General features: G+C 41.4%; 2 protein-coding genes across 2 annotated transcripts; one reads left to right on the top strand and one right to left on the bottom strand.

Annotated features, from left to right (window-relative positions):
* Nucleotides 1-677: 677 nt before the first annotated feature.
* Nucleotides 678-7120, bottom strand: ints5 (integrator complex subunit 5). Its single transcript, XM_038286589.1, has 4 exons — nt 6866-7120; nt 4611-4851; nt 2345-4312; nt 678-1720 (listed from the first exon to the last, which is right to left on the bottom strand). Exons 1-4 carry the CDS (start codon nt 6940-6942, stop codon nt 1013-1015), a joined length of 2994 nt encoding a protein of 997 aa, XP_038142517.1. The 5' UTR covers nt 6943-7120; the 3' UTR covers nt 678-1012.
* A 30626-nt stretch (nt 7121-37746) lies between these two features.
* LOC119784487 lies at nt 37747-108823 on the top strand. Its single transcript, XM_038286544.1, has 17 exons — nt 37747-37914; nt 38001-38069; nt 51797-52015; nt 52560-52763; nt 53650-53700; nt 54078-54128; nt 55421-55471; nt 55849-55899; nt 78407-78478; nt 96881-96928; nt 97045-97116; nt 99713-99760; nt 101970-102017; nt 102134-102205; nt 102881-102928; nt 103772-103843; nt 105828-108823. The coding sequence occupies exons 1-17, from the start codon at nt 37819-37821 to the stop codon at nt 105900-105902; spliced, it is 1347 nt and encodes a 448-aa protein (XP_038142472.1). The 5' UTR covers nt 37747-37818; the 3' UTR covers nt 105903-108823.
* Nucleotides 108824-109447: the final 624 nt, after the last annotated feature.

Raw genomic sequence — 109447 nt, 5'->3', positions numbered from 1 at the left:
TTTGAAGCATGTAATCAGAAAAAAAGTGTGTATTAAATCTTTTAAAAAGGCACTGATTTATTTTTAGAAATAAAATTCCCAAGATTAATTAATAGTTTAAATTTTGAAATATAGTAAAGCTACATTATATATATATATATATATATATATATATATATATATATATATATATATATATATATATATATATATATATATATATATCTATATACAAACACATATATCTATATATAGATATATCTATACACATATATATATTATCAAATATCTATCATCTATCTATCTATATATATATATATGCTTATAGTGATGTTTGTATGTAGTTATTGACATTGCATCTGCTTCACTGCTATTCTTCACAGGGAACTTTAAAAGTGCCTTTTTTTAAAGAGGTTACCATGAGGAGTTCCTTACCTGCAGAACCAGAACAGAAATCTGACATAAATTTAGGCTAAAACTAAAGCAGCTTCTTAAATGAAAGCTATGTAGTCCTGAATGATTGCTATGTTTTATATATATTTTTTTATTAACTATGTTAGCTTTCCTGCTCAGTTTCTCTCTGATTATCTCTGTTAAGGGATAAAAAGCATGAAAAATCAGTGAAACAGTTTATTTAATAGCTCTGATGATCTCCAGTACCTCCTGACAATGCAGCAAGAAAGCACTTATTCAGCAACTTTTTAGGACTAAATGGAGATTTATTTTGCAAGACGATTTAAACAAGTTTGTTTATGACAAAAGATGGAAGCCGTGTTTTGCAACAAAAACAACATAAGTGTTTCTTCTGATCCAAAATGACAAATTAAGACTATAAGCTAGTTTTGCATCAACATATTTTAGAATTAAGCAATATGACAGGGTTTACTTTCAGAAGCCAAAGCAAAGGTAATGAAAATATAAACACAAACTTATTCACACAGTCCCACATTAATGAGCATTCAGTCCACTCCTGAAGTGAAATGACCGTAATCTCCCAGTTTTACAGTCACTATAGACTTGAATCATCACCGTTTCACAGCTGAAACCTCCAGCACAGGTGTCCCAGTCTATCAATGTTTTTATGCAGGACGCTGTGGATCGGGGCCACGTATCTGGACACATCGCCGTCCCTTGAGAAATCCCTGCAGAACATGCCTTTGTCTGGGCTGAAAACAAACTTCTGAGGCAGCGGCCCGTTGCCCCTCACGTATTCCCACACAGCCAGCAGTAGCAGCCTCACCTCAAACGGGTTCAGGTAGGCGAAAGCCTCGTGGACGTTTGCCAGCACCGGCGGCAGGAGCTGACCCTCTCCCATACAGGACACCAGGAGGCAGGAAGCCTGCAGGTGCCAGGGAGAGTCTTTAGATGAAGCCTCGCGGGAAGCTTCCCAGTGGGACAGCAGAGTAGCCAGGAGGCCTCTGAGCACAGCTGAGCAATAGCAAAGAGCAGGGCGTCCAGCCGCCACCACCTGGAGCAGAGGGAAGAGGACCGGGTGGGCCTCAAAGCAACGTCTGATGTGGATGTCTCGCTCCACCGTAGTGCGGGCGTGCTCCTCTGGGGGCCAGGACAGCTCCCCATTGGCCACATCTGGACAGACGTTTTCCACCAGCGTGACTGCAACAACTTTGGCTGCCTCTGCATTAATTGGTAGTGGCTCGCCGGGGTCAGATGGGGACTGTGAGCCGTTGAGGCTGGATGAGCTGCAGCACTGGACTAAAACAGCCAGCAGAGTCTGGATGTTCTGTAGAGAGAGACCAGAAAACAAACTCTTTAAACAGCTTATTTCATTCCCTGCTAATTACATTTAATCATGTGCTTTACTGACATAAAACCAAGAGATACTACTGTTAAAAAGTTTATATACACCCAGTAGGTACATGAATAGTTTTATTCAAAACTATGAGATTACTCCACCAGCTGTGGAGCACGGTGGTGGTACCTTCATACTGTGGGGATGTTCTACCTCCTGCTTTGAACAACATGGACAGAATAATGAAGGAGAACTACATCAGCAGGTGCTCCTTATTAGATCAGATGTGGTTTTGGAGCAGATTCAACAGGTCAACACAGCCCTGCTATAACAGTTGATAATTTTTAGCAATGCTCGTTTAGCTCACTGCAACCTGCTGAGTAACATTTGCCAAATTACTATTGATCTAGTAGGAATATAGTTGGGCTTATGTGGTGAAAAGAAAACCCACCATAAATCTAAATCAGTGCAGCAAATTGTTGTTTTTTTTAAATCCTCTGAATACAGCATGTTGTTCAAGTTTCCACAATAAATAGAGTTTATCATTAAAAGCTCAAAATACATATGTTTATCTACAATAAAAAGAACTTCTATGAGCTTTCATCAACAACCCACCTGGATGACTCCTGATGGATCGGGCTGATTGGCAGCTGTTCGAACCTTCAGTCCTTTTCCGATCACTCCTGCGTGGAACACCGACCACACGCTGCCAGAGAAATTCACCGTGGTGCCGAACCGACAGTTAATGTCCAGCAGAGAGGCTCCCAGGTCGGAGGACACAGACGGAGAGGCCAACGGAGCCCCGGACATGTCGGCGATCTGCCCACCAAACAGGTCAGCGTTGCCTTTGTGCAGCGCTCCCTCCACAAGCTGCTGAAGGATGGCCTTCAGAGTGAGAGGCGAGTAGGCTGCAAAGCGGGACAGGAGCAGAACCGAACAGCTCACGGCTTCGCCCGTCTGTCCCATGTCTCTGCCTGCCTTCCTCGCTTCCCCTCTTCTACGCAGTGCCAAGAAGAAATGAGTGACGGACGCGCGGGAGAGCAGCAGCAGGTGTGCGGGGGAGGAGGTTCGAGGGAGGGGGCTGCAGGAGAGGAGGCGCACCGTGGCGTTAGACACAGCTGGGTCACCGTGGAGGAGGAGAGGGCCAAAATCATGGAGGTGTCCAGAGACGGCTAAGCCGATCTGGACGGCCATGGAGGACTGGCCTCCTGCTGTTCCTTTCCTCTCTTCATCCTGGCTCTGGATGGCTGCAGCCAAGTTGAGCAGCAGCTGCCGGAGCTGACGGGGCTCCAGCGTGTGCGTGTGAATTTGAGCCACGCAGTGAGCCACGGCGGCAGGAATGAGCCCGGCCATGCAGGAGGAAAGCGTTGTGTGGAGCTGCCAGGCCAAAGCCAACTCCTCCGGGTTTCGAGCCTGGGTTAGAAGCTGGCAGAGGGTCTCAGTGGCTACGCTGGGACCCCCGTACACTGACAGGAGGCACAGCAGCTGGTGCAGCCAGAGGTGGCGCTTTCTTTCCAGCCGCAGTGTCTCTGCACACAGCTGGCCGACGTGTGAACGCAGCTCCTCTAGGAAAGGGGTGACCCTCTGTGGCTGAGAGGAGGCTGAGCCCACAAGGCCGGTCTCTGCCCCGTCGGAGCGGTTAAACACCAGTTTGTGAAGATGTAGTAGCAACATCTGGAGGAGGCGGTCACAGCCTTCCCTCACCCCTTCGTTAGGCGACGGCGTGGGACCGGAGATGATGACTGAAGCCGGCGTTGCCGTGTCTGCCAGGAATTTGAGCACTCGAGCTCCCCCTGTTGGACTCTGGCTGATGAGGTGGACGGCCAGCCCCAGCATGTTATCCAGCTCCTCTCGGGGGAGGCCCTGCAGCAGAGACTGCAGCTGGAGCAGGACCGGAGGCCGCAGAAGCTCCACCAGCTCTGAAGACACGGCGCCAAACAGGTTAGGGGACAGGGCAGCCAGCTGCAGCAGGAATGGAACGGCGGCACGCCGAAGCTGAGGGGATGCTTCCCAGGAGGACGAGGAGGAAGTGGGAGACAGAGGGGTGGATGGAATCAAGCTCTCCTGAAACATCCTGAGCAGCTCCTTCCTGATGCTGTCAGAGTGGTGTGCTGCCAGATGCCCCAGGATTCCCACAACAGAGCTGATCTTCGGCACCCGGCTCCCTTTCTCCGCCAGAAGCCCCTGATCCTTCGCCCCGTGGGAGCAGAAGTCCTTCAGCCCGCAGGCCAACACTCTGCTGATGATGGTTCCCGGGAAGGCAGAGCCGATGTGAGCCACCACCCAGTCAAAATGAGGAGAGTGTTTGACCGATGTGTCCAGCAGGGCGTCGACGCAGGCGTCAGGACACCAGGCCAGCATGGCGGCCAGACACTGGGAGTAGGCCTCCATCAGGGACCGCGTGGCGGCGCAGGACATCCAGAGCTGCAGCAGCTCGTTTAGGCTGGAGGAATGGGGCGCCACCCTGCGGCCCGCATGCTTGCTGCTCAGCTGGCCCAGAAGGTCGACCGCCCAGGTGGACACCAGCGGGGCCCAGGCTCGCGGGTTGAGACGGATGAACTCTGACAGGACGCCATGAACCTCCTATAGAGGAGCAAAGATTTAGTAAAAAGAATAATTTCACGAAAAAAGGTCTTGAGAACCACTACAGAAATTGAACTAGACAATAATATTTATGTTTAGGAACTAAAATAACCAACTACTGTGGTTGGTAATGGTGTAATAGCACAAGGATTTGTAGCTAAAGTTAATTTGGAGGCAGTTTGTCTTTTAAACACATTTTTCTTCCCATCTATTTCTCTATTAGCTATTTATCAATAACTGATAAAGAACATGATGAGATGAGATTAAGACTGCCTAATATTCCTGGATGAAGTCTCACCTGTATGATGTCCTCCAGGTTAGATGTGGAACTTCCTTCTGTCTCAAGGTTGTGCAGAAACATGGACACGTGCTCGTCATACACGCCCCTCAGATGCTCCAGCACCGCCCCCCTGCAGGCAGGGACACAGCGCAGCAGCCGCACGGCACAGCGGGCGTGCTCTCTGACGCTGAGCTTCCGGCCCTGAACGGCATCGACGCCACTGATGAAAGACTTGATCTCCTGAGAAAGTTCCTGGGCACTGCAAAGGAGAGGAGGGAATGAGAGGGGGACAGGTTGCTAGAGTATGTTGGAGATCATGAGCTGTTGCTCAGGAGAAAGAAATGTAAGGTTACCCACAAAGACAGGCCTCAATGAACTACCAGAGTAAACGACAAAATACAGAAACCCGTAAAACTAACTCTTCCAGGGTACTGCACTTGTAAAACAAACTTATGGAAAGTATAGTATTTTATGTTATTGTAAATTAAATTGAAGCAGGGTTTTTTTTTTTTTTTTTAAAGACTCTAGTGCCCTTAATTTTTGCTAATTTCTGAAAATAGGCAAACAGGGAATGGGTGTAGAAATAGGGCAAAGAAAAGCAGCTGGAACCCATGACAGATGCCTACATCATGCATGCTTAACCTCTGATAAACACAGCACCCTGAAGCAATGTTTTCAATATAATATTTGTTTTCCTTCAACTTAAAGACTAAAAGACGTGGGGTTGTATTCCTAACTTCACTCTGACACCCCAAAATAAAAAAGTATACGACCAAAGGTCTTCAGAGAGCTCCTATTTTGCACACTAATTATTTCACTTATGTAAAAGCAAAGCCATGAAGCTTCAACTAAAGTTTACAGCAATTAATGTAAGTAAATGTGTTAGAAAGAGCCCTCTCATCACTTAAGACATGTAATCATAAATTAAATGGTAAAAGTTAGGTCTCAGGGCACTCCAATGTGCTGCCCAGGGGCTCACTGAATGAACAAGGGCTGCATTTCTGCCATGCAAAATGTGAGGTGGAGCAGAAAGATGGAAAATAAGAGTAGCAAATATATTTCAACCATTTGAAATATCAGAGACACACCGATCCAATTTTTTACAATCCAATCCTATACTGATACCAAGGCTAAGCCTATGGCGATATCAGATCAGATTCATTAGTTGACATAGAAAACCTTTGTCATTCTGTATATACAGACTGCATACAAAACAAAATTTCGATGCATACAGCTTTTCAAAAGTGAATGATCAGCTTACAACTGTGAAATGAACATTTCCATTTATGAGGTGCAGCAGTGATCAGAATGTAAACAGTTTAAGAGAAAAGAAAAGCAGTTTACAGTCATGGTGCAAAAGGCATTGATATGGAAAGAGTCGGTGCAGTGTGAAAGAAATAAACATGGTGCAAAATGCAGTAGAACATTGAGTTTGTGTTATATTTAAAGGGATTATGAAAAATCTGGATTAGATTACAATGAATGAACCAAATATCTTCCCACGTGAGTGCAAGCTTTGAGCCTGACATAAACAAATTGTAATAAATTAACAGACATAAATTTACTTTATATGATTTATTAAAAAATAAGTAGCAAGAACAAATAAATAATGTAGAGTGGATTGGAGCTCATATATAGGATATCAAATCCCTGATGTCTGATCAAGGTATTGGATCGGTGCATTTTATTAAATATAGTTCCCTTCTCTTCATGTTCTTTAATAATGATTTTAAAGAATCAGCTACTATTTTAAATTTAAACATCTGTGAAGCAGGAACTGCAGCAGAGACTGCATATGGATGCAAGATTATACATTAATTCTTCATGTATTATATATACCTTTTAGATTATGTTAAAAACTATTCAACAAAATCCATATGCAATCCTTAGTTTATTCATATTTCTACTTTTATTCTTCATTACAAAAATAGAATAAATGTGCTTCTACATATCATTTTATCCTCCCAATTCTTGTTTAAATCTAATGGTTCAGTTTCTATCTAGAAATGTATTTTGTATGGTTAACATTGTTCACATTTTAGTAAATTATTTTATTTGCACAGCTGCGTTAAAGTAACTTTAACTGCCCTTCTGGGCAGAATAAAGTGTCTTTCAGCTGTTGAGCTACAAACAAATAACAGAAACCAGTTAAATACAGTCAGGTTGCTAGTGAAGCTGTTCTCCACATTCATATTTTCCTTTCTTTTCCAGGATTCTTCCTGACAGAGAAGCTGTGTGCTTCCATAGTCCTGTCTGCAGAGGGCTCCTCTTACCTCAGGGCGCTCGGAGCTGTGTGGCTGTGAGAGCTCTGCATCCCTTTCAACGAACCTCCGTCAAAAACCACCGACATTGCTCACTGCTTCGGCATCGAGGCGTCACATCTAACCCAGTGCCTCGGTTTCAGGGCGTTAGGTCGGAGGTTTAGAAGGAGCTTTATGTGTGTTTTTGTTGAAATCCGGGACAAAATACAACCACAGGGCGGTTCGCAATCGGAAGTAGGAACTTCTTTTGCCGTTAGAAGACGGAAGCACCACAATCGGCGGGTATCATCACTGGCGACACCTACTGGCCACAATACCTATGGGTTGGAGGCCCTCAACAGAGGGTCCGCGACCCTTAGAGGGTCTACGGAGGTACTGCATGGAAAGTTTTCTTCTTCTTGAAATTGTATATGGCGGTTGGCAAAAAATGATAGGTGAGTATTACCGCCACCAACTGGCGAAAGTTTTGCTTGATTAGACTTTTTTTTTTTTTACGTCCCCCCTGCAATGGGCTCTATGCACAGCTCCACTACTTCCTGAATTTAAGGCAGCTCCTTTGTTTCCTGTCTTTCATTACTGGACGAACTGATTAATCCAGGTGTGTCTGGCCAGTTACTTAGGTCATACACACCTGGATTAATCAGTGCATCCAATCATGAAAGACATGAAACAAAGGAGCTGCATTAAATTCAGGAAGTAGTGGAGCTGTGCATAGAGCCTATTCTTTCCACCAAGGGCGTAGGTTTGATTTGAACTTTGGTAGGGACACTATTGGTCGGGTGTCATTGGTGCTTTGCCATATGCATGCCCTTTTTTTATGCACGATGTGAGCATCCGTACTGATGAGAGGAATTCATTGTTTAATGAGAAAAGCATAATTTTGCTACATTAATAAAAAAATGTTATAAGCCCTATACTCCCTAGATGCAGTTTATCAATGTTTGAAGTATCACCGGCTCTGAAGAATGTGGAATTAGGACTGTTTTCCACTTTGAAAATGGTTTATTTGAACGACTAAGACAGAAGGTAAATACAGTATTTTCTTTTGAAGATATAGAATTGTGCAGAGTTAAACCCCACTCTTATATTGTTACCTACTATGCTCTCTCCATATCAAGCAAAATAATACATTCATTAAAATATTAACTTCACTATAAAAGTTGAACATCTGGGCTGTAGTTACTCTGTGTAGCCCAATTCATGTATTTTATCTGGGGCTGAAAAAAAAGAATCGTATTAATTGATTATTTCAATATTCGTCAACTAATTTAGTGAGTGATTCATCATTAACTGGAGAATAGAGACTCTATAACATAATATAAATGTAAAATGTGCCTTTCCCCGACAGAGAACCCCACTCAGATCAGTAATTATACCAAAATTGTTTTGTTTTTGTTTTTTTGCTTATAAAATAAATAAAAATGTTTTTGTCAATATTCTTCATCCAAAACTCCTCAAGAAGAAATATTTTAGTTTCACCTGGTGTAATGTCATTAATAATCTTCTTTAAAGAACCTTTTGTTGGGAGCTGGAGAAATTCCACCTTTCTCCAGCAGAGTCCGCCGTGGATCCTCCTGAGTGAGCCTTCTGCACAGCTGCAGCCCATCAGATCATCAGAGGATCCACTACTTAAGCTGTCTTCAGACCTTGCCTCAACGCCGCAGTGTTGATCCAGTTGGTCAGCGCCTAAGCCTAGACTCACTGAGTATCTTTGTGACTTTTGAATCCAGCCTGGATTCTAACCCTTGTCTCTGTCTTCCAGGAAACCAGTTTCTCCCCTGTGGAGCTCAGGAAGAGCTAACCTGCCGAGCCTACCCTCAGAGCCAAACCTGAAGAACCACAGTGAACTTCCATGCAGCTCAGGACTAAGAGCTGGAAAACCCAAAGCCAAGGTCTGCTCAGTAATAGAAGTAAGACGCTGAAGCAGCTTGCGGACTCTGCTGATCAACTCCTCTCCAGATCCAACAGTAGCCCTCTCAAAGCTGTCTGCAAGAACCCTCAAGGTACAATCAGTAACTATCAAAGAATCAAACTCCAAGGTGCAACGCTAACTGAACTGTCTCTCACGCAGACTCCGGTGAACCAGTTTCCAGGCCCGAACCTGAACCAATCATATCAGTGTGCTTGTGCAAAATAAACTTGTTAAACTTTTACTCCTGTGTCCGTCTAGTGGTGTTCTGCATATTTGGGTCACTCTCCGTGCACCCATCATGACAGAACACTGCGGCCAAACTCAAGGCCCAGCAGATCACCTCACCCGTCGATTGGAGGAACAGGCGGCCCAACTCCATGGACACGCCTTGGCTCTATGTGAGTTAAATACCCACATTGAAAGGCAAAATCAAGTTATCCAAAGCTATGCTAACTACATGAACGGCGCTAATGCCGCACCGGCTCCACAACCATTTCCGGGTCCGGTTCCCCCTCCGAGGTCACCAGCAGTGACGTCATCCGAGTTCCGCCCAAGTCTACCAGAGAGATTTTCTGGTAATATGAAAGACTGCAAAGGATTTTTGTTTCAATGTCGTTTAATTTTTCAGAACTCTCCAGGCAGTTTTTCCACGGATTATAAAAAGATAACTTTCATCCTTTCTCAGTTAACAGGAAGAGCCTTGGAGTGGGCTCAGGCAAAATTTGCCTCCGATGAAAGTCTCAATTGCTATTATTCTGATTTCATTTCTGAATTCACCCAAGTATTCAATAAGGAAACAGATCAGACTATTGACTCTCGAGCTCTTTTCAACCTAAAACAGGGAAATTCTTCTGTGGCAGAATTCTCCATCAACTTCCGGGTTAAAGCGGCAGCTTCCGGATGGAACCAAAGCGCTCTGAAAGGAGCCTATTTTATGGCATTAAATGAGCACATTAAGGATGAGCTCGCAACTCTCGATGAACCAGCTACCCTCGAGGAATTAATTTGTTTGACGATCAGATTGGATAATAGAATCCGTGCTAGAAACAGTTCCAAATCAAGAAGTCAGGGGACACTTTCCTCTGCCTCACATAACGTGACTGTTTGTTCTTCCCCCACAGAACAGTTGTCCATACAGAGACCTAAGGCCCAGTCTCTCCCTCTGCCTATTCAGGCCTCTCATTCTGGTGAAAGAGATGTCGAACCCATGCAGGTGGGACACACCAGGCTCACCCCAGAGGAAAGACAAAGACGATTGAGTAAATTATGCATCTACTGTGGTGAGAGTGGACATTTCATCGCTTCCTGCCCGGCTAAATCAAAAGCCTGGGCCCGCCAGAGGATCTGAGGAGCCTGGCGGGCCAAACTAACTCTAAGAAATCTCCTCGACTGATGCTACCTGCCACTTTGTTTTGTGCTAATCAAAGCCTCTCTTTCTCTGCATTCATCGATTCAGGCTGTGAACAAAACTTAATTGATTCAAACCTCGTCCAACAACTACAGATAGAAACTATTCCTCTGACCCAACCTCTTTGTGTATCTGCCATTGCTGGGAAAAGACTCCACCAAGTTACCCATCAAACTCAACCCCTCGAGCTACTTCTTTCAGGTAACCACCGAGAGACAATAACATTTTTTGTTTTTCCCTCCGCATGCTCTCCCCTGGTGCTTGGTTTCGAATGGTTGGAGAAACATAATCCACATATTAACTGGACTGATCGTCACCTGGAGTAATGGTCTACTTCATGCCATGAGACATGCCTCCGTTCGGCTGCCCCCTTGGTGGGGCCTCCTAGAGGTGGGGGGGAGATGGACTCTCCTGAACTTTCTTCTGTTCCTTCCGAGTACCATGACTTGGCTCCTGTCTTCAGTAAGGTCAGTGCTACGTCCCTACCTCCACACAGACCATATGACTGTGCTATTGAGCTATTACCTGGAGCACCGCTACCTAGCAGCAGATTATATAACATTTCCAAACCTGAACGAGAAACCATGGAGAAGTACATTAACGAGTCCCTAGCTGCTGGAATAATTCGCCCATCTTCCTCTCCGTTGGGCGCTGGGTTCTTCTTTGTTGGCAAGAAGGACGGTTCCCTGAGACCATGTATCGATTACAGAGGTTTGAACCAAATTACAATCAAAAATAAGTACCCACTTCCTCTACTCGCCTCAGCATTCGAACCTGTTCAAGGGGCAACTGTTTTCACTAAACTGGATTTGAGGAATGCATATCATCTTCTTAGGATCCGAGATGGAGATGAGTGGAAAACAGCCTTCAAAACCCCCTTGGGTAAATTGGAATACTTAGTTATGCCTTTTGGTTTAACTAACGCCCCAGCCTGTTTTCAAGCCCTCGTGAACGATGTTCTCAGAGACTTTTTAAATGTGTTCGTGTTCGTCTATATTGACGACATACTCATTTACTCTAAGAACCTTTCTGAACATAAAAGACATGTCCGCCTTGTGTTGAAGAGACTACTGGAGAACAAGCTGTTCGTAAAAGCAGAGAAGTGCGAATTTCATCAGTCTTCCGTCTCCTTTTTGGGGTTTGTGCTCGAGGGCGGCCAGGTTAAACCATCTGAGGACAAAATAAAAGCCGTGTTAGAATGGCCAGTTCCAGAGAACCGCAAACAGCTACAGAGATTCCTGGGCTTTGCAAACTTTTATCGTCGGTTCATCAGGAACTATAGCCAGACAGCTCTTCCCTTAACCTCTCTGACCTCTGTCAAACGCACATTTCAATGGACACCTGAGGCACAAACTGCATTTGAGAAATTGTAGTCTTTGTTTTCCAGAGCACCAGTGTTAATACAGCCTGACCCATCTAAACAATTTATCCTCGAAGTGGACGCTTCAGATTCTGGTGTTGGAGCAGTCCTGTCACAGAGACTTGACACTGATCAAAAGATCCATCCATGCGCCTTTTTCTCTCGTAGACTTTCATCCGCAGAGCAGAACTACGATGTGGGAGACCGTGAGCTGTTGGCCATCAAATTGGCGCTGGAAGAATGGAGACATTGGCTGGAGGGAGCTGAGCACCCGGTTCTAGTATGGACGGATCACAAGAACCTGGCTTACATCCAGTCAGCCAAACAAGCCAATCCCCGTCAATCCAGGTGGTCCATTTTCTTCTCACGGTTCAATCTCATTATCTCCTACAGACCCGGATCCAAGAATGTCAAACCCGATTCTCTCTCTCGTCTTTACTCCGTCGATCAACCTGAGACGCCTGAACCAGTCCTTCCTGCTTCCTGTACAGTAGGAGTGGTTACCTGGGAAATCACTGACCTAATCAACTCCGCCCTGGCTACAGAACCCGATCCAGGTAACGGTCCAGCTAACCGAACCTATGTGCCATCTTCTGTCAGATCCCGTCTCATCCAATGGATGCATGCTGCCAAGTTTTCCGCCCATCCGGGGGTCAGTTGAACCGTCGCCTTGATTTCAAGACGCTTCTGGTGGCCAACCCTTCACAGAGACGTCAAGGAGTATGTGTTGGCTTGCTCCACATGTGCCAGAAATAAAGCCTCACACCAGCCTCCTTCTGGCCTGCTACAGCCACTTCCGGTTCCCTCGCGTCCATGGTCCCATATAGCAATTGACTTTGTCACCGGCCTCCCTGTTTCTCGAGGTATGTCCACAATCTTCACCATTGTTGACCGTTTTTCGAAATCCTGTCATCTCATCCCTCTAAGGAAACTTCCCATGGCCTTCTAGACAGCCCAGCTCTTAGTGAAACACGTCTTCCGCTTACATGGCATTCCCCAGGAGATCCTTTCGGATCGGGGCCCCCAGTTCATATCCCAAGTTTGGAAGGCATTCTGTTCCGCACTCGGCTGTAAATCCTCTCTGACATCCGGCTATCATCCTCAGTCCAACGGACAAACAGAGAGGATGAACCAGCAGCTGGAATCAACCCTTCGTTGCCTCACCTCCAACAATCCCATCGACTGGAGCCAATATCTAACCTGGATCGAATATGCACATAACTCCCTCAAATCTGCTTCCACCGGACAATCACCCTTTCAGGTCAGTCTCGGTTACCAACCTCCACTTTTTCCCGCAGACGAGAGAGAGATTTCGGTCCAGTCAGTCAACCATCACATCAGACGCTGTCAGAGAATTTGGAGAGATACCATCACAACCCTCAACCGATCATCAGAGACAACCAAACGCTTCGCGGATTCCAGGAGACGTCCCGCCCCCGAGTACTCAGAAGGCCAAGAGGTATGGCTGTCCACTCGAGACATTCCCTTGAGGGGAATGTCTCGAAAACTGTCACCCAAGTTCATAGGTCCATACAAGATTTCCCGGGTCATCAATCCATCTGCCGTCCATCTTCAACTGCCTCAGTCTCTCCGCATCCATCCAACCTTCCATGTCTCCCAAGTGAAGCCTGTCATCTCGAGTTCTCTGTGCCCATCTTCCGACTCCCCACCACCCGCCCTGGAAGTTGACGGTCATCCCGCCTTCACTGTCCGTCGCATCGTGGACTCCCGTCGACGAGGTCGCGGTTGGCAGTACCTCGTCGACTGGGAGGGCTACGGACCGGAGGATCGCCAGTGGGTTCCCGGCTCGTACATTCTCGATCCTGCCTTGATCGAGGAGTACGAGCGTTCCTGCCCTTCGACCTCTTCCGGACCGCCAAGGGGCGGTCGTTGAGGGGGGGGGGGTACTGTTGGGAGCTGGAGAAATTCCACCTTTCTCCAGCAGAGTCCGCCGTGGATCCTCCTGAGTGAGCCTTCTGCACAGCTGCAGCCCATCAGATCATCAGAGGATCCACTACTTAAGCTGTCTTCAGACCTTGCCTCAACGCCGCAGTGTTGATCCAGTTGGTCAGCGCCTAAGCCTAGACTCACTGAGTATCTTTGTGACTTTTGAATCCAGCCTGGATTCTAACCCTTGTCTCTGTCTTCCAGGAAACCAGTTTCTCCCCTGTGGAGCTCAGGAAGAGCTAACCTGCCGAGCCTACCCTCAGAGCCAAACCTGAAGAACCACAGTGAACTTCCATGCAGCTCAGGACTAAGACCTGGAAAACCCAAAGCCAAGGTCTGCTCAGTAATAGAAGTAAGACGCTGAAGCAGCTTGCGGACTCTGCTGATCAACTCCTCTCCAGATCCAACAGTAGCCCTCTCAAAGCTGTCTGCAAGAACCCTCAAGGTACAATCAGTAACTATCAAAGAATCAAACTCCAAGGTGCAACGCTAACTGAACTGTCTCTCACTCAGACTCCGGTGAACCAGTTTCCAGGCCCGAACCTGAACTAATCATATCAGTGTGCTTGTGCAAAATAAACTTGTTAAACTTTTACTCCTGTGTCCGTCTAGTGGTGTTCTGCATATTTGGGTCACTCTCCGTGCACCCATCATGACACCTTTGGCTATCTAATTAATCGATTCATCGTAAAAACTAATGACAGACTAATCGACTTGCAAAATAATTGTTAGTTGCTGCCTTAATTTTAGCGTAACATTATAAACGCATTTCTTACTAAATACATGTGAAGTAGAGATAACAGCCAACCAAACAAACATGTTAATCAGGTAAACTATATTAAAATCCATGTGGCATCATTTGTGAGCTCCTAAAGAGATCACAGAATCCAATTACCGTACTCCTACTGAAAAAAACAAAACAAAAAAACCTTCACCTGAAGCCCTGAAGGTTCGGACACTTCTCTCTCTACCTGTGCTGCAACATCACTGCTCATTGATTGAGTTCCCTAAATCCAGCAATATCAAATACAAATTGATATTTATATTGTATATAAATAAAAAAGTTGCTCCTTATTTTGTAATTAAAATCATTTAGACGTCAGCTGAAGCACTGAAGCGCCAGCTGCTTCACCTACAAGCTGCCCTGCATTATTATTACTGAATATCTGTGTTTCCTAAAATCATATAATGTATAAAAGTAAGTTTTTAATATAAAAGGATTAAATGAAACAATCTTTTATATCATCCTATTTTACTTACTGACTGTTAAAATAGCTCCTTATATCTATTTTCTTATCTACAAAGCACAAAACTAAGAATGAGCCTAAATTTATTCAAATATAAAATCCTGTTTAAGTATTATAAAAGACAATATAACACTATCTTATCTGTAATGTAATTATATCCAAAATAAAGAGCCAGAATCAAGCATTATTTACCAGACATTAATGTTTGTACTAATTTACTTATAGACTGGGAGGAAATCTATGTAAGATAAAGTCAATGTTAATAGTGTTCCTCTGTTTGTTCTTGTCTTTATCCTATTTCTAGACTAGGAGTATAAATAGTCAATAAAATAGAACTATTATTATGTGGAACCCTAATTATGCTTCTTAAACAAAAAATAGCAGATGTTTAGGCGCCATCTCTTGTTGTTATACTTTATAAAAAGAAATAACACCCGCTAATAATTATACCTGAACTTCAAAGAGTCATAAAAAAATGAAAACAGTTATAGCAACTAAATATCGGTAAAAAGGAAACCCTCACATTTTCTTTTTTAGGTGGCTGTGGCTAAGAATCAGAAATGTTGATGCTTACAGCCTTTATTTGCCCATTTTTCCAGCAGTCTTCAGAACTCCTGGCTGACTCAGAATATTTAGTTTTATAAAATAAAGGTTGCATTTTTATATTCAGTATTTAGATATTCAGTTTTTTTAATTGGGACTAGTTTCGTAGCCTAATATTAATTGTAGTAACCGCGGTATTCTAGTGTGAATACATCTTCAAATTTGTGCTCCAAGCACACGCGGACTAGAAAACTATCAGAAAGAGAGAAGGCGGAACTTAAGGCAGAACAACCAATGAGAGTGGAGTTAAACAGCGCAGCACAGTGAGGTGAGCTGCTAAAGGGACAGGAGAAACAGGCAGGCGCTAGGAAGGAGCTGCAGCTGCAGCTACAAGGCAGGCAGCTGCGAGAGGAAAAGAAGCGACTTCTGCAGCAAAAAATATTTATAATTTTAAATTATAAACATGTTGCTCACATCAAATTATTGGTAGGGACAATTGGGTCGGTTCCAAATTTTGGTAGGGACATGTCCCTATGGTCCCTATGCAAACCTACGCCCATGCTTTCCACTAATTGAAATTTCTTCAAATGCACATTAACATGAATTCAACACACTGTAGTAAACAGATAAATATAGGCAGAAGATGTATTTCAGTCATCAATGCAAACATTCAGCAACACACAGGAGATGGGCACCGTTTAGTTCCCATTAACGAGGAATCAGATTGAATCAGAAATACTTCAATAATCCAAGGTTGAAATTACTTACGTTACATGACTCCATCTGTAATACAGTGACTATAGGACCAATTTGTTATAACACTGTTTCATCGATATATATAAAATTAGCGGGTCCCCACTCCATCTCACCATATTTTGATTCCTACTTGAAATTGTAAATATTTTTGTTGTTAAAAAAAAAAAAAAAGCATTAGAACCTCACAAAAAAAATATCACATTGGCTCTGTTCGAAAACCTGGGCTGCATCCTCCAAGTACGCGGTCCACCTAGACTGGATCCTTCGAAGTCCATGAAAATAAGGAGACCGGAAGTGTTTTGGCTGTGAATTCGAACAGGTCTACCTTTCGGCGGGTTTTACCGCCGTATGCTCTTTTGCTTAGCAACCGTGACAGTTGACACACAAAGCAGGAAAAGAATGAAAACCTAAGTTTTCAAAACTGTTTGTTTATTTATTTATTTATTTTATTATATAGTGAACAAAGACTACAAAGGTGCCAACCACCGGGAGCAGGAACAAATAAAATCAAATGTAATGATAGAAACCTTAGTCAGTTAAATAATCTGCTGCTGTCATTTTGCACATCTCTCATGTTGCTTCTATTTTCAAATATCCATTACTTAAAAAATGTCCATAGCTGCATATTGGTTATTTATTCTCCAGTTTTATATTGTTAAAACACTTCTCAGCATTTTATTGTTTATATTTTAACTCTTCCCAATAGGGCTTGGGATCCGCGTTGCATTGTGGGACGTGGCGGCCATGTTGATGGCTACGCGAACGTAAACATAGCTCTCATACAACGTTGTTGTTGAACGAAGAGACGTAGAAGTAGAGAGAAAAATGTTAAAATCCTGAAAAGGATCTGGAATTTACAAGGACACATTAAATAGAGAAGTCAGGGACCGGTATGTTGACAAAATCAGCATTATTAATAAATTTGGATCCATATGATGTTCCAAACAATGAGTGGAGCACCGATGAGTTAGCGCCTATACTTCAACACAGTTCTGAAACTACAAGTCCTTGGAGTCTCATGTGCAGTTCACGAATGGATGGGTTCAGGAGCTGCAGATCGTAAAGCCAGCAAACAGTGTGAACACAGTAATCCGTAATAATACAAAGGTAAGCTGTGCTCAGACGGGCTCTGGAACCTGCTAGTTTAGTCAGAGGAGAAACCAGGGGGGAGATGTCCGCCACTTGGGGTCGTTGCCGCTTCAGATCACAGAGTGCGGGGGAGCCAGCGGCAGCCGTCACGGATCAAGCAACAGTACTGTATACGTATGGGATAATCCAAATTCAAAATCCAGTCCAGAACAATTTCATAAACCAGGTGATCCGAGAGCTGAAGAGGTATCCAGGGAGAATCCAGGCCAAGTCAGTAAAAGAGTCCAAGTTCAATAGCCAGCAAAATCCAGGCAGTCAGACCAAAAATCAAACTGAGCAGAACAGACAGGGAAAAAGGCAAAAATCGAAAATACTTGGGTAAAAAACTGATCATAATTTAACAACACAGAAAACTTAGATCGCTAGAGTTACCCACTCCGAGACAGATTGAATAATCTGGCACTGATGGCAGGAGAGCAAACAGCATAAATAGCTGCTGAGACCATGTGAATCAGAATGGCAGTAATCAGCCGCAGGGCCAATTAGGCTGGTGAACAGGAGCAGAGGAAAAGGCCAACCATCAGTGCCAGGATTATGACAGGTTGGTTAGAAAGTTAGATAATTTATAATATGGCCATTTGTTTGTTTTCTATTTGTCTTATCTGTTGGAAGCCAAGTAACTGGTGGCAATCCCACAAGCCATAAGAATGCGCTACTAGCAGCGTTCTGCAGGATGCATGGCCTCAGTAGATCTTTTCCCCCTCTCAGCCCCCCCATGTGATGTATTGTGATGAACTGTTTGTACTGAAACTGAAATTTAGATTTCAATGTAAATTGTAGTTTCAATAAAGATGATTGATTGTTGTCTGTAGTTTGTGGATTGTGTGATTATATGTTGTCCATTTGTGAAATGATAATTTAATTATTTTTATCTTTAGAAAATAGAGGTAAGCAAATATTTAAGGATGAACTATAAAACAGACAATTTCTAGTTTATGTGGCTCATTCTTTCGCATAATCTTTTTTCAAAACAAAGCAGGGAGTTAAATGTTTTAAAAGTTAATGCACAGCTGTTTAAATTAGTAATAAAGGGGATTGATATGAGGTTCTGATATCACAACAAATAAATGTTAATGAAACAGAATAAAGAAATTAACAGATTTTGTTTGACAATAATTGGGCATTTCTTCAAATAAGCAAGGAACTGTGTCATTATTTAAAAGCTAAAGTTAAAGTACACTGCGGTTTTCGGGGCGATTTTCCAGTCATGCGAGAATCTTTTGATCGAGCCCACTTTCAGCCTGATCGTGAGTCGTTCAGTGTACAGGGGGTAATGAAGAGCGATCAGCCTCCCGATCAGGAATTGTGAGGTCGTGAGATTTTCTCCTGACCGTCATGGGCAAATCGCTCAGTGCGCATGCACAAACAAGGATTCTTCTTTTTCTTCCTCTGCTCAGATGTAAACACAGCAACATGGCAGGGATGTAATGAGTAAAATGCAGTTTGGTCTGTAAAATTGACAGACCTTATTAGCAATGTTTGCTCAGCCGTGTCGTTTTTTTGAAAAACGTTGTCGCCTTTTTTTTGTTTAGGGCTTTCAGCACAAAATTGCACAAATTGCCAAGGCAGCACGTTTCACTATAGTGAGCTATATCCCCCTTCTTTTTTTTGGCTTCCGGATAAACGAGTCAGAGCAGCTCTATCTCACTGTGGAACTGAGTCCGACATGGTTTTTAGTCGTTCAGTGTGAGCAGGTCGATCGCATCAGAGCATCAGGCCGAACATAAATCGTGAGCTGTGAACTCGTACAGTGTGAGCAGCAGCCCCGCTTTAATCTTAATTCTTTAAGGTTTAGTTCTAAGTTTCCAAGGAAAAGTAAATCTATATGTGCGTAGAGCAAAGTAATTTGTATAAAAATAAATAGGCTAATTTAATTTTCTTTTAAATTACAGCGTATTCATTAAGACGTAAATGTATCTTAAGTTGATCTGGAATAAATATGCAATTTATTTAACATAGTTATTTGTTAATATTTATACAGTGTTCCAATGACTCAATTGGAAATAATATTACTTAATAATAACATTGATAGTAGTGACTAAAGTGACAGAGGATATAGATAACAGGAGGTGGAGGCTTTAAAATTAACAATACTTAATAAACCCATAGCTTGGATATATCTGGAGCTTAAACTGACTAAAAGTATATGTTGTAGTTTCTTCCAGAACATATATTAAGTGTTAATTGTTCTGATGAAGAAAAGGACGAGAAGAAGATAAAACAAGAGAAAAACAACAAACCTAAACTCATACGGATCAATATGGATGCTGGTTATTTTTCCATCTGGAACAGTTCATGTGGAATTTGGGTTGATAAGAGCAGAATAAACCTAAACAACCTACTAACCACCTTAATAAAATACAAAATTATAATTAAACCAGTAAAGTGAATAAATAGGTGTATAAAATGCCTGTCTAAAGGAAAGTTATCTACGGTATTTAGGTCATTCTTAGCAGCAGACGACAGAAACGACTGCTAGACTGCTGGATGAAGTTTGAACACCTAAGCCTGACTTGTGTCTGTGTTTAGAAAATCCATCATTTTAGATGTTTGTTAATGCTTCAGCTTATTGCATCCCTGAAGATGCTGTTAACCAGGTTGTTTTGGTGTTTGTTCTCTTCATGAAACTCTTGTTTTGCCAAAAACCTTCTAAGCCTAAACCTTGAACAGAAGCCTGTAAGTTTGCCGAAGGAAAAGCTGTGATTATTGTACTGCTTTTGGTCGTGGGTTTTGATTTTGCATCACCTTCAAAACATGTTTAATTCTTAAAATCAAATGGATAGCCAGTTTTCTTTTTCCACACACATTATGTCTCATGAAAGCAACAGAGAATGCTGCCGCAAAGCTTGCAACTTCAGTGTCTACTCTGTTCACAGCGCTGCAGTCCACTGACATACACAGTCCTTCCTCCTCTGCTAAGGAGAAGTTTGTGTTTGGACTTCTGCAGATGCAAAAGTGATTAAGAGTAAAGAACAGTAAGGAAGTCAATGTACTGGGTAAGTTTGGAATTATGGAATAATTCAATGGTTTGTGACAAAGTTCAAATTTTAATCTAAAGATCTAAAAAATCTTTAGAGACTGCTTTACAGACAGACCAAGGTGCCTGGAGACCTTCATGGAGGACCATCTCAGCCATCCTTCAGCAGGAGAAGGTGTGGCTCACTTTCAAAAGAAAGTGGTCAGAGCTCATCTGACCTCATCAGGAAGGAACCAGGAAGAGCTTCAACAAAACAAATCAGAATAAAGGGGCAGAATAATCCCCTCAGATTATTTTAATGAAAGGCGGATATTTTTTTAGCATCTGAGCATTTGGTGTTAGTTTCTCAATACAAAAGAAAGTCCAAGTGTTCGATGACCACCTGATGGCTGATGGTAAATATTGACAGAGGTTTCTGGATTAGAGAATGAACTCTGATGATGGGGTCATCTCAGCTACCATTGGAGAAGGGGAGCGCTGATATCAAACCTCCTGCCTTGTCAGATGTGTGCTTTGACTGACCCTGATTTGAAGAGCTGAACTTTTATCAGTGTGAAACATCTTTGTGTTATGATTTTAACAATTTGCATTAAGATTTATCTTTTTTTTTCTCATAATGAGGTTGTTGCATTTAGGAGCTCAGGTTAATCATTTGACCTACGTTTTGTAGACATGAAGGAGTTCGACTGATATTACCTTTTCTAATCAGGGAACTAAAAGTGGTAACTGATAATGATAAGAACTAATAATTAAAATTAAGAAATAGATCTTTTACCATAAAACTTGTCTTCATGGGGAACAACAGTTAAATGTTTTTGCCAACTAAGATTTGATTCCAGGGCTCTATTTCATTTAACATTGTCCACTGGCTTTACTGCAGGTTTGCATTTATATATATATATATATATATATATATATATATATATATATATATATATATATATATATATATATATATATATATATATATATATATATATATATATATATATAAATAAAATAGTTTATATATATTAACTATTTTCTCACCCCCCGTGGGGTGTTATGTGTCATCATCCTCAGATGACACATAACACCCCATGAGGATGACACTTACCACCGTATGTGTTGTCCTCTACCAGAGGTCTGGGAGTTTGAGGGTTCCGCTTAGTATCTTAGCTGTTCCTAGGACTGCATTCTTCTGGACAGAGACCTCTGATGTTTTACCTGGAATCTGCTGTAGCCACTCTCCCGGTTTGGGGGTCACAGCCCCCAGTGCTCCAATTACCACTGGCACCACTGCTGCTCTTACTTTCTATATCTACATTGTACTGAGTGCCTGTTCTTGTGCTGCAATGATTAGTGCCTCTGTGCTGTCCTTCAGTCCAGCCTTTTCCAGCCACTGGTAGGATTTTTTTATATCAGCCACCTCTTCTATTTGTCTGTGGTACACGCCGTGCAGCACCTCCATGATGGTTCTTCTTCCTCTTTCTTGTCCTCACTTCCGGTTTTCTCCTGCCTGAGGTATTCGCCAAGGCATTTGTCTTTGGGGGCCATCTTTCTGATGTACTCCTGGATCTTAGTTGTTTCATCCTGGACAGTGGTCTTGACACTCACTAGTCCTCGGCCTCCCTCGCTACGCTTGGTATACAGTCTCAGAGTGCTGGATTTGGGGTAAAACCCTCAATGCATTGTGAGGAGCTTTCTCGTCTTGATGTCAGTAGCCTCTATCTCCTCCTTTGGCCAGTTTATTATACCAGCGGGGTATTCGATGACTGGCAGGGCATATGTAACCTGACAACAGCCAGATGCATGTCTCGCTCCGCCTAGCTCCACTCACATACATCTGGGAACCCGCCATAGGAATTGCCTTTACTGAAGGCTGGGCCTTATCAAAACTCCTTGCATATGATTGGATAAGCCACTTGTCTGTCATCTTTATTGACGTGCTATTTCAACCACTCACACCGAAGCTAACCTGTGACGCTGTGAGAGGAGGAGCCATTTGGTAGATCAAGCTCTTGCCAAATCCGGTCGGGAGAAGGGCGAAAACATCGTTTCCACCAACAAAAGCCTTCAAAGCCGTTCTCTGATGTTCTTTTAATGAAACAATATCAGATAGATTGGACAACACAGAAGAAATAGCAGCATCAATGCTACCGCTTGCTTCCTCGATGCGAGCCGCCATTGTTGTTGGAATCTCACGGTCGCTTCTCCACTCCAGGACACACCCACCCTGCGTCCTGATTGGACAGACCATAAATTCGGTTGGGGAAATCACTTTCAATGAGCGGGTTCCCACCATAAACAGGCCTTAATATGTAGCGGGAAAAACACCCAATCTGGCAACACCAGCTACCAGTGTCGTAGCCTACTAGAGACTGACATTTTTTCGGGAATCCCACGGGTCACGGGATTCCCGTGGGATTCCCGTGGGATGGGAGTCAGTATTAGTAACGATCATGGGATTGGGACGGTACAGGATTAAACATTAACGGGAGCAGACGGGAGCGGGAGCAAACCAATAGTAACTTCCGCTCTGAGTTTTTCACCCGCGCTCAAAAACAACAAGAATGGGAGTGGTGCGGGAGCGGGAGTCATTCTGAATGGGAGCGGGATGGGAGTGGGAGTAATTTCACCAGGAGTGGGACGGGACAGGATTTAGATTTCTACTCTGGCCCGGGATCGGGACGGGACACCATTTTTTTCTCTGGGAGTGGGACAGGACAGGAGTGAAAATCCACTCCCGTGTCAGTCTCTATAGCCTACAGCCGCGTGCGTCATCAAAACAAAATGCAGCGTGGAAGCCACAGCAGCATGGAGACGACTGTGGATGCGACAAAGCAGCAGTATGATCACTTAAAACAGTTTTATGACCAGGTGCTCGGTGAGGATGATGGCAACAATCTTACATTTCTCTGCAAACTTTGCCCGCCGGATTTCAGTAAAAAAATCTGCACTTAAACCTGCCTGGTATAATTTTCCAGGATTGCTTTTAGACAGCTAGGAAATAAATGTTCTTCTTCTATTAAGAAAACAAAATCTGATTTTTATCTGTCAGCCACTACTAATAACTTTAATGACCCCAGAAAATTCTGGAAGGCTATAAAATTACTTTCTTATAACAAAGATAGTATTAATGTTCCTTCTTCTATTATGAAAGAGTCTGTAGTAGTTTATGACAAGCTAGAGATATTGAATCATTTTAATGAACATTTTATTCAGTCGGGTTCTTAGTTTGACACTGTTTGTCCTTATGCTGTGACACCCTGTGGAGATGTGCCAGTCACTACGGGTGTCTTCAATCTCGTTCCATTTTCAGTGGCTGACGTTCAAAAAACCCTAAAAGGACTGGCTCCAGAAAACCCCCCAGGACCTGATCTTATAGAGCCCTATTTCTTAAAAATAGCTGCTGATTGTGTAGCACAGCCTCTAACGTACCTTTTAACCTTACTTTAAAGAGCAACACTATTCCCAAAATCTGGAAATCTGCATTTGTTTGTCCATTACTGAAAGGGGGTGACCCGTCAAATTTAAATAATTATAGACCAATTTCTAATTTGTCTGTTTAGGCCAAAACGCTTCAATCCCTGGTGAGTGATCAGATGAAAGACTTCTTGCACGCCCAGGACATTTTATCCCCAGTTCAGTCAGGTTTTAGAAAAAAACATAGTACCACCACAGCTGCAATGAAGGTGATAAATGATATCTCTGTTGCTCGTGACAAGAAGCAGCACTGTGCATCCCTTTTTATTGATTTGTCAAAAGCGTTTGACACGGTTGATTATGATGTTTTAAAGATTAGGATTCTTAAATCTGGGTTTTCAAAAAAAACTGTCTCTTGGTTTTCAAACTATCTTAGTGACAGAACTCAGTGCATTAAGCATGATGGTGTTCAATCTGGTATTTTACCAATCTTTAAAAGGGTTCCACAAGGCTCTGTATTAGGCCCTCTTTTTTTTACTATTTATATAAATGATCTTATTCGGCATGTGTCTGATGCAACTTTTCATTTTTATGCAGATGATACAGTTATTTACTGCTGTGCACCTTCTCTTAAACAAGCAATTGCACACTTACAGAAAGCTTTTAATGTCGTCCAAAATACTTTGCTACAGTTGAAACTTGTGCTCAATGCAGACAAAACTAAATGTATGCTTTTCACAGACCTTCGGAACAGGCCACTGAATGTTCCTTCAGTGGTTACTCTTGATGGTCGTGAAATACAGATTGTTACAACTTATGGGTATCTTGGTATTGTCATTGATGACCACCTATCATTTAAGCCTCATGTTCACTGTCTAGTGAGAAAGTTGAGACTAAAATTGGGTTTTTACTTTCGAAATAAGCTGTGCTTTTTTTTATGTAAAAAAACGGTTGGTGGCATCCACTTTTTTAACTGTGCTGCACTATGGTGATATATTATATATGCATTCATCTGCTCAATGCCTGCAGATGATTGATGCAGCCTATCACGCATCATTGAGATTTATTACTAATTGTAAATCTCGCACCCATCACTGTGAGCTGTATTCTCGTGTAGGGTGGTCTGCGATGGCTACACGGAGGATTTGTCATTGGTATATATTTATATATAAGGCTATTCTTGGTGCGCTTCCATCTTATTTATGTTCACTTCTTATGAAAAAAAGTACTGGTCATTACTCTCTCCGTTCTCAGGCTGTTGTCTTGTTTTCTGTCCCACGTGTCAGTACTGAGCTGGGTAAAAAGTCCTTTGCTTATTCTGCTCCCTTTACATGGAATTTGCTGCAAAATAACTTGAAACTTAGTAAATTGGTTCCTTTGAATACTTCTAAGCTGAGAATGAGATGTTTTGAGTTGGCCTCCCTTACATGTCAATGTTTTAATTGAAATTTTATTGTAAGGGCATATTTGGCTTTTATGTGTGTCTTTGTACGTATGTAATGAGGTGATGTAATTTTGAGGCCTATCATGGCCAGGTCTCCCTGGCCAAGGAGATTTTTAATCTCAATGGGTATTACCCGGTTAAATAAAGGATAAATAAATAAAAAAATAATAAAAATTGAGTCGTAGGCTTTCTTATAGTCAGTCCAGGCAGTGCACAGATTTGTCTACCTGGTCTTACAGTCTGGAGTGACTGCTCTATCCACCAGTAGCTGGTTCTTGGCTCCTCTGGTGTTACTGCCTGTTCCCTTCTGGGAAGAGTGCATGTATTGAGCCATATGCGTACTCATCTTAGCCTCTATGATGCTTGACAGGAGCTTCCATGTGATACAGAGCCAAGTCATTGGCCAATAGTTGAATGGGATTGCTCCCTTCTGGTGATCCTTTACGATCAGAATTGTCCATCCTTGAGTTAACCATTCTGGGTGGGTCCCATCCATCAGCAGTTGGTTCATTAAGTGTGGTTAGTTTTATCAGCCAGTAGATGTGGATCATGTCAGGGCGTGGTGCTGTCAAGCTCTTCATACCTGCCGCTCTTTCTTGGACATCTGCCGTTGTAACAGTTACTGGTTGTTGTTCTGGGAGATTGCTGTGATCTGTTCTTAGATCCTCTAGCCACTGAGCATTGGTGTTGTGGGATGCCTCCTTCTCCCATATGTTCCTCCAGCACTGTTCAGTCTCAGCCCTGGGTGGATCGGATCTTGTATTATTACCCCGCCACTATGAGTACACTTTGGATGGGTTGTGGAGAACATCTGGTTTATTCTCCTGGCTTCTGCTTCTCCCTTGTAGGCTATCTCTTTAGGCGGGTGGCCAGGGTGGTGAGTCTTTGTTTGGCAGTTTCTAGAGCCTCAGGAAATGACAGCTTGTTGTACTTAGATAACCTCTTCCCTACACCTTTCTGTAGGTCTGAGAGCTGACTAACATCTCTTTGTGTTGCCTAGATCTTGGCCTCCAGCCTTCCCCTCCATGGGGGGTAATGCTCTTTGTGGCCTGTGGTGTTTATCGTAGGCGTAGATCAGCTCACTTACTCTTTGTAGATAGTATGTAGTGCTGCATTAACAACTTGTAGAAGACTTTCAGAGGGTACTCTGTCACTTAGCCTTGGCAGTCTTGGTCGTCGTACTAGTGGGTCCAGTTTGGTTATGATCTGCAGTCGTAGGTCAGCCGCCCTTACGTTTAGTGGGCTTGTTGTTGTTATTGGGGCTTGGGACCCAAAACCTGAGTGTTGGGATGATGATGATATCTCCCTATTGACCTGTTGTCCTGACTCCCCCTTGCCGTATGTCATATATATATATATATATATATATATATATATATATATATATATATATATATATATATATATATATATATATATATATATATATATATATATATATATATATACAGTGGGGCAAAAAAGTATTTAGTCAGCCACCAATAGTGCAAGTTCTCCCACTTAAAAAGATGAGAGAGGCCGGTAATTTACATCATAGATATACCTCAACTATAAGAGACAAAATGAGAAAAAAAAATCCAGAAAATCACATTGTCTGATTTTTAGAGAATTTATTTGCAAAATATGGTGGAAAATAAGTATTTGGTCAATAACAAAAGTTCATCTCAATACTTTGTTATATACCCTTTGTTGGCAATGACAGAGATCAAACGTTTTCTGTAAGTCTTCACAAGGTTTTCACACACATTTTGGCCCATTCCTCCATGCAGATCTCCTCTAGAGCAGTTATGTTCTGGGGCTGTCACTGGGCAACACGGACTTTCAACTCCCTCCAAAGATTTTCTATGGGGTTGAGATATGGAGACTGGCTAGGCCACTCCAGGACCTTGAAATGCTTCTTACGAAGCCACTCCTTCGTTACCCGGGCGGTGTGTTTGGGATCATTGTCATGCTGAAAGACCCAGCCACGTTTCATCTTCAATGCCCTTGCTGATGGAAGGAGGTTTTCACTCAAAATTTGACGATACATGGCCCCATTCATTCTTTTTTTCACACGGATCAGTCGTCCTGGTCCCTTAGCAGAAAAACAGCCCCAAAGCATGATGTTTCCACCCCCATGCTTCACTGTAGGTATGGTGTTCTTTGGATGCAACTCAGCATTCTCTCTCCTCCAAACACGACGAGTAGAGTTTTAACCAAAAAGTTCTATTTTGGTTTCATCTGACCATATGATATTCTCCCAGTCATCGTCTGGATCATCCAAATGCTCTCTAGCAAACTTGAGACGGGCCTTGACATGTACTGGCTTAAGCAGGGGGACACGTCTGGCACTGCAGGATTTGAGTCTCTGGCGGCGTAGTGTGTTACTGATGGTAGCCTTTGTTACTTTGGTCCCAGCTCTCTGCAGGTCATTCACTAGGTCCCCCCGTGTGGTTCTGGGATTTTTTCTCACCGTTCTTGTGATCATTTTGACCCCACAGGGTGAGATCTTGCGTGGAGCCCCAGATCGAGGAAGATTATCAGTGGTCTTGTATGTTTTCCATTTTCTAATAATTGATCCCATAGTTGATTTCTTCACACCAAGCTGTTTACCTATTGCAGATTCAGACTTCCCAGCCTGGTGCAGGTCTATAATTTTGTTTCGGGTGTCCTTTGACAGCTCTCTAGTTTTGGCCATGGTGGAGTTTAGAGTGTGACTGTTTGAGGTTGTGGACAGGTGTCTTTTATACTGATAACGGGTTCAAACAGGTGCCATTAATGAAGGTAACGAGTTGAGGACAGAGGAGCCTCTTACAGAAGAAGTTACAGGTCTGTGAGGGCCAGAAATCTTGCTTGTTTGTAACTGACCAAATACTTATTTTCCACCATATTTTGCAAATAAATTCTTTAAAAATCAGACAATGTGATTTTCTGGATTTTTTTTTCTCATTTTGTCTCTCATAGTTGAGGTATATCTATGATGAAAATTACCGGCCTCTCTCATCTTTTTAAGTGGGAGAACTTGCACTATTGGTGGCTGACTAAATACTTTTTTGCCCCACTGTTTATATAGATATACCTCATGCCTGAGGTATATATATATATATATATATATATATATATATATATATATATATATATATATATATATATATATATATATATATATATATATATATATATATATATATATATATATACTTCTTATTTTAGTTTTTGGTTTTCTTAACATATATTCACAATTTTTGTTTTACTAATTTTCCTTTTTTATCATCAATTACACAAGGATAATATCCTTTTGCTGTCATACTGCAGGTCTGGTGTCTGTCTCTCTCCCTTCTCTGCAGGGCGTGATGGGCAGGTGCGGCTCATCTCTGTTAATTTAGGGGGCTACTTAAGGAGTTGGGACCAGGAAGAGGGAGTCAGTTATTTCTCGCTACCAGCGTGGTATATGACCAAAGAGCTTACTTCAAGATTCCCATTTAAGACAGATCTAATTCTGTGTCTCTGTCTTTTCCTAGCTACCAACCAAAGCCAGTCTGCTGCAGCCCTCCTCCAGGAGCCCACCTGCCTGTCCACCCTCCTACACACCATCACCAGAAGGGTAGAGTCTCAGTTTGCTCCTGGACCCAGGACACCATCCCTCCAAGCTCAAAACAACCTCAAGCCCCGTGAGTTCAGCATCCTTCACCTTCCCACCTCCTTTGATCAGTTGTTCACGTCACCCAATCTTTTCCCTACGCAGAACCTAGGAAGATCCTGCCAGACTCCACTTTCTGTGCTTTGTTTAATAAAGCTTTCCTTAACCAAACTAACTGTCTCCGTGGTTGCCCTGATTCAGAGTCTTTCTTCTCTCATTATGACATTTAAAATCAAAAGGGTCGAACTGTGTTAGGAAAATTTAGATTTCTCTTGTCTCATATATTTAGTTATGCTATTTATCCAGTGAAAAATGTTTTTACTCAGTTTGCTGAGGTGTTTGACAAAACATACTTATTCCCATGACAACCCAAATTGTTTCTCATGGTTTTTTAAAGTGTGTTTAATTTTATTTGACTCTGACACAAACCTCACAGTGTTTTCACCCAGTATGAGTAAGGTAGACAAACTCTGTCTATTCAGAATGGGGCTGAATACTGTGCCATAAACATATGCAAACATGAAAATAAAGCGCTGACTGAGTGAAATTCATCGATGTTTATTTAACTAGGGTGAATAGTAGAATACTTTTCCCTATTACACCTAGTAGCCGACATCAGCTCTCTTTCTGGGAAAAAACCCAATTTCTTCTTCTACGCTGCTCTTGCTTGCTCCTTCGAGGACAAAGGGAAATTATGACATCCTAGGACTAGACTCAGTGCAGGAGGTGGGGAACAAAGGGATCCTAACTAAATTAACATGTCTGTTGGATAATGTCTCCAACCCCATGCATGAATCTGGTGCTGAACTGGAGAGCTCCCTTAGTGAAACAGAAGTAACGCCATCAGCTGGCAGTACCACAGAACTATGAGATGGCAACAATTGAGGCAGCTTGATCACGCTGGGAGTGAACGCTGGCACGACTTGGTGCCGCTGCTCGCCAATATTTTTGTATTTGTTGCTCGCTGCCTTCGCTCACCGGTAACTTTTAAATTTTTTTTTAACTTTTTAACGGACAGTCCAATTGTTTTACTGGGAAAACGACCATGATTCGTCAGCAGTACAGGATTGTGTGAGTCCCAACTAGCCTACTACCGGTAGTTCACCTGTCCTGCCCCGTTTTCAGCCTCACCTGGCTTTTTTAATAATGTGGACCGGCAGGACATACACCCTGCTTGTCTGTGTCTGGATATTCCTACTGCCCGTTCACCTGCAAGTGGCGGGTTTGCTGCAGTAGTCAGCCGCTGACTGCTCCGGTTCCGCTGTCACTCCCTTGGACCTGCGACCGAGGCACTCCACCTTCATCCGGAGATCACCTTCCAGCCACGTCGGAGATACATCCACCGAGGGTCCCCATCGGATTGTCCACCGCAACGGTTCAACAGCAATAAAATCCATCTGGTCCAGCTCCCGATGGTGGATTCGTTGCCCTACATGCTACACCAGCCGGGCTGTCGACCACAGTGTGTTAGCCCGCCTAGCCTAGTCGGCTAACACCACCACCAGCTGCGACAACAACGCACTCAACTTTGCTCTGCTCAACATCTGTTCACTGACAAACAAGGGACATCTCAATCAGGATCTCATCACTGACCGTAAACTGGACTTTCTCTGTTTAACCGAGACCTGGCAACGGCCCCAACATTACTCTCAGCTCAACGATTTCACTCCTAGTGAGTTTGTTTACATTTCTCAACCCCGTGGTTCCGGTTGCGGAGGAGGTCTCGTGATAATTCATCGCGAGAATTGGAAAGTCTCGCCGGTATCAGCTCCAGTTTCAGGCATATTTGAATCCACAGTCTGCAAGCTATCTGGTCCAACTCCAACCATCATTGCTGCTGTCTACCGCCCCCCAAAACCGAAAAGTGCCTTTTTAACCGAGTTTGCTGATTTTCTCACCCACCTATCCTCTCTCACCAAACTTAATTCTGCTGGGTGATTTCAATATCCACATGGACAATACCAATTTGCCTCTCACCAAAGACTTTACTTCCTGCCTAGAGAGTTTTGGATGTCAGCAATACACCACACAGTACAAATCACAGTACTACTCCAACTTAATCACTGCCAATCAACATAGCTCTAAGTCACTTTTCTCTATACTTAACAATACTATCAAACCTCAGGACCCTTTTCCCCTGCACCTTTACACAACCTCCTTCTGCATCATGTCATACTTCACAGAAAAAATCAAGAACATTCACCAGAACCTTGGATCAACGGCTCATCTCAGCAACTCAGCAGATCTCCCCCTTACACATTTATTCTCCTCCTTCCGTCCTCCCACTGTCTCGGAAATCACAGAGCTCATCTGGAAATCCAAATCATCCACCTGTCAACTGGACCCCCTCCCAACACAACTTGTCAAAACCTGCCATCCCTCTCTGGCTCCCCTCATCTCTGCTATCATCCACTCCTCCCTCACCACTGGAACTGTCCCTACACCTCTCAAACTGCTGCCATCACCCTGATTGTAAAAAAAACCTGGTGCCGACCCCACCAACCTCAACAACCTCTGTCCTTTCTCCAATTTACCCTTCATTTCCAAAATTCTTGAAGAAATAGTTGCCTCCCAGCTCCATTCTCACCTATCTGCCAACAGCCTGTACGAAGAATTTCAGTCTGGTTTCCGGCCACTCCATAGCACTGAAACAGCACTCATCAAAATCACCAATGACCTCCTCATGGCATCTGATTCTGAACTACTCACCATCCTCATCCTCCTCGACCTGAGTGCAGCCTTCGACACCATCTGTCACACCACCCTCCTCAGTAGGCTTTCTTCCATTGGCATCACTAGCACTCCGTTGGACTGGTTTATTTCCTATTTTTCTGACCGCACTCAGTTTATTTAACTGAAGACCCTCAAATCCACCCCCTCCCCCATCAACTCAGGTGTGCCCCAGGGCTCTGTTCTAGGGCCCCTGCTCTTCATCATATACCTCCTTCCCCTTGGCAATATCTTCCGCAAATTTAACATCCACTTCCATTGCTATGCCGATGACACCCAGCTCCACCTCACCACGCAACCATCGTCCTCTCTTCCGCCCGCCTCCCTCACAAATTGCATCTGTGAATTAAAAGCCTGGTTCACCAACAACTTCCTTCAATTAAACAGTAGTAAAACCGAGGTTCTCCTCATTGGCACCAAATCAACTCTTTCCAAAACCGACAGTTTTCAAGTTGCTATTGATAGTTCCTCCATCTCCCCCTCCCCCCAGGTTAAGAGTCTGGGTGTCATCCTTGATAGCACACTATCTTTCCAATCCCATATAAATAACATTACCCTGCCTATTTCCACTTAAGAAACATCTACCGCCTCCGTCCCTCCCTTACCCCACATACTACTGCCATACTTGTGCACAGCCTTGTCACCTCCCGACTAGATTACTGCAACTCCCTCTTCTTTGGACTTCCTCAGAAATCACTCCACAAACTACAACTGGTCCAGAACTCAGCTGCTTGCATCATAACAAGAATTCCCTCTATCCACCACATCTCTCCGGTCCTCCGACAGCTCCACTGGCTCCCCGTACAGTTCTGCATTCACTATAAAATTATCATGGTGACATTCAAGGCACTTCACCGCCTTGCCCCCCCATATCTGTCAGACCTCCTGCATGTTCCCACCCCCTCCCATGCTCTTAGATCCTTATCTGCTTTGCACCTGTTTGTCCCTTCCGCCCGTCTCACCACCATGGGGAGCAGAGCATTCAGCTGCATAAAAACCTGGATGACTCTTTACTTTCTGCTTCTGAATGCAGACAAAACAGAAGTTATAGTCTTTGGACCACAGTCTTTGAAAAAGAAGCTGATTAGCCAGTCACTTCATTTGGATGGGATTAAACTGATTTCAGATAATAAAGTAAAAAATCTTGGTGTTGTTTTTGATCAGGACCTGTCATTTAAATCCCATATCAAAGAGGTTTCTAGAATTTCCTTCTTTCATCTGAGGAACATTGCAAAAATTAGAAATCTCCTGTCCAGGGGTGATGCTGAGAAACTAGTCCATGCATTTGTTACTTCAAGGCTGGACTATTGTAATTCTTTACTATCAGGAAGTCCACAAGCTGTAGTTAAAAGCCTTCAGCTGATCCAAAATGCTGCAGCCAGAGTTCTGATGAAAATTAAAAAGAGAGATCATATCTCTCCTATCCTGGCTTCTCTTCATTGGCTTCCAGTTAAATCCAGAATAAAATTTAAAATCCTCCTTCTCACATATAAAGCCGTAAATGGCCAAGCTCGATCTTATATCAGAGAGCTGATTGTTCCTCATGTCCCTAACAGAGCACTTCGCTCTCAATCTGTCGGTTTACTAGTGGTTCCTAAAATTTATAAAAATAGAATGGGAGGCAGATCTTTTAGTTATCAGGCTCCTCTCCTGTAGAACGAACTACCAGTTTTAGTCCGTGAGGCAGACACCCTGTCTACTTTTAAGGCCAGGCTTAAAACTTTCCTTTTTGATAAAGCTTATAGTTAGGGTGGCTCGGGTTATCCTGAGCTATCTCTATAGTTATGCTGCTATAGGCTTAGACTTCTGGAGGACATAGGGACCCCCATTTCATCATTCTGCTTCATTCTCTCTCTATCTCCTATTCTGCAGAATCTGATAGTTCAATCTCTAACGTTCTGCTCTCTCTGCTTTTCCTCAGAGTAGCTTTGCCTCATCTGTTCCTGTTTGGCTGTGACGGCATCCTGGAAAGAAACATCAGCTGTGCTGCTTCCATCAACACCCTTGTTTATAGATGCTGGAGATCGGCCTGTTTTCCAGTGTGGTCCTGTTCCTCTGACCGTGACTGAGTGGATGTGCTCTCTTCGTCCTCTGGCATGGGAGCTGGCTCGGAGCTTGTCTGCCTGGCTGTGTGTTTCCTGGACGTGGCCGCCTTTACAGCTGCTTTTTGTGTCTCTGCTTCTGTCTCCTTGAACCCCAGTCGGCCTCGGCAGATGGCCGCTCACACTGAGCCTGGTTCTCCTGGAGGTTTCTTCCTGTTAAAAGGGAGTTTTTCCTCTCCACTGTCGCTACAAGCATGCTTAGTGTGAGGGATTGTATTTGAGTCAATGAGTCAATGCAATCAACTGGTTTCCTTAGATAGAAAACTTTGTATCAATTTGACTGTATGATCTGGTTGAACTGTAAAGTGCCTTGAGATGACATGTGTTGTGAATTTGATGCTATATAAATAAACTGAATTGAATTGAAATTGTCATGTTCAAGCCAGTCTGAGATGATTCCAGCTTTATGACATGGCACATTATCCTGCTGAAAGTAGCCATCAGAAGTTGGGTACATTGTGGTCATAAAGGGATGGACATGGTCAGCAACAATACTCAGGTAGGCTGTGGCATTGCAACGATGCTCAATTGGTACCAAGGGGCCCAAAGAGTGCCAAGAAAATATTCCCCACACCATGACACCACCACCACCAGCCTGAACCGTTGATACAAGGCAGGATGGATCCATGCTTTCATGTTGTAGACGCAAAATTCTGACGCTACCATCCGAATGTCGCAGCAGAAATCGAGACTCATCAGACCAGGGAACGTTTTTCCAATCTTCTATTGTCCAATTTCAATGAGCTTGTGCAAATTGTAGCCTCAGTTTCCTGTTCTTAGCTGAAAGGAGTGGCACCCGGTGTGGTCTTCTGCTGCTGTAGCCCATCTGCCTCAAATTTCGACGTACTGTACATTCAGAGATGCTCTTCTGCCCACCTTGGTTGTAACGGGTGGTTATTTGAGTCAATGTTGCCCTTCTATCAGCTCGAACCAGTCTGGCCCTTCTCCTCTGACCTCTGGCATCAATAAGGCATTTCCACCCACAGAACTGCCGCTCACTGGATGTTTTTACCATTCTCTGTAAACCCTAGAGATGGTTGTGCGTGAAAATCCCAGTAGATCAGCAGTTTCTGAAATACTCAGACCAGCCCTTCTGGCACCAACAATCATGCCATGTTCAAAGTCACTCAAATCACCTTTCCTCCCCATACTGATGCTTGGTTTGAACTGCAGGAGATTGTCTTGACCATGTCTGCATGCCTAAATCCACTGATTTGCCGCCATGTGATTGGCTGCTTAGAAATTAAGCGTTAACGAGCAGTTGGACAGGTGTACCTAATAAAGTGGTCGGTGAGTGTATGTATATATACATATATATATATATATATATATGTGCACATTAGCTGGTGCTTTTCTGACTCTCCTTCCACTGCCTGTTTTCCTGTTTCTTCCATGTGCACTTGGAAATGTAAAAACAGATGGAGTGGACTTAAACACTGCATTAATTCAGCTTCACTCCTATTGGCAGAGGTCTGTAGCTGCTAGTGGCTGCCTGGCTGCGGAAGAGATAACTAGCAATGACTAACTTCCATCATGTTCTTGCTTAGAAGAATGATGGATTGGGCCACATAGTAGAAAATTTGGCAGCAGGTGGGGCATTTGATCAATCCCTTTGCTGTATTATGCTGACTGTCTAGCTCAGGAAATGTATCAGTATGCAGGAGCACAGAGTTTTGCACTGAGTTTCGGTTTGTTTTCAAATTACTGTGGACAATATAATCTATTTTTTTTTTTTTTTTTTTTTACAATGTCCTGTCTGGCAAAGTGGCAATAAGAATAATTGTCTTGATGCCAAAAACAGCCCAACAGATTTTACTTTCACAAGTGTAGCAGTATGGCAATTGCCATACTGCTACACTTGTTTCATGCATATAAATTGCTTTATTATAATTATGCAGGGAGTTTTACAGTTTATATGGACACTGCAATGTAAATAGAGCAGAAAAACAGAGGAAGAAAAGGAAGGAAGAAAAAATAAAGAGAAAAGATGAAAGAAAGAAGAGATAGAAAGGAGATAATAACAAAACATTTTCAGTCTGCTTCATCACCTGTAAAGAGATGAAAAAAGAACAGCACAACCGAAACACATGGTAAGAGACATACAGTAAAGCAACACCTTGAAACTATCATCTGACTACTCTGTGTTACTTGAAGATATGAATGTGGGGTTTCTGTATGGAAGTGAATCTCTGAGTACCTGGAGCCAAGCACCTGTAATTGTTTGTGAGGGTGCACATGTGCATGTAAAGTTTATCCATAGAGAAAAATGCTCAATAGTGGTTGTGGAGAGCTGAAGAGGCAGAACCCACAAAGCACTGAGTCCAGCGCCGGGAGACCCAAAGCCCAAGGGCCCAAAGGGACCCCAAGAGCGAAGGCACCAAGGAGGGGCCAGCCCCGGAAATCAGACCCCCACCAAGGGAGGAGGAGAGACAGCACCGAAGAAGCCCCCCAGCCACCGCCATGCCGGCGCCCTGGGGAGCTGCGGGGACGAGTCCGCGGGCTCCGCCAGCAGCCGGCCTCCCCGAAGTAGGGCTGGTCACCGAACACCGCCCCCCCCCACGGCACCGACCAAAATGCCCCGGCCCCACAGAGCACCGAAACACGCCCCGGCACCAAGCCCCGGCGACCGGCCGCAACACCCAACGCGACTGCGCCACCCAGGAAAAACACACAGGCGGCCACGCCCACAGCCAGGGCCGACGCGCAAGAAGAGCAGACTGCAGCAGCCCGTGGGCAGCGCACAGCCACAGCGGAGCTAACACCGCCCCCCCCGTCCACACCAGCCCCCAACGCGCGCCGGTCGGAGCCACTCCAACCCCCACCAGCCACGATCAGCGGCAACAAAGCAGTTCCACCATGCCTCCAAGTGGGAAAACTCATTCAGCGCAGCCAGCCCATCCACACCAGCCCCCCAACACCACCCTCGCCGGAGCCGCCCAGACCCCCACACACCAGCTGCGAGCTGCCAGCAGGACCTCCGTCCAACGGGCCCACCCGCCCCCAAGAAAACAGACATGCCAATCCACCCAAAGAAAAAAAAAAAAAAAACGGCAAGCAAAAAGGCCCTCACAATGCGACAGTGGAAACCAGACACCGACCCACCCGCAACCGTTCCCCCCCACTGAAAAAAAAAAAAAAGTCCCCTATGCAAGAGGAGAAATGCAAATGGAAAAACCAGAGCACATAACAAAACCCAAGACCTGCACCTCACCATGCCGTGCAGCTCTCCTCCTCCCCGAACTGATACCACAAAACCGGCATCGGAAAAAGCATCGCCCAGGAACCGGCATCGAAGCGAAGGCACCGGCACAGAAAATCCCAGAACAACCACCCCAAAGTGAATCCAGTCCCGGGCCCCAGGGATCCGAGGCCCCAGGGGCGCCAGACCCCCAGACAGGAGCCCCAGCAAGGCCCCGGCCGGCCGGGTGCCCGCAGAGAGGCCGCCAGGAATGAGCCAGCAGCCACCCGGGCATCCGCCCACAGACCCGAGCTCCACCAGTGCACCGGCGAGCCCCGACACCAGCCAGCGGAGGGAGAGCAGGACAGGGGACAATATAATCTAAACACCATACAAATCATTTTACATTTATCATACAATGAGGAAGAAGGTCTTTAAAAAACGACCATGATGCCTTTTGTGATTGCTTTTACATGAAACTGTAATTATTTCATTTATAACCCACATAAATATTCCAAGGGCACTATTGGAGCGGATAGGGCCACATAATAGTAAACTTGGCAGCAGGCGGGGTTAGTCAGATCCATTTGCTGTTTTATGCTGATTGTCTAGCTCAGAAATTATATACCAGTGTGCAGGAGCACAGAGTTTTGCACTGGGTTTCGGTTTGTTTCCAAAATAAAAGCATGTGTTGTAGGCAAAATATTGTCCGCATTTAATCAGACAAAACATATATTAAGAAACTAGCAGTTAATATCGTCCCTAAAATATGTTAAAAAATATGGACAAAATAATTTAAACACTATACTAATCATTTTAAAATGTATCATACAATGAGGAAGAAGGTCTTTAAAAAACTACCATGATGTATTGTGTGATGTGTTTTGTCACTGCTTTTACATTAATGTGCAATTATTTCATTTATAACATACATAAATATTCCAGAGGCACTATTATAGCAGTTGGGTCCCTTATTGGTGGTTGTTCCCTACTGCTGTCAGTTGGAAACAGTTGTCACCTATGATATTACTTCAAACAGAAAGTGAAAGCATTACTGATTTCCGCGTTAAGTAAAGCTGTCAAACCTGTTCAAACTAGATAAGCTGTGCACAGCAACAGGAGTAGGGCATTTGAAGTGCCACTTCAACTGAGCAAATGGTTTGAAACTTTTTTCATAAAAGGAAAATAATGGTTGAGATAGAAACACGGATCGGGCACATTTGGGAGGTGTTTTTTGCTCTTCAAATTGTTGCCAGACCTTTGGCCGAGTATCGGTCAGCTATGGTATGTTATGAGATACATTTTCACTTGAAAATTTTGCAAAACAAATCCAATTAACAAGTAAAACTTCTAAACTTCTACTGATTTAGAACAACATGGTTGGAAACTATGATTTGATTCCCCCTTCAGCATACGAACAGCCGGAAATGGACGGTAAGGTAAGTAACATTTTGCTAGAAATCTTTGCAATGAGATATCAGATCTTTGTTTCTTATAACAGTTACTTTCCAAATGTCTTTCTATCCTCTCTGCATTTAGGCAAGAAAAGTTGCTCTTTTAAGATTTAGTTTAAATATTTTTCTGGTTGTCTCAGCAGTCATCTAGCAGTCTTCTATGTGATTGAAGATAATGAACAACTGCTTTGCCTGTTTAATGTGTATATTATGTAAAACCACAGTTTAATTTAAACAGCATTGATGTTTAATATGTGCATAGCTTTTTTAGAACGAGCCTCATGAACATCTGGTATGTCTTTCATGATTTATTTGTACATAAAAGGAACTGAGAGAACAGTTCTTATGTTGTCTGTTCCCTTTATTTCTGCTGCATCGATTTTTATGGGAGACAGTCCTCTGATAGATGGGAATTCACGCAGCTCCATGTGTTCACAATAACATTTCTCAAATTATTCTTTTAGGTGTATCGGTGTTGATGAGTTTAGCCAAAAAATGCATAAAATCTACAAACCCCTTTTTTCAACACTATAGCTAGACATGATCAGCTAAACATGATTAGGCTATCACCAAAGCAATGTAGCTAATGCAATGTAGCAAATGTCTGTCACATCGCTCTATCTTTATTTAAAAAACGTCATAGAGTTGGAAAGCAAATAAAAAATTTAAACCATCTGAGAGAAATTATTTACCAGGCTGGGTAAAAAGGTCTGTATGAGAGCAAAAAGGAGAGTAAAGTTTTCCTCAGCTTCATTAATACCTGTAGCTTTGGAAGCAGAGTCTGTGAATGTACTCTTTGGTTGTCAAATCCACTATAGGACTTCAGAGTTGATAGACAAAGAGTTATTTTTTCCATTTTAACACTGAATTTTAACTACTACCATGTGACAACTCAGAGTTATATCTGTATGGTATAACTCTATTACTAGGTAAATTAACACAGTCTTTGTTTAAAGTCTGCTAACACTATATTATTGAACACTTTTCAATTTGTCATGCAGAGTGTCCCAGATGCTGCAGCCCCAGGGAACAAGCAAGAGCTAGCTCAGGCAAACAGAACAGGAACAGGCAGAATGAGAGGTCAAGGAGTCCGAAGCCAGGTCATGCAAACAGATCAGAAGAGTAACAGGCATTCTCAGAGGTTCAGGAGTCTGAAGACAGGTCAGGCAAACAGAACAGGGACAGGCAAGCTCAGTGGTTGAGAAGCAGGTCAGGATCAGGTAATCAGAAACACTAAAACACTAAGGAACGCTAAAAACACTCTCACCACAGGCTAGAGAGAAATAATTTGGTCCTGATGACTGGGAGCAAGCAACTTAAATGGAGGCAGGAGCAGGAGGGATCAGATGAGGAGTAATGACAAACCAGGCCGAATTGGAAAGGCTAAATAAGTAATTAAGCCACTTGCCAGTGCCAAGTTCATGACAACTACAGGTTAAAATATTGATGTCTTTATAATAATTAAGGATTGCAAATATAACATCTTTGCAAACACTACATACTACTAGAAAATAGAAACTAGGTAGATCAAATACACAATTTGGAAAGAAGAAAGAAGGGGTGGGGGTCTAACAGTCCATTCAAGAGTTTCTTTGGAAAAGCCCAAGTTAAGCAAGATGTATCAATGCTTTCAGTAGGTATATGTTAATAACAATGAATGCAGTCAACATTGTTGTTTCATTTACGCTACAATGGGTAATGTCATAATTCACAAATGTAACATGATGAGCATCCTATGAGGCTTTGCGAAAAGAGCTCTTTTGACAGTGCGAGCCGTAATTCGTTGACTGAGGCGCAGAATCCTCACAACAGGAGTGGTACTTGCAGCAACAGGGTAGTTTATTTAACCAAGGGTGAGAAATCACTTTTCTCATCCACTTCACAGCTGGAATGAATCGCAATGATACACTGTAATCGGAAATTCTGAATTGCAGGAGAAGAAGGCAGTCAGCAAACCGACTTCTATGGAATTCACGTGAAGATGTTTCTCCCTTTCAGGCTGGGAGCCCCAGAGAAAAGAAGGCATTTAGGTTCAGTGTGTCAATTTTAAAGCTGTATGACAGAGGTCTGGCTTGCCTGCATCACAGTTTTCCAGCAGCTGACTCGTATCACAGGCATGACGTCTGGGGGTTTGTTGTGCTTACATCGTCCCGGTTTGAGCTTTTTGCATCTCTCTAGAAGGAGCACACAGCACCATATTCATGGGATCTGCCTGCATCTGCCTTAAAAGGCCTTGAATTTTAATTTGGCTATCAGCTATTTTCCTTGAAGAGACATGATCCCAGTCACAAGGGGGTCAGACTGTAATCATGTGCTCCAGCAGTGTTTGTACGACAACAATAATAAATAAAACAAATTCAATAAATATCTTTATTGAGGTTGTTCCATAATTATACTTAATTTACTGTAAAGCTCTGTTCTATTATTCTGATTCTGAGTATTGGTTTGTTTTTTAAATTAAAGGTACCTGTTCTTTACATTTTATTTATGTCCTCTGCATCTTTTGTTTGCATTTTAAGAATTACCTAAATAGATTTATGTTCCTTTAGACAGGCAATTTATACACATAATTTATTTTCATTTTACATTTTACTGGTTCATTTAGTTTACATATAATTTTTATATTCCTCTCCCCTGTTTTTTTCTTAAACATAAATACTGTATGTTCTGTTGAAGAAACATCATAAAATGGCAGAATAAATCTAGCTTCCAGCTAAACCCGACAACAAAAATATTTGATTGCATATTTTGGTACTTGCAGTTTTTTACCACAAATACTAAAAATTCTTTATATTCACTTCCAGCCGCTATAAACAGCAGCGGGAAATCCCCCGCAGGCTAGCCGCTAAAGAGATTTTCACTGGGGATTCGCTGCTGGCTAGTGGTATGCTGTAGGTCTGGCGCTCCAAACAAGAAATGCATATTTTAGTGGGATCATAATCCTGATGAACAGACTGCACAGATTATGTTTTGGGGTCTATTTTCTCACTTAAAAACGTGCTAAAACTATGTTTCTAAATCATCAAACTAAATAAAGCCAAGCTGCTCTCTAGCTTGTAGTTACCGCACAGTGCATCAAGAGAATCGAAAAATTCAAAGCATCTTGACCAGCAATAGGGGGTTTTCAGGTGACGTCACGCTCACGTGACTACCGTACTCAGCGCGTCCGCCATATTGGGTGGCAGCCTTAGGCAGTATTGACAGTGAAAAATGGTGAAAACGTGTGTAATTGTTGGTTGCACGGCCCGTGGAGGTGGAGATCAACGCTCTTTCTATCGCATACCAGCCGTAATCGTGAATCAATGTGAAAAAACAAAACAGCTATCTGAACAACGGCGTCACCTGTGGCTGACACGGATATCCAGGTCCGATTTGGACAGTGTTAAGCTGGAATACGCCAGAGTCTGCAGTGCTCACTTTGTCACAGGTAATTAACTGTCAAGCATTTAAAACATGTAAGAATATATTAATAATAGGGCTTGGGCGTCATGACGTATTACTTTCCGTGGCCGCAATGTTGACTGCCTCCGCCGCCGCTACTCAGACTACTGCCTATGACTACCGCGTACTGGACTCCCTCTCTCAGCCGTGTTTTAATTTGATTAATTTCACCTTAACTTGATTTCAACCAGCGGGAAAAGGCTCAAATATGTGAGAAACCCGGAGGGTTTAGGGAGGTTTGGCAGTTAATGTTACTAACCAAACCTTTGAAACACATAGCAGCTAGTTAAAAGTACATTACATGCCTGAGTGGTTGTTAGCACTAACGGTTAGCACTGTTTGCTGGCTTTATGAGCTACAGCTCCTGAACCCATCCATTCGTAAACTGCACATGAGACTCCAAGGACTTGTAGCTTTGGAACTGTTCGCGCACCGCCGGCCGTTAGCCACCTAGCATAGCGAGCCCTGCGTCGGATTGTTTACATTTTTGCCATCTTATTAAAACTCACCTGTCCACGTATGTGTTGGGAGCTGGAGAAAATCCCATCTTTCTCCAGCAGAGTCCGCCGTGGATCCTCTGAGGGAGCCTCCTGCACAGGTGCAGCTCATCAAGATCATCAGAGGATCCACTACATAAGCTGTCTTCAGACCTTGCCTCAACGCCGCAGTGTTGTTCCAGTTGGTCAGCGCTAAAGCCTTGATCTCAGTGATTATCTCCATGACTCTAATCCCTAGTTGGATTCTAACTTCTGTTTCTGTGCCTCTAGGAAACTCGTGCTTCCTCCGTGAAAGCTCTGGAAGAGCTAACCTGCCGAGCCGACCCTCAGAGCCAAACCCTGAAGATCCTCAGACAACCTCCAAGCAGCTCTGGGCTAGAGCTGGGAAACCAATGCCAAGGTCTGCTCAAACTAGACGTGAGACGCTGAAGCAGCTAACGGACTCTGCTACTAAATCCTTCTCCAGAACCAACAGTGACTCTCCCAAAGAGAACCTCAAGAACCCTCAAGGTACTATCTGTGCTTCATTGGAAACCAAACCCCGTCAACAGTCTTTAACTGTGCTGTCTCTCACGCAGACTCCGGTGAAACCAGAATCCAGGCCCGAACCAGCCTTCAGCATATTCAGTGTGATTGTGCAAATAAACTTGTTAAACTTTTCATCCTGTGTCCGTCAGTGGTGTTCTGCATCTTTGGGTCTCCATTAAAGAACCGATCATGACAGTATGATGGCGATTTCCTTCATGTACATCACTTCGACATCTCGTACCCAACCAGATGTGAACTGGTTGTGAGCCTCTAGACCCTTGTACGCTCTCATTTCCTCAAGAGTGTGCAGAGGGTTTTCACTGAACACCAGGTAATGAACTATGTCACCGTGCTGTACATTTGGCCAATCATCTGGATTAGTGCTAAACAAGGCACCGTGGAGGGCATAGGGGTCCATATGGTCGATCACGGAACATTTCCTCAGATATGTTCCATGATCTGGTGGCTCTAGCGTGCTGGCGTACTTATCCATTCGCGACATGATATATATGATATACGATAATATGCCACCCAAGATGGCGGATCGGGAAGCTGGCCAGTGACGTCACTGAAAACCCCCTATTGACCCAGCACCCAAATTTTGGCTTATCAGCATTTTTGAAGCCAAGGTTCCATTTGATGTGAATGCCTTTTTAGACTTTTAAATCTTTGCTACTTTCCTTGTAAAACAAGTATCTACTTCCTCAAATGTATTGTTTGTAAGGGAATATGTGTCAGGACTCCTGTCTGTGTGCTTGTGTTCTGTGTTTGTCTCCCTTCCTCCACCAGGAGGCGCCTGGTTCTGGTCCGCCTCCCCACACACCTGCTGATGGTTTCCTTGTTAACGGAATGTTCTTAAGCTGCTGACTGCCACTACCTCGACGCCAGAGTGTTTGCCAGTTTTGGATACTCTAGCCAAGCTGAGTTTTGCTGAGTCAAACTGAGTTCTTGTCAACCTGAGTTTTAACATTGTTTGTCTTTTGCCTCTCGGCAGGAAGTCATCCTGCAAACTGGAATTTTCTAACTTTCCCTCCCTGGAAGGATCAAATGAGCTTCAAACTGAGCTGGGGTTCAAACAGGAGGTTTGGATCCACTTTCCCCAAGAGATCGTTTGAGCTTCACACTGAGAAAGGGATTAATCTCCATTACGACCTGTTCAAGTAACGTAGGAAATCTGAGTGGCAGTCAGTTTCTCCATTCACCTACAAACAACCGCATTCTGGGTAAACCCTGTTCCGCTCTCCACCGAATCAGACAAACACTGAAACTACAGCATACAGACTGGAGTCAAAGATTCAACAACTTCTCGGGAAACGTGAGTCAGCAACCAAATCCTCTTCTCCAAGTTCACGAATCTATTTTCCCACTGAACCGGAACTAATCGCTGTGCCTTCTCCTCACTTTTCAGTTCCGGTTGAGCAGTGTTCAGGGCAACACTTCTCTCTGCATTATCTCTTCAATAAAACCTGTTAAACCTTTCCCCCTGGTCTCCCTGTTTGGTCTTCTGCATTTGGGTCTGAACTTTATTAAAATCATGACAGAACCCTCTGGCCAAACCGTTGACCCAGCAGAAGCCATTCAGAGAGCCCTTCACCTTCAACAAACTGAGATCCAGAAACATCACAACCATTACCTCGATGTCAGTAACCAACTGTCTGATCTTAACAGGCGAGTGACTAATTACACCGAGGCTGTCAAGTGTCTCTCTTCGGGCTTCTGGCCCAGCCAGTGAGCTAGCCCCGCAGCATGCTAACCAAGTGTGTCAGCTAGCTAATCTGCCCAGGTTTGATGGAGATTCCAAGAAGTTCAGTGGATTCTTAATGCAATGCATCGTTCAATTCAACCACGCAAGTAAGTTTCTCCAGGATTATACAAAGATCTCATATATTATCTCGCATCTTATTGACCGAGCTTTGGACTGGGCTGAGTTAAGATTTTCCTCATCCTCCAATTATGGCTGCACTTTTGCTCAGTTTATCAAGGAGTTCAAGATAACTTTCAACCAAGAAACCGACAAATCTCTAACCTCTCATGAGCTTTTGACATTAAAACAAGGACAAAGATCTGTTTCTGACTTTGCCATCGATTTCCGTATTATGGCAGCTGTCTCAGGCTTGGATAAAGTAGCCCTTAAGGGGGCTTTCGCTCATGCCCTAAGTGATTTGATTAAGGACGAACTAGCCACCTTAAATGAACCAGATTCTCTCGACGAATTAATTCACCTCTAAATCCGTTTGGATAATCAGATTCAAGACCGTGCTAAGGAAAGGAGTAGTAAAACAGCTCCTTCCAAACTTCTGTCTAATAGTTTCCCTGTTGAGCAGCCTGCTAATCCATCCTCGCCCGTACCTATGCAAATGGCAGCGTCCGCTTAAGCCCTGAGCAGAAGCAGCACAGAATGCGGGCTAAGCTCTGTTTATACTGTGGAGAAGCAGGCCACTTTGTTGCCTCTTGTCATCTTGTGGGAAAAGCCAGGGTCCACCAGTAAAGAGATGGCTACTGGAGGACCAGAAGATTTCTCCCTCTTCACCTCGTCTACTCCTTCCTGCATTTCTGCTTTTAAACAATAGATCGGTCTCCTTATCGGCCCTGATAGATTCTGGCTGTGAACAGAATCTAATTGACTCTGCTTTTGCTCAACAGATGGGAATAGAGCTTATTCCTCTACAGAACCCTCTTCGTGTTTTTGCCTTGGATGGCAGAGATCTGCCTCAGATAACCCACCAGACTATCCCTCTACAACTAACCGTTTCTGGTATCCACATTGAAAACATCTCTTTCTTTGTTTTCCCTACAGCTAACTCTGCTTTAACCTTGGGTTTCAATTGGCTCCAGGCTCATAATCCCACAATAAATTGGACCAGCAGACATGTGGACTCATGGTTCGTTTATTGTCATTCACATTGTCTCAGATCTGCTGTTCCCCCAGGTTTCCAAGTTCAGGATTCTAGTGAGTCTGATGCCATTCCTGCTGACTACCACGACCTCTCCTAGGTATTTAGCAAATCCAAAGCCTGTTCTCTGCCTCCCCACAGACCATACAACTGTGCTATTGACCTGCTTCCTGGAGCCCCTCTGCCCGGCAGTCGCCTATTCAACATTTCCAAGCCTGAGAGGGAGGCAATGGAGAAGTTCATTAAGGAGTCTTTAGCTACCGGCATAATCCGCCCCTCATCTTCACCCTTGGAGCGGGGTTCTTCTTTGTGGCGAAGAAAGATGGATCCCTTCGGCCCTGTATAGACTACAGAGGTTTCAATCAAATCACACACTGCAAAAATGATCTCAAAATGAGTAAAAATTTCTTAAATTAAGGGTATTTACCCTTAATTTTAGCAGGTAAATAAGATGATTTGCCAATGGAATTAGTATTTTTAATCTTAAAATAAGGTATCTAGATAAAATGCACTTGAAATAAGACAATGCATTTGTTTTTTCTTATTTTAAGTGTAAATTGTCTTGTTCCATTGGCAAAGTGTCTCACTTAAATCCTTAATTCAAGAAAAAATGCACTTATTTTAAGAAGAAATGACTTATTTAGATTTCATTTTTTTGCAGTGCAGTCAAAAACAAATACCCTTTGCCCCTTTTGTCCTTAGCTTTTGAACCCGTCCAAGGAGCCACAGTCTTCACTAAACTAGACCTCAGAAACGCATACCACCTACTCCGCATAAGGGAGGGAGACGAATGGAAAACCGCCTTCAAAACTCCCATTGGACACTTTGAGTACATTGCTTCCAGGCCCTGGTCAATGAAGTTCTGAGAGATTTTTTGAACATTTTTATTTTTGTTTATATTGATGACATCCTCATTTTTTCCAAGATCCTTTCTGAGCACAAGATCCTTTTCCGCCAGGTCCTTCAACGTCTGCTCAAGAACAAACTATTCATTAAAGCTGGGAAATTTGAATTCCACAGACCATCTGTTTCCTTTCTTGGATTTATCCTTGAGGGCGGACAGGTAAGACCCACTGAGGAAAAGATTAAGGCTGTTTTGGACTGGCCTACTCCAGAGACTCGCAAGCAGCTCCAATGTTTCCTAGGTTTTGCCAATTTCTACCGCAGGTTTATCCACAGCTACAGCCAAACTGCTCTTCCTCTGACAGCCCTGACCTCTTCCAAAGTTCCCTTTGTTTGGTCCTCTGAGGCGGAAGCAGCCTTTTCTCGTCTCAAAAAACTTTACGCCAATGCTCCTGTTCTCACTTAGCCAGATCTCTCCAGACAGTTTGTGGTGGAAGAAGATGCCTCGGATTCTGGAGTTGGAGCTGTTCTCTCCCAAGTTTCCGGTTCTGACAACAAATTACACCCCTGTGCCTTTTTCTCTCGCAGACTCACTCCTGCTGAGAGAAATTATGACGTTGGAGATCGTGAACTTTTAGCCATAAAGTTGGCTCTGGAGGAATGGAGACACTGGCTAGAGGGAACCACACATCCGGTTCAGGTTTGGACAGATCACAAAAATCTCTCCTATATCCAATCCGCCAAAAGACTCAACGCCCCCCAATCCCGATGGTCGTTGTTTTTCTCTCGATTCAACCTCTCAATCTCTTTTCGACCTGGCTCTCAGAACATCAAACTGGACGCCCTTTCTAGGAAGTTTTCCCCGGACGAATCTGAGGAATCAGCTGCTCCCATCCTGCCTCCCAGCTGCTCTGTTGCTGCAGTAACCTGGGAGATTGAGGATCTCATCAAACAGGCCCAACAGACTGAACCTGATCCTGGAACCGGGCCACCTAAGAGAATCTATGTATCTTCCTCCATCCGAGCTCGTGTAATCAATTGGATTCATTCATGTAAGTTTTCTGCCCATCCAGGGATCAGTCGAACGGTAGCCCACATCAGTCGGCGCTTTTGGTGGCCCTCCTTGCTAAAGGATGTAAAGGAGTTTGTTTTAGCCTGCCCAACCTGCGCTCGCAACAAACCTTCTCATCAACCTCCTTCTGGACTTCTTCAACCTTTACCCATCCCAAAGCGACCCTAGTCTCACATCGCAATCGACTTCATCACAGGTCTCGCCACCTCCAAAGGTATGACAACCATCCTCACCATCATTGATCGTTTTTCCAAGGCCTGTCATCTAGTCACTGAGAAAACTCCCTACAGCTCTGAAAACAGCCAAACTTCTCGTTAAACATGTTTTTCTGCTTCATGGAATACCTCCGGACATTCTGTCTGACCGCGGCCCGCAGTTCATCTCCCAGGTGTGGAGAAGTTTTTGTTCGACTCTTGGGGCCAAGGTCTCTCTCACTTCCGGTTACCACCCCCAATCCAATGGACAAGTAGAGTGAATAAATCAAGAGTTGGAAGCCAGCCTCAGATGCCTCACAGAATCAGATCCCACTAACTGGAGTCACCCACTTCCATGGGTCAAGTATGCACATAATTCCATTGGTTACCAGCCACCCCTTTTTCCGTCTGAAGAGGCTGAAATCGCTGTACCCTTCATCCAGCAATACATCTGCCGCTGCCAGACCTTCTGGAACCGGGCCAGGACGGCCCTGGGAAGGACCCTCCAGCAGAATCAGAGGTGGGCAAATCACAGGAGGAAGGTGTCCCGTCCTATCGCCTGGACCAGAAGGTCTGGCTCTCCACCCGTGACATCCCCCTAAAAGCGATGTCACGCAAACTGTAACTCAAATTCATCAGTCCCTACAAAGTGGAGAAAACAATCGGAGAGTCTGCAGTCCGTCTCCGTCTTCCATCCTCCCTTCGTATGCACCCTACATTCCACATCTTACAGGTCAAGCTAGTCTCATCTAGTCCTTTGTACCCACCCACTGAGCCCCCTTCCCCTTTGTACATTGATGGCCACCCCGCCTACACGGTTTGACGCATCGTTGATGCTCGTCCCCGTGGGCGAGGGTGGCAATATTTGGTCGACTGGGAGGGTTACGGTCCCAAGGATCGCTCTTGGGTCCCGGGATCGTACATCCTAGGCCCCTCCCACATTAGGTACTTCCGTCTCTCACAGCCCTCCGGTTCCTCTGGACCGCCGGGTGGCGGTCGTTGAGGCGGGGTACTGTCAGGACTCCTGTCTGTCTGTTTGTGTTCTGTGTTTGTCTACCTTCCTCCACCAGGAGGCGCCTGGTTCTGGTCTGCCTCCTCACACACCTGCTGATGGTTTCCTCATTAACGTAGTGTTCTTAAACTGCTGATTGCCACTACCTCGACGCCAGAGTGTTTTCCAGTTTTGGGTACTCTAGCCAAGCTGAGTTTTGCTGAGTCAAACTGAGTTCTTGTCAACCTGAGTTTTAACATTGTTTGTCTTTTGTCTCTCGGCAGGAAGTCATCCTGCAAACTGGAATTTTCGGACCTTCACTCCCTGGAAGGATCAACTGAGCTTCAAACTGAGCTGGGGTTCAAACAGGAGGTTTGGATCCACTTTCCCCAAGAGAGCTTCACACTGAGAAAGGGATTCATCTCTATTACGACTCCTTCAAGTACAGCAGGAAATCTGAGTGGCAGTCAGTTTCTCTGTTCACCTACAAACAACCGCATTCTGGGTAAACCCTGTTCCGCCCTCCACCAAATCAGACAAACACTTGAACTACAGCATACAGACTGGAGTCAAAGATTCAACTACTTCTCGGGAAACGTGAGTCAGCAACCAAATCCTCTTCTCCAAGTTTCCGAATCTATTTTCCCACTGAGCCTGAACTAATCGCTGTGCCTTCCCCTCACTTTTCAGTTCCGGTTGAGCAGTGTTCAGAGCAATACTTCTCTCCTCATTATCTCTTCAATAAAACCTGTTAAACCTTTTCTCCTGGTCTCCCTGTTTGGTCTTCTGCATTTGGGCCTGAACTTTAGTTAAATCATGACAATATGATTGTGAAATTATCAAGGTGGGTAAGTCTGTTTATGTGTGTGGTAGCTTCTACCAGCTTGGTCAAATGCTTTTTTTGTGTGTGTGACATTTATACTTTTTTTTTGTAAGCTGCCCAGTATTTTTATTCTTATCATTATTGTTATTATTATTATTATTATTTTTAACCTTGTAACTTATATCACTAAAGATGAACCTTTATTCAAACAAACCTGATCTCTAAATCAACTAATTTTACATTTAAAGGACAGTAAATAGAATGGTTAGAAGCCATACCTTAAAACATTATAGTATGATTGGATAGATGCTGCCACTTCTCCCCCCTCCATCCAAGGTGGAGAAGTAGAGATTATGTACCAACTGGTTAAAATGCAGCCTCTTCTCTTATGCTGCGTTCACACCGGGGGCAGCTGGCGCGACAGAAGCAGCGAGTTTACATGCAAAGTCAATGGTTGACGCGCGTCAAGGCGCAGCAAAAGGTCCCGCGGCGCGTTTCGAGCAGCAAGCGCAGCGCGTCTGAGCAGCTGAAGCAGCGCCTCGGGCGCGTTTTGGCATCTGACGCGCGTGACGCGCCGCAAACGCGTTGCTGCTCGAGATGGAAAAATTGAATTTTTGCTGCTCGACGCGCCGCGTCAACCAATCAGAGAAGCTGATCTGGGAGCTGGCTGGGAGAGAGACACAGCGCTGATGACACAGACCGCTCTGATTACTCCTCTTAAACAGTTTATTAACGCATAATTAACTTAAAATATATACATCTGCCGGCAGAATATGTTCGCTTTTATTATTGTGGTGCCTGCAGATCGGATTATTAGATGAAAAACACCTACCAGCCGCCGCGGTAAACCGCGAGGAGGCGACCCGCCAGAGGCTGCTGATGAATGGATTCCTTCTGTCGGCGCACCGCCGGTATGTGGGGGTCTGAGCGGCTCCGACAGAAATAATATTGGGAGGCAGGATCGTAATCTGAATGAACTGACGGCACTGATGAAGTTTTCAGGTGTATTTTCTCACTTAAAAACATATTAAAACTACTTTATTCCTACTGATCACAGCAAATATAGCTGCAAGGCAGAGAAAGGATAGTGAAGCTCCGCCCAACGCGCGTCAGAGCCACTTTTGGACCGCGCAGGCAGAGCAGCAAAGCTGCTTCAGCCGCGCGTCAGAACTAACTGGTACAAGCAGCAAAAATGAAGCAGCAGACGCGATTTTGCTGCTTTTGCTGCCCCCGGTGTGAACGCAGCATTAGGTTGTGGGCAGCCATGAAAAAACAATTACCTTGATAAGTCACCAACCCTGTAGTAAAGCGGGCCACATAATTTGAAACTTGAATTTTTTTTTTCTCCTTGTTGATAAACTTTACAGTTATTCCCAGAATTATAAGTTTAAGGGGGCATTTTAATCTTGCTTATTTTTATTGTATATTGTATATATGCGTAGGACTCAGGTTTGGCTTTGGTTTATTATCTGGAACTTGTGGTCAGAAACTTTATATTTCTCTTATTTCATATATTGAGTTATGCTATTTACTCAGTGAAAAAAGTTTTTCACTCAGTCTGTTTCACCTGCAAGGCCATAAAATGTCTGAGTAAGGAGTGTTTGTAGACAAGACATAATTACTCTCATAAGCCAGATTATTTCTCAAGGTTCTTTCGTAACTTGTTACTGTTTAACCAAAGTGTCTGTAATTTGTTTTGACCCTGACTACTTTCCATTATTAGTGTATAAGTAAGGAAGACACACACTGACGAGGTAAAAACAGGGCTGATTACCACGCAATAAAGACGGTGGTATGATGTCTTGTTCTCTCTTTGCGAAGATGTAATAAAATTCAGACTAAGTGAATTCAATCAATCTCCGTTTATTTACCTTGAGTGCATAGTTGATTACATTTTCCCACGAAAAACTGCTCCCATCTAATCTTTTTGGGGAATAGTGGGAGATTCAGCAGAATCTTCTGAGCCGACTGGGTGAAGCAACACCTAGTCCCTGCCTACCAAGATTAGGTTTTAGCTAATCAAAGTGACAAGACAACATGAGAAAACAGAACAAATTAGCTACCTTTATTTTGGTTTGCTGTGAGCTTAGCAGCTCTTTTTTGTATCATATCTGTATGTCCTGCCTCAAAACGTACTGCAACTGGATTGGCTGATTAGGGTCTGTATTCAGTAGTTTAAGCAGGAGCGGTACAAGATGGATTCTTGTATGTTCATGAATGCACAAATATATTGAGAATTTAGCCTTTACTCGGCTTTTTTGACATTTACTAAATTGATGTTCCCCAGTAACCCAATTTGTGTAATATTTAACAATGGTATAACCTCATATTGACATTCTTTAATTTCAATCTCTAAGCAGGTAGGTTATTTAAAAAAAATAATAAAAAAAATCCTGATAATTAATGGACTACATCTGCTTTTCTGTCAGCTTCTAATGTTGGAGCAGCAGGTTCTTGAGTTGGAAGAAGACCTAAGAAGAACAATGAGAGATGTTTTAAATTCTCCAGACCCCTCCAGATATAAATGGACAGAAGAGATTTTGGCTCTAAGAAAAGAGTTGAGGAGCCTTCGAAGGGACATTAGGTCAGCACTGGGAAATCAGAAAACATCTTATTCCTGGACATTACCAGAAGAACATAAAAAAGAGGTAAAAAAAAAAGCATAAATCCTTATCTATCTTTACTTAACTCTTAGTATACGATTCGTTGCTTAGTAATTTAATATTATTTTCTTATCACTAACTAAAGCTATCCCAAGATATTCTTGTCTGGTTTTGTCATGTTAAAAAGATTTCCTATACTTATTCCAAACAATTATAACATGACATTTTTACCTGAATTGCATTCTCCTTTTTCTATAAGAGGCAGTCATATTTTTTTATTACTGTTACATCTTTATTTCTGAAATATGGACTGAAAGAATAAAAATTTGTTGGCTTGCATAACATTTTAAAGTTAAATTACCACTAGTGCTTTGATTGATAAGACAAAAAATAAATTGATTAAACAAAATTAAAAAACAAATTATTTTTGATTATTGTTCATTGTAACTGTGATTTTGTGTGATGTATTGTATCTCTTTTTGCACAAATGTAGTACATACAAAAAATTCAACATCATAACAATGTCCAATAATTTAAGAATTTCTGTAATTAATAACAGCTGCCTGTCTTTTCATTATATTGTGGCTAGGTGGGGAAATACTTATCACGACGTCTAATTTCTGCTCCTGATCTCAAGAAGCTGGACCAGGAGGACCATACTGACTTATTAGAACACCTGTCAAAGTCTAGGAGTCATAATACAACTATCAATTTCAAGGACTTCACAAAAATAATACGTGATTATAAGGATAAAGTTTCCATCTACAAAAAAAAATTAAGGAACACATCTGAAGTGAGTTTGCTTCACTGTTTTGTTTATATGTTTTGTACGGTATCTTTGAGATAGAAAAAATTAACAATTAGGTAAGAAGTTTAGAGTAAAATTAAATTTTTAGACCATCTCTCACTGCAAAATACAATATTTGTTTTTGTTGTTCATTAAAATGATAAATAATGGTCCTGAGTGAAAAATATCCTGTAGATTTGCCCCAATTTTCATACTGCAATAGTGTGACACCAGATAGTCTTCATTGCATTGTCTCTGTTCTTTGAGCAGTGCTTTTCTTCTGTTAGCATGTAGAATTGGACTAGCTGCAGCTTTGAGAACCAATGTGAAAAACAAAAGGGAATTTTAAGAGTGTTAAACTATAACTGCAACAAAGGTGTTGTAAAACTTAACAGTAATGAAGTGGCAACAACTGAGAGTGCTGCAGCTGTAGAACTTATCACAGTAATAAAAATATATAGTATGTTTTGTCTAGTAGTACATTTGTTGTCATAAAAAATAACAGTACATTTCAAATATTGCTGTTTGCATTACAGCAATCTTTTTGTAACTGTAAAATTAAATACAGTACCTATACAAAGTACCTTACTGTATTTAATGAAACAGAAATCTTATTGTAAAAGTAAAAAAATATATATTAACTGTTTTTTTTTCACGGCAGGGTTATTATAATTGTGATCCAAATATACAGTAAATATTAACTGTATATTTATTTGATTGTTTGGTTTTTGTTCACATGTCCATTGTCTTATTTTAGTGGCCCACTTCTTATCATAGTGAGACAAAGTTTCCAACACAGGGCCTTTAATATTAAATAAGTGTTTTTATTCTCAGCACAGTGAATTCTTGCGCCATCTCTCACTGCATTTTAAAACAAAACTTGTTTACACAGGAGAATGAATATGTTGACAGTGATGAAGATGAAGATGGACAATCACCACAGGTAGGAGCTTTTTAATGCATGGGTTTCAAATTTGTAAAATGTATTATAAAATTCATCAAGTGTCCATATAAGCCTTTTTCCACTGACAGCCTCATTGTCGTGGTAAGAAAAACACTAAACTGGTTTTATTTACCCTTTAGTTTTATCATTAGTAAAGGGTAACACTTAGAATAGAGTATTTGTTGTTGTTGTTCTTTACAATGATAAATAATAGTGGATGCACAGCTTAAGAGTTAAAAAGATGTTTAATTTGTACAGCAGTGCACACAACCATTAATATGGCATCTTATTAAAATACACAGATCCATAAACAAGAACAGTTTGGATAGTAATTAGACATCTCTCACTGCATTTTAAAACAAAACTTTTTTACACAGGAGAATGAATATGTTGATTGTGGTGAAGATGAAGATGGAAAATCACAACAGGTAGGAGCTTTTTAATGCACGGGTTTCAAATTTGTAAAATGTATTATAAAATACATCAAGTGTCCATATAAGCCTTTTTCCACTGACAGCCTCATTGTGGTGGTAAGAAGAACACTAAACTGGTTTTATTAACCCTTTAGTTTTATCATTAGTAAAGGGTAACACTAAAATAGGGTATTTGTTGTTGTTGTTCTTTACAATGATAAATAATAGTGGATGAACAGCTTAGGAGTTAAACAGATGATTAATTTGTACAGCAGTGCACACAACCATTAATATGGCATCTTATTAAAATACACGGATCCATAAACAAGAACAGTTTGGATAGTATTTAGACATTCCATTATTTGTCTAAACTGAATTTGCCAGGGTTTTTGCTTTCAAACAGCATGATTTATTTACAAAAATTACATACAATTATTTTAATAGTAATAACAACCCAGTAAATATCAAATCAGATATACCAGATTTAGCTATACATATAGTTGCAGACTAAGCCATTTTTGGGCCCCAGGCAAACTTATAGGAAGTGACCCTCCTTCATGTTGGCTCTAATTTCCCAGTCGGTCCTGAATGAAAAAGATCCTGTAGATTTTCCCCAATTTTTATACTGCAATAGTGTGACACCAGATAGTCTTCATTGCATTGTCTCTGTTCTTTGAGCAGTGCTTTTCTTCTGTTAGCATGTAGAATTGGACTAGCTGCAGCTTTGAGAACCAATGTGAAAAACAAAAGGGAATTTTAAGAGTGTTAAATTATAACTGCAACAAAGGAGTTGTAAAATTAACAGTAATGAAGTGGCAACAACTGAGAGTGCTGCAGCTGTAAAACTTATCACAGTAATAAAAATATATAGTATGTTTTGTCTAGTAGTACATTTGTTGTCATAAAAAATAACAGTACATTTCAAATATTGCTGTTTGCATTACAGTAATATTTTTGTAACTGTAAAATTAAATACAGTACCTATACAAAGTACCTTACTGTATTTAATGAAACAGAAATCTTATTGTAAAAGTAAAAAAAATAATATTAACTGTTTTTTTTTTTTTTAACGGCACTGTTATTATAATTGTGAGCCAACAATACAGTTAATATTAACTGTATCTTTATTTGACTGTTTGGTTTTTGTTCACATGTCCATTGTCCTATTTTAGTGGCCCACTTCTCATCATAGTGAGACAAAGTTTCCTACACAGGGCCTTTAATATTAAATAAGTGTTTTTATTCTCAGCACAGTGAATTCTTGGGCCATCTCTCACTGCATTTTAAAACAAAACTTGTTTACACAGGAGAATGAATATGTTGACAGTGATGAAGATGAAGATGGACAATCACCACAGGTAGGAGCTTTTTAATGCATGGGTTTCAAATTTGTAAAATGTATTATAAAATTCATCAAGTGTCCATATAAGCCTTTTTCCACTGACAGCCTCATTGTCGTAGTAAGAAAAACACTAAACTGGTTTTATTTACCCTTTAGTTTTATCATTAGTAAAGGGTAACACTTAGAATAGAGTATTTGTTGTTGTTGTTCTTTACAATGATAAATAATAGTGGATGCACAGCTTAAGAGTTAAACAGATGTTTAATTTGTACAGCAGTGCACACAACCATTAATATGGCATCTTATTAAAATACACAGATCCATAAACAAGAACAGTTTGGATAGTAATTAGACATCTCTCACTGCATTTTAAAACAAAACTTTTTTACACAGGAGAATGAATATGTTGATTGTGGTGAAGATGAAGATGGAAAATCACAACAGGTAGGAGCTTTTTAATGCACGGGTTTCAAATTTGTAAAATGTATTATAAAATACATCAAGTGTCCATATAAGCCTTTTTCCACTGACAGCCTCATTGTGGTGGTAAGAAGAACACTAAACTGGTTTTATTAACCCTTTAGTTTTATCATTAGTAAAGGGTAACACTAAAATAGGGTATTTGTTGTTGTTGTTCTTTACAATGATAAATAATAGTGGATGAACAGCTTAGGAGTTAAACAGATGATTAATTTGTACAGCAGTGCACACAACCATTAATATGGCATCTTATTAAAATACACGGATCCATAAACAAGAACAGTTTGGATAGTATTTAGACATTCCATTATTTGTCTAAACTGAATTTGCCAGGGTTTTTGCTTTCAAACAGCATGATTTATTTACAAAAATTACGTACAATTATTTTAATAGTAATAACAACCCAGTAAATGTGGCAAAAACTGAGAGTGCTGCAGCTGTAGATCTTATCACAGTAATCAAAATACACTGCATGTTTTATTCTAGTAGTCTTTTTGTACTATGCTGGGATACATATTATGTTGTGATACTTTAAGATGTTTATTGCACAACCCAATAGGGCTAGTAAATATCTTATTTAATCAGATATTATTCAGACAGTCATGTTTTGTTTATGAACACAAGCCCTACATTACTAGCTGTGTTAGAACAACAAATGAAAGTGTGAATCGAGCTCAGATCATGGTCAAACGAATAATTCTGCTCATACATTATTATTTAAACAAAACTTCTGTTCAAAATATAAGAGATATTAACAAAAAATCATTCAGCTCCAAGTCAAACATATTTCAGTTTAACACATTTTTAACTAAAACTAGTGAAACTCAACTAATCTAAACTACTATGTGCAAAGAGTACAGGTTAAGATGGTGTTGGGTTTTAATCCAGAGAAATGTGAGTTTAAAAGATTAAAAGGAAAATGATCAACACAGAGACGGGATTTTGTGACGTCAGCGTGTGCCGGGTGGAGAGAAGATGGCTTGGAAAGCCATCACCTTCTCCCACAGATCCCTTCATGGCAAAGCCTTTTATTAACAGTTTACAACATCAAACAGGCGGGCCTAAAACAGAAGAGCCAGTAATCATTGTCTGGGAGGATGCAGGTAACAAGATAGTGTGAATTGACCAACTGGCTGGATGGAAGTCACACATCCGTGTGATTCTGCCTCATGACCTACAGGAGGTCATAAAAGTTTATGACCCTTCTGGTTGAAACACAGGATAGTTATCACTCTAACATTTCCCTCCTCTTATACATAAAAACATCAGCATCTTTCAATTCATATTGTATTCATAGAAGTAGGAATATGAGTATAAACATAACAGTCTGTTTTGTTCAAATCTTCAGCAACATGTTTTGCATGTTGCCACCACATCTTGGCACTGTAGGATGACTTGCTGTGGATCCATCAAAAATCATCCTGCTCTTCCTTTGTTTCAGACAGTCAGTTTGAGTTCCTAGGAACACCGGTCCAACAGTCATCACCGGGCAGCATAACCACTTTGGTTTTTCAGATCTTTGCCAGTCCGTCCAAGGAAACACCCACTAACCGGACTCTAAAAGACTGGGTTAGGTTGTTCTTTTCACCAGCGTTGAGACGAGTAGTCCTAAAAAAAACCAAACCCCTTTGAAGCTGGACTTCACCACAGATCTATACCTTAGTCGTGGGGTCCCTGTGAAAGTAACTGGGCTTCTTGCTGTGGAAAGTTTTTAATCAGTTTACAATGACTCTGGTGGATCCAAGTGTCTCTCTCCTGGATTTTCACGGCAGTGGTGGGGGTTGTTAGTTGCACTTTGTAGGGTCCTTCCCACCTCGGAGCTTTCCAAGTTTTCCTTTTGATGATTTTAATCAGCACTCGGTCTCCTGGCTTCAGGCCTTCCTGTGGGGAAACAAAAGGAGCACTAGGCAGATTACATGTTTTCCGAACAGTTTTGTCGCTGAAAAGCTTCAGCATCCACTTAGTTAGCGGGTCAATGTCATCTTGTTCGTTTTCTGCCCATGGCTTTCCTGTTTCTGCCATGAATTTTCTCAATCTATTTTTAACATCCTCGAACCATTTAACTGGGTTCTGTCTGGCTGGAGGTAAACCTAAACAGGCAGTCCGCATCTCTGCATCTGTCCATGGCCCACACACAAGAACAGTGGGTCCACAATCCAGTGGGTCACCATCTTGGGGTCCCGTGCGTTGACCACAATGAGGGTTGGCCACCTCCAACACCGGAAAAGCACATGCTCCCTCCCCAGGATCTTGGTCCTGTTCTTGTTTTTTTAATTCAGCCAATCTTGGATGAATAGGGGCAGATGGGCCCCTTCCACAAGCCTCCACTTGATAATGATCCCTGTAACACTTCGAATCAAGCTTCACATCCCCCCCTGATCCTCCCAACTCATGCTCACAAGAGTCAGAGGCACTGAGTTCCATACCATCCACAGAGGACGACACGGACAGGGGGCCTGCTCCTGCTCCTCCAATATCACCACACGATGGTGGGGCTACTGGAGGAGGAACAGTGGCATGGCTGTGTTCACATTCACCGTGATGGGGTTTATCTCCACCTTCCTGCGCAGCTGATGCCACTGCTTGAACCCCATCACCCCCTTGAATTTGATTAGGATCAGGATATTGAGGAAGCATACGGGAAACAACAGTTTCTTCATCAGCTTTAACTTTTAAAGCAGCAATTGTAGCTGTCTTTCTATCGTTCTTCTGTTGCATTTGGCTTTCCTTATTTTTTGCTTGCATAATCCACTTATTTAACTCTTCTAATTCTTTTCTGTATTTAGCTTGTTTTCTTTTTGATTTATACACCAACTTCATCTCCACCTTCTGCTGAATCTTAGTCAGCGGCTCAACTTTCAACTTTCCATCCCAGCCCTCCTTCTCAATCCACTTTCTGGCAAACTCTGGGTCACCACCACAACACGCCACCATCCATCTAACATCATCTGGCATTTCCTTCTTACTACTGCCTTGTCCCATTTTTAAAGAATTTAGTCCAGTACACAGTGGTTCGATTGTTTCCTCACACACTTTCACACAGTCACACACACCTAAGGCCTAATATTTTTTATTTTTTAACCAACATAGAGTCCCAGACTCGAATGCACAGAATACCAATCCCAGATCTATCACAACAAACCCTGTTTGTCAAATATTCTAGCGACTACAACTAGTTATAGCTTTCACATGGTCCCAGACCAGCTTTTAATAAAAAACCTTAGGCGTACCGTTTCTGTGCAGATCAGTCCTCAGCTTGAGTCGTCACCAGGATGTCCAGGGCAGGGCTGGACCAACCTATTGGCTCTGTCCGGCAAAGGGTGGACGGCTGTTGACAGTTTCTTGGCCTTGGTCCCGCACGGTCCTGGACAATTGGATCTTGACTCCCGGGTTTTCAGCACCAAAAATGTTGGGTTTTTAATCCAGAGAAATGTGAGTTTAAAAGATTAAAAGGAAAATGATCAACACAGAGACAGGATTTTGTGACGTCAGCGTGTGCCGGGTGGAGAGAAGATACTGGCTTGGAAAGCCATCACCTTCTCCCCCAGATCCCTTCATGGCAAAGCCTTTTATTAACAGTTTACAACATCAAACAGGCGGGCCTAAAACAGAAGAGCCAGTAATCATTGTCTGGGAGGATGCAGGTAACAAGATAGTGTGAATTGACCAACTGGCTGGATGGAAGTCACACATCCGTGTGATTCTGCCTCATGACCTACAGGAGGTCATAAAAGTTTATGACCCTTCTGGTTGAAACACAGGATAGTTATCACTCTAACAGATGGATTTTGTGTTTGAAAGCCAAAGTTTATCTGGAAGAATTTGGAATATGATCAAATTAGCTGTTCACTAATTTAGAGAAATTGGAATGTTTTCAGACCAATTCACAATACAAATCAATGAAGTGAAAAAAACATTATATGGCCAAATATGATTTAATGATTTGCTTAATCAAGAACCAATAACCTTTAGGCAAATTATTCTTTACCCTCTTTGAAAAAGCTAGCAGCGAATAGACATCAGGATTCCACTAAAGGATTATTGGGCAAACTTGGAAATTGAAATGTACTGAGCATATGAGGAACATGTGAACACTAATGCTATATCAGTGTTTAAACCTATAGTGAAATAAAGCTTGTCCAAGCTTCAACAACAGCTCAATGCATGTTTCTGTATAGCATAGCATGCAGTCCATTCTGTTAGCGTTGTCTTTACTCATCAGTAAACAAATAAAATGATCAACATCATCAAAAGACATTGTTTGTTCTGTCCTTAATTATGCCAGACCTGCAAACCTTTTTGTCCATGTCCATTGGAAGGCTTGAGTTTCATCCAGCAGCTCAGCAGTCAGGCCACAGCAACCAGGGGTTCTTTGTCTCAGTCTCAAACCAGGGGTCCTTTTCATCCAGTCTGGCTCTATAAGTTCTGAAACTCAAGAGAAATGTGTTGCAAAATGTCTGCTTTCTAGCAGTTTGGTTATGAACGGTCACCATAATGATTAATCCTGGATGATTCTTAAACACTGATATAAAAATAGTGTTCATGTATTTTCTCATATGCCCATTACATTTCGATTACCAAACTATGACCAAAAGTAATTTAATGGAATCCTCATCTCTATTCACTGCTAGCTACACTATATTGCCAAAAGTATTTGCTCACCTGCCTTGACTCACATATGAGCTTAAGTGACATCCCGTTCCTAATCCATAGGGTTCAATATGACGTCGGTCCACCCTTTGCAGCTAGAACAGCTTCAACTCTTCTGGGAAGGCTGTCCACAAGGTTTAGGAGTGTGTTTATGGGAATTTTTGACCATTCTTCCAGAAGCGCATTTGTGAGGTCGCACACTGATGTTGGACGAGAAGGCCTGGCTCTCAGTCTCCGCTCTAATTCATCCCAAAGGTGTTCTATCGGGTTGAGGTCAGGACTCTGTGCAGGCCAGTCAAGTTCATCCACACCAGACTCTGTCATCCATGTCTTTATGGACCTTGCTTTGTGCACTGGTGCACAGTCATGTTGGAAGAGGAAGGGGCCAGCTCCAAACTGTTCCCACAAAGTTGGGAGCATGGAATTGTCCAAAATGTCTTGGTATGCTGAAGCATTCAGAGTTCCTTTCACTGGAACTAAGGGGCCAAGCCCAGCTCCTGAAAAACAACCTCACACCATAATCCCCCCTCCACCAAACTTTACACTTGGCACAATGCAGTCAGACAAGTACCGTTCTCCTGGCAACCGCCAAACCCAGACCCGTCCATCAGATTGCCAGATGGAGAAGCGCGATTCGTCACTCCAGAGAACGCGTCTCCACTGCTCTAGAGTCCAGTGGCGGCGTGCTTTACACCACCGCATCCGACGCTTTGCATTGCACTTGGTGATGTATGGCTTGGATGCAGCTGCTCGACCATGGAAACCCATTCCATGAAGCTCTCTGCGCACTGTTCTTGAGCTAATCTGAAGGCCACATGAAGTTTGGAGGTCTGTAGTGATTGACTCTGCAGAAAGTTGGCGACCTCTTCGCACTATGCGCGTCAGCATCCGCTGACCCCGCTCCGTCAGTTTACGTGGCCTACCACTTCGTGGCTGAGTTGCTGTCGTTCCCAAACACTTCCATTTTCTTATAATACAGCTGACAGTTGACTGTGGAATATTTAGGAGCGAGGAAATTTCACGACTGGATTTGTTGCACAGGTGGCATCCTATCACAGTTCCACGCTGGAATTCACTGAGCTCCTGAGAGCGACCCATTCTTTCACAAATGTTTGTAAAAACAGTCTGCATGCCTAGGTGCTTGAATTTATACACCTGTGGCCATGGAAGTGATTGGAACACCTGATTCCAATAATTTGGATGGGTGAGCAAATACTTTTGGCAATATAGTGTATTTCAACGCAGGTAAAGAATCATTTAACTAAAGGTTACTGGCTCCTGATTGTGTAAATCATTTAATGAAACATCATTTGCCGAAATAATGTTTTTTTCACCTAATAGATTTGCATTGTGAATTGGTTTAAAAACATTCCTATTGGTCCAAATTAATGAAAAGCTAATTTGATGACATCCCAAGTTCTTCAAGACAAGCTTTGGTTCTCAAACACAAAATGCATTGTAATTTGTGATATGGTTTATGAGAATATCATTAGTGACTTTCACCAGAGCTGTTTTGGTGCAATGATGAGCTCTAAAGCCAGACTGAAACTATTAAAAAGTTCATTATGGTGTAAGTGATCACACACTTGTTTGGCAACTACTTTCTCAAAAATTTTAGATAAGAAAGGAAGATTGGATATAGGTCTATAATTGACTAAGTCATCTGGGTCAAGAGATAGTTTCCTAAGTAAAGGTTTAATTACCTTAAAAGCTTTAGGTACATATCCATGTAACAGGGAGAGATTAATCACATCTAAAATGGAGGAGGAGATCAAAGGGAATACCTCCTTAAATAACCTGGTTGGTATTGGATCTAACATACAAGTTGAAGGCTTAGATGAAGACAAATGTTTTGCCAACTCTGAACATTCAGCTGGATCAAACCGGTCTAAACCCGGTTTAGATTCCATGACTACCTCAGATGCTGCCTCACCTTCCAGAGATAAACTAACTGTAGATAGAGGAGTTGCTAATGATCTTATTTTTAATAAGATCAATATTATTTATAAAGAATCCCATTAAATCATTACTACTAAGAGCAGGTGAAATGGACGGTCAACTAAGCAATAGCTCTTGGTGAGTTTGGTACCTGTATTAAAAAGATATCTCGGATTATTCTTATTCTACTCTATTAATGAGGAGAAATATGCTACTCTTGTTTTACAAAGGGTCCTCTTATACAGCAGTAAACTATTTTTTTCTGACTAGGTAGAATCCGTAGGCCTGTGGAGTGATATTTTCTCTTAATTTTCCTAGCATTCTGTTTCAAAGTGCACAGCTCTGCATTAAACCAAGGAGCCAGCTTTCTATTTTTAATGTTTTTATTTTCAAAGGAGCTGCGTTGTCCAAGGCAGTACGCAGAGATCTAGCAACACTTTTAACAAATTCATCAAACTGTGAAGGGGAATAAACTAAGCTTTTGCACTCTGCAGCACTGCTCAGCGACACAGAGTAGAGAGAAAGTGAAACACATTCTTTAAAATGTATAACTGCACTATCTGATAATGATCTGCTAAAGTGGAACCTTTTTTGGGGGGATTAGAACTCGGATAAAGTAATCCTGAAGGTTATTAAAAAGTGGTCAGAGAGGACAGGGTTGTGAGGAAATACTATTATTTCTTCACATTCTATGCCATATGTCAGCACAAGACTCTAAGTATGAAGATGAGAATGTGTGGGACTATTCACATTTTGAACAAAGCCAGTAGCATCTAATATAGCATTAAAGGCTGCTCTTAAGCTATTACCTTCAATGTCAGCATGAATGTTAAAATCTCCCACTATGATGACCCTGTCAGTATTTAATACCAAATCAGAAAGGAACTCAGAAAACTCATCTAAAAATTCAGAGTAAGGACCTAGTAGATGATACAAAATTACAAAAAGCAGAGTTGTACTTGCTTTGCAGTTTGGATGAGGGAAACTAAAGGTTAAATGTTCAAAAGAGTTGTAATTATTAACTGCCTTAGGAGTAATCAGTAAGTCAGACTGAAAGATTGTTGCTACTGCCTCTCGTCGCCCAGAACTTCTGGGTATGTTAAAATTTAAATAACTAGAAGGAGTTGCCTCATTTATGCTTACATAGTTCTCTCGCTGCAGCCAAGTTTCTGTAAGGCAACATAAATCAATGTGATTATCCCAAATCAAGCATTAACTAGCAGACGTTTTGAGGAAAGAGAACTTATGTTAAACAGACCACATTTGACTGTTTGAATAACTGTATCACTAAGCTTAGTGCTCGAATCACTCTTTCAGTTATTGTTTTAACACACAGTTAGTAGGGCGTGTGTTCATAAACAATATATAACAGCCGAAATAATATCTGATTAAATAGAAATTTTCCACCCCTGCCGGGGAGGGCCATTAACATCTTAAAGTACAAGAAATATAAATTCCCAGCTGGCTGGGAATTGAATAGAACATAAAATCACTACATTAATTGGCATCCTACCTCGATAGGCATTGAACTTAATATCCCAACAACACCAAGGAAACGGCTTCTTTAGGAGACTTTCTCCTCCAGTCAGGCTGTGTACGTTCTGAAACTCAGAGAAATGCGCGCAAAAAGTACATTTTGCGGCAGTTAGGTTCTAAAGAGATTGTGAGCAAGAGGCAGTGAGGTTAATAGTTTGGAAATGAAAAGTAAGAGGTTGTCTGTGTAAAGGGAAACCTTCTATTCTATACCAGGGGTCACCAACCTTTTCAGGGCTGAGGGCCACTTCAAGGGTACAGAGACTTAGGAAGGGCGACCATTACTGACCCATGAGCTGCAAGGGTTAGCGTTAGCCTAAACTTTGTTTAATTATCAACATATTTTTATTGTTTCTGTTAATTTCTAAGTTTATTTAGACATTGTCATTTTGAAATCTCTGTAAATGATTAAAAAGAAGAGCAACAGAATAAAATAAAATTTCAAACTTAGCCCTCTGGTGGGTTGTTCTTTATTTAGAAGACTCTGAGGGCCCCCCATGTGGTCCTTGAGGGCACCTTGGTGCCCACGGGCACCGCGTTGCTGACCCCTGTTCTATACCATTCCTCCAAATGCTTGATATCTCTTTATTGGCATTTAGAGCAATGGCAAAGAGATCTATGGCAAGGTTAAAAAGCAGAAGACAAAGGGCTTTGTAGTTTAAATGATTTCTGAGGTCTGACATTTAATGCAAACTGTTGCACATGGCTGGTCATACCATAACTTAAGGCTAGTTGTGTATGACTTTTGTATCTTTGATCTGATTTTATTCCATGTCACACCCACTCCATATAGAGAGGTTTTTGACTAACTAGGGTGAGCAGGTCTGTGCAGATTTTTTTTTCACGTCTGTCTCTGTGCCACACAAATTAAAACATTATCACACGTTTGACTTTGATAGATTATGAAAAGTTATTAATAATTATATAAATAAATACATTTAAAGAACACTGGCACAGCTATAACGCAAAGCCCCACTTAACCAGTCTAACAAACCAGAGCAGATAGTTTATATGCCTATATTAAAAACATAATGAGAACGTCTAAAGAAAAGAAATACATAGTAATAAATGCCATGGGCTGGCGTTTGTACTGTCAGAAGGTGAGCGACGTAGAGACAAATTACAGGTTTCTTTGCAAGTATGAAGGAGGCTGAAGGTATTAAGGTTGGAGACATTATCAAACAACAGTGAAGATTGCTAAAGGGAACATCTTTCTAATATTATTCTGTAACAAAACACATGTTTTGTTTAAAATAATTAACTTAGCTCTAAATAGGAAACAGACTTTTGGTTCAGAGGTCTCTCTCACATTTGATCAAGTCTGTTCTGCAAGGGCCCTCATCTCTCCTGCCACTGCTGTCTTATTTTTTTAGACCTTTTTACTTCTACTCTTAAAATTTACTTGCAATTATCCCTACTGTCTACCCCTTACATAGAATTAGATCCGTTATTTTTGTTTAATTTAAGTTCATTTTTATTATGCATGTTGCTATTTAAAAAAAAAACAAAAAAAAAACATCAAAATAATTTGTTTCACCCAGACAATTAATTTATTTGTGGTTGGACTTGGTACTGCACCAACTTGCTGTTGACAACGGGTCCACACCGTGCCCCATACATACATATATATATAAAGCCAGCAGCTTTTCAACAACTGTTTATAAACTAACAGTTATTTCTTAAACACAGAACAGTATTGGTCTTTTATTTTCAATACTTTCAATCTTGTAGCGTTGAACATCGGTTGTGCTTTCTGTTTCTCATGGGACTTCCGGATATAGTGCACCTCGCCACTGTGTCATCATTCCTCGCCATGGCCGGTTCTAGACAGGGGCTAACGGGGGCCAATTCCCCTGTAGATCATGTCCTGGCACCTTTTATGGCCCCTGTACTGATGACATATTACTTAAAGCTACAGTGTGTAATAATTACAGGGATATACAGTCAGAAATGTAATATATTATACATAACTATGTTATTTATCATCATCTACGAGCTCAGCCTCTTAACCTTAATATTTGCGTTGCCTTAGAATTCGTTATTTATAATTACATAGGAGCGGGTCTCGCAGCCATGGAGGCAGACATCTTTGCGCTACGGCAGCGCAGAGCAAACAAACTAGCGATTGCGAGATCGCCCATTACAATAACATGCTGCGTGATGATGCTGTTACTCTCCAGTATGCTTATTCAGCAATGTCCCTGACGTTTCACAGGTAATGATTCAGTAATTTTCTGTAAAATAATTTTCTGGATATATACCTCGGTTATTTCTCTCCGGCTCCTTTGGAGATCTTCAAGCCTTTCCTCCTCTGCTCTAGTCACCCCGCTGGCACCTCTCCCTCGCCTGGCCCTGGCTGCACGCCCACCCCGGCCTCTCTGCCCTCTTCCTCCCCCTCTTCCTCTCCCTCTTCCTCGCCTTGTAACACCCGTGCCACAAACAAGACTTGGACTCTGTAAACGGGGAATATATATTCTTCCAGCGAACACAATCTCGCTGTTAAACTAATGACTACAATTACTTCGTCTGTTTATATCACCATGCAAAGCAGCTCACCAAAACGTCACAACGATGTAGAAAAAATAACGGGTATATTTATTATCTTACATGAAATCTATACCCTACACCAGGCATCCCCAAACTCGGTCCTCGAGGGCCGCTGTCCTGTAGGTTTTAGAGGTTTCCCTGCTTTAGCACAGCTGATTATCATGATTGCAGTAGAGGTGAAGCTGTTTATCAGCTTTCAATTAAAATCAGCTGTGCTGGAACAAGAAAACCTCTAAAACCTGCAGGACAGCGGCCCTCGAGGACCGAGTTTGGGGATGCCTGCCCTACACAGACTAATGAAATACTATCTGTAAAATTATCTATGTAAACAAACCTCATCACACTTGAGAATGTAGGTGATGCGGACATCGTGGAAGACATTTTGTCCCGTAACGCTCGCCGTACTGTTGGGGGGGAGAAGCGGTGGGGGGGAGATGTTCATGTTGCTGCGGTCTGCAGTCTGGACGTTAGATGTCGCTGAAAATTACACACTGTAGCTTTAAAAGAAATTCTAATGATGATATGCGCTGGAACTGACATGGTTACTGATAGTTCCTTTGGATCTATTCCATTCTTTTCATTACAAATTCTGTTTTACAAGTAAGGTGATAGCTTCAGTGGGATTGACATAAGATCCCAGTTTTCATCTGTTAAATGTTTGTTTTTTTTCCAGAACAAACAAACCAAAAAATTTTTTACAGATGAATTTAACAGTTTTTCTTGAGTTCTAACTCAATTTATAGAAAACAGTCATTTTAATTTAAATTAAGTCAAAAAAATATGTAAAATTCCTAAATTTTAAATGTATATTGACCTCATAAGAAATAGAATTTTTATTGAACCTAATTGAAAAGAAATGTCACTTCATGCAGCTCTCTTAATATTTTTGAATCCCTTGCCCTGGTTTTTATTTCATGCTTTTCTGGGCCCCCATGAAAACACGCTGGCCCCCTCCTGGCCCCCTGGTACATTTGGTCTAGATCCGCCACTGTTCCTCACCTTCACTAGATGTGGATATACTTTAGTACAGGGGTGGCAAACTGGTTCCAGAAAGAGCCGTGTGGCTGCAGGTTTTCTTTCCAACCAAGCAATGGCACACCAGACTCCATTCATCTCATCAAGTCATCATGTTCAGATTGGACTCACTTGATGAGATGAATGGAGTCTGGTGTGCCATTGCTTGGTTGGAAAGAAAACCTGCAGCCACACGGCTCTTTCTGGAACCAGTTTGCCACCCCTGCTTTAGTATATTCTGCTGTAAAATTAGTCCTATATTTTCGTTTTTACTTGAGGATTAAACCTCTGCCGTTTCACAGGATGCACAGCTTTGAGTGGTAACTAGGTGACTGCCAGAGAGTAACCCAGAGAAACTTATCGGATTGATCCAATCAGCTATCTGACAACCAGTCGCCTGGAAAGCTGGATTAACAGAGCATCGCTTTGGACAGAGACGCTGCACAGCTTTTATAGGCAGCCCCCATCCCACCCCCACCCCCCTCAACTTGCGCTCTCTCGTCGTTCCTGCGCAAACTGAGTAGTTCTAATCCGCACATGGTGCACAAATTATTTTACTACCTGCTTGCTCTCACCCACATTGAAAAAACACCACCTCATATAGTCTAATATCCGGGAGAATTTATCTGACTCGGGGGCATCTGTGAACAACTATCGATACCAGGGAGACTCCCAGAACTTCTGGGAGACTTGGGATGTCTGTTTTATGGATCGTGCAGTAAAGCATCTGTCCTTAAAATTGCTTCCGGCTTTACTTTTATAATTTAAGTAGTTTTATTAAAGTGGCACTTTTACACTTTTGCTTGTGTAAAAAGCTAATGTTGATACTCCGACTTCTACAAAGGTATATTTAAACAGTAGGATTTCTACTTCTATTTAAGTAATAAACATTAATGATGTACCGTAAGCAATTAGTATTGGTAATAAAATACATTTTTGAATACGTGTTTTGTACAGGTTTGAAGTATGAACACTCCCTCTTTTTGAGATTTAGAGTTCACCATACATATGATTATTCACCACATATAGTAAAAATTACCCCTAGGAACAAGTACTTATTACCAACAGGTACTTATTAAGATCAGGTAAAAAAGAAAAATGGTGTTTAAAAAAGTTCTCATCATCTGCATTAGGAGCTTAAACATTGACCAGAGTGACCAGTGTTGTACAATTTTCCACTTAGTATAACAAACCTACCATATTTATTGGTTTCCTCATTTTCAGGCTCAAATGAAATATTCTGTCTGATCAGTATAGAGATCCCCCATGCTTTAACCTGAAAAAGGGAATGAAAACAGTGTCCTCTCCAGCATGTGTTGCCCTGCGGCCTTGGGTCGCAGGTGACACGATGATTTCTTCCCTCTACTGGAGTAACTGGAGTGACTGGAGTATAGAACAGATGAGTCACAAACAGTGAGCTCCTTACTGACTATCTCATAGGGAATGAAGTAATAGGGGCAAGCTTCTGAGAGGTTCTGTTCTAGGGTGCATTGTAGAGCAGAGGCTGTGTTCTTCCAGATGTTCCTACAACAACGGATGTGATGGCGAAATGAGGTTACACCCATGTATTTCTCATCGGATAGAAAAAGTTTCTGTTGGTACCCAAGTGAGACTTCAAAGTGCCAAGGAAACATGACAGTCGTGGACATATTCTACCCACTGCAGGTACTTGTTCCAAACAGATGTTTTTTTTTTATGGGTTTGGCAGCGCAAGGTAGCCTAAGTTCCTGGTTCATCCTGTCCATTCGATTGAGGTAACCAGAGGTGAGGGAGACTTTGGAACCCAAGGGCTAAGCAAAATTGCTTCCAAACCAGGGAGATGAATTAAGGTTCTCGTTCAGCCTCAATTTTTTTGGGGCATGCCATGGAGTCAGAAGTCACGCTTAACAGGAACCTGAGTAGGTTGGAAGGCTGAAGCTTGTTTCTTAAGGGGAACAAGATGACATGTTTTAGAGAAACGATTTATGACAGAAAGAAATGTAGTCATACCACATACAAGTGATGAAATCAACAACAATATAATGTTAAGGCTGCTTCGGAATTGCCAAAGATTAAAATAATCTGGCTGGGGGGCTGTGAGATGGCTTGGTATGGGCACAAACAGAGCATGCTGCAATGTACTCCAAAATGTCTTTTTATAAAGACGGTCACCAACATTTATGGGTAACGAGGGACATTTTGACAGTTTGACTGCTACCTGGATAGGATGGAAATTTAGAACAGTGAAACCAATGCATGAGACTGAAAGAGACAGAAGAAAGAACATATGTTTTCATTTGCGGACCATTTCTTGGATCTCATCATCATCGTGTTAACATGATTGAAGTTATTTGTTAAAGATTAAAGAACATTTGAGCAAGTATCCTCCACAACTAACTTACCAGATAACTTGTCAAGATTAAGGGAGGTCACGTCCTGAAAGACTGCAGATTGACTGATAACCGGAGAATCAAAAGCAAGGGTGGAGGCACCTTCTGCTGGCTGGGGAAATAAATTGGAAGACAGATTTTGAATTAAATTAGTTTACTGTTCAAGGCATTGGTTTGAAGATCTCTGTTACTCACGAAGAGCTTGAAGCATTTCTTCATGAAATTGAATTAGTGGATGTTGTTCAGATATAATTCTCCTGAGAGCGTCTGTTGGGTCTGAATGGCCTGATTGTTCTGTCAAGGTTTTATCAAAACATTTGACCCACATGCAGAGAGATCACACCAAACAATCTTGGTTTAAAGCTGTTATTTACAGAGAAAATAAAGCATGCGATTTTGAGTTCCAGGAGCTGTTGGGCGGAGGAGGGAACAGAGGTTCCGTGACTGAAATACAAATGAATTAGTTTGAGCATAAATTGTCGGGATAGAGATTGGCTGGAATTAAGGGTGAGTTGGGGTTTATTAGTCAGGAGGTTCCAGGAGTTGCAGTGAGGCATTAAGCATCACAAGCACTTCGGAGAGCAGTCTGTGTTCAGTTAGGAACTTAGAGCATAGAATGGACCTGACGGTTGTTTAAAGGCTTGACAGTATCCCAGGTAAAGTTTGTCCTTCAGTGAGTCGGCCAGGAGTACACCGAGAGCTGGACTAAGAAAATCTGAGACAAAAACAAGATAAAAGGTTTACAGAAGGCTCTAGTTGAGGTTCTAGGCAAGGTTCTACTGTTTGAAGTTTAACATGTTTGGTTAACAATCGGGCGCTGAACGACTGCGGCAGCTCATTTAATGCTCCTACCTGATAAGTGAAACCAGTTTGAGGTGTGCCTTATTAGGCACTGGGATAACACTGTGCTGCCACTCCATCTTGTAAAGGAAATAAACGCCTCTACTCCCAAATGCCCAACAACAGGAGCACATTTAGCTACATCATTAACTCAGACAATGAAGCAATAAACAGTCTAATAAGCTCTGAGATGTATCAATATCCACACAGGGATAAAGCCAGCTGGTAGGTAATGTTTTATATAAAGAGGTGGGACACAATCTGATCTACCTTAAAGCTGACATAGAGCAAAGCCAAAGCCTTACTGTATAACCTGGCTTGGGTTTTAGTTTCAACGTTAGTGAAAATTCAGACAGCTAGATGTTTAGGTATTAAAGAACATGGTATTCAGCACAAACAAGAAGGTAGAAAACACAGCCGTTTACAACTTTGCCAAAGCGTCTTCATGCCGTTCAAGAGTGACAGTCATTTCTTTCCTGTAGTTTTTCCACAATCTGTTGATAGTGGTGATATTTATGAGCTAAATAACGAGATGTCTCTAGGTGCTTACATTTGTAAATCCTCACTCGCAAGAGCTGCTGCGTCCCCGCCATGTTTTTCTCATTGATCCATCCATTTGGTTACAAATTTTCCTTTGTTCTCTGCGGAAATTCTGTCCAGACGGAATCTTCGCAGAAGGTTTTTGAAACCCAAACTTATATAATATGGCAGTGCGGACCTCGCTAACACGTCAAGCATAAATCAAGCTTTAGTGTGCTCAGACATTGGCTTTCTCTCAATATGTGCACTTGTGCATTCATTGTGCATTTCAGCTGTTTCAGACCCAGCATTTTTCCAATTCACAAGAACACAAGACAGAGAACGGACAAAATCCCTGGATGTTGTTCTCGCCCCTCCCTCTTTACCAGCATGCATCAGAGCAGACTTTTGCATTCTCCACACTGACAGCTGTTTCAAAATGCACTGCGGCGGCAGCAGCAGCTTCAAGGGGAGCACTCACAGAGCTTACTAAGTACTAAGTTAAACGTTCACTTTTCTGTTGCCATTGTTCTATAAAAGTAAATTTTAAGGTCATTTGAGGTGAGAATATTATACTTTTAAGCATTTCTATATGGGCCATTTACTGATTTAGTGCATAATAAAAAAAAAAAGTTCCAAAGTTTAGAGTAATCATTTTCAACTTTTTTTTAGCAGCGGCACATTTTTTACATTTACATTTTTTACTTTTACAAAATCAGTGGACCAAACTGACACAAAATAACACTAACACAGTACATATTATACTGTAGATATAGTTAATAATATAGTTTGTAAATGTATTTATGCTCAGTGTGAAACCTGGGCCTGTTTTGATGAACACAAAAGGAATATCCTGGCAGGAATGGTAGAAAGACACACACAAAGCTCTTCCTCAACATGACTGTTTTAAGTTTTTATCGCAGTCATGCTTGAGAGGCTCAGCTCACATCAATATATGGTTAAAAAACGGGGGCAATGTCAAAATAGCTTTGTTGGCCAGAATTGGGAACTCCTTGGCAACAGAAAACCAAAAGTGTCAAAAGGAAAATCAGCAAACTTTAGCTTTAAACCATCTTGTTTCAAGTAAGTTTGACACAAACATTTTTGATTTATGCTCAATATTGAAGCGTGGTCTGTGCTACACACTGTGGGTCTAGATACGGCCGAGGCGGCGACGAAGTGGGGGCGAGTTTAGTCCGAAGGGACATGAGGGCCAAAAAGAGCGGAGATCCAGGTGGAAAAAAAGGGTCCGAGCATTCTCGCGCACCTCGGTCTTCTAGCTGGTCAAACTTCACAAGTTGTTTTACGCAATTTCGGTCATAAAAAAAAAAACAAGCCGGCCTTCCATCTTCAGCACTGTTTGCAGTCAGCTACAATTTGGGAGAGGTGCAGCGGAGTGTCTGTGGAGGGAGCAGGGACATCTGGAGCCGAGGTATTGAATTGCACTCATTGCACTGATTTTGTGCAGTATTTTTTTATGCAAGGCCTTTCAGAATCTATAACGCAGGGGTATTATTATTTTTCAGCTTTATAGCTTTGCCTCGTCTGTTCCTGTTTGGCTGTGACGCCATCCTGGAAAGAAACATCAGCTGTGCTGCTTCCATCAACACCTTTCTTTATAGATGTTGGAGATCGGCCTGTTTTCCAGTGTAGTCCTGTTTCTCTGACCGTGACTGAGTGGATGTGCTCTCTTCGTCCTCTGGCATGGGAGCTGGCTCGGAGCTCGTCTGCCTGGCTGTGTGTTTCCTGGACGGGGCCGCCTTTTACAGCTGCTTTTTGTGTGTCTGCTTCCGTCTCCTTGAACCCCAGTCGGCCTCGGCAGATGGCCGCTCACACTGAGCCTGGTTCTGCTGGAGGTTTCTTTCTTTTAAAGGGAGTTTTTTCTCTCCACTGTTGCTACAAGCATGCTTAATGTGAGGGATTGCATTCGAGTCAATGAGTCGATGCAATCAACTGGTTTTCCTTAGATAGAAAACTTTGTATCAATTTGACTGTATGATCTGGTTGAACTGTAAAGTGCGTTGAGATGACATGTGTTGTGAATTTGGCGCTATATAAATAAACTGAATTGAATTGAATTGAATTCAGTGAATGAGGTTTTAATAGGAATAGGTAGAGTGCAACTTTTCTACTTCTGGGGCCTGTTTCAATAAGGAAGTTCAACCAACTCTGAGTTAAAACTTGAACTCTGAGTTGACTTATCCTGAGATTGGAAACTCTGAGTTTTGGGTTTCAGAACAGCTGAAATGAGTTAGTTCAATCAACTCTAAATTGACTGACTCTGAGTTAAGCGCGTGCACCACAACTATAAAAAGCCATTATCAATGGAGCACAGATATTACGAGTCACCATGGCAACAGCGTCAGACAAAAAAAGGTGTGCATATTTCTCACCAGCAGAACTGGATGTGCTTACGTATGCAAGCATATGCAGAATTTGAACATGTATTAAAAAAAAAAAAAAAGCAACACGGCTGCAGCGGCGAAGGAGAGAGAGTTAGCTTGGGTGAAAATAGCTGCTCGAGTCAATGCGTAAGTTTACATTTTAATTACTTTTATACAGTGTTGGGTGTAATGAATTAAGTTACTTAAGTCATATAAATACTGTAATTAAATTAAAGACTATAAAACAATAGTGGATTTAATATCAAATTTTAAAAGGTATATTTTGATTTGAACTTTCTCCCTCTAGTTACACACTTTGGTCAATTTAAGATTAATTCATGCAATTGAATATTGTTTATTTGAAAGCATTAGAAGTGCAGTTTCTTGTCTCTCCTTGTATTGTTCAAGTGGTTGAGGTTGATTTGGGATTTAGAAAGTAATTAATAAGTAAGTAAAAGAAATTAGTAAGTAGACCAATACTTTCTAGAGACAGTAATTATTACATTAATCTAATTAGACTTGTTGAAGATAAAATTTGTAGTTAGTAATTAAGAACTATTTTAGAGTAACTTACCCAACTGTTATAATATCAGAGGTGAAACTTGAAGAACAGTATTTTATTAAACCTAATTTAGTTTTCATGGATAGGTGCAATTCTGCAGGCATCAAAAGAACATGGCAGCAGCTGAAAATGAAATATAAAAACATACTTCAAGCAGGTAAGCCTTGAGCACATCATGGGAGTAGAGTAGCTACCTGGCTTTACAAACAGGATCATCCATAAAAGGACATCCCATTTCATTCCCTTTGATGTGCTCTACGTGACTGAAATGTGTGCAATGAATACTGTATGTCCCCAAAGAATCAATGAGGTGTTTAAACACCACTTCCTCTTTAAAAAAGGGGAGGAGAGCAAAATAAACTCTGGATTTTCTGAAGAAAACCTGCTCCCGACCAGGTTAGGTTCACAGAGTAAATTGCCATGGTAACTGACTCTGAGTATAAGTTACCTCTCTTTCAGAAACGGGCTTGACTTACTCTGCTTTCTCAGGTTTAACTTACCTCCCTTTCTGAAACAGAAAACCCAGAGTTTCCCTCATTTCAGGGTTAACAAACTCAGAGTTTTCACTTAACCTCCTTTCTGAAACAGGCCCCTGTTATTTGCTGTTGTTTCTAAAAAAAAAATGCATAACGATATTACAGCTTTCATTGATATATTTCAAATTTGAAACATTGTCTAGCCTGTAGGGTGTAAAAAACAAAAACAAAATGAACCAATTAATCTAATTAAATCATATCGTGGTGTATTCTTGAGTATCGAAAATAATCGAATTGTCAGGCCAGGAAATCAATACTGAATCGAATCGCCATGATGGATGTAATTTACACCCCTAGTAAATTGTCTGAAAAAGGGGATGAAGAAGTAAAACTTATTTTTCATACCCCCTTTCTCTCTATTAATTGCCGTTAAAACCCTTCTACATCGGCACTTAGAGTACTGTGACCGTAAATGTGCTCCTACCCCTTCTGCACGTCTCCAAAATTGTAGGTGACTGCACACACTGCCACAGACAGGAGTCCTCTGATTGGTCAAATCTACATCAGCTCTAACTATGCGTATTTCATGTTTGGTACCTTACCAGCTTGTTTTGTTTGTTCACTAGTCGTTTACCACCATTGTGGAAAACGACTTGTGAAGTTGGACCAGCTAAAAGAGTGAGGTGCACGAGAAAGCTGGGACCCTTTTACCACCTTGATCCTTACTCTTTTTCGCCCTCATGTCCCTCCGTTGGCGCACAAACTTGGCCCCACTTCCTCACGTTCTTGGCCGTATCTAGACCCACAACACAAAAAAGTTGCTACAAGGAAGTCACAAAAAGAATAAAATTGATTAGTTACAACAATCAGCTGGGCTGTAATACTGAAAATGGTTGACTGATATATGTTTCTCTATGTAGGATGGAAGAGGATTAGGGCCACTGAAAATAAAAAAAAAACTTAACTGATTTTTAAATTGCATTTCAGCTTAATATAGGAAAAAAGTCAGAAGAAGACTTTTTTTCTCAGAATTCAGATTTTTTTTCTCAGAATTCTGACAGCTACCAAACATGTTAGCATCAAGCCATAGCCATGTCTGTTTTAGTCACTAGCTCTCTTGTTTTAATCACTTTCTGCTCTTCCATTAATGAAATAGCATCACCGGGGACCCCTCTGGCACGTAAAAGTCGCCTAATTCCATCATTTTCCACCAGTGTGTTACTGGCCCTCCCAAACAACTCACATCTTTGTCAGTAAAGCTCCCACTTTACTGACAAAGTGCTCCCACATCTCTTCCTTCATGGTGCCCATCTACATTAAGATCTAAAATTCTGAGATTAAATTCAGAATTCTGACTTTTTTTTCCCATATTAAACTTAAATAAAATTAGAAAATGAGTTCACTTTTTTTTAGTGGCCTTAATCTTCTTCTTACCAGAATATGAAAGCAATTTACAACCTAAATCTTTATTAATGAAGTAGGCTATGTGAAACTAGATTTTAAAAAGTAAATGTTTATATAGGTCAATGAAGGTTTGAGACCAGCTGTTCAGCAACGCCCTTTCAACATTGGTCTTACTGGTTTCACATCACAGGAAGGATTTGGTTAAGGCTCTTCACGTTTTAGATCTATCATAATTTGCAATATTTTCAGTTGTTGCAAATGGGAGCTGTCCTACGCAAGCTGTAGCCCCTGCTGGCTAGGAGCTCTCTCCGAGCAGGACTAAGGCCTCTCTGATCTAACGTTGTGCTTCCCTGCTCTGACCCTGACCAAGCAACAGCAAGCGTCTGCCTTTTCTCCCTGCTTTGGTGCATTGTTTCGATCTGATCTCCTGCTGTGGTTCCTTGGCTTCAGAGAGGGGTACGTCTGGGGACCATGTTTCCACTTTCGGTGCTCTCTCTGCCGTTGTTCTTGTCCAGATTTCTTGCTGCCCCTTTCTGAGCTCAAAAGCACCGTCTCACCTAACCTCTGTTGTCCAGGAGAATAAGATGAACCTAGAATGCCGACGCCAATGGATTTTTGATTTTACTGAGTGAAAAAGACAACAACAAAGAAAAAAAAAGCGGAAACTGCAAAATCCTGGTCCTCCATGTTTTCTGTTAAAAATGTTCTCCGTCCTTTCCCCGGCAAGTCAGCATCTGATATTCCATGTTATCAGGAGCTAGATCCCCCCTACCCCTTGTTATGTCCACTACTCCTACATGCGAATATGAATTCAATAAAGAAATATTTTATTATTCCCAAAGGGAAATTAAATGTTGCAGTAACTCATAAGTTGTCTTTTAAACAGGTGTTGTAGGAGTTGATAGCTGTGGGCAGGAAGGATCTTTTGTACTACGACACCACTAGCCCACAAAATTTAGTGGTACTAAAAATTAGGGCTAGAGGGTGTATTTGGATTGGGTATGAATATAATTTATGACAAGACAGACATATTGACTAATGATATGCTGATGAAGATTCTCAGTCATCCAGGTCATATTCATTCTGTAAAAGTTTAAAAAACAATCCACTGAACTTGGTTTCCAAGGTTTGAAGACGTTTTGCTCCCATTCGAGGAAGAGTTCTCAATTAAAATGTCTGGATCCTCAGTGAGTTTGAGGCTTTATATAGATGAAGCCTTGTATTGCTTGGAAACATGCAAATTGAAACCGACGAGTGGGTTGTTTGGTTCCATTGTTAGCCTGTAATATATGAAACCTGTCTATGATTTTGAAGGTCGGTCGTTAAAGGAGGGATTGTCTCCTATGTGGTGCTGTTTCTCTGACTGTGACTGGCTGGATGTGATCTCTTCGTCCTCTGGCATGGGAGCTGGCTCGGAGCTCGTCTGCCTGGCTGTGTGTTTCCTGGACGGGGCCATCTTTTGCAGCTGCTTTTTGTGTCTCTGCTTCTGTCTCCTTAAACCCCAGTCAGCCTCACCCCAGGCTCACACCGACTCCGGTCTTACCGTTGCAGTGCGGTGGGTGCGGCGCCGCAGAGATTCCAAGTCATTAAAAAGACGTAAACCTCTCTCACCGGCTGCTGAGCTGTCCGGCTGTGGTTACCGAGACACTCCGGCGCTGCACCGCACCGTAGTCAAAAGGGCGGTGTGAGAGGGTGTGTGCGGTAGTTGCGGTCTCCGTCGTCTCGGTAACCGCACCGGAGCCAGTGTGAGCAAGGGGTCAGCAGATGGCCGCTCACACTGAGTCTGGTTCTGCTGGAGGTTTCTTCCTGTTAAAAGGGAGGTTTTTCCTCTCCACTGTCACTACAAGCATGCTTGGTGTGAGGGATTTCCTTCGAGTCAAAGAGTTGATGCAATCAACTGGTTTTCGTTAGATAGAAAACTTTAAATCAACTTGACTGTACGATCTGGTTGGATTGTAAAGTATCTTCAGATGACATGTCTTGTGAATTGGCGCTATATAAATAAACTGAATTGAATTGAATTAAATTTGCTTTATGGCTTAGGAGAAAACAGTAGTCATCAAGTCATGTTTCAATAAAAAGCATAGCTGCCCACTATTTCACGTTACCACCTAAAAGATTTATTAATGAAGGATATGAGACTGGATTCATAAAATAGATCAAGTAATGCTTAAAAGGCTTCTTTTCTTTATAGTTAATTGTCCTCATTTTGGGAATAAATAAATGTTTATACAGGACACCGAAGATTCGAGACCAGATGTTCAGGAGCGCTCCATCAACGGTGATCTTGTTGGTTCTACATCACAGGTAAGATTTGGTTAAGGCTCCTCATCTTTTAGATCCATTATAGTATGGAAATACTTTTTGTTAGACTTAAGACTCTTGCCTGACAAATTTTAGTTCAGGTCCAAAGTAGTGTAAGACTTACGATAGGATCATGCTTTCAACCAGGGGCGTCTCTAGGTTTAAGAGACAAGGGTGGCTCAGCCCCCAGAAGATAATGCGCGCACAGCGCGCACCGAATTTTTTCAGTGCACCTGCTAAGGCGTTGTCTAAGACAAGGGTGTAACTTTGTGTTGAAAGTTGGTGGGGACGGCTCATAAGGAAAGGGAGCTACCTGCGCGACGCCTTTTTTTTTTTGTTGGAAAGGATAAAGCCAAAAAAATGCAAATAACATTTATCAATTTAATGCTTACAGTTGAAAACATAACTGTTACAATATTCACTTATATATTTTGTGCAAAAAATATCACATAAATCTAAACAGACAGTACAAATCAAAGACATCAAATAAATATATCAATTTTGTAGAACATTTATTGACAGTCAATTTTGGGTCACTTTTTAAAATTAATTTACTTTTAACCCAGGACTCGGACAAGATCTTATGGGACCTTAAGCAGAATATGATCAAGCAACTCCGTCTTTCTGTCAAGAATATCCACCAGCAGGGTATCCAGGGGGGGATTTACCATTAGGCGATACTAGGCAGTTGCCCAGGGCCCCAAGTTCTGGGGGCCCCATAAAACTCTGTTTCCATGTATGGTTAATACAACTAATCCTTTTTTGTGCACATTAATTATGTTTTTGATAAAAATCCTTTGGCTAAAATGCCATCAGAACGCTGATAAATAGAGAGGAAAAAGGGACAAGAAGAGAGGGACAAAACCTAGAACAAATAATGGATGTCTATTCTATTAACATTTCTCTATCTGTAGAATGGGTCTGTTTTATGGGTTTACTTCTCAGGGGGCCCCCTGCCTGTCTTTGCCTAGGGCCCCAAATTTCCTAAATCCGCCCCTGAGGGTATCAATACTGATTTGATAGAATCTGGGAGAGCGGACTATGTTCAACCATCCATTTTCTTTAACCTTATCCCTGAGTGGGATCAGGAGGTGCTGGTGCATATCTCTAGCCACGTTCTGGGTAAGAGGTGGGATCACCCTGGACAGGTCACCAGTCTGTCGCAGTATGTTCAACCAGCTTAAAAGTAATCGGTAATCAGATTTATTATTTGCACTTTTACTAAGTGAACTTTCTAACTCCCTTAAATCTGAAATTCCAATGCCAAAATTGTTTAAATCTTTTATCTTTGGACCCCCTGCAGAGTGACGTCACACCTGCAAGATCCTATCCTTACCTCCCTGCTAGATTGCAAAAAGCAGCTTGCTCATGAGTTGTCAACATAACACGCTAAATCTTAAATGTACGTGTACATATAAAAGAAAAAGGGGCGCAGTGCTTGCAACTGAATGGCAACACTATCAAAGTCAGGAAAAAGTTTTAAGTAAAGCCGGGATTAAAACAGTAGCTACAAGAAGCTTCAAATAAAAGGTGTTCTTTATGTTCAACCTAAACACCAGCTCCGATAGACCATCAGTAGAGCAGGTGTTTAAAGGAGAATTCCGGTTTTTAACACTTTTAGCCCATTTTCTGTAGTGTCCAGGATGAAATCGAATGATCGACATCAAAATTTTGACAATTGGTCCTGTCTCTGCTATTTGGCTCATTTAGAATCCACCCCTGGCTGCTTCAGAATGGCTTACATAGTGCATGTCCGATAATGTCCTTAAAACAACCTTAAACGTTCTTTTTTAAAAATATGCTACTCACCGGGTCGTCAGCGCTGTTCAATGACGTTCCAAAAAAAGTGTTTTATTTAGCATTTTGTAAATCCCATTGAGTTCTGTTGGAATAGTCAATATTCCCCTGCCACCGGAAACGGAAATGGGGCCTGTTTACACAGTTGTAGTCTTTTCGCTTCACTCTGTGTACTCCGACGTCGAGGTGCTAACGTCTCTGTTAAACACTTTAAAAAACTCTGAAAATGGAATACGAAAGGTGGATTCTTGATTCTCGGACATGCACTATGTAAGCCATTCTGAAGCAGCCAGGGGTGGATGAGCCAAAAAGCAGAGACAGGACCAATTGTCAAAATTTTGGTGTCGATCATTCGATTTCATCCTGGACACTACAGAAAATGGGCTAAAAGTGTTAAAAACCGGAATTCTCCTTTAAATTAATCAATCACTGCTGCGAAAGCTTATAGCAGTGAAAGCTAATATACCACAGCCATCACTTAATAAACGCAAAATAAACAACCCTCTAAAAACGGAAAACTGTAATGGACTGAAAGTCCTGTTTTTTATGTGGGAAATTATTTGCGTGTGTTTTAGTATAATTCTGATATATTGGCGCTGTTGTCTGTTTCTATGGCAACGATACTGAATGTAGTGTAGCTTAGAGACCTGCATGGGTCGAGTTTTACCAACCCGCACCCGCCCGAACCCGTTAGAATGACTACCGAACCCGACCCGTCACCCGCGGATATCTTCAATTCAAATGTTATGGGGAGAGGTTGGAGGGGGGTGATGGGGAGAAAGCGAGAGGCAACAGATTCTTTTTTCTGAGTTTTTTTGTCGGGGTTTGTGGACGGTGAGCAGCGGGGAGAACTTTTTTTTATTTACTTTCTGAGGAGTGGCATGAATGGGGTTTTAATCAGATATACACAGCACCGAAAGCAAAATACGTGTACAAATATTGGTGGGGACATGTCCACACCAGTCCTTAAGGAAGTTACGCCTATGATTGTTCAGATTAACTTGTCTTCTTTATGGCTTTTATTCGGTGCTTTACTGCATTTGTTTTGGGAAAATATGAGGAAAAAATAAATACAGAAAAAAAAAATATTTTTTGTAAAATCGCAAAATAATTATAGGGTGGCTAATGCCAAAGAAAGGGTGACTGAAGCCACCCTTAAATAGGTCTAACGACGCTTATGCTTTCAACAGTCATAAAATATTCTCCACCAGCTGCTCATGACTGTTGTTGAGCTAAGCCCCTCTGCTGCAACGGCATCAAAATAGTAACCAAGTAGCCCAAGCAGTAACTACCCTTTACAACCAACAAATAGTTAGGGACTGACATTTAACTGTTTCACAACTTACACCGAGTATCCGAGCTAGAAAGATCTTAGAGACTAGGAAAAATAAGTCCATATATAGCCTTTTTTAATATATTTGTGCTAAGGGAACTCTTATAGCCTCCAAATAATTCACATACCATGCACAAGGACAATTTTACCAATATAAATGAAATCAACACTGGAAAATACTTAAGTAATTGAATGTCCATAAATTTTTTAGAGTTTCATATTCTTTTTTAATTAGTGATAATTTAAAAGGGATAAGTATCCCATCTCAATAATTATCAGGACGTTGCTACAGTGGGGTCAAGCAGGGATGGACCTGAGCCGCACCAACACTCGGTTGTGCTTTGATGGTTAGGAAGTTTGATTTATATATTTATATTTTCTGTTTGATGGTTGTTGAAATCAGGCAGAAACTCTGATCTTTCAACTTCAAGTGGCAGGTGAGGTTTCTTTAACCATGATTCAATTCAATTTATTGCTAAGAAACAAAGCAGAAGTCATGGGGTTATAATAGAAAGTATACCAGTTAATTTGTTACCACCTTAAAGACACATTCTTAGGACATAGGAGACTATGTTAGAAAACAGGACTGTTAATGCTTTAAGAAAAACGTTTGATTTTCCTCAGATTAAATAATCTTTCTTACACTTGGAACATAGAATAAAATTAAGATTAAAGACCAGCTGATCAGCACTGATCTATCAAGAATAGTCCTGTTGGTTTTACCTCACAGGAGGGATCTAGTTAATCCTAGGTTTAGTGTTTTTTCTTGGATGGGCTATACCAAAACTGAAATCTCACCCTACTGGAGTGCCGCTTCAGACCTGTTGACAAATAATGTCTCTTTGACTCTTTGAAATTTATCTCAGGAACAACAACCTTTTCTGTTAAACAGAAACACCTGAAATTAAATAAATTTTACTCAGACATGACAAGAAACAGAACAAAGTAACAAAATGGATTTAATCGCCAGGGCTTAACCAAAAATATATTGGAATCAGAGATACAGGGAGAGACAGATGCTATCATCATTGTTCATAGAACCTTGTCAAGGCCATCTATGCCTAGGGTCAATAAGTAGGCTTGGAAGGTACTCACTGTCTATCACATGATGAAATGTCTGACTTGAAATCTAGAAGTTAACTTTTGCAGTATGGGGTTGTGGGAATATGAATATAATAAATAACCTCTATCCGGTATGTGCATCTGCCTCAAGACACCTTTAAACTGAAGTCCTTCCTGTCATGATGGGTGTCACAGAGAGTAAGCCCAAGGTGCAGAACACACACGGAGACTCGGGAAAAAGTCCAAAGAGTTTATTAAAGGCACAAGCACATGAATCACAGTTCAGGCAGGGGACTGATTCGCTGGGGTCTGTGCGGGGAAAGGGGAGATGGCTGGGTTTGAGCTTCCAGCTCACTGCAGGGAAACAACAGGGGAAATCCACATGGGAACCTCTTAGGGAAACTCAGCAGGGGAGTCGTCAGGTAGCATCCACGTAGAATTCTTGGGTTGGCTCACAAGGGCAGACTAGCAGGTTAGTTTTCCTAGAGCGTCAGGCTTGGGACTGGCTTCCTATGATGCAACTCTCCCAGAGCTGCAGGCCAGAGACAGGTTGCCAGAGAGACAGTTCTTCCAGAGCTTCACAAGGAAACAGGAGGTTAAGCTCATCCAGAGCTTTCACGAGGAGACAGGTGGTTAAGCTCATCCAGAGCTTTCACGAGGAGACAGGTGGTTAAGCTCATCCAGAGCTTCACGAGGAGACAGGTGGTTAAGCTCATCCAGAGCTTTCACGAGGAGACAGGGGGGTTGCTCATCCAGAGTTTTCACGAGGAGACAGGGGGTTAAGCTCATCCAGAGCTTTCACGAGGAGACGGGGGGTTAAGCTCATCCAGAGCTTTCACGAAGAGACAGGAGGTTAAGCTCATCCAGAGCTTTCACAAAGAGACAGGATTCCTGTGAGGCAGAGACAAGGAAGAATTAGAATCTGATCTCACACGAGAGATAACAAAGATTCATCTGTAACAGAGGCTCAGGAAGCTAACCAACTAAGATCAACACTGCGGCGTGGAATCAAGGTCAGGCAGGAGCTTATAAAGGAGAGGTCTTCTGATAAGAGGATTAGGAACAGGTGTGCAGGAAGGTTCCAGCTCCAGAAGACCCACAGCGCATCCTGCTGGAGACAGGGGGTAATCTCCAGTTCCCCACAGTAACTCCAACCCTAAGGGAAAAACAAAGAGAGCAGAAGAGGATCCTCGGCGCCCTCTGGTGGGCAAGCCTGAGGATCCCAACACTTCCAAATTAAATTGCTATTTTGGATCTGTCTAAAGATCTACCAAGCAAAGTATAACACAGAAGTTAAAACCCCTTCACACTACATAAAATCTGGTGCCTGTGAAGAACGCTCTTCAGCATAAATAAGACATTCTCAATTTAGGCTCATGAATGTTCATAAAGGCCAGTATTCCAAAAACATTTGCCATCGTATTGAATATAGCTAGATGAAGAGACAGCCATAAATTTAATAGCAATAAACGGGATGTTTTTTAATGTGGCAAGATTGCTGTTCCTCTCAACTTTGAACCGAATAAAGAGTAGAAAACCTGCCCACCCAGTCTCTTTTGAGCTTTTTAAGCTTCCTGTCTGATAAATGGCTCTTGTAACTGTGCAATATCAATTTTAATTTTTTTAAGTACAACTAAATCACTTTTATTTATATAGTGCTGTTTAAATCTTTGATATTAAATTTCACAACCTTTAATGGACCCCAAATTAAACTTGGCTATAATAAAGGTAATCCACTACAGCCATAATAAACACATTCCTCTCCATGTTTGTGTCTGTCTGATAAATAAGTAGCAATACTTTTTACTTTATTGTGGGGGGAAGGAAAAAAGGAACTTCAATTAACACACATGTTTGTAAAGATTCTCAGTCATCCAGATCATAATAATTGTAAAAAAAAGTTAAAAATAAATCCACTGGACTTTGTTTCCAAGTTTGAAGATGTTTTGCTTCACAGGCATTTCCATTCACATTTGTAATTGAAAAGCTTCTTGGATGGGAAGTGAAACGCCTTCAAACCTGGAAACAAAGTCCAGTGGATTATTTTTTACTTTTTTGGAACATTTAACACACACCACTCTGCTCAGTAACCAGCATAACATCCTGACAACCAAACACAAACTTAAAGTGTTGATTCAAAGATGCTTGTATTGCCTTATTCCTAAACCTGTAAGCACCCACAAAAGTTTCTAAAGCAAAACCAAAGCTTCCCGATCCCACTTAGGAGAAGCAATTTTGCAAGACATATCCTCTTGGCAACCCAGGTGTGTGGGTGTTTTTATTTGAGAACAAAAAAGTGGCTACACAGAGGTCACAAAAGGTTAAAAATGGTTAGTTACAACACGCATCTGGGTGGTAATGTTGAAAATGTTTGTGTGACTGATAGATGTTTCTTTGTATAGGTTGCGAGAATGAGAGAGCGATTCACATCAATGACCAACAGACAGCAGGTAAGATTTTTTTCAGCCATGAGCTATGCTGTCTCTGCTTTTTCTCATAGTAGCTTGATCAGGTCTTTTCCTGTTTAGCTGTGACACCATCCAAGAGAGAAAAATAAGCCGTGCTGCTGCCATCAACACCTTTTTTTATAGATGTTCGAACTCTGCCTCTTTTTCCGTGTAGTCCTGTTTCTCTGACTATGACTAACTGGATGTGTTCTGTTCGTGTTCTGACGTGGGGGCTGGCTATGAGCTCGTCTGCCTGGCTGTGTGTTATCTGGATGGGGCTGCCTGTGGAGCTGGTTAAAAGTTGCCTTTAGTATCTCTGTTTCTTTCTGAATGTATGTTTCTGTGTCCTTGGACCCCTGTTGGCCTCTGCAGTTGGCCGCTCACACTGAGTCTGGTTCTGCTGGAGGTTTCTTCCTGTTAAAAGGGAGGTTTTTCCTCTCCACTGTCACTACAAGCATGCTTGGTGTGAGGGATTTCCTTTGAGTCAAGGAGTTGATGCAATCATAAAAGTCCAGTATTCCAAAAACATTTGCCATCGTATTGAATATAGCTAGATGAAGAGACAGCCATAAATTTAATAGCAATAAACGGGATGTTTTTTAATGTGGCAAGATTGCTGTTCCTCTCAACTTTGAACCGAATAAAGAGTAGAAAACCTGCCCACCCAGTCTCTTTTGAGCTTTTTAAGCTTCCTGTCTGATAAATGGCTCTTGTAACTGTGCAATATCAATTTTAATTTTTTTAAGTACAACTAAATCACTTTTATTTATATAGTGCTGTTTAAATCTTTGATATTAAATTTCACAACCTTTAATGGACCCCAAATTAAACTTGGCTATAATAAAGGTAATCCACTACAGCCATAATAAACACATTCCTCTCCATGTTTGTGTCTGTCTGATAAATAAGTAGCAATACTTTTTACTTTATTGTGGGGGGAAGGAAAAAAGGAACTTCAATTAACACACATGTTTGTAAAGATTCTCAGTCATCCAGATCATAATAATTGTAAAAAAAAGTTAAAAATAAATCCACTGGACTTTGTTTCCAAGTTTGAAGATGTTTTGCTTCACAGGCATTTCCATTCACATTTGTAATTGAAAAGCTTCTTGGATGGGAAGTGAAACGCCTTCAAACCTGGAAACAAAGTCCAGTGGATTATTTTTTACTTTTTTGGAACATTTAACACACACCACTCTGCTCAGTAACCAGCATAACATCCTGACAACCAAACACAAACTTAAAGTGTTGATTCAAAGATGCTTGTATTGCCTTATTCCTAAACCTGTAAGCACCCACAAAAGTTTCTAAAGCAAAACCAAAGCTTCCCGATCCCACTTAGGAGAAGCAATTTTGCAAGACATATCCTCTTGGCAACCCAGGTGTGTGGGTGTTTTTATTTGAGAACAAAAAAGTGGCTACACAGAGGTCACAAAAGGTTAAAAATGGTTAGTTACAACACGCATCTGGGTGGTAATGTTGAAAATGTTTGTGTGACTGATAGATGTTTCTTTGTATAGGTTGCGAGAATGAGAGAGCGATTCACATCAATGACCAACAGACAGCAGGTAAGATTTTTTTCAGCCATGAGCTATGCTGTCTCTGCTTTTTCTCATAGTAGCTTGATCAGGTCTTTTCCTGTTTAGCTGTGACACCATCCAAGAGAGAAAAATAAGCCGTGCTGCTGCCATCAACACCTTTTTTTATAGATGTTCGAACTCTGCCTCTTTTTCCGTGTAGTCCTGTTTCTCTGACTATGACTAACTGGATGTGTTCTGTTCGTGTTCTGACGTGGGGGCTGGCTATGAGCTCGTCTGCCTGGCTGTGTGTTATCTGGATGGGGCTGCCTGTGGAGCTGGTTAAAAGTTGCCTTTAGTATCTCTGTTTCTTTCTGAATGTATGTTTCTGTGTCCTTGGACCCCTGTTGGCCTCTGCAGTTGGCCGCTCACACTGAGTCTGGTTCTGCTGGAGGTTTCTTCCTGTTAAAAGGGAGGTTTTTCCTCTCCACTGTCACTACAAGCATGCTTGGTGTGAGGGATTTCCTTTGAGTCAAGGAGTTGATGCAATCAGCTGGCTTTCCTTAAATAGAAAACTTTGAATCAATTTGACTGTATGATCTGGCTGTATTGAAAAGTGCCTTGACATTACATGTCTTGTGAATTGGCGCGATATAAATAAACTAAATTGAATTGAATTAAATTTACTTTATGGCTTAGGAGAAAACAGTAGTCATCAAGTCATGTTTCAATAAAAAGCATAGCTATTTCACGTTACCACCTAAAAGATTTATTAATGAAGGGGATTTAGAATGGATTATAAAATAGATTTAAGTAATGCTTAAAAAGCTTTTTTTTCTTTATAGTTTTAAATTTTCCTTTATTTTGGGAATAAATTTTTTATTTCGGACACCGAAAAATTCGGACCAGATGTTTGGAGGCCCCCCACAACGGGGGGATCTTGGTTTTGGTTTTTCATTTACTTAGATTTGGTTAAGACTCCTCAGGGTTTTTGATCCATTATAATGTGGAAATACTTTTTGTTAGGAAATTTAAAACCCTTGCCTGGGCAAATTTTAGTTAAAGGGCCAAAGTAGTGTAAGACTGACGTTTGGATCATGCTTTCAAAAAGCATAAAATATTCTCCACCAGCTGTCTGGAATGTTGTTGGGGCTAAGCCCCTCTGCCCCGCAAAAGCATAAAAACAGGTGTTGGGTTTTTGGTTTTTTTTGGGTTTTGGGGGGTTTTTTGTTTTTTTTTTTTGGAAAAAAAAAAAATTTGGCAACACAGGGGTCCAAAAAAGGGTTTTTAAAAAAAGGGTTAGTTTCAACCCCTCATCGGGGTGGTAATTTTTGAAAAGGTTTGTTTTTGGACTAAATAGAGGGGTTTTTTTGGGGAAAAATAGGTTGCCAAAAATGGGGGAAGACCCCGTTTAAAACACCCAAGGGGGACCAAAAAGCCCCTAGGGAAAATTTTTTTTTAAAATAATTAAATTACCCCCCCTTTTTTAAAAAGGGGGAAAAAAGGAAGGCCCTCATCTAAAAAACTTTATTAATAAAGGCTTTTTTAACTAGTTTTAAAAAAAAAAAATGTTTACTCGGGCCCAATGAATTTTTTGAGCCCCAGCTATTCAGAAATTTTTTTGGGCCCCCAAATCAACGATGATCTTGCTGGGTTTTCCACATCACAGGTAGGTTTCCCGGTTTTAAAAGGTTTCCTGAATTTTATTACATCAAAATTTGCAAGTTTTTTTCCAGTTTTTTCCAAATGGGGAGCTCCCCCCAACTTGCAAGCAAAGCGTACCCCTGTTGGCAAGGAGCTCTCTGCAGGGGGTTAGGCCAAGAGATACCTCCCCTGCCGAAAAAAAATCACCTCCCCTTTTCACAAAAATTAAATTAAAAATTTTGAAAAAAAAATGGAATTATTAAACTTTATTTTTAAAATTTTTCCCAATTTCTACAGCATGGGCCCGCAAATTAGGGGGGTTTTTTAGTGGACAAGAAAAAGCACGGGAAAAATCAAGAGTGGGAACAAAAGACAAAATTCAAAAATGCAAAAGGGGTGTCATGATTTTGGGCACTGGATTTGGGTCTTTTTCTTCCACCTGTTTAGCCCCCGGGCCCAAGCCCCCTAATTTTTCCCATACATCGACCCCACCTTTTCCTGTTTTCCCTTAATCAGTTTTGCCTTTTCCCAGCCAAAACGGTCCCCAGAGTATTCGGCGGGTTGAAAGGGAAATTTTAAGTGAACAGGGCATATTTTGATTATCAGATTATGAAAAAGTTTTTGTTTTTCCGGCCCCTTCCCCAAGTATTTTTTTCCCCCCCCTTTCCCTTTGTAGCCTGACAAACCAAAAAAAAATTTGTGAATTAAAAAGTGTAATTTAGTCGGGCCCCCCCCCAAAAATGAACAAAAGGAAAGATTGTTGAAAAGGGAAAAACCCCCCTTGGTTTTTTAAACCCCCAAAGGGTGGGTATGACCATTCTGTTGAAGTACTTCCACTGGGAAAAAAACCCTTTTTTTGGCCCTTTAATTTGAGGTTTTTAATAAAATAAAAGTCATAAATGAAAAAACCCAGATCCCCCAAAGCTTTCCCAAGGGTTTGAGACAGCCAGTGGGGAAAAATTTTTAAAAACCCGTTTATTAACACAAACGGGACAAACCCAATTTGCTGTGGATCTGTGGCTCGGGCGGGCTGCAGGAGGGGGGCGGGGGCCACGGGCCCAAATCTCAGACACTCTGGTTTGGGGGAAAAAACAGGTTAGAAAACTACGTCACTTAACAGAAGAGTTTAAATTAGAGTGAGTCACTTATTTGGTTTAAAAAACTGAATTTGGTGCACTCAGGAAGGGGAAAAATTCGGGGGCTGGGGGATCCATCAAAAGCGTGGGGCGGGTTCAAAGTCCCATGGGGAAACCCAATCCAGTTTCAGCAGAAATGCATTTTGGGAAAGGACGGGGTTTCCCAAGGGCCCTGTACGGGGATCACCCAAAAGGTCAGCCCAAACATAAAACTTTGGAAGAAAAGGTTCAAAGTCCCTTTGCGTCCCCGTCCAGTTTCAGACAGAAACGCACCAAGAGGGGCCCAAACCCAAAGGGCCAGGAGTCCAACTGGGGTTCAGGGGGGCCAGATCGGGCGGGGGACACACAAGGGCCATTTTGGGTGGAGAGTTATGCCAAGAGATCCCCTCCTGGCCGAAAATCCCCCTCGCCTCCCACACTGATGAAATTTGAACAAAAATGGAACTTATAAACATATTCTTAATGTCTCCATATTTCTCATGCATGGGTGCCCGCAATTAGAGGGTTTTAGTGGACAGAATCAGCACGGCAAATCAAGAGTGGGAACGAGACTAATTCAGAAATGCAAAAGAGTGTCATGATCTTGGCACTGGATTTGGGTCATTTCTTCCACCTGCTTAGCTCCGCCAAGCGCTAATTTTCATACATCAGATCCACCTGTTCCTGTTTCCTATATCAGCTGCCTGTTCCCAGCTAACGGTGCCAGAGTATTCGAGCTGTGTAAGAAATTTCTAGTGAACATGCATATTTTGATTATCAGATTATGACAAGTTTTTGCTTCCGGACTTCCAAGTATTGTTTACCCCCGTTCTGTAGCCTGACAAACCAGACTAAATGTGAGATTAAAAGTGTAATTTAGTCTGGCCCCCATAAATGAGACATCGGAAGATTGTTGATAAGAACAACCCCTTGTTTTTCAAACCATGGTGGGTATGATCCATTCTGTTGAAGTACTGTCCACTGGGCAAAAAACCTTTTGGCCTAATTTGAGGATTTTATATATATATAGTCATGAAATGAGACAGATGGGCCCAGTATTCAAGGTGAGACAGCCAGTAGGAAAGTTCAAAACGTTTATTAACACAAACAGGACAGAAGCACACTGCTGTGGATCTGTGGCTCGTGGCTGCTGCAGGAGGGCGGCGGGGCACTGCCCAATCTCAGACACTCTGGTTGTGGGAAAAAAACAGGTTAGTAACTACGATCATCTTAACAGAAGATGATTATTAGAGTGAGTCACTTACTTGGTTTAACTGATTGGTGCACTCAGGAACGGACACATCGGGGGCTGAGGGATCCATCAGAGCGTGAAGGCAGGTTCAGAGTCCCATGCGTTGAGCATCCAGCTCAGACAGAAATGCATTTTGGAGGACAGGTTCAGAGTCATGTACGTCGATCATCCAGGTCAGACAAACATGAACTTTGGAAGACAGGTTCAGAGTCCCGTGCGTCACCGTCCAGCTCAGACAGAAACGCACAGAGAGGCAGAATCCAGCAGGAGTCCAACTGAGGTTCAGGCGGCCAGATCAGGCAGGGACACACAAGGCCAGTGGGTGAGAGTTATGCCAAGAGATACCTGCCTGCCGAGAATCACCTCGCCTCTCACACACTGATGAAATTTGAACAAAAATGGAACTTATAAACATATTCTTAATGTTTCCATATTTCTCATGCATGGGTGCCCGCAACTTGAGGGTTTTAGTGGACAGATCAGCACGGCAAATCAAGAGTGGGAACGAGACTAATTCAGAAATGCACAAGAGTGTCATGATCTTGGCACTGGATTTGGGTCATTTCTTCCACCTGCTTACAGTAGCTCCGCCAAGCGCTAATTTTCATACATCAGATCCACCTGTTCCTGTTTCCTATATCAGCTGCCTGTTCCCAGCTAACGGTGCCAGAGTATTCGAGCTGTGTAAGAAATTTCTAGTGAACATGCATATTTTGATTATCAGATTATGACAAGTTTTTGCTTCCGGACTTCCAAGTATTGTTTACCCCCGTTCTGTAGCCTGACAAACCAGACTAAATGTGAGATTAAAAGTGTAATTTAGTCTGGCCCCCATAAATGAGACATCGGAAGATTGTTGATAAGAACAACCCCTTGTTTTTCAAACCATGGTGGGTATGATCCATTCTGTTGAAGTACTGTCCACTGGGCAAAAAACCTTTTGGCCTAATTTGAGGATTTTATATATATATAGTCATGAAATGAGACAGATGGGCCCAGTATTCAAGGTGAGACAGCCAGTAGGAAAGTTCAAAACGTTTATTAACACAAACAGGACAGAAGCACACTGCTGTGGATCTGCGGCTCATGGCTGCTGCAGGAGGGCGGCGGGGCACTGCCCAATCTCAGACACTCTGGTTGTGGGAAAAAAACAGGTTAGTGACTACGATCATCTTAACAGAAGATGATTATTAGAGTGAGTCACTTACTTGGTTTAACTGATTGGTGCACTCAGGAACGGACACATCCGGGGCTGAGGGATCCATCAGAGCGTGAAGGCAGGTTCAGAGTCCCATGCGTTGAGCATCCAGCTCAGACAGAAATGCACTTTGGAGGACAGGTTCAGAGTCATGTACGTCGATCATACAGGTCAGACAAACATGAACTTTGGAAGACAGGTTCAGAGTCCCGTGCGTCACCGTCCAGCTCAGACAGAAACGCACAGAGAGGCAGAATCCAGCAGGAGTCCAACTAAGGTTCAGGCGGTCAGATCAGGCAGGGACACACAAGGCCAGTGGGTGAGAGGGAACGGAATCAGAAGAGAGAATCACTAGGGAAACGCTAAAACGCTCTCACCAACTCACCAACATCAATATAGACTAAGCTCCCAACCTAACTTTTCTCAAAGTTAGGTTGGGAGCTTAGTCTATATTGATGATGACTTTCTCCTTCATATTGTAGCATTTTGCCAGCAAGTAATTCATGCTGAAACCAAGGTCCAGCAACGATGCTCTTCGTTTATGCAATGCAAAATCCCAAGATATATATGCTTGTTCCTTTATATTCAACTGGTGAAACATGCTTCCGATGATGCCAATGTTCACACTTAGAGCTGCAACCTCCAGAACATAATGTTAGCTTAGTCTGAACAGACTACTTACATAAACAACGCTCTTTCACACAAAATTTGGATAAAATGGTGATGTTTTCCCTATCTTGACAGTACCCAGCAGCCCTTGCTGCTACTCAAGCCTCACAGGACATTATAGTGACTGCCTGAGTGACTGGTGAAAAAAGTAGAAATAGAGCTTGGACTGACTGACACAAAGCTACTGACTGTAAACAGATAATCGTGACCTATTATGTAGGCCTAAAGTTCAGAAGTCACGTTTATCTTAATTAACAGTTATTAAACACAATTATATCTTATTGAATTATCTCTTTTTATCACCAGTTACCATTGTAGAAAAGCTTTCTGCAGCAGTTTGTCATCTATTTTGGAAACAGGAGATGAGCCCCTGGTCTATTGTGCCACGTGGCTTGAGAAACCTGTTTAAAGACTTACTTTTATTTATTTACTTATTATCTAGGTAGGACATACATGTCTTTCTAATCTTATTTTAATTTTATTCTTATATCATATTTGTACTTACAATTTTATTTTTCTCTCCTCGGTAACCGATTGCACTGCCAGAAAAAATGTCGCGCAAGGGATTAATAATATAATTGTGATTCTGATTCAGCAACTCCTTTTGCAGAATTCAAATGAGCCATTTTAATCTAGATTAAACCCATGATTACAGTGAGATTAATCTAGATTTTTTTTCAATTATCTATGCCGTATGACTGATAGATGTTTCTGTTTGTAGGTTTCCAGAATGAGAGAGCGATTCACATCAATGACCAACAGACAGCAGGTAAGATTTTTTTTCAGCCGTGGCTATGCTCTCTCTGCTTTTTCTCATAGTAGCTTGATCTGGTCTGTTCCCTTTTAGATGTGACACCATCCAAGAGAGAAAAATAAGCTGTGCTGCTGCCATCAACACCTTTGTTTATAGATGTTCGAACTCTGCCTCTTTTTCTGTGTAGTCCTGTTTCGCTGACTATGACTAACTGGATGTGTTCTGTTCGTGTTCTGACGTGGGGGCTGGCTATGAGCTCTTCTGCCTGGCTGTGTGTTATCTGGATGGGGCTGCCTGTGGAGCTGGTTGAAAGTTGAAAGTAGTATCTCTGCTTCTTTCTGAATGTATGTTTCTGTGTCCTTGGACCCCTGTTGGCCTCTGCAGTTGGCCGCTCACACTGAGTCTGGTTCTGCTGAAGGTTTCTTCCTGTTAAAAGGGAGGTTTTTCCTCTCCACTATCACTACAAGCATGCTTGGTGTGAGGGATTTCCTTTGAGTAAAGGAGTTGATGCAATCAGCTGGTTTTTCCTTAAATAGAAAACTTTGAATCAATTTGACTGTATGATCTGGCTGTATTGAAAAGTGCCTTGACATTACATGTCTTGTGAATTGGCGCCATATAAATAAACTAAATTGAATTAAATTTGCTTTAGCTCTTAGGAGAAAACAGTAGTCATCAAGTCATGTTTCAATAAAAAGCATAGCTGCCCACTATTTCACGTTACCACCTAAAAGATTTATTAATGAAGGATATGAGACTGGATTCATAAAATAGATCAAGTAATGCTTAAAATGCTTCTTTTCTTTATAGTTAATTGTCCTCATTTTGGGAATATATAAATGTTTATACAGGACACCGAAGATTTTAGACCAGATGTTCAGCAGCGCTCCATCAACGGTGATCTTGTTGGTTCTACATCACAGGTAAGATTTGGTTAAGACTCCTCATGTTTTAGATCCATTATAATATGCAAATACTTTTTGTTAGACTAAAGACCCTTGCCTGACAAATTTTAGTTCAGGTCCAAAGTAGTGCAAGACTTACGATAGGATCATGCTTTCAACAGTCATAAAATATTCTCCACCAGCTGCTCATGACTGTTGTTGAGCTAAGCCCCTCTGCTGCAACAGCATAAAAACAGTAACTAAGTAGCCCAAGCAGTAACTACCTTTTACAACCAACAAATAGTTAGGGACTGACATTTATCTGTTTCACAACTTACACCGAGTATCCGAGCTAGAAAGATCTTAGAGACTAGGAAAAATAAGTCCCTATATAGCCTTTTTTAAATATATTTGTGCTAAGGGAACTCTTATAACCTCCAAATAATTCAAATACCATGCACAAGGACAATTTTACCAATATAAATGAAATCAACAGTGGAAAATACTTAAGTAATTGAATGTCCGCAAATTTTTTAGAGTTTCATATTCTTTTTTAATTAGTGATAATTTAACAGGGATAAGTATCCCATCTCAATAATTATCAGGACGTTGCTACAGTGGGGTCAAGCAGGGATGGACCTGAGCCGCACCAACACTCGGTTGTGCTTTGATGGTTAGGAAGTTTGATTTATATATTTATATTTTCTGTTTGATGGTTGTTGAAATCAGACAGAAACTCTGATCTTTCAACTTCAAGTGGCAGGTGAGGTTTCTTTAACCATGATTCAATTCAATTTATTGCTAAGAAACAAAGCAGAAGTCATGGGATCATAATAAAAAGTATACCAGTTAATTTGTTACCACCTTAAAGACACATTCTTAGGACATAGGAGACTATGTTAGAAAACAGGACTGTTAATGCTTTAAGAAAAACGTTTGATTTTCCTCAGATTAAATAATCTTTCTTACACTTGGAACATAGAATAAAATTAAGATTAAAGACCAGCTGATCAGCATTGATCTATCAAGAATGGTCCTGTTGGTTTTACCTCACAGGAGGGATCTAGTTAATCCTAGGTTTAGTGTTTTTTCTTGGATGGGCTATACCAAAACTGAAATCTCACCCTACTGGAGTGCCACTCCAGACCTTTTGACAAATAATGTCTCTTTGACTCTTTGAAATTTATCTCAGGAACACCAACATTTTCTGTTAAACAGAAACACCTGAAATTAAATAAATTTTACTCAGACATGACAAGAAGCAGAACAAAGTAATAAAATGGATTTAATCGCCAGGGCTTAACCAAAAATATATTGGAATCAGAGATACAGGGAGAGACAGATGCTATCATCATTGTTCATAGAACCTTGTCAAGGCCATCTATGCCTAGGGTCAATAAGTAGGCTTGGAAGGTACTCACTGTCTATCACATGATGAAATGTCTGACTTGAAATCAAGAAGTTAACTATCGCAGTATGGGGTTGTGGGAATATGAATATAATAAATAACCTCTATCCGGTATATGCATCTGCCTCAAGACGCCTTTAAACTGAAGTCCTTCCAAATGAAATTGCTATTTTGGATCTGTCTAAAGATCTACCAAGCAAAGTATAACACAGAAGTTAAAACCCCTTCACACTACATAAAATCTGGTGCTTGTGAAGAAAGCTCTTCAGCATAAATAAGACATTCTCAATTTAGGCTCATGAATGTTCATAAAAGTCCAGTATTCCAAAAACATTTGCCATCGTATTGAATATAGCTAGATGAAGAGACAGCCATAGATTTAATAGCAATAAACGGGATGTTTTTAATGTGGCAAGATTGCTGTTCCTCTCAACTTTGAACCGAATAAAGAGTAGAAAACCTGCCCACCCAGTCTCTTTTGAGCTTTTTAAGCTCCCTCTCTGATAAATGGCTCTTGTAAGTGTGCAATATCTGTTTTTATTTTTTTAAGTACAAATAAATCGCTTTTATTTATATAGTGCTGTTTAAATCTTTGATATTAAATTTCACAACCTTTAATGGACCCCAAATTAAACTTGGCTATAATAAAGGTAATCCACTACAGCCATAATAAACACATTCCTCTCCATGTTTGTGTCCGTCTGATAAATAAGTAGCAATACTTTTTACTTTAATGTTGGAGGAGGGAAAAAAGGAACTTCAATTAACACACATGTTTGTAAAGATTCTCAGTCATCCAGATCATAATAATTGTAAAAAAAAGTTAAAAATAAATCCACTGGACTTTGTTTCCAAGTTTGAAGATGTTTTGGTTCACAGGCATTTCCATTCACATTTGTAATTGAAAAGCTTCTTGGATGGGAATTGAAACGCCTTCAAACCTGGAAACAAAGTCCAGTGGATTATTTTTTAACTTTTTTGGAACATTTAACACACACCACTCTGCTCAGTAACCAGCATAACATCCTGACAACCAAACACAAACTTAAAGTGTTGATTCAAAGATGCTTGTATTGCCTTATTCCTAAACCTGTAAGCCCCCACAACAGTTCCTAAAGCAAAATCAAAGCTTCCCGATCCCACTTAGGAGAAGCAATTTTGCAAGACATATCCTCTTGGCAACCCAGGTGTGTGGGTGTTTTTATTTGAGAACAAAAAAGTGGCTACACAGAGGTCACAAAAGGTTAAAAATGGTTAGTTACAACACTCATCTGGGTGGTAATGTTGAAAATGTTTGTGTGACTAATAGATGTTTCTTTGTATAGGTTGCCAGAATGAGAGAGCGATTCACATCAACGACCAACAGACTGCAGGTAAGATTTTTTAAATAATTAAATTAGCTTTATAGAAGAGGAAAAAGCAGGACTCATCTGAAAACTTTATTAATGAAGCTTGTTAAACTAGATTTAAAAAATAAATTTTTATACAGGTCAATGAAGTTTTGAGACCAGCTATTCAGCAATGCCCCATCAACGATGATCTTGCTGGTTCCACATCACAGGTAGGATTCGGTTAAGGCTCCTGATATTTTAGATACATCATAATTTGCAACATTTTTCAGTTGTTGCAAATGGGAGCTGTCCTACTTGCAGCAAGCTGTAGCCCCTGCAGGCAAGGAGCTCTCTGCAGGTGTTATGCCAAGAGATACCTGCCTGCCGAGAATCACCTCCCCTCTCACACACTGATGAAATTTGAACAAAAATGGAACTTATAAACATATTCTTAATGTTTCCATATTTCTCATGCATGGGTGCCCGCAACTTGAGGGTTTTAGTGGACAGAATCAGCACGGCAAATCAAGAGTGGGAACGAGACTAATTCAGAAATGCACAAGAGTGTCATGATCTTGGCACTGGATTTGGGTCATTTCTTCCACCTGCTTAGCTCCGCCAAGCGCTAATTTTCATACATCAGATCCACCTGTTCCTGTTTCCTATATCAGCTGCCTGTTCCCAGCTAACGGTGCCAGAGTATTCGAGCTGTGTAAGAAATTTCTAGTGAACATGCATATTTTGATTATCAGATTATGACAAGTTTTTGCTTCCGGACTTCCAAGTATTGTTTACCCCCGTTCTGTAGCCTGACAAACCAGACTAAATGTGAGATTAAAAGTGTAATTTAGTCTGGCCCCCATAAATGAGACATCGGAAGATTGTTGATAAGAACAACCCCTTGTTTTTCAAACCATGGTGGGTATGATCCATTCTGTTGAAGTACTGTCCACTGGGCAAAAAACCTTTTGGCCTAATTTGAGGATTTTATATATATATAGTCATGAAATGAGACAGATGGGCCCAGTATTCAAGGTGAGACAGCCAGTAGGAAAGTTCAAAACGTTTATTAACACAAACAGGACAGAAGCACACTGCTGTGGATCTGCGGCTCGTGGCTGCTGCAGGAGGGCGGCGGGGCACTGCCCAATCTCAGACACTCTGGTTGTGGGAAAAAAACAGGTCAGTGACTACGATCATCTTAACAGAATAATAATAATAATAACTATAATAATACATTTTATTTGAAAGCGCCTTATCACAACACCCAAGGACACTGTACAGGCAGATAAAAACATTAAAAACAGGGAGCTAAAAAGTACAAGCATAAAATGCCACAGAAAACAAAACAGCAGGAAGTAAAATAAAACCAAAGGAAGAAAAGGAAGAGAACAATATTGAAGTGATGACTCTAATAATCAGAAGATGATTATTAGAGTGAGTCACTTACTTGGTTTAACTGATTGGTGCACTCAGGAACGGACACATCCGGGGCTGAGGGATCCATCAGAGCGTGAAGGCAGGTTCAGAGTCCCATGCGTTGAGCATCCAGCTCAGACAGAAATGCACTTTGGAGGACAGGTTCAGAGTCATGTACGTCGATCATCCAGGTCAGACAAACATGAACTTTGGAAGACAGGTTCAGAGTCCCGTGCATCACCGTCCAGCTCAGACAGAAACGCACAGAGAGGCAGAATCCAGCAGGAGTCCAACTGAGGTTCAGGGGGTCAGATCAGGCAGGGACACACAAGGCCAGTGGGTGAGAGGGAACGGAATCAGAAGAAAGAATCACTAGGGAAACGCTAAAACGCTCTCACCAACTCACCAACATCAATATAGACTAAGCTCCCAACCTAACTTTTCTCAAAGTTAGGTTGGGAGCTTAGTCTATATTGATGATGACTTTCTCCTTCATATTGTAGCATTTTGCCAGCAAGTAATTCATGCTGAAACCAAGGTCCAGCAACGATGCTCTTCGTTTATGCAATGCAAAATCCCAAGATATATATGCTTGTTCCTTTATATTCAACTGGTGAAACATGCTTCCGATGATGCCAATGTTCACACTTAGAGCTGCAACCTCCAGAACATAATGTTAGCTTAGTCTGAACAGACTACTTACATAAACAACGCTCTTTCACACAAAATTTGGATAAAATGGTGATGTTTTCCCTATCTTGACAGTACCCAGCAGCCCTTGCTGCTACTCCAGCCTCACAGGACATTATAGTGACTGCCTGAGTGACTGGTGAAAAAAGTAGAAATAGAGCTTGGACTGACTGACACAAAGCTACTGACTGTAAACAGATAATCGTGACCTATTATGTAGGCCTAAAGTTCAGAAGTCACGTTTATCTTAATTAACAGTTATTAAACACAATTATATCTTATTGAATTATCTTTTTTTATCACCAGTTACCATTGTAGAAAAGCTTTCTGCAGCAGTTTGTCATCTATTTTGGAAACAGGAGATGAGCCCCTGGTCTATTGTGCCACCTGGCTTGAAAAAGCAGTTTAAAGACTTTTATTTATTTACTTATTATCTAGGTAGGACATACATGTCTTTCTAATCTTATTTTAATTTTATTCTTATATCATATTTGTACTTACAATTTTATTTTTCTCTCCTCTGTAACTGATTGCACTGCCAGAAAAAATGTTGCGCAAGGGATTAATAATATAATTGTGATTCTGATTCAGCAACTCCTTTTGCAGAATTCAAATGAGCCATTTTAATCTAGATTAAACCCATGATTACAGTGAGATTAATCTAGATTTTTTTTCAATTATCTATGCCGTAAGACTGATAGATGTTTCTGTTTGTAGGTTTCCAGAATGAGAGAGCGATTCACATCAATGACCAACAGACAGCAGGTAAGATTTTTTTTCAGCCATGGCTATGCTCTCTCTGCTTTTTCTCATAGTAGCTTGATCTGGTCTGTTCCCTTTTAGCTGTGACACCATCCAAGAGAGAAAAATAAGCCGTGCTGCTGCCATCAACACCTTTGTTTATAGATGTTCAAACTCTGCCTCTTTTTCTGTGTAGTCCTGTTTCGCTGACTATGACTAACTGGATGTGTTCTGACGTGGGGGCTGGCTATGAGCTCTTCTGCCTGGCTGTGTGTTATCTGGATGGGGCTGCCTGTGGAGCTGGTTGAAAGTTGCCTTTAGTATCTCTGCTTCTTTCTGAATGTATGTTTCTGTGTCCTTGGACCCCTGTTGGCCTCTGCAGTTGGCCGCTCACACTGAGTCTGGTTCTGCTGAAGGTTTCTTCCTGTTAAAAGGGAGGTTTTTCCTCTCCACTGTCACTACAAGCATGCTTGGTGTGAGGGATTTCCTTTGAGTCAAGGAGTTGATGCAATCATAAAAGTCCAGTATTCCAAAAACATTTGCCATCGTATTGAATATAGCTAGATGAAGGGTCAGCCATAGATTTAATAGCAATAAACGGGATGTTTTTAATGTGGCAAGATTGCTGTTCCTCTCAACTTTGAACCGAATAAAGAGTAGAAAACCTGCCCACCCAGTCTCTTTTGAGCTTTTTAAGCTCCCTCTCTGATAAATGGCTCTTGTAAGTGTGCAATATCTGTTTTTATTTTTTTAAGTACAAATAAATCGCTTTTATTTATATAGTGCTGTTTAAATCTTTGATATTAAATTTCACAACCTTTAATGGACCCCAAATTAAACTTGGCTTGGTAATCCACTACAGTTATAATAAAGACATTACTCTCCATGTTTTTGTCTGTCTGATAAATAAGTAGCAATACTTTTTACTTTATTGTGGGGGGAGGGAAAAAAGGAACTTCAATTAACACACATGTTTGTAAAGATTCTGTCATGATGGGTCTCAGAACTTAGCCCAAAATGCAGAACACACACGGAGGCTGGGTAAACGTTTAACAGAGTTTATTGTTTGCACAAACACAAGAATCATGTACATTAACTGGAACTGGTCAGGGCTGGTTCACTGGAGTCTGCAGGGATGATAGTTTGATTAGGAGACGAACTGATGAGTTATGAGTCTTAGATTATTCAAATGAATACCTTGAAGGAGTCCGGGTTTCTCTTTGAGAGAGAGGGAACTTATGGATCCAGAGACTGTTTGTTCAGCAGAGTCCAAGAGCTGCTGCAGCGTCTTGCTTCTGACTTTAGGGCAGACCTTGATCTAAGTTTCCAGCTCTTAGCCAAGAGCTGCAGGGGAATCCACATAGGAATCTTCAGGTTTGGCTCACGAGGGCAATCTCGGCAGGTTAAGCTCATCCAGAGCCTCAGGTAGAGACAGGTTTCCTGTGAGGCAAAAAACAAGGGAGAATTAGAATCAGATCTCTCTAAGGAGACAGCAAAGATTCTCTGGTTCAAGGCTCAGGTCGCTAACCAAACTAGGTCAACACTGCAGCGTCGAAGCAAGGTCTGGCAGCAGGTTATATAGGGCAGGTCTCTGATGAGAAGATGCGCCTCAGGTGTGCTGGACGACTCCAGCTCTAGGGAACCCACGGCGCACTCTGCTGGAGGAAGGTGGTACAGCTCCAGATCCCAACAGATTCTCAGTCATCCAGATCATAATAATGGTAAAAAAGTTAAAAATAAATCCACTGGACTTTGTTTCCAAGTTTGAAGATGTTTTGCTTCACAGGCATTTCCATTCACATTTGTAATTGAAATGCTTCTTGGATGGGAAGTGAAACGCCTTCAAACCTGGAAACAAAGTCCAGTGGATTGTTTTTTTTACTTTTTTGGAACATCTAACACACAAAACTCTGCTCAGTAACCAGCATAACATCCTGACAACCAAACACAAACTTAAAGTGTTGATTCAAAGATGCTTGTATTGCCTTATTCCTAAACCTGTAAGCCCCCACAACAGTTCCTAAAGCAAAATCAAAGCTTCCCGATCCCACTTAGGAGAAGCAATTTTGCAAGACATATCCTCTTGGCAACCCAGGTGTGTGGGTGTTTTTATTTGAGAACAAAAAAGTGGCTACACAGAGGTCACAAAAGGTTAAAAATGGTTAGTTACAACACTCATCTGGGTGGTAATGTTGAAAATGTTTGTGTGACTAATAGATGTTTCTTTGTATAGGTTGCCAGAATGAGAGAGCGATTCACATCAACGACCAACAGACTGCAGGTAAGATTTTTTCAATAATTAAATTAGCTTTATAGAAGAGGAAAAAGCAGGACTCATCTGAAAACTTCATTAATGAAGCTTGTTAAACTAGATTTAAAAAATAAATGTTTATACAGGTCAATGAAGTTTTGAGACCAGCTATTCAGCAATGCCCCATCAACGATGATCTTGCTGGTTCCACATCACAGGTAGGATTCGGTTAAGGCTCCTGATATTTTAGATCCATCATAATTTGCAACATTTTTCAGTTGTTGCAAATGGGAGCTGCCCTACTTGCAGCAAGCTGTAGCCCCTGCTGGCAAGGAGCTCTCTGCAGGTGTTATGCCAAGAGATACCTGACTGCCTGCTTGTTAAACTAGATTTTTTAAATCTAGTTTAACAAGCTTCATTAATAAAGTTTTCAGGTGAGTCCTGCTTAACATTTTTCTGAATTAAGAGCTATTAAACACAGTTATATCTTACTGAATTATTTTTTTTTATCACCAGTTACCATGTAGAAAAGCTTTCTGCAGCAGTTTGTCATCTATTTTGGAAACAGGAGATGAGTCCCTGGTCTATTGTGCCACCTGGCTTCAGAAACCTGTTCAAAGACTTACTTTTATTTATTTATTCTATTTATTTTATTCTAATATCATATTTGTACTTACAATTTTATTTTTCTCTCCTCGGTAACCGATTGCACTGCAAGAAAAAATTTCCCGCAAGGGATTAATAATATAATTGTGATTCTGATTCAGCAACTCCTTTGGCAGAATTCAAATGAGCCATTTTAATCTAGATTAAGCCCAAGATTACAGTGAGATTATTCTAGATTTTAAAAAAATTATCTATGCCCTATGACTGATAGATGTTTCTGTTTGTAGGTTTCCAGAATGAGAGAGCGATTCACATCAATGATCAACAGACAGCAGGTAAGATTTTTTTTTCAGCCATGAGCTATGCTCTCTCTGCTTTTTCTCATAGTAGCTTGATCTGGTCTGTTCCCTTTTAGATGTGACACCATCCAAGAGAGAAAAATAAGCCGTGCTGCTGCCATCAACACCTTTTTTTATAGATGTTCGAACTCTGCCTCTTTTTCCGTGTAGTCCTGTTTCTCTGACTATGACTAACTGGATGTGTTCTGTTCGTGTTCTGACGTGGGGGCTGGCTATGAGCTCTTCTGCCTGGCTGTGTGTTATCTGGATGGGGCTGCCTGTGGAGCTGGTTGAAAGTTGAAAGTAGTATCTCTGCTTCTTTCTGAATGTATGTTTCTGTGTCCTTGGACCCCTGTTGGCCTCTGCAGATGGCCGCTCAAACTGAGTCTGGTTCTGCTGGAGGTCTCTTCCTGTTAAAAGGGAGTTTTTTTCTCTCCACTGTCACTACAAGCATGCTTGGTGTGAGGGATTTCCCTTTGAGTAAAGGAGTTGATGCAATCAGCTGGTTTTCTTTAAATAGAAAACTTTGAAACAACTTGACTGTATGATCTGGCTGTATTGAAAAGTCCCTTGACATTACATGTCTTGTGAATTGGCACCATATAAATAAACTGAATTGAATTGAATTCAATTTGCTTTAGCTCTTAGGAGAAAACAGTAGTCATCAAGTCATGTTTCAATAAAAAGCATAGCTACCCACTATTTCAGGTTACCACCTAAAAGATTTATTAATGAAGCATATGAGACTGGATTCATAAAATAGATCAAGTAATGCTTAAAAGGCTTCTTTTCTTTATAGTTAATTGTCCTCATTTTGGGAATAAATAAATGTTTATACAGGACACCGAAGATTTTAGACCAGATGTTCAGCAGCGCTCCATCAACGGTGATCTTGTTGGTTCTACATCACAGGTAAGATTTGGTTAAGGCTCCTCATGTTTTAGATCCATTATAATATGCAAATACTTTTTGTTAGACTTAAGACCCTTGCCTGACAAATTTTAGTTCGGGACAAAAGTAGTGTAAGACTTATGATAAGATCACGCTTTTAACAGTCCTATAATATTCTCCACCAGCTGCTCGTGACTGTTGTCGAGCTAAGCCCCTCTGCTGCAACAGCATCAACATAGTAACTAAGTAGCTCAAACAGTAACTACTAGGGGTGTAAATCACATCCATCATGGCGATTCGATTCAGTATCGATTTCCTGACCCAACGATTCGATTATTTTCGATACTTAAGAATACACCACGATTCGATTCGATTCGATTAATCGATTAATTTTTTTTTTATTATTATTATTTTTTTTTTTTTTACACCTTACAGGCTAAACAAAGTTTCAAGTTTGAAATAAATCAATGAAAGCTGTAATATCGTTATGCATTTTCTTTAGAAACAACAGCAAATAACAGAAGTAGAACAGTTGCATCAAAAAATACTGCAAAAATACTGCACAATATCAGTGTAATGAGTTCAATGCAATACCTCGGCTCCAGAGAAACTGTCCAACATATTTTTTTAGAATTTAATAAATATACTCAGGAAAGAGAGATGTTGTGTAGAGAGTTAGACAGGAATAAAAGTAAACTAGATATAAGGGAATTGTTTCAAAGGTCATCTGGGGATGTAGTTTTTGGTAGTATTTTTAATTTTCTAAGAAGAACGGGTATTTTAGGGAGAATATAATAGTTTGTCTGGTCCATACTCCATTCTGGAAGGTGGCGGTAATGCACCTATAAGTTGTTTGCCAACCGCCATTAAAAAAAAGAAGAAGAAGAAGGCTCCAGAGTGTTGACGTCACCGCCCCTTGAGAGACGCTCGCTGCTCCTCTCCCAGATTGTAGCTGACCGCAAACAGTGCACCAGACAGGAGGCCGGCTTGTTTTGTTTTTATGACCGAAATTGCGGAAAACAACTCGTGAAGTTTGACCCGCTAGAAGAGCGAGGTGCGCGAGAACGCTGGGAGCCTTTTTCCAGCTTAATCTCTGCTCTTTTTTCCCTCCGTCGTCGGACTAAACTCGCCCCCACTTCCTCGCCGCCTCGGCCGTATCTAGACCCACAGCGTGTAGCTCAGACCACGCTTCAATATTGAGCATAATTTAAAAATGTCTGTGTGAAGCTTGCTGCAACAAACTGCTGTAAGAGTATAACCAGGAAGCGCGGTAGGAGGGCAAAATAGGTTTAGCGGCACCGCAGGGAGGGAGGAGAGTTACGCCCAGGAGCAAATGGATAAAAATAGACCGGAGGAAAAAAAAAAACATTAATCGATTATCTTGCGGACGTGTCGATGCATCGGATTGTCGGCTTTTGGATCGATGCATCGATACAAAACGATTATTATTTACACCCCTAGTAACTACCCTTTACAACCAACAAATAGTTAAGGGCTGACATTTATCTATTAGTCCCTATATAGCGTTTTTTTAATATATTTTTGCTAAGGGAACTCTTATAACCTCCAAATAATTCACATACCATGCACAAGGACAATTTTACCAATATAAATGAAATCAACAGTCGCAATACTTAAGTAATTGAATGTCCACAAATTCTTTAGAGTTTCATATTCTTTTTTAATTAGTGATAATTTAACAGGGATAAGTATCCCATCTCAATAATTATCAGGACAGTTGCTACACTGGAGTCAAGCAGGGATGGACCTGAGCCGCACCAACACTCGGTTGTGCTTTGATGGTTAGGAAGTTTGATTTATATATTTATATTTTCTGTTTGATGGTTGTTGAAATCAGACAGAAACTCTGATCTTTCAACTTCAGGTGGCAGGTGAGGTTTCTTTAACCATGATTCAATTTAGCCACATGTATTAAGGACCGTATGTGATGAAAGTTATTGCATACAATTACAAACTATTTTCCTTTCTTTTTTTGTATTTGCAGCAGAATTTGCGAACATCATCCAATTCTGAAGGTTCTGCAGAGTCAGCTCCAAATGGGTCAAGCAGCCAGGCATAATAGATTGCCATATGTAAGACAGTGGCTAAGAATTTTGCCACTTGTTTTTTTATCTTTTTTTTCTTTGATTGTGAACAGTTCTATTATGATAAATCAATCAATCTCAGCTAAGTTAACTAGATATTGTATAAATTAAGTGAAGATATAGAAAAAAAAGTTCAGATACTGCAAAACCTTCAAAAAGCAAAAGTCCTATTCGACAGGGGCATGGTGTGAGCATTTTTACATTCAGTGCCAGAATTTCACAACGAAAATGGCTACCAAAAAGTCAGTCGTAATCAGAGGTTTAGTAAACCGAATATTTTCTGTATTTGACCCTTTCTTTTGAAAGTTGATGGAAATATCTGAATGCCATTGGTCATTTTGACTGATAGCAATTCACACCCTCACCACTTGGGCCAGAACGGTGTTCTAATTAGATTTTTCAACCAGATTTTCTACCGCTAATGCAAACCCTTGCTGTAAAAGGAAACCCCTCATTTTGTCAACTTCTGACCACCTCATTTGGTAAACATTTCCCAGATTTTCATAATTTGATTGAAGGGCTTGTAATTCCATTCTCCATGGTGGTGGCAGAGCTCAGATTCAGCCTTGAGAATAACATAAAAAGAGTAATGAGAAGTTGTTTGAGGCAAACGTCCAAAACCTTTTGACAGCCTCTGCAGGAATCCAACTTGAGACATTTAACGCCTCTGATCACGTCGGGTCACTTATATTCTACTGCTCTCAGGTTTCAGTTTATCATTCACACAGGTAAGGAGAATTGTTTGCTCCCAGGGGAGAAATAAACAGTTTCTGCAGAAACTGTTTTGTGTTTAACTTAACCTTTTTGGCAAAAAAGACAATTAATGTTTATGTAAAAAAAGCATGAAATTAAAGTATGAATTTTTGCAAAATTTTTATTAATAGGTCATTCAGAATACAGAGTTAAACCAATTAATTATTATTAGTAGAAGGATTAGAACTGTAATTTGCTTACTTGCCAGGGTTCTTGGTCTTTTACAGCCAGGGTTAGACTCCTTGACGGGCTGTTTAATATCCAGTTGTCAGCACCAGTTTAGTAATTAGACCAGGGGTTGGTAACCCAAACTGTTTAAAGAGCCAAATTGGACAATAAAAACAAATCTGTCTAGAGCTGCAAATATGTAAAAGTGTTATATAGGCCTTGTATTGCAACACTGGCTGTAAGTGTATTAGCCCACTATAAAAAATTACTATCTGAGCTTTAATAAACAATAAACATTCGTGATTGAATGCTTATCCTTGAGCAAATGTCACATCATGTGACTACTCTGCTGGACGACATTTGGTGCTTTAAGTTTAAGAACGCTCTCACAACATGGAGTTCACTGCTCACAGTTTCACAGCTGTTTCATCTCCCTTCACCGTGCAGTTTGTATGTATTAGGTTTTGTTGCATTGATGAAATTATTGAAACACCAAAGAAAGTTCACATACCTGCTTTAAAGTGCAACCTGTTCTACCTGTGGATGGTTTTCTATGCTTGCAACAAAACTAGGAGTAGAAGTAGAGTTCTGTTCTACTTCTTAAATCTATCTATGCACTCCTCTGGAGTACTGCAATCGCACTTTTCTCTCACTCTCCATATTTAGCATGCGTTCCCTAGAAACACCTTTCTGAATTACTCTTTTTATTACTTGACAACTTTTCATTACAAAGCAAACATGCAGACAATCCTTCTGCATTGGTAATGAAAGCCAGTGATTTGGTCCCTTGTTGTTTGAATCCTCTTTTCTCATCAGCTACTGTATCTTCCTTTTTTCCCCTTTGGGATTAATGGCCCAAGACACACCCGCCCTTTTGTATACAACAGCCACTTCCTCGCACCAACCCCGGCTAAAATGTGTGTTTTAGGCTATGAGACAAATCTTCATTGACAGAAATGTTTACTTTTATGGTTTAAATTATACACATTTTTACAGCATTGGAAAACATAATTAATGTTTGTTTTAACTCCTGCACTCCATATTGTTTCTCCACAAAGCAACAAATAAAAATTATTATTTATTTTTTTTATTCCAGGGAGCTGCAAGGGTGTTATTAAAGAGCCACATGCAGCTCTAGAGCTGTGGGTTGCTGACCTCTGAATTAGGCTAGGTTGTCAGCAGATGTATTAATCCCCAAACTTTCTCTGTTTATTTGAATTTTACTGAGAGAAGGGTGACTCTGACCTGAGTGATAAATTGATTACTGCATAATAAACAAAAACTACTACAGCTTAAAATATTGATGTTTTTATTTTTTAAAAGCCAGGATTTAAGCAAATCTAACACCTATGCACACAGTACACACTACTGGAAAAATAAAGCACAAAGTAGATAAAACAAATAATTTTGGAAATAGGGTGAAAGGGGATCTAAAAGTCCATTCAAAGAATTTTTCAGGGAATGTCCAAGTTAAGCTAGATGCAATAATGCATTCAGTGATGTCTGTTCAAAACAGCAGGAGGTATATGTAAATAACAATTAATGCAGAGATTTAAATGCAATTAAACAATGTTGTTTCATTCAACTTTCAATGGGTAGTGATGATGGGTCACAAATGCATTAAATAATACAGTATTGATGCAAGAGTTTTAAGAACAAAGGGGAACGCCGTTTTTTTTTACATTGGGCCCTTGATTTTATGTTATTACATCATGTTCTACTCATCCATATGAGTTTTATGTCATTTGGAGCTGTGCTGAAGATATTCGGATGACGTCATACACACTCCGCTTTGTTTAAAAAAAATCTCAATATCATAAAAATATAACCGCAGATGTGTGGGGGAAAGTGATTCAACTACATGTTATGATGCTGGCATACCGTAAAGAATACATTATGAACAGTTTAGTTTGTGCCTTCAACTCGTTGCCCATAGGAAGACGTTACTTGGATATAACCTAACGGAATATCTTCAGAATGGCTCCAAATGACACAAAACTCATATGGGTGAGTAGAACATGATGTAATAACGTAAAATCAAGGGCCCAACGTAAAAAAAAAAAAACGGCATTCCTCTTTAAGACTCAGCTGGAGGTTGGTGCTCTGCTGAGACAAAGAGTCATGGAACCACAAGGTGGTGGCCCTTACTATATGGTCAAATGAGATGGAGTTAACAGTGCTGGGAGCACAATGGGTCTTAAAACTTATAAAATATCTGTACCTACACCACGTGGCCACAATGAGCCATCAAAAAGGGCTCACAATGCTATCAGTTCACTTTTAGCACATTAAACTTCAGGACAAATGAGAAAGAGAGGAAAAACAAAAATAATCCATTCACACTTTCATTCACACACACTTCATAAAACCGGTGTTCTGTTTAGTACTCTTTAAGATGAACCATCAGCTTTCAAAATCAAGTGTCTCTATAAAATGCATGGAAAACCTAATTAACTACACTCATCCAAGCTAAAGCCCCTTAACCGATCATCAGATGGTGATAAATGGAAGGAGGTTTTACTATGTGTTGACTGGATGGGAGATGGGATGGGAGAAGGGTCCAGCATATGGTTCCGATCTGATCCAGTCCACAAACCAG

Source organism: Cyprinodon tularosa, unplaced genomic scaffold (assembly GCF_016077235.1).
Source record: "Cyprinodon tularosa strain WSP-4 unplaced genomic scaffold, ASM1607723v1 ctg228, whole genome shotgun sequence".
Classification (NCBI taxonomy): domain Eukaryota; kingdom Metazoa; phylum Chordata; class Actinopteri; order Cyprinodontiformes; family Cyprinodontidae; genus Cyprinodon; species Cyprinodon tularosa.
This window is presented reverse-complemented; position numbering and strand designations above follow the sequence as displayed.

Coding starts and splice junctions, on each gene's coding strand:
- ints5 (XM_038286589.1), bottom strand. CDS start 6,942: ATGTCGGTGGTTTTTGACGGAGGTTCGTTGAAAGGGATGCAGAGCTCT. Junction 4,313..4,610: donor ACCTGGAGGACATCATACAG/GTGAGACTTCAT, acceptor GCTCCTCTATAG/GAGGTTCATGGCGTCCTGTC. Junction 1,721..2,344: donor ATCCATCAGGAGTCATCCAG/GTGGGTTGTTGA, acceptor CTCTCTCTACAG/AACATCCAGACTCTGCTGGC.
- LOC119784487 (XM_038286544.1), top strand. CDS start 37,819: ATGGTTGAGATAGAAACACGGATCGGGCACATTTGGGAGGTGTTTTTT. Junction 97,117..99,712: donor TTGCTGGTTCCACATCACAG/GTAGGATTCGGT, acceptor TTCTGTTTGTAG/GTTTCCAGAATGAGAGAGCG. Junction 103,844..105,827: donor TTGTTGGTTCTACATCACAG/GTAAGATTTGGT, acceptor TTGTATTTGCAG/CAGAATTTGCGAACATCATC.